Below are 122,472 nucleotides of genomic sequence, written 5' to 3' on the forward strand. Positions count from 1 at the left end.
TTGCCTACCAGCTACATAAAGGTCCCAAAGCCGGCTCGTCTACCTCATATGCCATTTTCACCTAGGGTACGACAAATTCCAAATGGGGCAATAACACCTCATAGAAGAGACTTCAGTGGACACACAAGATAGCGGCCAAGTTGGGGTGAGTTCGAATACACCTTCGCTTTCCAGGCAATATAGCGACGATCATGGTTGTCATGTCTTACATCACGCCACATGTCTCTGTGTTCGACAATCCGTTGGTCTTTATATAATTCAGAAATGTGCGTAATTCCATGAATGGGCCATGAGTGACGAGCTTCTGATAGGAGATTCATAAATACCACTGACCCGTTTAGATTAAAGGGAGCTGATTGCAGAGTCTATCGGAGGATCTAAATCGCTGCGGCTTATGTGCACATCCAAGCCAAGCGTAAGCAAATAATTAGAATAGAGCCGAACTTCCAATATTCTACAAGATACATGGCCGCGTGAGCTTTATCTCGCGACCTAGTCGTACATTTGATGATGTGACAGCGTTATTGAGCCTGCTCACGAGGTCCACGGTGGGAGCGACGACGTCTCTTGCTCGCTCAAATGCCTTTTTTTCTTTTTTTCGATTTTATTGTCCTCGCAAGTCTCATCATTACCTTCGTCACCTCCTAAATAGAATTCTTCAAGTGCTATCGCCTCTTGTGCGATTCTGCCTCATTCAGCTGCCTCCTGTTGTATTTCTTCTTGAAGTAGCCACATAATTTTCGAAAATCAAGCTTACGGCGACGCAATCCATAGCGAATTTTGTCGTTGCGCAGCGTGATAGCATCCAGATCCTGGAAATTCCTGAACGCCTCGGTAATTGTGAATAATCGATGTTCGCCAAAGCGCTCAGGGAACGTGGGACCAAAAGATTTTGGCCCGTATATGGAGAGCATACTTTCGTATATAGGCATTCTTGCGCGACCTGGCATGAATGCCCTAAAGCTTCATCAGAATTACGCGCCTTATAGGCGAGCCACTTGTCATAGCCATCCCAGTTTATGTACTCACCCTGGAATGCGGCGCGTCAGGGACCACCATCTTCTCCCTTGGGATCTGGTTGGACCTCGTCTCCTCTAGGGATGGGGATGAGACGGGGGAGTATCTCTTTCTCTTCTTCATCGTCTTCGTCGTACTCGCGGCGGTCTCATATTTGTCATCTCAAACCGCATCTATAGCAAAACTCAGCCTTTCAAAGACATCATGGGTTACATGTCAGCAAATACTGCAATAGCGAAACAAGTAACCAGAGCCGGTAAGTCGTGCTCGGCCTGTGAAGGATGGAAGTACTTACGTCATGTGGTTTCATCCGCCAATGTGTTCCGCCATGTGATGGGACGATCGGCTCACAGCAACAGATGGAAAGGAGGCCTCCGACTCGACCGCGGTGGTGCACAGCTGCTTCGCGCAAGACTCACAATGACCGTGACCACACCCAAAGATGTTCTTGAGATCATGAGCAGCCTTATTAATGCACGAAATACAGTTGATGCTCCTCGGCAGCTTAATCAACGCCTGGTTGCTTGAGGGTTGACTCGGTCTGGGTCTCACAATATTTCTCAGTGTCTCCGCGTGCATTTGTTTTGTACTCATCCTCAAATGACTGGATTACAGCATAATCTGAAGTGCCAGTTTCATTGAGGCGCGGAAGCCGTTATGGTATTTCTAGATCCCGGGCAAACCCATCGGGGATCTGTTATGCTCTGGCTGGCAATTTCAGTAGGTGAATCCGCCAGTGGGACAGTCCAGTGATTGTCTGGTTAATGCTTTCTAGTCAGTTCGTAGTTTTTAGCGAGATGATTGGGGAAAAAACCCGAAAGACTAGGAATCCCTAGTTGGTAGAAGAAAGCACCACAAGCTGTCAGTGACTCCCGATTTGATGGAAGACCGGGTGGCAGAAGGTCGGCGGCGGCCCAAATTGTTGAACTGGACAGAATAAGCCAGCGAGTACATATATGATGGTCAAAGATGTTAAAGAGGCAATAGTTGAGCGGCAACTAGCCGAACGGTAGAGGATTTAGTAACAGGAGACTAGTAATCACTTAGATGCCAGGAGGTAAGGTGATGGATCCCCACGAGATAATTACCAAGGCAGCAGAAAGAGAAGTGATTGGCAGAAATGGAGACGGCCAGTGATCTCGGTTATTGATTGTTATCTGCTAAGAAGAGGTGAAGGCCTCATGTAGGAAAGACCTCGGCAACTGCCCAGACCATGGATGGAGCAGTATTCAATGGGTTGAGCAGTAACAATAACCTGGATTGATCTTGTCAAAGCGCGATGTTCAAAGGAATTAAGAAAGTAATACCGTATTAATAAATTCTGGAAAATCTACCCTAGATTAAGTTGTAATTGTGACGACCAGTAAGAAGGTAGATTCATAGTGAGCAAAGAGTGTGTTGAATTGCTACGATAAGGCAGAAAGGAAGGAACTCTACTAAGGGTACTGTAGGGGTGGTCGCAACTTATAGTTCGGCGCCCACAGTTGAAGCTGCTAGCTTGAACGTAGCCGAAGGGCCGCATGGCCCCACGACAAGAATACCTATTTTATACTAGATTCATTATTCTAGACTGCTATAGCTTGTGCACTTTACTAACGTATCTCTCTAGTTTATATCGTTATAAAGTCACCACTCAATTAAAAACCTAAGATATGTGGATAGATAGATACTTGCTATTTATATATAATGCGTGTGCACATAGGAGATGAAGTGTATATATTAACAAAGCTTAGCTAGCTAGCACCCTTGCAGTCCTATCTTATCGTATCTCATATTATCTCTCTACTAGCGTGACTCCCTTTGGGCTCACGTTTCAACCTTACCATAATCTAAGGCTCCTAAGTCTATAACTTGTAGTTAAATATACTAGCTCTAGTAGTTAGGCGCACTAGCCGTATAGGAGAGCAAAATTATTATAATTAAGCGAGAAGATAGTTATAAAAGAATATGTTTAGCTTAAAACCTCCGATATTCACGATAGAGAGGTGTGTAATATGGCCCACTTAAATAAGGTTACCCAAAGGGTTGTGGGGGATGCAATGCGGCCACTTAGTTACTGTCCTCTAACAACTCAGGGGATCTGGATTCTGTTTCACAGTCTGCCCTCTATGCCAATCATATTGACTTACGCACTGCTCCGTCTACCAAGAAGAATCGGATAGAAACGGTTTCCAGAGACAGCTATACGTTCGTGGAGTGCTGACTGAAGGTGGATGTGTCCGCTGGAACCGCAGATCGTGTCTTTCCACTGGATATACCTCCATCCGATAGAGCGAACGAATTGTTGACCGCCAGAAATAGGCAGGCAAGCAGTACTGGAGTGCCCTACGCAGATGGGCATTGCGTTGTCTTCCAACTCTCAATTTCCTCGCTGCACCCAAGGCTCTGACGTGGGCGGTATACAGCGTCGGAACAACTGAGTTTGGGGAGGTCAACTGGCATACCATGCATATAATTCCGCTCTAGCGATGCACGTGCAATCGAGTAGGCGCCGGGTTTGGGGAACCGAGAACGCTAATGTTACCCTCCTAAGCGTCATGCGACATGACTCGAGGTCGCGCAACACAAGACTTCGAACTTGTCTCGTTTGTATATATGCTTGTGATCATTTTAACTTTTGCAGCTGACCAGTTACGCTATTTTTGGGCTGCATGTTGTGACAGCTTGGTGATGGTGGCCGAGTAGAAAGGCCGAGAAAACCAAACAACGCCGGCAAGCCCGTCACGAATAGTGCATAGTGCGTCGCTGCATATTAACCCAACGACAACAACAACAACAAAACAAGATGGAATCACAACCCTGACGCCCACAAGTAAGGTAGGACACGAGTAAGCCAAGATAAATATTGGATATGCACCCCGTCAAAATTCCACGTCGATGACGGACAGACAAGTTTCCGTGCGGCTCGTTGTCGAAGATGCATCTCCCAGAAGTTTTCCTCCTTCTATTGGCCTGCTCTTCTGCTTTAGCCTCTGAATGCACACCCGAAGTCTTCTCCAATATCCTCGCTCACAATGAAGCGGCTTCGGTCAGCTATGCTGGTACTGTAGCTAAGGGAGGAAGCTTCGGTATACCGTCGCTTGCCTATCCGGCAAATGCGACAAACTTGCCGGCCCTTTGTGCGGTGACCATCTGCGTCAAATCTTCGGCCAACTCATCCTTCAGCTTTGGACTCTTCTTGCCCGACACTACATGGAATGAGAGGTTTTTGGCCACCGGCAATGGCGGTTCTGGCGGTGGAATCAACTGGTATGAACAGCCATATGGGCTCGACTGTGTGTGTAAAGAGAGAGAGGCTAATTACGCGCTACAGGCCCGATATGGGAACATTCTCGCAGTATGGGTTTGCCACGATGTCGACAGACACTGGCCACAACTCAACTGTGATTGATTCATCCTGGGCTCTGAACGCCCCAGACGCGATCATTGACTGGGGCTGGCGAGCAATGCATGGCTCTGTCATGGTGGCCAAGTCAGTCATTGACGCTTATTACGATGACTTCAGTGCCATCAAATACTCCTATTATGCGAGTTGTTCCACGGGTGGCCGGCAGGGCATGAAAGAAATCCAACTATATCCCGACTCATTTGACGGAGTGGTTATTGGAGCTCCCTGTAAGCTTTTCATCATTAAAACACATGTTCCTCCTTCTGATCCCAACTGACATTTGCTTCTAGCCTGGTGGACCACTCATATCAGCCCCATGACATTGAAACAGGGACTGTACAACTACCCGAACTCCAGCTCCAAGTACATTGGTATAGACTTGTTCCCCGCAATCCTGAAAGAGATCACAAAGCAGTGTGATCCACAAGACGGCGTCATCGATGGCATCATCAGCGATCCATCCCGCTGCAACTTCAACTACGAGTCTTTACTATGCACTCCAGCCAGCCGTGCCGCATGCCTCAACCCCGCCCAGCTGACGACCATTAAACAATTCTATAGTGACTACGTCGACGTGAATCAGACTTTCGTCTACCCCGCCATTTCCCTGGGAGGCGATCCGACCCTGCTCCTCGCCGGTTTGGGCAGCGCATTCGGATACCAATACTTCAAGTACCAAATCTACAACGACACGAAGTGGGACTTCACCCAGTTCTCCTACGCTGACGTCCAGAAAGCCGACGAGCTCGACCCGGGCCAGGCTACGGCCGACGACTTCGACTTGTCTCCATTCAAGCAACAAGGCGGCAAGCTTCTGATGTACCACGGCACTGCAGATAACCTCGTTCCAACGGGGGGTAGCATTTACTACTACAACCAAGTCTACCAGGCGCTGGCGCCGAAAGGGGTCAACCTTGACGACTTCTTCCGCTTCTTCCTCATCCCGGGCATGAGCCATTGCCTTGGCTCTGCCGTAGCGCCGTGGTACATCGGTGCGTCCAGCCAGGTGCCGAGCGGGACGACGCACTCCGTACCGGGGTTCATGGATGCGAATCATGACATTATTCTGGCCATGATGCGGTGGGTTGAAGAGGGACGAGCGCCGAACCAGCTCATTGCGACGAAGTATGTGAATGATACCACGACTTGTGGGATTCAGAGCCAGAGGCCTCTCTGTGTATATCCCAAGCAGGCAAAATACATCGGCCGCGGGCGGATCGAGGATGCGGTGAATTGGAAATGCGAAGGCTTGTATTAGTTTCTGGCAATGCCTTCAGAAGATATCTTTGGTCTTTACTCAATGTAACTAAGTCAGTCTGTCTGTCTGTCTGTCTGTAGGCAAAGTTTGAAACTTTGGATGCAGCCCCGAAGACATCCGCAAGTGATATGCCTGTATGAGGCAGGGCCCATACAGGCCACCACAAAGTTAGAAACAGATTGGTTTGATGTCCCGTGGCGCCATGAAGCTGAGAAGAAAACTCGATTTCACCGAGGAAAACCCAAAATCTTCTCTAGAAAAGCTTGAATTTCTTCAACAAGGCGAAGACTCCGTTCTATCAACATAACCAAACCCCGCGCAAAATCAAACAGCATACACTGAGAATACAGCTACTACGGCCATCAACAATGAGTTTCTTACGAGCTCTAGCACACGCAACTCGCGCACGCCCAACGCTGCGACCCTTCACAACCCCATGGCCAACTCTCGTGTTCCACCGCTGTGTAGGAGACCGACGCGTAGGCATACACACAGACGATGTGCCACATCCGCCCGCACCCCTCTACATCCCGTCGCAGTCATCCGCTTCTGACTATACCGCAAGGCCGGCCGTCCAGCCGCCCCGCCATTTTCGCCCAGCTGTGGAAGCTATCATGTCACAGATTGACTAGCGTAAGGTGTCGAAAGACCTGGAGGAGGGCATTTTGAGGGAGGTTGAGAAGAAGTGTTCGAAAAATACTCGAGACCAGAATCCCAGTCCAGGGGCTGCAGACTACTGGAGGCTCTGGGTGTCCTGTGGTATCTCCTTCTTTAGTCTCGGATGTATCGCATGCCTATGGTTAGCCACGTTGCTAGCAGAGAGCATAATTAAAAACCACGACTAACGAGTATTCCAGGTTTAACGAGCGGCCACGAGTGGAAGTAGGAAATCACGAATTGACATGCCTGAGCCAGGAAACTAGCAAGGCGGCACTGCGCTCCTTGAAATCGTTCTTCGAATATGAAATCAGGAAAGAGATGGATAAGCTGAAAAGACCGGCCGAAGAACAAAAGAAGGCCGATCAGTACACGAAGGCGAGACGATTGTTCTGGGCAGCGGCTTGAGGTCACGCAAACGGTATTACGAAGAGAAATGTGGAATTAAGGATTTGAGCATGGGCTTTAGACGGGAATCTCTACTTTCTCTAGCTAACGCTTGCAACCTAAATCTTCGTCTCAAGCAGACTGACTTATATAAGTTACATGGACTTCAGCAATGTCAAGGTTATGTTTATGGGGCCAAACTTCGCAATCGACCTCAGAAGACCTCGGCAAGTTAGGTCTGTTGAATGACCTACTGGACGGCACTTACTTTGGTCCTCAAGGTCACGTTTTCAATATATTTAACCGTAGTTCGTCCTCTTTGTAGATTACAGCAAGCAGTCATATGCATTGACCTTGTCGACCATGTTCTGCAAGTCCTCTTGTTGATAGCAATATCTGGTCAAGTGTAACCCCTCCGAATTGCACCTTATACTGTCTCTGTAACGATGATTTACCTGCCAGCGGACTCACCGAAAAATATAGTGATCCATCTCGTTAGTGGATGATCATCGATCTGGGTTACCCAAGTCCCTAGGTATAATGCCGTTCCCGTTCTGCCAGCCCTCTTCCCAGCCTCAGCTGACTGATTCTTCGAATACGACTGTTACGTTATTTACAGTAAATTATATTTCCGTTGCGGGCAACATAGGCATGATTTTCGAGGGTGTGTAGCATTGTACATGACAAACAACCTGTCAGGAAGTCAAAAGGGAACCAAATTGATAGGTCGGCATTGCCAGCACACTGACTGCCTTCTGTTGTCGGTGTCTGCCAGTCATGGTTGTCCAGCGCCGTAGCGCGGTTTTAAAAGTGATTGCACTTAGAATTAGTACAGCTAACAACATCATCAAGCAATTTTCAGAAGAAATATAGTGGTTCAGGATACGATCATGAGAGTGGCCAATTTGCGTCATGTAACTATTCTTGCTTATATAAGCCCAGTATAGAACGTAGACTATACTCTTGATTTCTTCGGAGTGCCCTAATGCGCATGTGATCGAGGCAGATTTGTGATGGATGTAGGTTTATTTGAGCCGTCTAGAGCGCGGTTTATCCGCTTCCTTTGTTGCGACTGGTTAACTTGCTGGTAGAAAACAAGGGGAGATAATGGCCGAATACGCCGCCAACAATAATGGTTCCCCTTGCTAAATGCCGAACTAACTACTCACTAATGCACCTGAGATAATGCGGGTAAGTATCCGCTCTCAAATATTGACGCGATTGAGCAGGGATGATCAGTGTAGAATAGTTGAAGTTTGAAAACCGGCGAGTGTCTCGCCGGCCGTTAGTCTCGCGAAAAATCACTGCTAACCGCATTGATCCCCAATACAACACTAGATCGGACAACTGACCGAAAGCATTAGCACTATTGCCCGATCAATTGAAGCAGCAAAACTGTAATGATTTCAATTATTTTGGTAGCTTTGCGTTGCTTGATAGTTTTCTTGACTTTAGTATGAGAAGAGTAAAGTTATAGCTGTTTATATATATCTAGAGGCCGTAATCGCTTCTTACGCTTATCCTCTTCGTACTAAATATGGAATAGGTTTACGAAAACCTTATTAAAGTATTTCTTATAAACGCATATCCGGCTTAAATTCATCAATTTTACCTGTAGTCGTAGATTAAACTAACATAGTAAAGCTAGCTTTAACGTTCTAGCGTTAAGGCCTTTTCGGATATTTTATACTAAGCCCTATAAATAATAAAATATCTCTGTAATTACGTCTCGAGAGCGTTAATAGTAAAATACCGTATTTAACGCCGATACCTTAGTACTATAGCTTAGATATCTAATATTTTAAGCGTGGTTAATCCGGCTTTTAAAACCAGCTACTTTAAAATAGTAGGAGACAACTGTATTATTTTGAGAAAAAAGTGTTAAAGGGAAAAGAGAGCATCGCGTTAGAACGCAATATGGGTACATTAGAGTTGCGACCAGGGGTGTCTATCAATGTGGGGTCAATGTAGCATGCAAGATAGTGACGTCTGCGGCCGGCGTAAGTATTCCAAATAGTTTTGAAGTATGATAAAATTGACACGCTCGACAACGAAGCATTGACGTCCGACAGCTAGTATGTCAGGTAGAGTGGAATTGCTATGCGGCGTGTGGCTTGGCTCAAACCCCCTTTTATCACATACTTCCGATATTCTTTCGTTTCGAGCACTGCTACGCGTTTCTTCCATATCTATGGCTCTCACGATTTCTATCCATTGCCTGACACCTATCCCGACGCTAAATCGGACTCGCCAGTCGTGGAGAGATTGTTGCTGAACACATTAGCTACCGGCATCTTCCTTGGTTATCTCAAATTTGGAATCGCATTGTACTTGGTTCTAATGATGATATACCAGAAGTAGACAGTTACTACAGACCAAGCTATATTGGTGGATTCAGACATCAAAACACACAACGCTAACAGAAGTTGACTTCCGTAACTCAGTCGTCCACTGGAACCCCAAGGGTTACATTGAGGGCATCTTCTCCCTGTTGATGACTCTGGGTGCATGTGGTGTTGACCTCTATGCCTGCTCTACGTGTTGTGCTACGTGGGTTGGTGTTGAGAGGCTCTGCAAGGTGTTCTCTTTCCGGAGGGAAGGAAGGACGGAAGGAGGGGTCTGGCCCACTATCTACACAGTAACTATAACGCTTCCGGTCTAGGGCAAAACTGCGGTGCTTAATCCCACGGAATATCTCTTCGAGAACTACGTGAACGTTTACGACGTCTTTTACTTGCTCCTGAAGTCACCCCCGACTTTATCTATTCCAATCGCTTTGTAATGTATCCTGAGGATGTGACTTCTCGTACTTAATGAATCTACCTGGTTGATAATATTCATTATCACAGGGCGGTTAATTTCCTTGTTCGTACTCGAGTGCAGGTAAGCTCTGAGTGCGGCATAACGTATTTCACTCCCATTCCGACACCCCTGTAAACCCCAACAATAACCACACCGCTATTTACATTATCCTTTTATTTCTCAACCACTTTTGCTTCAATTGACTTTATTCCAAGTATTCGATCTGATCTGCTATCAATGCCTTCATATACGGAAGAAGACCTCGCTGCCGCCGTTCTAGACGTCGCAAATGGTAAATCTGTGCGACGCGCTGGCCTGGATTGGGGTATACCAAGGACTACACTTATCGACAGACTTCAAGGCGCTGAGTCAAGTCGCGAGGCCTCTGCTAGCCAGCAGAGGCTATCTCCAGTGCAAGAAAAACACTTAGCAGACTGGGTTTTGGTCCAGGAAGCCCTTGGACTAGCCCCAACGCACACGCAGCGCGTCCTAGCCCTCAAAGGTGACCACCAACCACTCGGCAAGAATTGGCTGGAAGTCTTTCTAAAGCGTCAACCAGCACTAAAGACTAAAAAGCAACGCCGTATCGACTCTCAGCGTATCAATGGCGCGTCTACCGAGGTAATCCAAGCCTGGTTTGCTTCAAAATTACGTATTCCCGCAATTCAAGCGATTAAGCCGCAATGCAGGTATAATATGGATGAGCATGGCCTTATGGAGGGTCAAGGGGGCTCTGGGCTAGTTGTCGGGAGCGCTACCTTACGCGCAATACACCAGAAACAGCCTGGTTCGAGGGCGTGGACGTCAGTTTTGGAATGTGTGGATGCCCTCGGCAATACCTTACCCCCCCTGGTTATTTTCAAGGGCAAGGACGTCCAAGAGCAGTGGTTCCCTGATAAAAATCTTCAGGACTTCAAGGACTGGCGCTTCAAGGCATCCCCCAAGGGCTGGACAGACGATACGATAGCTATCAAATGGCTTGAAGACGTTTTTATACCCCTTACGCTTCCTCAGGACCCTTCAGACACTCGTTTACTTATTTTGGATGGTCACGGTAGTCACACAACTGATACTTTTATGTCTCTTTGCTATCAAAACAACGTATACTTATTATTTTTACCCCCACACTCATCTCATGTCCTTCAGCCCCTCGATGTTGGGGTGTTCTCAGCTATGAAAACGGCATATCACAAGGAGGTCGGGTTTTTAACCCTATTAACTGATTCAGCACCTATTGGCAAGCGAAATTTTATGCGCTGTTATGCCAGAGCATGCCAGAGGGCCCTAACGGCTCAAAATATCAAGTCTGGTTGGCGTACAAGTGGTCTATGGCCCCTAAATGTCGCTAGGCCCCTTACTAGCCCTCTTCTGCTTGAAAATAGCAACCGCACACGTCACCAAGGTCCAGACATTCTTATTACAACCCAGCAAGTCCAGAAAACACTCCAGACGCCTTCAGAGGGCAATGTTGTATGGTCAACGCCAAAGAAGAGCGTAGATATAGAGCGCCAGTTTAGGGAGTTCAATCGACTCCAACAAACTAACCTGACTACACAACGCCAGCTATTTAGAAAGATGAAAAAAGGGTTTGATGAGAAGGATTATCTATTAGTAAGCGCGGAATTACAAATTGAGGGCTTGAAACAGCGATTGGAGCTTATGAAGCCACGGAAAAAAAAGAAGGTGCAAATAAGTCCAAACGCGAAATTCGCAAGGATTGAGGACGTACGGCGGATGAGGGAAGTATCTAATGAATCTCTTGTTGATGATTCGGATTCAGAAATATCTAATGTATCTACTGTCGAAAGTGATTGTATAGTTGCTCAGAATTGAATTTGTGGTGGTTGTTTGAAATTGCAGTGTTATTCGTGGTGTTTTGTTTTATAGGGTGTCGGAATGGGGGTGAAATACGGTACTTGCCTAGCATTCTAGATTGGGAAAGGGGGCGCGAGCAGGATTGGTCATTATGCATCAGGTTCTTCTGCTATGGCTGACACGCATTCCTCCAGAACCCCGTTCCATCCGCAACCCATTTTTGTAAAGTTGAAAAGGAGTGCTCGTGTCCAAGCCTGAAAAACCCGAGGCAAGCACCTAGGAAAACACGATCGTATAACGTCGTTTCCTCTTCTCGTTAATTTACAAGAAACACAGGTCGTCCCTCTCAGACATGGACGAAGAAGCAGCTATGCGGGCATTGGCCATGCCCAAACGACCCATCAATTTTGTCCCAGCAGCGGCGGGAGATATCCTCCACATCGGATCCATCGTCTGTCGCATCATGGAAGACGGATCGAATACAGGTGAAGTTCCCTCAGTCTCTGTTTGCAGGAGGATCTCATGTCTGACTTCCGGGCAAAGACAATCGGATCGGCAGCGCCGAGTTCACCGTCCCACCCAAAACACCAGGACCGCCGCCACATTGGCACGAAATGCACGACGAGACTTTTCTTGTTACGTCCGGTACTATTCGTTTCCATGGGCCTGAGGGCAAGTCAATTGATGCAAAGGCCGGTGACTATGTTGTGGTGCCAACGTGTGCACCGCACACATTTGAGAATGCGGGCGATGAGGAGGCCAAGTTTTTCAATACCTTCACGCCGGCGCATTATGTCAACTATTTCAAGCTCTTGTCTACGATGCTTGAAGCAAAGGGTGGACTGCCCAGGGAAGTGCACTTGGAGGCTATGTCACGATATGCGACTCTACCGGCAAAGGATATGTAGGACAACGGCGGAATAACCTAGGGTATTCATGAAAGATTGGATAGACTGCGAAACGCTCCGATAATGTCACATTGCTTAAGTGGCTTACCTTGTTGAACCTTCTCCGTGCTAGAGTGAAAACGAATCAACACTACCCCCTTTTCGGAATTTACGTCTCTGTGTTGCTATTCCGACCAGCTTGCCTCGTGCTCAGAATAGGCGGCTGTGGACGAAAACTGCGCCGTTCAGCTAGTACAGACCGGATCGGTTGATGTGTTTGGTTCGGCGCCGAGATAAAATAACCGGATACGAGAATAGTGTCGGGCCTCATACTATAATCTGACCACATCATCTTGCTAGTGTAGGTCCACTCACCTTTTAGCGGGGTGGTCCGATAAATAGTTACGCCGTCTCTCTCAACATCTTGATACCGGGGTTCATCCTTCACCACACTGAGTACTTGCTACGATGGTACGGTCATCTCCTGCTAATTCTTGAGCCCTGCAGAATGTCGCTCACTTCGCAATCCTGAATTTACACTTGGGGAAGGAAGAAAAATCCTATCTTGCATTTGCAGACGGCAGACCTGCCCTCAATGGCACAGAAGACTTTTCGGATCACAGGCTGCAGCGAGGGTAGCGCCGGCGCAGCTTTGGCGACAGATTTATATGACCGTGGCCATCGAGTCTTCGCAACAACTCGAAGCGAGATCTCGTTACTGGACTTTGTTGGCAAACCGGGGGTTGCGACGACCAAGCTGGATGTCACGTCACCTTTTTTCCATTGAAGACGCAGATACAGTCGTGGAGAAAGCTACTGGCGGAAGTCTAGACAAACTCATCAACAACGCCGCCATGTTCAGCCTCATGCCGCTCGCAGACGCACAACTAGATGATGCCAGCAAGTCTTCGAGACCAACGTCTTTGGCGTGTTGCCGTGACGCAGTTCATCCTGCCTCTACTCCTGTACGCCGGGTGAGGAAAGGGGCTGCTTCCCAACGCTAGCAGCATTCAGGCGGAGCTGTGCCCGCCTTGGCAGGGAATATATGCAGATAGGGAGGCGACGCGCACGGCGATGAGACATTAGATGAGGCTTGAGGTTGCGCCGTTGGGGGTGCGTGTGGTGACGATCATGTTTGGTGGAATGAAAACCCCACTAAAGAGACAGTTGATAACTGTGCCGGAGGGAGTATGCATCAAATTCTGGCGCAGTCCATCGAGACGAACGACACTTACAAGGGGTATTCGCCGATGAGCCCGGCGGACTATGCGAGGTCAGTCGCTGATGAATTGCTTCGTCCCGGTTCTCGGGCCATTTTGTGGAAAAGGGGCTTTCACTTTTGTGACTTCGATATTAACATGGTTTTGATGGGTGGGCATGATGGACGGAGGACAGATTAAGAGAAGTGGACTGGCCAAGGTTGACCGTCGAGTTAATGATCACTGAAGATGGGTTTCTTAAACCAATATCGATCCATATCCTTTCCCAGGATGCGCGTCCCAACTCATTGGCCATGATCATGTCTCCATTTTTGCGCAGAAGGGCTCTGCATCTTGACGCTTCAAGCCTGCAGCAGTAAATGGACATGCGCATAGCTATCACCAAGCATTACGAGACACTCGACAGAAGTTATCAACTACCAGAAAGACATGCCTGCTGTAAAAGTGATATGAACTTCTATAAGGACAGGTTGAATTTGAAAAGCATAATGTTTATCCCCCGATGTTGTGCGCATCCGATGTGCTGTATGGCATACCCATATTCAGGCCGACAGAGTGCATGTCAGTAGATGCACGGTGGTCCGATCTGCAGACGAACTTCATAGGTGCCCCTCGAAGGACCCAGAAATCGAGAAATACCAATGAGGTCAAGGTTGCAACCTTGACCTCACAAATTCAATGTGCATTATGCAAGGTGATGGGTTTCCCGGGGCATATCCACAGGCTCGCACAAGCGCCCCCTCTGGGCCTATGTGATTGGGGTAACACAGGGCACCCAGCCTGTCCAATATCCGACAGAATGTCATGTCATGCGAATCTTCGCCGACGTCGACATGTGTCGTTGCCATGCAGAAGAATGGTTATCGGATACATGCAGGTCTCAGCCTGACCAGGTGGCCATTTCGAGAATGAGGGGGCGGTGGAATTATTGGTTGAGCCGCGCTTCCTTCAATGTGTGTTTCCGTCTATCGTGCGAATGGACAAATGGGCGGCGCCATCACCACGCAGCTAGTCATGTATGGAGGCCCCGAAACATGGTATGATATTCGATTTGCTCGCCATTAGTAGCCATGAGCCAGGTTCTGCAAAAATAGACAAAAAACTCCCCAAAGAAGTGCCAACAGGAGGATCTAGTCGCGGTGCGCTGAAGTTGAAGTTCAAAGATGGTTCTTCAGCACAATGTCGCACCGCATCCCTTGACAGAGTGTGGCTTGTGAACTCCCACGGCGTGGCGACGGAAGTGTCACCAAGACCTTGGGGGGGAGGAGAATGAGGCGTTTATGGCGTTTCGCCAGCTTCACACGTGGGAAAGAGCCACATGCAACACCACCGTCATCACCATCACCAAGCCCAGATACTCTGGGATATTATAATACCGAGTCGGCTGGTGTAGTTGGTCACTTCGCTGGTAGATAAGTCCCGATTTGAGCCTCGCCCACTTGGGTCGGTGACGAGTCGCGGGTTCGAATCCCGCAGCTGACACACAAGGGGGTTTAGTCAACCCTTACGGCGCGCTGCCCACCTTGTTGACTTCGCCTACCTAGCGATAATAGGGAGATTGGTGCAGTTTAGGATTACGAGCATCCTAGCCAGTCGACCGTCAAGCACTACGTCGGCGGAATATAACTCGACAGCCGGTCCAGAATTCGAATCGTTAATCCGACCCCTTATCGGACCTCGCCTTTCCGATAACGCTCGTCGGCGAACCCGTCCCCTCACGATAGAAGGCGCGCAGCACGCCCTCTCGCCGCGATTCTTGCGAGCGTCTGACCACGTTACGGTCTATCCACTTGAGCGTATGGTTGAGATGTATACGCTCGACGAGAACCCCAATTAGCAGATACTACGACTTGTCGCGACAAAAAAATAGTCGAGCATCTTCTGCACATCAGCAGCATCCCACCCCTGAGGACGAATTTAAGTGCCACATTACCACACTTATCGGTAGTTCAGGCAGGGGTTGTAGCACAGACTTAGGGAGGGACAGGAGGTTTAGTAGTCGTTTGGCTACAAGTTTACCTGTATAACCGCCCGACGCGGCTTAAGGGCCCGCTATATCATCTATAGCCCCTTAAGGGAGTACTTGTAGAGGTACCGAGGGTTAACACCTACGGCGTATTTAATATTATTTTTATAATACCGAGACCACGGGAACGTCAAAGCACATCTGTATGTCGGCTGTCAGGGATAACTGCATCTTGACCTGTTCTGCCGCCCCAAACTGTCAGACCCATGACGTTCGAGAACAGACAATTCTAATGGTAGGGAATTTTAGGACACGGGCAACATGGGCTTATGCGTACTGTGACCTTTTTAAGAGTGCACTTTCCGACGACCGTATGTTATTGTATGCAGGTTCACTAATACTTGTGTAATGTGATCAGTCACCAGTAACCAGATAAACCTCGATGCCACACACCATGAATCTCAGTGCTGAACCAGAGAATTGGGAAACGATCACCAAACATGGACCAATCGCATCTCACTCGAGGTTCCAAATCGACCCATTTTCAAACCAGATCACCCGGACAGCGGCCCGCATCACCAGCGGTATCTGCCACGACTCTCATCCTTCATCTATTCGGCTCCGAGCTGAGCGTCAACTGGCGACAGGATACATCGAATAACAGTTTGCCAAGTAACTGTGGCAGTCGGATCCAGAGACATACCAGGGCTGGGCGTGCTTCCTTTTGATATATTCCAACTTTCTATCAAAGCCGAAGGGTTACACGTCAAACACAAGTGGAAACCATTGTACGACTTTCACATGTTCAAGGGTCAGGGCATGCACTTAAACCCCTGTTATCTTCTCCAGCAAGGCCGGCTTCCCTAAAATGACAACCCACCGGTGTTGAACCAAATCATATTGTTGAAAAAGTCACAGCTGCGCGCAACTTGATCCTGTACAGCTTCGATCTAGGGTCTTTGATCTTGAAAGAGAACTCAAGGTAACCTCGTGTCCTCCGCATTCCAAGCTTTCCAAGAGAAACAGTTGCAGGGCCACACCAGAGTTCGAATCTAAGGTAAACAAAGTCTGGTGACTCTGCATCCGATGATGTAACGGCGTCCGAGACCGTTTTTAATCTACCATGACCAACGACCCGAGACTCTGACCGGAGAATGAGCCCGAAACTGCATCTCTTACAACAAGCTGCAGCTTCACATTGATAAACCAGAACACAACTCTAAACAGAACAGTGGCACCACTTTGATCCATCCGTCGTCCAATCCTTCTTTTTCTCCGTTCCCCACGCGGGAAGCGGGCTCTCAATATTTGGTGGTTCCCGAGGCTCTGGGTCCGACTTCGGTACCATCCGACCCATAATCGACCTCTCTTGTCAAAGGTTTGGTTCCGTCCCAGCAATCCGTGGAGCGTGAACATCTCGCTAACGATCGGCCTAATTCGAACTTTTCGATCACCTCGTCCAGCTAAGCCTCGCACGCATCGAGTATTATGTCCACCAATACGGCAGAAGGCTTGCTGAGTCCGCGCAGGCGTGGGAAAGACAAGAGCCGCAAAACACTTCCAATAACCGTCCTTTTCAGTTTCTCTTCGTGTTCCTTTCTGCTTCTGCTATAGCCCGAATGTGTGACGCATTCCTTTCCTCCCTCTATTCCTTCTCCTTCTCGTCAAGCTTTTCCATATGTCTCATATCCTGTCTTAAGTGGGTGCCCCGGCAGAGTGGCCGCCACCCAATTCCCATGAGGGTAACGGGCGCCACGTGTAGGCCACGCTGAGGGAAGGTTCTGGCCCCATGGCAGGTTTGACCGATGGGTTGGACAAAGAGGCTTTCCAATAATTGCCAGCCCGTCGTCCGTGGGGACGCGTATCATAAACGGTGAGCGGATATTGGGCCATGGCCCAAAAAGGGTTGCTGGGATGCTCATTCAAGGTGAGGAGTGGTCTAAGGAATTTCTGTGTGTTTCCCAGAGAAAGCGGACAAAAAAGGGAAAGGAGATCGTGGATGCTACGCAAAGGGGTATTGAACAGAGATGGGGGAGGGGTCCAGGTTGGAGAGTATCCGGACGCAATGCAACGCAGACTTGCACGAAGGGGGGGGGGGGATGATGGGGATCGTATATATAAAAGGCACGACTCCGGAAGGACTCCATGCAAGGGACTCCCAGACCATTCAAGCAACTCCTTGTCCCTAGTCCCCAAAGCAGAACCAACGTCCAGCAGCAGCAGCATCTCCGTCTACGACACACGAGACTGTCAAGCAAGTATCCGAACAATCCTTTCCCACCTACCCACCCACCCCGAGCCTTGACAGCTGCAGCATCTCGGTCCCACGCAGAATCCAAGACCGTGCAGAACCTGAAGCCCATCATCTTGGATATCCCGCGCCGCAGAAAAGTTCGCGGACGAGCGAACAACAATACAACCTCAGCGGACACCTCCGCCTTCATAGCCCGAAGCCAGCGGCCGCCCGATCACCTTAGCATATAGTTGTCTCGGTGCTTGGCCCTCCGAAACCACGCGATACTCCCCGGCTCAAGTCCCCGATTGCCAACCCCGAGAGGCCCGTCTGCCACGTGGCCATGTGCACCTACTATTACCTCCACTACCATCACCTCCCGCCGTGCGCGCGAGACATTGACTACGCCGTGCATTACTCATACTGTCCCAACTCGACGACGGAGCGTTCCGTCATGAGTCCCCTGAGCCCCATTACGTAAGCATTTATAATCTATGTTAGCCCCTTTCTCGGTTTCACTTGGGCAAACAATGTTCGGACTCTGGATTGGGGGGAGAGGGGGGAGGGGGGGATTTGATTACAAATCACACTCTCTGTTGGTTTCTTCCCTTATTTCAGCATGAGCAACTCGGCTCTTCAGATATGTCTTAAAAATCTCAACCCCCCACCTCCTCAACCTTTGCGATTGAAGTCTTCAGAAGTGGCCGTGTACTTTCAGCTCCCGAAGTACCCTGTCTCTAGTATCAGTAATCACTAACCTTCGCCCACCTCAACCAGATCCAACACCATGGCCTCCCACTCCCAGAACCAGCTAGTGCAACAGCCGTGCGACGATCTCACCTACGCGCCCGAGTTCAACCCCATCGAGGGCATCGACTACAACAACCCGTGCGCGACTGGAGGCTGCCTCGTCTCGCAGCAGTGCAGCTCGGGCGGGTGCCGGCTCGAGGACCTGGGCAACAGGTGGGTCTGCTGCCAATGCAGCCGCGGCGGCAACACCTTCCGCTGGTGTTCGCATCCGATGAAGAAGGTTCCCGACACGCTGTGCTATCACGTCGTGTGCCAGAACTGCTGGGCTGACAGCTAGGCTAGAGCCTAACTGAGAGCTGGACTGATTCGAGCTGTGGATGAAGAAGCGTACGGCTGAAGTGCGATATAGGTAGGGTCTAGACCGATGTGTCGGATGTGGGAGGGCTTTGGAGGGGCTTGAAGATTGACAGGTCCATTGTGCGAGTAGGTGACATCATGTCTTGAAAGGATGATGGCTTGACAGGTCACGAGAGTAAATGGGCTTGAAATTGTCTGCCTGACGAGCGTGGGGGGCGTTTGGGCTTGAAGAATCGATGGTCTGGCAAAGCGGGATTGGTGCAGACAGAAGAAGAAATCTACGGACAAATATACGAAGGTCTCGCAAGTATGGAGGTTACCAGGCGCATGTGAATTCTTCGAGCTATTAGATAGATGAGGCTGAACGAGGCGCAATTTGTACCATGCGAGTGAGACCGGAATATATTTCACCGGAGTTTTTGTTGACGTGCCTTGCCGTGAGCGTCACTGATCTCATGCCTGACTTGCGAGTTCGCCGATCAGAACACGTGAGTAGGGTAGGACGTATGTTGAGGCTATGGCCAGAAGGTTCCAATAGAGTTTGTTATTTTCCCCTGACGTTCGTTACTCGACTTCAGAACAGGAATGGATTCGCCCTTTGATTCAACGATGGTTACTCGGGACGGTGCATTGCGATTGAAACACGCAGCCTTCCAGGGCTGCAGCATGCGCGCAGCTAGATCTACCCCTTTTTCGGTGATCAGGTACGAGTGAGGCCTGTGGGCCTGACTATTGAGCATATGGAAAGACATGTTGCTTGTAGTTTGGTAGCAAGCATGATGAAAACCTCTTCCGACGACAAGAAAAACGTGGCAGCCTCGTCAATAATTCGCAAAGATGGCCCATCAGATCGCCGATGCGAACAGGTTGCCTTCGTATACACGAGGCCGCAGGGGAAGAAAAAAAACAAAAAAAAGGGGGGGGGGTGATAACTGGCCGCAGATGAGGAAGCTTGTTCAATCATGGAAGAGATAAAGGACGCGGATTCTCTCCAGAAGTTGAAATGGATTCTGTGCCATCCGTAGTTCCCGTGAGGAATATCAACGAAACGAAATACTTCAAGTCAAGATTAATCCAACTTGAGAGAAGCCACTTGACTTCAGCATAATCGCTCAAACAAGACGCAAGGACGATACAGACCTTACCATGTGCACCGAAACAACCTACACGCTCCGTTGCGAGCACGTCACCACACGGACGGCATACTGCAACGACGCGCCCAAGCCTTCAAAGTCGTCATCTCGCAAGCAAAGAAAGCCATGCAAGAAACTCACCCGAACTTCGGTCCCCTACCCACCACCGCCGGAGTTCGGTCAGCACGTCAAGTGCCCATTGACACCGTGTCCATTCGAGGAACGCGGCGGCTACGTAAGTATACACCATTCTCCTCCACCCCCTGAATTGGTCTGCTCGAGAGCAAGCAACTCTTGGTCAAGGCTGAACAAGATCCTTTGCCCCAAGTAAGGTGCAGCTTGGGGCCAATCCCCAAGGCATTGACAGGTATTTCAATTGTCATGGTTACTAACTCCTGTCGTTGCAGTGGAACTGTTGCTGGTGTGGCAAGGAGTGGAATGATACAGGACGCTGCAGATGTGTCATGATTATCGACCGGCAGGAGTACCGTTGTGAGCATATTTGCTGCGAGACGTGCGAGCAGGCTGTCGAGTTATGAAACGGAGTAGGCGGGGGTGGAAGTGTGCGTAGCCTGGGCAGGAGCAGAGAGTGGGTGGAGAACGAACCAGATGGGGCTGATAATGGGCGGGATGCGATGTGATGTGATGACAGTCGCATCGAAAGAGTCGCTCGTGTGGCCTATGCTCCTTCTTAGGCGAACAGGTCGGTGGCAATTCCCTTGCTCAAGATTGGGCATTAATTTGGAGGTGGCCGGGAAGTTGCAAGCTCGAGTTGGGCTGGACGAACGAGTGTCAGCTAGAAAATCTGTATCAACGCGGTGAATAGACTTATGTCGCACAAGTAACTATGAGGAGGACTGACTGTGCTCCGTCGGCTCCAAAGTTTGGGTTTCAATGTGCGTGAGATTGAGTCGTCGGGTTTGGTTTACAGTACAGACGAAATGGCGTGCCAGCTGTCGAGTTGAACAAAGAGGCGTCCAATTATTGCCGTCATCATGAGACAGCGTCGTCGACGTATGACTCGAGGCAAGCAGGTGTCGGTGTGCTGGCTTGCCTAGGTCCAGGGCCATACGATGCAGACTTTCCAGGGTGCGGCCCGTCGAACATCCATTGACACGTTGTCGATGGTTGTTTTTGGGCCGTATCTACGAGCTGGCACGCGGAGCTTCCACAGGAAAAAGCAATTCCAGCTCCACGGGCCTCTCTATTTATGGATTACTGATGGGACCTAACCCCGCTTTCAGTAACTCGATCGTTGGTCCTTTCTGCTACATGGTCATTGACCGGGTATCTGGAATCCAGATCGATGCAGGCGACAGAGATCGACCAATGGCGGATGACCGGACACATACCGATCTTGCATCTTGATCAACTTTCGGCCACCTGCAGGTTTGCCGTTGGTGATCCTCCAATCCCATGGTGAACTATAGAAAAGCAATGTCGCATTTTCTAAATCACGCATGGCTGATTCGTGAAGATCGCGCCACTAGATCTATATTTCCCTGTGTTAAGCGCGAGCTTGGGCAGGCTCGAGGTCGTACACCAAATGCACTTGACCGCGACAGTCTTGCCCCAAGTCCCATCGTAACAAGAGGGCGGGAGATGTTACCAATCTGCTGGACCCTCTGGTAAAACCCACCCGCGCCCGAAGGAACAGATACAAAAAGCAATGCAATGCATCCTTGCCGCCTGGGGTGTTGAGACACAGGCAGCACTGTGTGCTCCGCGAGATCCCATTTGGCCATGGTGGTTGAGTCCATCCCCCGGGGGCTGCATCGCTTAGAGGGGAATATGACAGATCAAGGACATGGTGGTCGAGGCCAGAGTGTTGACGTTGCAGGCAAGAGAGTCAGGCTGAACCAAGATGTAATGGGGCTGAACCCTTCTCAAGCCGGCATATAAGCCCATGGATATCCGGCGAAGCATGCAGATTCGGAGGAAGTTCGTCTCAAAAAAAGCACCTGCAACCTGCTCTTTCGTTACCAGCCGGGCCTTATAGCTTCAGTTAAGGCGTCGTTTGGGGAGCCAGCAAAGACACCGCGGACCCCAGTGTTGGCAAGATGTGCCACGGACACCCTCACTACCACACCTGCTCTCACACGTCAGTGAAATGGCTGTATTGCCCAGAAGCCAGCTTCGATCTCGAAACTGGATACGAGACTCCGTGCTCGAATCCGATATACTCGACACCCCAACCCTCCAACGCCGACTGTCCACTTCAGAATTGCCACTTCAAGACACTGAGAGGTTGCTGGACTTGCTGCGTGTGCGGAAACAACGCCAACACTCAAGGCTGGTGTAACGGCGTAAAAGCGGCCGACCCGTCCAAGGGTAGCTGGACTCCAGTGGGAGTGGAACCACGAGCCTGGGATACTTGTGGCCATGGGGCTTGCCACCAATGCATCAGAAATGGTGAGAGGATTGTGTGTAATCCGATGAAGAGCCAGCTGCTAATCAATGCTAGCATCGTCCCGGGGATCGTCGCCAGAGCTGTCATTCGCAGAAATCCGGAAAGGGAAAGGTACCCGCAAGTCTTCTTCTGGGTTTCGGAACGCGCATAAACGTCCTTCTGCGTTCGACCTTCCCAGTCCATTCCCCACTGTGCATGAAGGTGACGAGCACAGTGGCACGCAAACTGCATCGGGAGGCTCGAGAAGGTTGAAGAGCTCAGGGGGTCCGACATTCGACGTGAGCCTGGATTACTCACACTCAAAGAAGGCGAAATCATCCAGCACTAAGAAAAAACAACGTCGCAGCCACCACTAGGTATCTAGGGAGACGCACTGTCTGAATCGGTATATAGGAGTACACGAGGTGCCGGAATGCTCACTCCTTCTGTATAGGAGGAAGTCCGCAATAGTGCGCAAAAGCTAGATGTGTTTTACTGAACGGTGGTTGACCGTACTAGACGCCTATCATTAAGTTCGCCTGTGGCCGCGGACCATCTTCAGAGTTCTGGTAGCTCAACGACAGTCCGAAGCTACGGGTACGCCTCGGCAGCAGCAGCAGCTTTCCTGCGAACTGGCCTATACATTAGCAGATAGACAGTGAATGAAGTCAATACACTGGGTGACACCAACCCGTAAGTCTCGCGATGAAAGGATGCGAATGTGCACCCGTACATCGCAATCGAGTCCGACGGCCGAAAGCTGGAAAGAAGTTATTTTCGGTCGCACAGAAGAGCTGGACCGGTGGGGCTCGTCCAACATGATGATTTCAGCCCCGAGGTTCACCGTGATCCAGGAAATGCAGTGTCGCCTAACACGACGCCGAACACGGCCGCATCGGCAGTCGTGCCTCGGGCAACTTGAGTCAAGTCATATCGGAATGCCGGTATCCAACATATGGAGGTCTCCGAGAAGCAGCTCCAGATTCTTCGAGCTCTACTTCAGGTTGTTCACGAACTGCAATGAGGAGTTTGAAGCTTGGACACTTGGGCAAAGCAGGTCGTCCCTGTAACAACTTTGCAGCACCGTAACCTCGAAGACTTTGCACAACAACGATGCGCTCTGACGGCTGTGCTTCCCACGCCTGCGAGATTGCCACGTGCAGACCCGCAGAGATCATCATCCAGCCGCCCTGTTTCCATTCATGGTAGGGGCAAACGTCACACTGCTAAACCTGGGCTTTGCGCGTCTGAGATAGACATACAGCAGCGATCTCGACGTCAACATGCCTGGAAATGGTGAGGTTACACAAGACTGACTCGCGATCTGCTCGGTTACCCCACCTGATTGTGCTGACATGAACAATGGAGAAGCCGGCCAAGAGGGCTACAGTATTAGGGAGGTAACACTATTGGGCCGCTCCAATTAGCTCACAGCGAAAATCCGCATCAGTCCCTCTGACCCCCAATGGACGTGAGATGAGTGCCGGGATCACCGTGCGGTAGTTTGACTAGAGGGATTTCACCTAAGCAACACGTGGTGGTGATATGATCTACATAATAGAACCCGAAGAACCTTATTCCCAACAATTCGCAAGGTGGCTCGTGGCTCCCGGCTCCCGCAGATAAATGCCTCCGTTTCCCTATCTCGATATCTAGGGAGACCAGAGAAGTGGATATTGCCGGTACTGCCTTCATCTTTTCTCTCTGACGATGTGGTGCGAGATGGACAACGAGGTGCGGATAGTGAAGAGCTTGAGGAGACCAGCGACATTGAAAGGCAAAAATGAGCAGCCTAGTTCGTGCGTCGTCCTCTCGACTTGTTGTCGGAGGCTGGAGAATCCCGTACAATTACTTCATGATCAGCAAAGCAAAACGACGCATGAAGTCGGTTTGGTCGGTTCAGTTCATCACGTTCAATCGGCAGACTGTGGATGTGTCTAGCCCGTCGTTGAGTGGAGTTCTCCGTATTTACGATTCGCCTTCGTACCTGCTTTTACCTGCTTCCACAATCCGGGTTTGGCCATCATCTCCAGGCACATTGGAGGCCTGCCTTAACCGTTAGTGCATATAAGCGCGAAGAACGGGATCATCGTGATCTGTACCTGGTCCGTTTAAGTAAGGAATTTGTGGTCCTCCTCATCAGACATATTGGGAAACTGCGTTAGTTTCCATGTACCGAGGTACCCGGTCCCCACCACTAATGGCCATGCAGCACCACCTTCAATCCATGTGTCCCATGTGGCATAAACACGCTAACCAGATTCGAGATCAAATTAGACGGCATTTTGGCAATAGTCTGTCTCCGCCAGGCACCGCCCAACCGTCGGTCGTGGGCCAACGGCGGAATTCGAACGCCTCCCTTTGCGAGGCGTTTTGGCGTTGTTTCCATGTTTGAACTTACACAAGCTAGATGCAATAGTCGTTGAAACAAGAGGGGTTTTCCGGGTGCGTTTATTCATATCTTCTATCGTATGTATGCGTAAGCAAGGATACGAATCGGAGTAGATACACAGATCAGATTGCATGCGCCGTGAAAGATTACGATTCGATCGCGTGGCAACGGGGTAGATAAGACGCAATGCGACAGCCGCAGACTCCAAGGCTTGTGCGTCCCAAGGTCCATTGGGCAATTCTAATTCAAGCAAGATCCAATGATCATCTATCGCGAAGCTGAGAGAATAAGGAGCCATGTGACGGTGGCGGTGACGGTGACGGTGACGGTGACAGAGAGAGAGAGAAAGATAGAATTGACCGCAGCAAGGCGGAGAGGTTTGACCCTGGTTGCCATTGGAGGATCCGAGCACAACACCATAGTGCAGCAGCTCCGAGGGCAGTTATGTGCGGCTTAAGTATTGTGCCTAAAAATGAACCTTTATTTTTGTGACCCAACACTACTTGACTCAATTTCATCTGACCAGCACAACACGACCTTGGAAGTCCACTTCTCTGGCTCGCCCAATTTGAAATCATCATCGTCCCCCTCTTGTTTCTATTCTCCCGACGTGATTTACCCTTTTTTCCACCAACACGCAATCCATCTCTTTGTGCCCTCGTCCGATCTTCTGCTGCTGACTCCAACTCCGCCAGAAACCTTTGCAGGCTCGAGGGCATTGAGATCCACTGGACCCAACTAAGTCCCCATTCGAATCACGGCTGGGGCACAGCACACCGATCTCTCACTCAATTCAAAGCTTTGCAATTGCGGCTAGACCACTGTAACTGCGACTCTGGTCAACCAGATCTGGAAAGGGGCTATTTTGCTGTTGTCACCGCTGCGCGCTCGTCTATTGTAGTCGAACCGACCTTGTCCGACCCGACGCACTTACGAAGCTTGCCCTCAACACCCCTTTGAAGGTTCTCTCGCACCCCATTGCGTATTGCCTCTCCACCGGATCACTATTCTTAACCAAAATGCCTACCTCATTGGATTCGGCGCGCCCGATCATGGCCCCCTCTGTACGTCACTTCGACCGGGTCCCTCCACCTGATTCAGTTTGCGATGCAACCCTTGGATTGAGGTGTCCGTGTTGGTGTCGGGTTGATCCGTACTCATTCCCCAAGGCAGTGGATAATCTCCCACATCTTTCCTTTGCTCGTGACCAGTAGTCAACGGGATTTGCTTATCTGTCATATTCGTGCTGCATTGCCATTCCTTGAACCTGCCGTTTGCTCTTTGCTCTCTGCCCTACGTACCAAATACCCCTCTACCAAATTCAAACTTTGCCAGCCTACAAGTTGACAGACATTCCTTTCGCTGACACACCGTCTCCCCCGTTCAACAGGTTGCAAGCCCCCGAACCTCGGTCCGCTACAGCACATATAGTATGGCGCCGTCGCTGACGGCAACGGTGCAGACGACGGACTCGGCCCAGGCCGAGATTCGGGACATTGAGAGCGGACTCGCGCGTATGGAGAACAAGGCGCTCTCGGAACAGCGGGTGGAGCTGTCCGAAGAAAAGACGGCCAACATGAGCAAGCTGGCCCTCGGCGCCAAACTCGACCGCGCGCTCGACCGGAGAATGTCGGGCCAGGACGCCGTTATGCGGCCACGGAAGAGGGAAAACTTGGGGCCACAGCAGCCGCCCGCCGCGGTGCTGAGCGAGAAGGTCAAGGCTTAGATTGCTGTTGGCCAGGCTGTGTGGCGCGGTCGAGGGGTGAGATCAAGCCGGGGTTGAGGTAGTATGAGCATCTGGAGAAGAATTGGCAGGGCTTGTTTTGAGATACCACGTCGATACTACCCGTCAAGTTCGGTCAACAAACCTGGCGAAATCTTTGGAGCAGACAGTCCGCTAGCCGCGTCATTGGGGGTTTTGTCTCGTCACTGGAATCAGTGTTTCATCGCACTGGAATAATTGTTTCGTATGTTGGCATAGGCGGCAGAGAGGACTAGGCCCCTCCTTCGGATGTTGAAAGGAAGCTGGATTCTGGACGTGAAACACGTTCTATTAGAGGAGAAACCGCATGCTTGGCGGGAAGTTCCAGGAATGTGCCGTCGAGCGGCTTCTGTACGAAATTACAAAACGCCCGCGAGGAAACAGGGCACATGGGGTTTGGGGCGGCAATCCATATCATATTATTACATTATGGCCTTGCACACTTACTGCGTCACGGGACGTTGACATTTCCCTGACACCATCCTCGGGTCTCTTAGAGATGATGTGAAAGTAGGATGCATTTCTCCGACGCATCCGTCGCCATGAAATCCTGCGGGGACCAACCAGGCAATGCCAGTAAAGACTATATACAACAAGTCTGAGAATCGTGTATCTGTGACGCCGTAGTATCCTTCTGCCAAACACCATAGCCACATTGCAGAACGAACCATCGAGTGTAAGTGCCGCTCTGGGCACTTTCCGAACTAGCACAGCCTCCCGTCGCTCACTTGATAGAGTAGCTTCTCCAGGAAAACCGCGTGCATCCGTTTCAAACTCCCAGAGGCCGTCTTCTAAGCCGTCTCCTTCCCCAGCTTCGCATTGATCTCCTTGAGCAAAGCCGCAAGCTCTGCCTCATCGCCCTCCATCTCCAACCCACGCGAGACCCACTCGCGAGCCTCCTCAAGCCGGCCCATTTCAACAAGGCACTTCCCCCTTCTCCACCAGGCCTTGGCATTGCCCGTCCGCTTGGCCTCGACGCTAGCCTCGGCATCGACGGCGCCCTCGGGCCAGTTCTGCATGCTCATGTGGGCCTGCGCGCGGTTCGCAAATAGTGCCGACACTTCCTCGCGCACCAGCTGCTGCGGCTCCCACAGGGGGCGTGTCAGTGCCATCTGCAGGCCCAGGTTGTAGAACTTGACCGCTTCGCCGTACTTGGATTTGCGATAGGCGTCGTTGCCGCTGTCGCGCAGCTTCGAGATATTGGCTGATCGCTTGGGGTTTACGGGAACCGGCGGCGGTGGAATCTGGAGGGACGTCTCGAGGGAGAGCAGAGATCGGTGCAATGTGTTGAGGGCTGCGAGTTCGGTCTGCAGGTCTTTGGAGGATGAGGTCGAGGTTATGGATTTGGATTGAGGGTCGATTCCCAGAGGGAGCACCTCGAAGACTTCGTCGGCCATTGTGTGTGGTTGTGTCGTATCGAGGGGTGTGAATACGTTTGGTTCGCCGACGGTAATTGCACGTGGCCAGAGAAGGATATCGGTCGCGATCGATGCAAGGGGCCAGCCGTTAGGTTGTGCTGCTTCAGACAAGAGTTGGTGGGTATCGTAGCGACAGTGAGCCGTGGCAAGTATTGCTGGCCAAAATAAATAACTGCTGTTCCTGACGGCAGCCTGAAATGCTGGGAAATGATGAGTTGCAACTTGCAGGTGGCTTGAGCTGGGAGGGTATTGCCGGACGGCATACAAAAGCCCCGCACCTGACCCGATTGAGCTGACAGGATCAAAAGAAAGGCGAAAAGAAAAATGAAAATCGTTAATGCTTGAGCCTCGGAATATGGCGTCGGAGACAGGATCGTCTGGCCTTCTCGGGCATTAATCACCGTCAAACCTCACTTACTTCGTCACTCGTTCATCTACATGACATCAAAATTGTCTTTTGCAGCATTGTTCTACTGCGGAGGGTCGTCACCGTCGGCCTCGGGCACTTCACGCCAGCTAGCAATTCAAGCTAACATGTCGGGCACCTCAACCAGCCGTTATTTAAGACGTCACGTCAGGCCAGTGCCTCAAGTCAAGTACGTCAGCCCTTCCACCTCGCTCAGAACATACCATATTGACAGTCACATTGAAAGAAGCACTTTTTAGACTAGGCGGGGCTCTCGTAGGCTATAGATGGCCTAGGGCCGTGGTATTTGTGAGCCTGGCATCAAGGAGGTGAATTTACCTGCTGTCGATGTTGTGGGTGAATAAATCAGAAGATGAGCTTTTCGGGATGAAATACCTGAAGATAGAAATGTCGGAAGCGTGAAGGTGAGGGTTATCATGAGGATACGTGGTGAGAATGAGGCGGACGGTCACTTTGTATGAGAGGGACTAGCTGGGAAGATACTGCCGAACGGCATACAAAAGCCCTACACTTGACCCGATTGAGCAGACAGGACCAAAATAAGGAAAATAAACTGCAACTTCCTTTTTGCTTGCCTATTAATCTGCTTGATCGAGCATTGGAACTGCCACATTCAAGTTCCAAACCGCATTGACCCCCTATTGTAACGCACCCCTATTTGCAATACTAATTTCCCTAAATTACCCCTCTAACGCGATGCTACCTTCCTCTTCAACCACTTTTTTCTTAATAACAAATGATAAAGTACTATTATATTAGAAGTAATCAAGGCTAATTAAAAGGTTAATTAAATGTGCCTTAAATCTTCGGGCTACAGTACTAGACAGTACCAGAGTATTGTCAGATAGGGCACCTGGTTCCTAGGTTCAGAAATAATATGGCACTAGAGAAGACTAGTGTCACTTGAAGTTCAGACGGCGAAAGGAACCCCTCTTCCCAAAAGTAACACCAAAGTTACTGTCCACTTAGGGGTCAGACACCTGAACAATGTACCGCCGACATGTTCTAAAGAATCTATATAAGGCAGAGCAACGGGAGTTCGCGAGAACAGAACACAGAGAACAATTCTCCTCATTCATATACAATCTTACGCACTTCTGACTACTCGATTGTATATAAATGAGGTGTGTTCTTGTCTGTCTGTCTTCTTGTCAGGGTACGGCCTGGACCGAAGGCGATAGTACAGAGTGAAGGGGAGAAATAGGCGTGTCCCCCTGGTGGTCACCTGGTGTTCACTGGTGGTCACTTGGTGATGGCAGGTAGGGGTATCCACAGTAGTTTATTGATCTCTCCCCTCTCTATCTTCCTCCGTCTCGACTCCTTACTTATAGCCAGCCGAGGTTCTCTGTTGGATTCTGGATGTTTGCTTCCGCATGTCTGTGTTCCTCCGACTTCGGCCAACATCTTGGATAGCGGCTCTTTATCTGCAACCAAGCGATTCCCTATCCGCTGCAAACGGCTTCAACAGCTCTCATTCGCCACAAGCGGCTCTCTAGCCGCCACAAACGGCCTCCCGGCTCCTCATTCGCCACAAACGACTTCCTTCCTGGTGGAAGCCGGCCCGCCTCGGATGACACTTGTGGCTCTGACACTTCTGTTCTCGCGAACTCCCGTTGCTCTGCCTTTTATAGATGCTTTAGAACATGTCGGTAACTTTGGTGTTACTTTTGAGAAGAGGGGTTCCTTTCGCCTTCTGAACTTTAAGTGACAATAGTCTTCTCTAGTGCCATATTATTTCTGAACCTAGGAACCAGGTGCCCTATCTGACAATATTCGACAAGTATTCGTATACAAATATATCGTCTTATCATTAACGCTCTCGAGATGTAATTATAGAGGTATTTAGAAGTTGATACCTAACCTATTAATTAATAATTATTGAGATTAAATAGGTGTTTCTAGTAGTAGATACTATATAAGAAAACGTATAAGCGGGTTTCCTTGAAGTACTTTCTTTATATTAGAAGGAGTGCTAAGCCCCTTCGCTAATAGACTAAAAGGTCTTAAAACTAGTGGATCACTACCATTTAGTCCTACTAACTACTGTATACAGCACTCGGTGGCTATCTTATCGCTAGCACTGTAATACTTTATTACCGATTTCACGTAATAGATACTGTATAAGTCAAGTGTAACGAGGATATCACACGTCTCACTGGAATAGTCAGGTAGTGCAAAGAGCATCTATGATGCGCCAAGGTTATGGGTGCGTATATTGTAAGACTGATTCTTGAGGAATCTAAGCTAAGTGGGAGCGCCTCGAGATGTTCTCTGTGACTAGGTGGTTCCGGGGTTCTACCGGATCGGGGGGCGAAACCCCGCCCGACTCAGCTTGTCAGCTGAGACCGGCCCGCCATGACGGCTCTTTCCTTACATTATCCTTCGGGGCTATTGACGTGGGGTTAGGGTTTTTGGGTGCTCGTTTTCGTTTTTTTTGGACATTCAGATGAATTATGTAAGCGCGTTCTTGAAGGGTATTTAAGACCTTGTGTACATAGTCGCTCTCTTGAGAAAAAGATAGAAATCAAGCGGCCTTTTCCACAGTAATCTGAACCAATTTCTCTTTACTTGGACAGGCATTCAATGTTTGACGTATCTGTTGAGGTACTTTTGTTGCCCCTAAAGATCTGATTGTCTGATTGTGCCTGTTGAGGCCATTGTTCCCATCTTTCGCCTGTTGAGGTGATTGTTCAAGGGCCTGTTGAGGTTCCTTTTCTTCCCCAGCCTGCTGAGGCTACAGTTGTTAGTACCTGTTGAGGTACTTGTCGATCAGGGCAAGGAGCTCTTGATCTTGTTATTTCTTTCCACCTCCCGGATAGTAAGGTCTTGTTGAGGATCTTGTTATTCGTTGCCATCATCTTCACACCTTAAACCTGCGGGTGGTTTCACTGCCCGTCGTCACTATTTCTAGGCCGCGGTAGCCGATTAGTACGGTATTAACAGGACTATATTATCCTACCATATTCATTACGGTAGTTCCTACTGCGATGCAGCCTCTGAGTAATAAAAATTACCTTTGAAGTAAGAGAAAGCTCTCGTAAACTAGATTCTATACGAAGAACTATACGGACTGTCACAAAAGTTATTAGTAGGACGGCCTGGAAGACTAAAATAGGGTCACCCTGGATAGGCGGGCGAAATCATGACGGTCCGAGGGCGTTTCAGGAAAACCTTCTGGGCCTGATGCGTGCACCTAGGGGGGAGGATGCTATAATGCAGCAGTGCGCAACGTTATAGTATCTAATTGAATGGGATTCACCTAACCAGTGGGTCCCCCTACCTTTTCGTATCAGGGCCCTTCAAATAGTGCTCAAGGCACCATGGAAAGTTGGAGGGGCAAGTTCCTTTCTTTGTATCGAATTACTACTGGTGTTAGGAAATGTTGATTGTGCCTGACCTCCCCCAAATCTGTATCTGTTGTTACACGGATGAGTTCCTAGTAAACGTTACATAGCCGACCTTACTCTTAAAATTCTCCTGGTTAGAGCGTCCGATTCAAATGAGAACTAAGACTTGTATACCTTCCTCGAACGCTCACGTAACAATTACTGTGTTCAACCCGATAAAGAATATAAAATAATATTAAATACGCCGTAGGTGTTAACCCTCGGTACCTCTACAAGTACTCCCTTAAGGGGCTATAGATGATATAGCGGGCCCTTAAGCCGCGTCGGGCGGTTATACAGGTAAACTTGTAGCCAAACGACTACTAAACCTCCTGTCCCTCCCTAAGTCTGTGCTACAACCCCTGCCTGAACTACCGATAAGTGTGGTAATGTGGCACTTAAATTCGTCCTCAGGGGTGGGATGCTGCTGATGTGCAGAAGATGCTCGACTATTTTTTTGTCGCGACAAGTCGTAGTATCTGCTAATTGGGGTTCTCGTCGAGCGTATACATCTCAACCATACGCTCAAGTGGATAGACCGTAACGTGGTCAGACGCTCGCAAGAATCGCGGCGAGAGGGCGTGCTGCGCGCCTTCTATCGTGAGGGGACGGGTTCGCCGACGAGCGTTATCGGAAAGGCGAGGTCCGATAAGGGGTCGGATTAACGATTCGAATTCTGGACCGGCTGTCGAGTTATATTCCGCCGACGTAGTGCTTGACGGTCGACTGGCTAGGATGCTCGTAATCCTAAACTGCACCAATCTCCCTATTATCGCTAGGTAGGCGAAGTCAACAAGGTGGGCAGCGCGCCGTAAGGGTTGACTAAACCCCCTTGTGTGTCAGCTGCGGGATTCGAACCCGCGACTCGTCACCGACCCAAGTGGGCGAGGCTCAAATCGGGACTTATCTACCAGCGAAGTGACCAACTACACCAGCCGACTAAAGAATATAATGTAGCCGAGACAGGTATTTAAGAGGGGGAATATAGGTATAGTACGGTTATTATTACGTCTGAGTCACGCCGTGTACTTATATTAAAGTCGACTGCTTCGTCGTAGTGTTTTTAGATAGAGTATATTTCGTATACTTACGCGGTAGACTTATCTACGTGTTTTCCGGTAAGAGGATTCAGGTATAGTCGTTCCTAGGCTAAAATACCCTTAAGTAGGAATATCCTTGTCACAGCGCTGGCGATTACAGAGCCACATAGTGCTGTATATAGCAGTTAGTAGGACCAAATTTTAGTGATCCACTGGCATTCTAGATCTTTTGGTCTATTAGCCTAGGGGCTTGGTCCTCCCTTGTGGCATTCTCTCAGGCAAGCTACTACGTCAGAACCAATATTATTCCCACCTTGCTTACTCTCTCATCGCGATATAGCCGTATTCGTAGAGGTTTTCTCTACAGCTACTTAAGCATATCAAGCTTTCAGCAGAATATTGAGTGAAGTGGTGGTAATTGGTATTTAAATAGCTATGGTCGAAGCATGTGGACATCGAACAGTTGAGATGTCGCATGATATTTATGACCTCTCTGAAGTGACATGGTCTCCTGGTTATGTTTCGTGTACTAGGTTGATTTCAGAATGCTCTATCTGTTGAATTTACCTCTCAGGTCATAACTATGCAATACGTAGATATGGTCCTGGGAATAGTATTATTGTACGACCATAGGTCACGGCTCTCCTAGTACGGATGCAGTAACTACCGTGCGGATAGTGGTCACTCCAGGAGTGCTGGGGGCAGGCAGAAACTCAACCGAGTCCTGATATCGATATCATTTCTAGGGCGTTACCCATTTGAGTGTTTTAAACAACATTGATTGCCACCTAGATTGTACAAATTTTGGGGCTACTTATATTTTCATAAGGCTTGAGTAGAAAACCATGAGGTACGCAACAACTGGCAAGACATTCGAGTTTGGTTTGGCCAGCTTGGATTAGGGTCTTGGTCTCCTACGATATCATGAAACTATAGTGCCACATAGAGGGCCAAAAGCGAATAGAATTCACTTTCCCAGTCTCCCCGACACGCTGCAATGATTATGACATGACAGCGAGCTAATAACTCTCGGTAGAGAAGTATTGTCAGTGAACATCAGGATTGACAAGCATCAACAGCCAAAGCTTGTACTATGGTGGAGCAGGTCTTGACACCCAGCCTCATGCCGATGGTATTAAACATGCTCACTATTATCCTTGAATGAGAGTGTGGTATACCCTACCCAAAAGACCATCAAAAGCACACACTCATATGGCCATACATGCATCAATCATAATCCATATCCCCTCATCCCTACTTGGTATCAATAAACTCATTCTTCGATCCAGGTCCTCTTGGGCGCCCAGTCCGGCTCGAACATCTGCGAGACGAAATGCAAGTCACGTTCATATTCGAGAGGGTACGTTGAAATGGTATAACGCCAGTTCTTCTCGGCTTCAGTCTCCACTGCCATCCATGCATGGGTTAGTGCCAGACACGAAGAGGTGAAGGAAAGGGAAGGGAAGGAAAGGGAAGGGAAGGAACGGGGTAAGGGGGTACACGAGGCAGTGTCAGGAGAGCCACAGAGTATTCTCGTGTATCCTCGTGGTGGAAAGACGCACATGGCTTGAGCCTCGCATCGGACAGTGCCCTCATTAGATGCTCCTGCGCACGGCTAATGTCTCGAAACAGATTCTTTGAGCTTCGATTTCTTCTCTTCGCCTCCCAGTCCGCGGTGAGAGGCTCTAGGCCGCGCTTGTAGTAATGCCAGAACATGAGGATCATCTGCGCTCCCTGATGCAGTTGCTCCACGAAGCGGGGCATATTGTACCTGGCCTGTCAAACATGATCAGTATCCGTCACCCGGTAGTAACAAGATGAGGAGTATACTTTGACGTCGTTGTCTCTTGCATGACGATATCGATCTTTCGACGCGGCCGAGACCTCGTATAGGAGAATGAAGACGGCGACGTAGATGGTAAAGAAGCACTCGGGGCTTTTGCTTTGCATGAGGGTCCACAGATCCTTGAAGACCTTTTCTTTCATCGGTTTCAAGATCCGTTCGATCTTCATGGCGTTGAACTGTTCACTGACCATGCGCGGGACGCTGCATTTATTTTCCAATGGATAGTCTGGATGGTCATCGTCCCTCTGTTTCCCTAATGTCTCTTTGCCCACGAGAAATGCAGAGCCGGTTTGATGCCCTACGAGCCAGTCAGTGGCGAGTTGGCCAGAGGTCTAAAGTGGCATCATACTCATGGCAAACCAAAGTCGAAAGAGGTTATCCATAAATTTGTGAACGTTGACACCACATGATATGTACTAGGGACTAGGTCAGTATCACGTGGGTTATGAGTGGGAGGATGGCAGTCTCACGTCCACATTCTCCATATGCTTCCAGCTGATGTTTTTCGGTCAGTATAGTACTCAACCAATACACTAACAAGTCCCAGGGACGAGACAGTTGACGATCCTGTACAATGATATGAGACAGCCCACGTCAGTAAGAAAACTTACGCGGCAAAGAAGGTGGTCTTGACAAGCTCATGAGCATCGTCATGGCGGCAGAAATGTCCCACTCCCAAATGTGCATTCTCGGCAAGGTATTGACTGAATACCTTGGTTGCTTTGTAGATATCAGTCAAGGCGTAAGGGGGAATATCTGTTATTCGAATCCTTCCTTGCTTGTCCCTCCACTTTCTAACTGTGACGTCATGTGGAAGGGGTTTGAATTTCCGGACCCTGAACCTGATAGGCTTGTCACATAAGCCCAGAGACCACTCAATGTCAATTGACTCTGGACTATCCCAGTCCTCGGGTCCGAGGTCTTTGACGGCGGTGCCTTCCCATCGCCTCGTGAAATTGAACCCTTCAGTTCGGAAAGGTACGTAGGAAGTCAGCTTAACCCGATAGCAAGGGATCCTGTGGATAACCTTCTTGGAATCCTTTGCCATTAAGAGGCACTTCACACAGTCCTCCTTCTCGTCATAAGGATTGGGAACACACTAAATTTGCGTCAGACGTGTCACCTGGGCTGAGACAACCACGACTTACTCGAATACGTTGCATTTGGCACCGCACACAAGCCACCATTTGACGGGTCTTGCCCGTCTCTATGCGCTTTGCGGGCGAAAGTTGGCCCCGTGGTTTAGCTGGCTGCTTAGTCTTGCCAATCGGCAACTTGGATGACGTTGTGTGACACTCCTCATCCTCGGCTTTCTCTACGATTTTGATGTCAGTGCAATCGGGGACGATAGCCCAATTGTTCCTGATTGGAGTAACAGAGCCACTGGCTTCTTCTTGGCTGATTGATCCGAGGTCTTCCTCTGCTTGGACCCAAGTCCAGCACAGGTCCGTGTTAGCCCTGGGTACGTTGGTATCATACGCTTCATCCAAGAACACCAAGGGGTGGTCTTGCGACGAATCGCCTTGTTGGGGTTCGCTATGTGGCCAGGAGGGGGCGCCAGACACAAAAAAGGAGTATTCGACGGGCGACGTCATATTGTTCGGAGGGTAGTAGGCTGAAGAGGCAGAGTATGATAGGTTCGCAGCACATGTATTGTAGGGCTGATTGTAAGTCTGCGGGGAATTATCATGGTCATGAAGGAGAGACGATGGCTCGTGCAACGCTGATGGGTAGCAATACTCGGAAGGTGTCGAGGTCCAGAATGGGAAAACCACGTCGTGGTAGAATGATGGCACACCTGGCACATGAATTGGGGCGAAGGATGTAGAGAAGACGGCGTCGTCGGAACCAAAAGTGGGATTTGGACCGGTGGTAACAGCAACCTGCCCATTAGCTACGTCCGTTGGACCTAGGAGGATGGTTGGCTCCCATCCGCTCTGATGTCCAATGGTGGCCCCGGTCTCATCTGTTTGTTGCGCAGCAGTTGAAGCCGTGGCAGCAGACACGAATCCAGCGACACCAGCCGTTGCAGTAGCAGTAGCAGTCGCAGTCGCAGTCGCAGTCGCAGTCGCAGTGGAAACGTGTTGATCTAAGCTGAAGGAGGCTATGTTGGCCGATGTGGACACTGAACGAAAGCGTGACGACGTCGTTCTCATCCTAGTCCGCACCCCTCGTCCTGTTCGGGCGACAGGAAATGGAGGGTGAACATCAGGGGCCCAGCTTGAGCTCGGGCTCGGATGCGAGGATGCCGACCGAATCCTCTTGCTTGCCTGCCACGAAGGGCAGTTAATTCGCATTGCTCTTACATCAGATACAACAAAAAGGGGGAAAGGTGATAAAAGCTTTACATGATAATGATTTGGCGCGGGAGTAGCGGTCCCCACCGCAATAGGACCAGAACCGGCATCCATATCTGCTGCTCAGCTCGCCAAACGAGCCGTCATACCGTTTCTGGCGTTGGCGGTGCTCAGTAGCCCAAAGCAGACGACCATCGAGTGCCTTGGAGGGCTGGAGGGGACGTTGATGGCTCAACCGGTGAGTCTTGAGTGGTAATATTAAAACCGGTGTGCAAGTGCTCCGTCGTACGACAACGGGATTGCAGCGTGTCGTGGGTCTGGGGTCAGGTCTCGAAGCGAGCCAAAATATCACCTGACCGGCCTCAAGTTGCTGCGATCAGCCTTCCAGCGCAATCGTCACAATTGGTGCAGTTGCGATATCCAGACCACCTCGCTTCGGCCGGCTTCCTGTTCTGAGAGATGCACCCTCCGCTGCAGAGATGATTGTAGTGCGCGCAGCGCATGCAGTTATCTGATGACTGCAGCCTCGTTGAATTGGAGGATGGGCCTGGCTGGAAATGGGCCGTTGATCTTCCGTCGTGGTTGCCCATTAGAAAGGGCTGGGTTGTTACTACCCCAGTTCCAGCCCTGGCTTGTGCTGGGGTCCGAGATTAGTCTGGAAAGCCGACATTAACCTACGAAATTCCCAGCCAACGGATTCTGGGTGAGCTGCTAGTCTAGCTGCGTTAACCAGTCAATTTGATAAAAAGCATCCATCCCTTGCTTCTCGTTATGGTCCCGTCATCCCAGTCAATGGGGCACGTGCTGGTGCTAATCCCCAGCAAGCCCCGCGTTTCTTTTAGGCCACTTAGCACTGGCGCTGGCCCTGGGGTGGGACTGCAGGGCAGCAGGTGGAGTGGGGCAACTGGCAGGCGCTTGTTTCCGCCCACGCGCCTGCAGGCGGCTAGAAGCGAAGCCAACCCAACTTCGTAGTAACGTCGTGATCTACACTAGCAGCCCTGGCGAACACAATGCCTTCCGCTGTTTTAGTCGGTGAAACCCCATCAAGTTGCACGACGACCGCACCTTTCGCGGATCCGGCTTTTCACTGACCGGTTATCCTACTTGAGCGTTAGAGCAATTCCAGGTGACCGGGATGCTGATATGCCTGAAACGCCTTCTTGGGTGCCATCTGCTCGATATGGCTGACATGCTTGGTTATACCTGAAAGTGGCCACCTTTGGTCAGAGCGCAACCCGTAGTAGGTGGCAGCCCCTTGGCCCGGTGGGATGATCAACTTCGTTATCAGGTCATGTTTGCTGGTTCCTCTAGAACTCAACCAACCGCATCCGCATGGGGTGTGTTTGAGCGATGCAAACATGTTCAAACATAGTGTCGGTTGCTCTGCGCAAGTACGCAAACTGGCTTCATCTCATCCTTCGGCCTGCCTTCTCTTTATCCGGCGATCTTGCCAATCGTTCCCGAGGAGCCTTCGGGACGAAAGCGTGACGACGCCACTGCGGGTATCATCATGTAGCAGCATATCAGGAGACAAAGACCTGCCGACTCGTCGTGCCATCATCGTATTTCAGGAGTGCAGCACGTCGGATATTGGAAATAGCCTCGGGTACCCACAAAATAGCAGATCTCCATCCATCTGAGAGCCGCTGCCATGTACCCCCGTTGACCGTATCGTTCGCTGAGCCGCCCTTGGACTGGTCTCCTCGCACACCATCACAACTGTATCGTTCCTTGTTGGTCCGATCCGAGTTCGACCAGCCTGAAGTCGTCATAGCGCGATGTACCGGAATAATCATGTGGAGTGGTCATGGATTGTTGCTGCCACCTCCAAGTTGAACAAGTATGCGAACTTGAGCTGGCATTAACATGAGGTTAAAAGCGGCCCTCGGCGTAGTAATCCAGATAGATCTCGGCATCTCTCATTCCCCTTAATCTCATCTGCTGGACACGATCAGAAATGACAGCTCAAATCCAGCTCCCCTCCCAGCTCTCCGCTGGCACCCACTGGCAGGTCCATGGTGATCATGAGTCCATACGAGCTGGTGTCGAGGCCCAGAGGAGCTGGTCCATCCAATCACCAGCAGGATTTCCCCCCGTCATCAATGGTCCAACTGCTTGCCCTGTGTCTGACAGCGACCTTTGTGGTGTGCACATTCTCAACCTGAACGGCCAAGATGTCGTCGAGATCGAGAACGGCCTACGATCGTTCAAAGGTACGTTTCACTGTGGGGTCACAAGACTATGTGTGACCCATTGAATTCATATCGGACAGGGCTCGGAATGGATGGAGACGACGTGACTCGAGAGCGATTCCCTCTTCCCAATCTCCAGAAGCGCCTTGACGGGTGCGCTGCGGAAATCCACGATGGCACTGGACTGTGTATCATCCGTGGTCTCGACCCTCGGAGGTACTCCGTCGAAGACAACATCATGATCTTCTTGGGTGTTTCCAGCTATATCGGAGGGAAGAGAGGCCTTCAAAACTCCAAAGGGGCGATGCTAAGTATGTATAGCTCCGGTTCCCACGCCACCAACTGATACTGATGCTTTTCAGCTCATGTGACCGAATCCAAACTCTGGTCGGTGCCTCGCGAGAAGCGTCATGGAATTCATACCAATGAGAGCCTTGTGGGTGTTCACCAATCGGATGATGTGGCATACCTGATGAGTGAGTGACGTGCTAACTCTGCTGCAAGCCATTCCATTCTGACATGGGCTGCGACATCCTGTCGCTCCACGTTCGGCAGTGTGCAGAGACAGGCGGTCGGACGTGTGTGGCCTCATCCGCCGACATCTACAACCACCTTGCCCAAACCAATCCATTGGCCGTTCATGCATTGGCCAGACCTGATTGGCCAATCCAAACGTGCGTTTCTCTTCCAATCCTGCCCTCCACATCCGCGACGCACCCGCTAACCAACAATACTGCAGTAGCCCCAAGCACACGGGAGCTTCCTTCGTCCTGTCACCACTTCTCGCCTATCATAAGGACAAGTTGATCCTTTCCGTGGATCCTTGTCGCGTTGGCCCGCCTCCCTCCGCCTGCGCTGGTCCAGTTCCTTCCCTGACGACTGAACAGCACGACGCTCTTGCCGCCTTGCAGATGGCTGCGCATGAAAACCAGGTACCTATCGACAGCCAACCAGGTGACTTTGTCTACATCAACAATTGGAGCATGCTACATGCTCGCGAGCCCTACCAGGATGGTGAGACATCGGCTCGTCATCTCGTGCGCATGTGGCTTCGCAACGAGGCATTGGCGTGGGAAATCCCTACTTCGATGCGGGTGCCTTGGGAGTCGTCCTTCGGAGAGACGGCGAAACGCGTCACCAACCGCGAGTACCCCATTGTCCCCATGCCCGAGTACAAGGAGTCAAAGTACACTGCCGGCACTGCGGCATTCGTGCCAGAGGACGATGATGACTACCATTGGTGTGATCGGAACGTGAGGTGATGTTTCCTTATTCTGGTCTCTTGGCGTCGAGCTTCTTCATCAAACTTTTAACGAACAGGACTTCGAGACTTCGACGGATGTTGGATTACTAGAGGGCATGGTCGGAACATGAGATGATGTTTTCTTGCTCGGATCGGTTGGCCTTCTGCGTCTTCACCACAACTCCACGCGCATATCTTAGTCGAAATTTGCTTCCCCTATACTTTTCATTTACATGCCATCATCATGACCTTCGATTCTCGCCCTGCATGACTGCATCGTCATGGTAGAATCATCAGCTTTGTTTTTTGTTTTGTTTTTTTTGGTAATATGAATCATAGGTTCTTTCACTGGTTTATCCTGGTGGTGTTTCCACACCATGCTCCCCTAGGCATTTCCATGCTGTTGACATGTCTGGCACTGCCTGATTACTGTATAGTTGCTCTTCGTACAGAAGGTCATCGCAGCTACCCAGGTAGCGACCACTATGCATTGCTGCTTTCTCGAAAGAGTGACAAGAATCAAATGCTCAGCACTCAACCCGGGAATCGAGGCTTTTGCGGGTCACTGTCTTCCAGTGAGCGTGTTGCAGCCAGAAATGGTGTGTCCAGTCCTACGCATAGCAGACTTTGTGATTCTCACAGCATGAGGCACTTTCCCGGTGAAGCTGGTGTGGAGCCAGTCACCGATTTCTAGGAGTAGCTCAGCCTAAGCTAGATGATGAGCTATCCTGGGCTCTTGCCTAGACAAATTGAACTTTCGCAGGGTCATCATACCGTTGAATGCATCGAGTGTGTGGCGCCCGACCAAATGCCGTCTCCCCGGCGCGGGAATGGTTCAACGTCCACTGGGGTTGTTCCAAGCAGCCTCCGGATCTATCAAGGAGGATGTAATGATTGGTGGGTTGAAACTCGGTGCAAGTCACTGTGGATCTCCTAATGGCATTTTATGAGCATTTGCAGGAGTTCCGTCTCCGATATGGACAGACGGCATGGCGAACCACGGCGACGGGGAATGGACCAGCAGCACATTTGGATGGGTACAGCTGTGGCAAAGTTGGGCTGGGCCTACCTATTGTATCACCGGCTCGACTTCGAAGAACAAGAAGGGCTTGAATGCTAGATAGACGTCAATACGATGCGCGACTAGACGGATTGTCGCAAAGTGAAGCCACTGCCTCTCCCTTTTGGCCTCTTACCCAGTGCAGCCTACGGGTGAAACGGCAGTGAGGCGATTGCGTAGGACTGAAATACCGCGAAAACGAGGCTGACTTTCCCGGGTGACTTCACGTCATGTAGGATAGTACGGTATTGCTTGTGCCACAGGTAAACGTCCGGGGCTGCAGGTTCCCTACGTACGGGACAACGGTGCCGTGACATCGGAGCGGTTCTGAGAAGTGGCAGTCACGGACATGGGGCGAACGACGAAGTCGATTACACCGATCGTACGAAGAGGCCTCAAATGTTGCTGACATCTTCGATGCCCTCTGTTGTCGGGGAGGCCACAAGGCGATCATGGGTAACGACACACGTAGGGAAGTCCCGGAGCCGTAGCGCAGGTTGGCACATGTGACGTCGAGCACTGGACGGGACAACGCGCGAGGCCTTCTTGTCGCATAATTTAGGTCACTGCAATGATGACACGAAGGTCGTTGTGAGAATATTGTCAATGAATTCCTCTATACCAGTTCCTAGGCATATATCCTACAAATGCATCGCGTTGCCAAGAGCCGAATCACCTTCGCCGAGTGACGAGCGAATACAAACAATGAAATTTAAAAGACTCTTGCTTGCAAACGCAAATATGCCCGTGGTAAATAGAAGCAACCCCGCTGGCATTTTGTATACTATTCCTCCGTTCAGATCGGGGTCAACCATATGAGACCCCTTACAAGAGGACCATGCCGGCACCAACACCCATGGCCACCAGCAGGTAAGCTCCAATGGCAAGATCGCCCAGCGCGAACAGGCGGTTCATTCTGAGGTTGTTGGCCGGGTTGCCGCTCTCGGAGGAAGAAGAACCAGTGCCGGTGCTGTTGCTAGTGCTAGGAGACGTGGCTGTGGCCGCAACCTCGGCGGCAGAGCTGGCGCTGGCGAGCTTGTCGCTGCATGCCGAGTCGGATGCAACGTCGCTGTTGACAACAGCCTGTCCTTCGAAGTCGCAGGCGTCGGAGGCCTGGTCTAGAGACTTGTAGTAGTGGTCAAGGACGTAACCCAACTTCTGGGTGTCATTGCACATGACGTAAGGACCGTAGACACCAGTGGTGGCGTTGCCATTGATTCCGGTGCAACCCTCAGCGTCGTTCTCGCAGATGTACGCGAAGATGTCACCATAGTCGTCGGTGGACAGGTCAGAAGCAGGACCGCAGGAGATCGAGTTGAACATACACTCGCAGAGCTCGCTGTCAGGCGTGGGAGGGAGGTTCTCGGAGGCCTTCCACGTGTCGACAATGGAAGGGCAGGCCTGGGCGCTGTTGGTGGGGCTGTAGGAGTCATACGCGGTCGACGAGGGGCTGACGGATGCCAACTTGGTTTTCAGGGCCTTGTAGTTATCCATGGTAGAGGCCTCGTCGTTGGAGATGGAGACGATACCGTAGTCGTTGTCCTCCTGGAAGTACATGTAGACGATGCCGCCGGAGAAGACATCGGTCATTTCGTCGGAGTAAAGGGCCGTGGTATCGTCCCAGACGCGAGACTCGGCACCGCCAGTGTTGCAACCGTATTCGGCAAAGAAGACGGGGACAGAGTAGTTCTGGAAGAATTCGACCTGCTTGTCGTAACCAGAGATGGACATGCTGCTCTCGGAGCCGCACCAGGAATAGATGTTGTAACCCCAGAAGTCAATGGAGTCGCTCTCCTCGCCACAGTTGAAGTACTGGGCAATGTGGGCACGAATCGCGTCGTCGTCGTTGGCGGCGTATCCAACACCCATCCAACGATTGATGTTGTCGGCAATGTAGGCCTTGGTGTCACGAACAGCTGCCTTGACATAAGCAGATGCCTCGGTGTTGTTCTTGCTGTTGGTGACCTCGTTTCCGGCGAAGAAGCCGATGACGTTGCTGTACTTGCTCATCTCGTCGACGACGCTCTTGTAGCGCGCAAACAGCTCCGTGTCCCACTTGGGATCATCACGATTAATTGAGAGAGCCGGCTCGCTCAGGTCAGAGACGACGTAGATGCCGTTCTCTTGAAGCAAGGCCATGCAGGCTGAGTGGTCGGCGGTAGGGTCGATGGCGTAGGTTCGGATCGTGTTCGTGCCCAGAGCAGCAAGGAGAGGGACATCACGTTCGCAGATGGCCTCGTCACTGAGAGGGTCGATATATTTGTTGGTCGTCGTCTCACCGGCAGCGCCGGTTTCTTGTTGGTAGGCGACGCCCTTCATGAAGAACTGGGTGCCATTCTCGAAGAAGAACTTGCTGCCCTTCATCTTGATGGAGGGCAGGTCGGCTGCGATGGCATGGCCAGCCAGAAGCACCGACGATGTCAGTGCCGTCTTGAGGAAGCCCATTGTGATGATATTGAGAATGATGTCTCGATATGATGGTGTGTTGGTGTAGTGTCGATGTTATGCAGAGGGTGGTTGGCCCAATTGGTCCGGTGGGAAGCACAGCTATCCGAGAGATGCTGGTTTGCGGGCGCGTGAGGAAATCCAGATGCCTTGGATGCTGGAATGACCTCTGGATTAACGATTGATTGCGAGGGGGAGGGAGATGTCCTTCTATGCGTACTTTGGGGGCCAATAAACAAAGAACGAGTAAATTATCTAGATGTAGAGAGTGCGAGAAAGAACAAAGTCAGTCCTGAACGAGAGTGTGAAGTCGAGTAAAAGGCACGTCTCCTTCCTGTAATTGCAAAAGACGAATTACGATGAATAAGGGAGAGAGCAGCTGGAACGTGGAATAATGAGAGATTCTGGGAAGGCGCGAGGGTAGAAAAGAGACAGAGACCAGGACATCCCAAATCACGATAGTCGGCCAGGATCCAGGCAGGAACAGGAATAGGGCGGAGTAAATGCTAAACCCAGAGTCAACATGGTACCGCTGATTGGACTGTCAGGGGGGCCAGGCACCACTATTTAGTAACAGAATCTGCATCCGAAATAGCGCCAAGAAACAAGCTTAAGTGGAGCCGACCGCAGAAGTGGACAAGATCCACGCATCCACCCTCATCTCCTATTAGATGCAATGCTCTCTTTGTGCAGTTTGACTCTCCTGACAAGTGGCCATGTGTTTTGTCGCACTCTGAGCGCAATGCAGTTTGAATTGAATTGAATTAAATCGATCGACTTGGAGATGCCAGTTGATGGGGATCAGATATTGGCATCGCCAGCCCACGCGTCGTGCGGATTGATTGAAAACTCGGCCAGCTGGGAATTCTCTCGGCGACGCAATATGTCTGTGGCAGTGTGGACATCGATAGCGATCATCCAAGATTGGCACTCGTGTTCCGGACTTGGCGTGATCAACAGCCCCTTTTTCTCATGCTTGTTCTTCTCATTCTAGTGCCTCGACACGTGTTGTTGAGTGCATATTCTTTTCATCTCAATTGATGACTGTAGACTGTAGACACCGACTGTATTGAGTTGTGGCATCTGCAGCCTACATTACGAGCAGAGTTGAGTTCAGTTGACAGGTCTCGTCCCATCCCATCCCATCCCATCCGTGCTGGTGAGGCTGTCGCTGCGCTCGGGTAGCCCACAGAGCTGCATTGGAACGAACATGCCCGCAAATGCTCATTCCCCCCGCCAAGACAAGGTTTGCGACGTTGGGGTCGTATCATCCACTTTTCGATGTTTCCTCTTAGAACGACCAGCCGTCAACGCAATGGTTTACGTCGCCATCAGCAGAGTCCAGTGGCGGCGACACGACTATCGTATCGTCGAGGTGGCATCGCCGCCGTAACCCTGAAGTCTCCTGTCCTTCCTAAGCGACGGAACTCCTAGTGTCCTCTCAGTTCGTTTCCGTTGCCAGTCCGCCGTCTCAGGTCTCGGGGACAAGTACGCACAGGCCAACCAAATCATCGTGCCTGTGGCATCCATTCTCCCCTCCGTCTCTGCTGTCCGACCGACACTCACGTCTTGCATCTCGCAGCCGACAACGTCACCATCAGTTGCTTGAACATGCGCCAGCAGTGAGCTTGCTTTCATAACGATCGTTCAAATGGCATTCCTGGACGTCTCGATCATGAAGCTGCTTTTTCTGGGCATTCACTTCCCGCAACACTTGTAGACCAGCGATCCAATCCCAATGAGCAGCGCCTCCCAAAGCTCGAGCAGCTCACGCCAGATCCCTTTGATAACACTACACATTATTCACTCCGCAGCTCGAACGACGAAGGTGGAATTACGTATCGAGTTGATGAAATTGGGGTCGAAACTTGAATCCAATCACCCCTTCTGTGATTGATCTTAAGTCAGGGTTTATATCTCCAATGTCGATGAGCGACGACCCAGCTGGTTGATATAGAGTCACAGCCATCCCGTACCGAACCGTCCATGGCTTCCACATGATTGACAAAGTCGTCATGTTGACACCATGCAGCCTCGTCGAGAGCCCCCCACCAAGCCTGCGTATGACATTTCAGTTGAGCGATGACCGTCATGTGCACTTTCATCATTGGATCGTGCGAGGTGGGGGGTTACATGGCCGTCATTTGCTGCTGATGTGCGAGTAGACTGTGACTCTGCATTGCCCATCCATCCATCGTGTCGTTCCTTCCAAAGTGCACGATTTGCCACTGCTGCTCTTTGGGCAAACTGTAAGGCTGAGTCATGTAGATTGAGTGGCGCAAGGCTACAGTCTGACTAACTACGCCCAAGAACATTGCTTGGCGCATCATATGATCCCGCTTAGCTCCATTCTATTTGATATGTCGCCGGCCTTGTCTCGGGTCGACTGTTGCAATGGAATTTGCTGCGCGTCCGATGTCGTGTTGCACTCAGCCTCACCATCCCTCGGTTTCCAAAAGTTGTTGGCATCCCATCTCGTTCACGGTACCCATCTACTAAGAGTCCTTAATTTGAGTGTATCCTTTGAGGAAGAAAACCAATACCCGCAGAAGTACAGCTATGCTGCCAGCACCTAATGGCAACTGAGGGTAGCAAGTGCTGTTTGGAGGCCGCATGACATCGAATTGGCTGTTTGTCCCATTCCAACGCCCACCCAGCGCATTTTGTAGAAGTCAACAACTTTCGTGCGAGGCTGTCTTAATAGCTGTCCCCCTTTCAAGCACCTGGCGAGCGTTGAAGGTGACCTTGAAGCGCAGAAACAGTTTTGCGAGATGTTACACATCAGCCCACCGCATTCATCTACCTGCTTTGCATATGGCTATACTCCGTATCTCCAACGACCAAATCTTCAATCCAACCTGATGTGATGCAACTGACCAGTAATCACCAATTGTCACCTGGAAAGAACCGGGTTAGGATGCGGAACATGATCTGCTAAACCTGCTACTTAACTTGTCTCAGCTATGCAGTGACTACTCTCAGAGGCTGGGAGAATCCAATGCGGTCGTTATCACGGCGTAGTGAAAATTGAAGTTCACTTGCGTAACGGTCATCAAGTGGAATGATAACAGCGGCTCATAACGACTTATAGCGTGGGATCGTTCACCGATGAGGACGCCATGGCAGGGACTAGTTGAATCCCTATCAGTATAGCATTGCCCCGTATGGCAGGTGGAGGACTTTACTTACGGTTCATCTGTGGACATACTGCCTGCTTGCATTGGTGATGTCGGTGCCCAGGATTAGCCCCTGTCGCGAATCTTCCGATTGGGCCAAGTTAGCGACAACCCCAAATCGATGCCTTGAGTAACTCGCTGATTCCTCGGCACAATATATAAGAGTGTTTGATGATTGTTCTACCCGGAGCTAGTATACTCTTTGTTGTCGATTCCAGCATATATAATTTTTAAAAAGAATTAGGAAGTGTTACAGGGCGAAATACCAACCTTGAATATAGTTAGATTATAATATTGTTAATAACCGGCTAACTTGTCAACTAAATGATATATAGTCTCAGTTGGACTTCGACTTAGTCACCATATGCCTTGTATTCAAGTTATGATCGTGGTTGGAGGCGGCGAGACGTGTTTCGGGATCTCCCATTGCGGCAGCCAACAAGAAGAGCAGAATGGACGAATAAAACTACGTCAACCATCTGAGCGCATCGGGCTTGTTATCCCAGAAACTGGACATTATGTTGACTTATCATGGTTAGCATTGGCTCAGAGTAAACATGCGATATGAGCAAGTGTGAATAAACGCCGTTGTGGTACCTAGCTTAAAGGAACAAGTTCCCAACTTGAGTTGCTTAGGAACAAGCCGAACAGGCCCGCTTTTGAGTGACAAACTCGATTGCATAGGGGTATTGTCCAAGTGAAGCAGAATACGAACCAACGCATTACCTTCATCGTCCGTCCACTTTGCCTGGGCTCCACATGGAATCATCGCCGGCTGCAGCGGAGTGTTGTCTTCTCCTTCATCGGATCTCGTATTGTCACTACGAACCAATCTCATCTTCCGCAGATCCTCATCCAAGTCCCCCCAGTTCCACCAATTGGTGAACACTGCACGGCGATCTTGGGAAAGGGCCAGGTCGTACTTTTCACCCGCTATGGACCGTCTCTGTTCAGCCACCGACGTATTATAGCCGCGAAAGATCCTATTTCAACTGCTAGCGGCCAGATAGGCCAAACCCTCATACCCAGGTGGGATCGTCGCGAATGGGACCTCGGGCTTCTAGTCGTCAGAGTTTGGCCGCTAAGTTCTCGTGCATTGAGTCAGGACGGCGAGGGGGTCTCCAAGGGGGTGTGCAACACGGTCATGACCTTGGGCCTTCACGAGGACATGGTTTGCCGCGTTGCGTTTGGTGATGAGCATTTGTGATGTGCAGAATGTGAGTGGCTCATTCTTGGGAGGCCACGTATGTCTGACGTTCATGGTGAGAGTAGGAGAGGTGGATTTGGGATACGCGGTCTTTGCCTCAGAGAGAGAGAGAGAGAGAATGATCTACTGCGTAATGCCCTTGATGGTCTAGCATAGGATACACTGAAAGTTGGTCCCGACATTGCCATTGTCCTGGTGCGCCAGTTCGGCGTCAATGGAAGTGTTGTTTACCTATTTTCGCAGTCTGCTAACCTACTTGGCGGTTTAATGTCCCTTCTACGGAATCTCATAATGTACGACAAGCTTCGGTAGTTTGCTTAGCCAGCGATTGTCATGTCCGCGGAATAGAAGACAGTTCCGGTCTTTCGAGTCGCGGTGGTCAGGTGATGACCAGTTCTACGAGAACTGAGAACCACAATTAATAGTACAGTATCTAATATTCTATATTCCTGACCGCCGATTTGTTATACACCCTATGTTACAAGTTCCTTTGTTCCTTATTACTCCTTGCCATTGCGGACAATTTCAAAGTCCTGATCCGACTTTCTAGAAAGTTCCTTCTCTACCCAGGAAGAAATACAAGCCGCTGCATCAACAGCACTATCTAGGTGCAATTGGAAGAAACCCTGTAGCTGAGACGGAGTGAAAGTGTCCTCCGGGATCTCCGTTGCGAATTTAGAGGCGAGACTCCGGACTTCATGAATATCAAGCTGCCGCGGGACCTCTTGGCCTGCAAGATCCTTTTTCTTCCTAGGCAACCGGGGTTGGCTGTCCAAGTCGATTGCAAACATGCGGACAAACATCTGCTCAGCTGATTTCTGGCTAATATAGCTGAGGAAAATCTTCATATCGACACGACCAGGGCGGACTAATGCGCTGTCGAGCTGCTCCGGCCTGTTCGTCGTCATTATTACGATGCGGCCCTCTTGCGAGCCAACGCCGTCCAGCACATTGAGAAGACCAGATAGGGTGCAGTTGGACCTCCTATTACCGTTTTGCTCACTTTTCTCTGTTTCGCGCTCTACCCAGACAGCGTCAATGTCCTCGAGAAGGACGATGCATTGTGGGGGCACTTCCAAGAACATTTGCTCCAAATCCGCATCGGACGCGATGCTGGGGATGTTTACCTCGTAGAGGTCCAGTCCGAATTCCCCGGCGAGGGCAGTGGATAAGGAAGACTTGCCCGTACCTGGGGGCCCATAAAACAAGTATCCCCTGCGGTAGGGCATACTGCGAGTCTGGTATCTCCGCTGCGTCTTGGGGTCGAGATAATTCTTGATGTCGGCAAGGAGCTCTTGTTTAACTTGCTCGTCAAAATGGACCGTTTCTAACAGGCGGATGGGCTTGCGCGACTTGGGCTTCCAAGACATGCCATAGCGATCCCGAGAGTATACGATGACGAAGAATTGTGTCTGCCTATCTGCAAACTCGCGGCAAGTGGTCATTAGCCTCCTAATGGGCTCTACTGAGCGGCCGAGACAGCTGATAGTCAGCTCCTCTCCGCCAATGCCGTCGTAAGTTGGATCGCCCATGGAGGCACTGAAGCCATCGAGTATTCGTGTAATCATGAACAAATTCCCCTGGTGCCAGAACCACGTCGTCTTCCAGTGAGGGCAGTACTGGACGGCACGGCGCGTCTTCTTGAGTGCGGCCGCGCGATCCGCACCATTCCGTCCAACTTCGGTACGGGCCGTCAGAAACCTGATATTTTGGGGCTCGATGACGTTGGACAGGACCCAATTGACGACATTCCGGTTCAGAGGGTCACCGCCTGGGATGGTCACGGAGGCGATGAAGAACCGCCTGATCCAGCCATAAGCGTGGCGTCCGATGTGTTGCACGAATCGCCAGGCTGCAGGGGCAGCGCCTGCGATGGTGATAATAGAGCCAAGGTGAGTGATGTCCAGTTCCAACCAGCGGCCGATGACGGCCCTCATCACACCAAGGCCATGAGTCCAGGGGTCGTGAAGGGTGTGGCATGCCGCCCCTGCGGCGTGGAACGGCTGCGACATGGCGGGTTTTGGTTGGCTCCCAGATTAGGGGTTAGCCAACGCCGTGGCTGCGCTTCTCAGGCAGTCGTGCGACCTACTGATGAAACATATTGAAATGAAATGGATGTATCAGAACAGATTGAAGGAATGACAAGAATTGAAATATAGGAAAACTGTTGATTTGACTGCTGAACGTGTCAGCAACAGCTCAGTAACAGCTGAAGTTTAAATTGGGCAAATAGGAGTTTTCTCCTGCCCAGGCCAGACCCACAGGCACAGCCACAGTTTCTCCCTGAGAAGCCTCAACAGCTTGTTTCACAGTCTGACGTCGGCCTGCAGACAATGAGTAGAACAGGATATATCCGAAGTAGCTTCAATAACTGGTGTGGATTCCTAGTTGTAAGCTTTTCCAGTTAGTTATAGAGTGATTTCATGAGCGGCTCGATACAATTGCCGAAGATAGTAATCTGGCCAATCGTGGCTGCTGAAGTCGGATGCTTCAATCAAATTTGGAGGGAATCCTGAATGGTTCTTGAATGCCTATGCCGTGGGAGACCATGTCGTGTCCCATTGCATACATCTTCTGCTGGCTGCTTTTACCTGTGGTGGTAGGGGTGGCTTTCCTCCGCCCACACTGGATCAGGGGAGCTCAGCTGCGAACTTCAGTATATATGCAACGGCATTTCAAACTGAACGCCAAGTGGCATTAAGTGGTTGTCGAAGACTTTAGTTCCTGTCAAATATAGAAGGCTGCAACATCGACGGCTGTGGTGTGATCTAACGATACTAAATTGGCGACGCCTCCGCAGAGCTCCGGCATTTATATTGAGCTGCAGTGCCAGTGCAACCCAAAACCGGGATCCGCGTGCTTTGCATGTCGTCTCAAAGCAAACCATGTACCGACAGATCTGTTTAAGCTTTCGAGGTCTGCAAATCGGATGCTGTGACTATTCAGGCCTATATCATTCTGCCTGTACGTAAATAATGGGTGCTGTATATACCCATGCCATATACCAATGCTGCTGCTACCCAGAGAGGAAAACAGGCCAAAATAAGAATCCTTATATCATTGGGAATACCCGCGTCGCTGTTGATGATTCCAGTTCCTTTCATTTGGTCTTGCTGGTTGTCGATACTGTGGTGTCACCAGCCTTGGTTAAGTAGGTAGGCAATTTGAAGCAACCAAACTTCGATTTCCATCTCTACGTCCTTTTATGACTCCGAAAACATCAACCTAGATATTGAGTAGCTAAAATTCATTCCTTTGGTACACTCGTTCAACACCGGGTATCACCGGTGCTCAAGTGTCGCATCATAACCTTCAGTAAGTCGATGAAGCTCCTGGTCCAGATGCTTCTTGGTACCACAATATTGAAGGATGGTGGTTCAATCCTTCAATCATTTTCTTGCGACAGCGATGCTGCAGCACAATTCGTCAAACAATGAACCTGCTTACGGGGGCTAAACAACCGCGGCCGCGTAATGCCATCAGCTCGTGTCCGGTAATGTTTTGGCCAAGCGGCCTCATGAACAAACTGCCACTACCGGTTCAGCACCCTTTTACATATTCATTTTTAACACTCAAGTCATCATAATTATCAACCCACACTTACTGACACGTAGACTACTCTTGTTTCCAACCACAAACTGATTAAACACCTAGCTGCTCACTTGATTATCGAAAACATGGGGGTCTCTACCTTCGTCGCCATCATGGCGTTTCTTCTCGCTCCGACGCTGGCCATTCCACAACAAAGCAGCGTAGCAACTTCGAGCAAGACGGCCTGTACCACCGGGACTCGTATCGTGACCGCCGGCTACACCATCAACTTCGCTAAAGCGACGCCTACCGTCGACAGTTTTAACGGCAAGGCATACCAGCCCGACCCAACGTGGGCGAGCAAGCACGTCATGGGGACTGATGTAGGTTTCCTGTTCCCCCTTTTCCAATGGGCCGCTGATTCAGACACAACAGACCTACGGAGTCGGACTCCCCGTCGAATCCGGCTTCGCCTATGCCCAGTTCAAGTGCCAGTACAAGTGTAATTCATACCGGGGCTCCAGTTTCTTCGTGAATTACGGTAGGTGATTATTGCACTTGATAGCCATAGTGAGTACCATGAGCTGATTTCGCACTATTTAGAGGGGCCTGCTAGCCGTATCGGATCGCATTGCGCCTGCTACGATGATCTGTAAGTACCCAACGTAAATGAAGGGTTTGTTCTACCGTTGCTGACGAAGCTTATAGTCTGGATCCAGACACGTTCGTTCAGGGGAACCAGACCGTTGTTGGTGCCTGGAATTCGATATGCGATTTCTGCTGGACCTGTCAGGATGAATAAGCGGAGGGGAGTTGCCAGGGGAAGTTGAGGAATGTATGGACGAGACATCGGGTATTGGGTTGAGAAACTGTCAGACAGCCTGTCCTGACGGAAACAATGAGCTTATTTCGTTGTATTATGTGGGTTTATATGTATGAATAATCCACTCTGTAGTCAGATGTGAACAGAGGCAAGGGATGTTTAACATAAACGCTCTTTACCCTTAACACAACTCAATGACTGTAGGTGCTCCGTCAAAGTTCCGCCAGCTGTAAGGAAAGAGCTCAGAGACAAGACCTACAATAAATCAAACATTTACGAACTGATCAAGCTGTAAATTCCGAGGCACTTAGATAACTGCTGGGCTACGCTACACACTCTAAGTTGTAATATGTGCTGCAGGCGATAGATGGTGCGGTCATATTCATATCCTTTTCACTTTGATATAGTAGCTTCTAATATGGTATGTAGGACTATGCTTCAAAGGAAATCACTTGCATTTTTCGCAAAGACCAGGAGTTCATCCATAGCCAAAACTCATTACATTCCCACATAGTCCGAATACACAAGGCATTGACTTCAAAATCACGTCGTGCCATTTTGGAAAGCACATACTTCCATCAGAAATGCACTTTCCTTTTAATCAGGGCCATAGGTTCTTCCCGCAAAGCCTTGATGGCCTCACGCGCAGACATAGGCCAATTTGGCTCTTCTCCTGTCCTCTCAGCTTCCTGCAAGTATGCATTCTCGGCGTCAAGCTTAGACGAACACACCGTGTATACACCGTCTTCAGGCTCTTCATCGCGCTCAGAGATGGGATACCCAAATTCCGTGGAGTTGTACGTAGACCAGAAGGCTGCTTGGTTGAGATGACGCGGAGGTCCTGGAAAAGGTGCCGCAGGGACGGGATCTCCCGGCAGAACTCCTTGATGTTATAATACGAGTGATTCCACCGACCAGTGAAGCCAACCTCTTAAGCGAGGTTAGTTTGCGCATTGTTTTGCATGCGAAACCATCCATGGGAGTTCTCAGACGTCCCGATCGAGATCAGTCAAACGTTTGAGACCAGCAATCTCGTTTTGTGCCCGCAAAGGGGGTATCCAGGTTGAACCGAGGCCAGTTCGGTCCAACAAAAGGGATATATGAAGGTTCAAATCCCATATCTCAAGATTCATAGATAGAGGGAAGGTCGCATAATGTGGATTATTTCACAAACTGTGTCGAAGTAAGAATGAATGCATCCAGTGCGCCTGCGCCAAAAAGTCATGTACACAACTACGTTGTAACAACAGTTTATCCTCGCAGTTGCCTAGTGTAAATAATTTTCAATGGTAGCTTGAATGAAATAAAGAGAACAAATGCAACTAGAGCCAGTAAATACTGAACGGCACTATCTTCGTTGCAAAGATACGATGGATGAGTGTGATAAACCAAACAACTAATTTCATAATATTAGACCAAAAGTGACGGAAAGAAAAACATGTAAAAGTTACAAAACTTACGAAATCCAAAAACTGAACTATTGCATGCAGCATCAAATTAAAATGTTTGCACGTTCTCCGGAGTGGGAGTCGAACCCACGGCCTGCGGATAACTTCGTAACAATTACAGTCCGTCGCTCTTCCAACTGAGCTATCCAGAGATGACTTGTTGAAAATCAGACCCATAATTATATATATATACGTAGATACTAAGTCTTCTGTGGGGCAATTGATAATCTTCGATATCTTTAGTGGGGATTCATTGACACACTGGGCGGATATTACACAGTAATAGTGGGGAACTAATAAAGCAATTTCAGGAACTGGGAGGATCGTTGTACGGTATACGGTATTAAGAGAACCATGGCTGAGGCGAGCGGTGGAAGCGGAGATTTATGGTACACAGAATTAGATGGTTAAAATTGGCTACAACCGATACCTTACGGTGGCTGTCACACAGAATTACGCGAAAGACTCATGGATCTCGGAATTGTCGCATGCCTAGCTAAGTATTCATACAAATGACTGGAGAAACCACGCCTCTATGACCCTAATGACCATGCAAAACCAAGCCTTGTTTTGCACGGCAGCCTTGGGGGGCACTCGTTACAAGTGTGCAACTTCCCTCAATCCTCAGAGCAGTCTAACGCTCTGGCTCGTAACAGCCACCAGCCATTACCAAATTCATTCTTGTAAACTGGACCTTGAGCACCGACGTTCGTTTGGTCGGGAATGCGCTGATTTGGTCGGGTGTGATCATGACCTCCTTTCCCTTCTTCTTGCCGGTGCCACTTCCGGTGGAGCCAGCACCACCAGTGACCCCTTGAGCAACGGTACTTGCAGCCTTTCCGTCCGCTCCTCCAGCTCCCGTAGCAGCCGCAACAATTGTACTATCGCCCCCTTCGACCTGTGCAGCAGCACGGGCTGCACCCTCGGCTGGCATCTCAACATCCCACACGCGGACAGTGTTATCGTGACCGCCGGAGACAAGAACGTTGCTCTCGACGCTGAAGCCAAGTGACCAGATGCCACCGCGGCCATGGCCACGACAGCGCTTGATACGCACAGCCTTGGCAATGTCCCAGAGGAAGATATTGCCGCCTACATCAGCGGACGCCAAGATTTTGCCATTGGGGGCGCACTCAAGTGCGGTGATCGAGTCAACGTGGCCAGTGAAAACACGAACACATTTGCCGCTCGCGACGGACCACATGCGGATTGATTTGTCGGCTTCATCAGAAGCCGAGAAGACATATGTGCCGTTCGAGTGCCAAGTCAGTGCTGAGATAGAGGTATCGTGTCCGACGAGGAGACGCTGCGCTGATGCGTGATCTTGCGACCAGATGCGAACTGTCTTATCCCAACCGCCGCTCGCAAAGTAGTGACCATGGGGGCCCCAGGAAAGGTTGAAGACAGGACCATCGTGGCCCTTATAGATGCAAAGACAGGACCAGACCTCGAGAGACCAGAGCCGGACTTGGCCATCAGCCGAGCAGGATATGAGAAGCTTGGCGTCTGTCTCAGGCTGCGGACCATCTTCGTAGATGTTATGATCCAGATTGGTGATTGAATCCGAGAAGGCGACGCTGTAGACAGGACCAGAGTGGCCGATCAGCTTGCGATTATTGACCTTCAGGTCTTTCTCCGCCGGCAATCGAGATTGAAGTGGCTTGCCATCGAGAGACCAGACGCGGATGTAGGAGTCAGTAGTGCCGACGGCGACAAGTTGGTTATCCTTGGAGAAGTCCATGCAGGAAACACTGCTTATATCAGCAAGATATTCAATTTGACAGTGGTGTGTATGCTCTTGACATATGAACTTGCACGTAGTCTTGATCAAACTTACCTTCCTTGAGCATTGTGGATGGTGAACATGCAAACCGAGACGCTGGGGCCAACACCGCCAGTGCGACCTTCAATTCTGAAGCGGTCGCGATTCTCGCGCACCTTTTGAATCTCCATGACGACATCTCTGGCGCGTGAAGGTGGATAGGGTATATCGGTTCGTTGGGGCGAATCAGCAGATTCCTTCTTAATGGAATGTATATCGTTGAACTCGTCCACAAGAGTACGCGTTCCGTCGCGTGTTGGGTTGATTTTGTCCTCCTCTTCAAGCTCTGCCAAAACATCAGCTCGCAGGTCGGGATCAATTGGCAGTGGCCCAAGTTTTAAGGCTGCAGCGTTGTCGAGTACTTCTCGATTGGAGACACCTGTTCTGGTGACTGTTCCCGGGATGCCTTCTTGGGCATCGATGTCATCTAGCTCGAGGTTTCGAGCTCGTCGATAGATGGCCTCAAAGCTGAATGGTTCAATAGGCCCACGTTCGACTGCATCCACCTGACAACGGTCGTTTAGTATCTGCTGGACAAGATCGCCACCTTGGTCCTTGTCCCTCTCCAGGAAGTTGAATAAGGTCCCAGTCACGAACTGATTCAAGGGGATACGATACTTGTTCTCGAGGTACAAGGTTGCCATATAGTTATCCTTGATGTGGGCGGGAAGCGTGATGAGGGCTAGCTCCTTCAATCCATCGGCATGAAGATTCTCGAAACGGCCTCGAAGATCATCCATGAACTGCTTGCTGTCTCTGAGGTAGCCTTTGAACACGAGTTCGAGGTAAGAGTAAACGAATACAGGCCACAGGACTTTTGCAAGCTCAAACTGATCAAGGCATTAGCTACGCTCATTGTGGCCAAAATGATAACTTACCTTGTAAAGGTCGAGTGAGTTCTCCACCCATTTCTCGAGGTGCAGGAAGGCGCGCTTGTACTTTGTACCATCTAACTTTTCATTCTGAACAGCTCGACTGCCGTTTGTCTCAAGGTTGGCAACCTCTTGGCGGAAGATCTCTTCAGTGCGTTTATAACCTCTCTTTAGGAGGTAATCTGTGACCTGCGGATTCAGGGTTAGCTCATGACGCTTGTGAGCCGAGGGAATTGATGCTCCGATATAATCCAGAACGAGGATTCAGGGAGGGCAGTCAGTGTGACAAGTGGTCAACCGCTGATAGCAGTCTAGGGAGGGCAAGCACTCTAAGAGCAACGGCATCTGCTGTCCATACGGCAGGACATTCCTTTTCGTCTGGAAGGCAACTCTGCAGTTGGCAGACGTGTAGACAACCAGAAGTAAAGTGAAAGCGGCTAGATATTCTGACCATTGTTATTTCGCCAATATACCTACCAGATTACTGTCCACTCGTTCAAACGTATTCATGCACTCGCCGTACACGATGACTGGGGCTGACATCGTGACTCAAGTTGAATAGAAAACAACGGGAACCATGGACATCGTAGTGAATGAATGGTGGGTTGTGCACAAATGCAGCTACCCCCAATTGGAACAAGCGGAGAAGTTGTCGAAGTAGTGAAGGAAGCCCACTGGGATTCGGGATTGAAAGAAACCCTAAGGCAGGACGCGTTTGATTATCAACAAAAGGTACAACGTACTATTTGATTCAGATTTTGGTTGCTGCTGCTTGATGAATTCGCATTCGTTGTGCTCGAGCTTGGTCCTGTCGCCGCAGGGGCAGTTGCATGTTGCGGTTGGGGTGTGAAGGTGCTGGATGGCCCAGCACCAGCACTTGGAGGACCGGCATTTGACATCTTCCTGTCGGAAACTCAGACTGTATGTTATTTGGGGTGATCTGGTGTTCAATATCACCGTACTTCTGCCGTCTTGAAGTGACTCTCACTCGATACCCTCCACCGAGCCAAGCTGCAGCATATCGGCAGCACTCTTTCCAGGGAGGTAAAAAACGCGCCAAATATGTCTGGAGGAGGATGACAATAAAAAGTCCCAAATATAATTCGCTGATAGCAATTCACGGCGTTTATTGAGTAGACGCGATGCTCTCGTGATAAAACTGTTGATGTTGAGGCTGAAGTTGAGTTGAATAAGTTACAAGGTCAAAAATGCGCTAATCTAGCGGCTTGGCCAATCCCCACTGGTGTAGAAGCTGGGGTATCGCACGGGCCAGGGTTGGCTTCCAGCAGAACGGAGCAAACGCAAAACCGGCCTACTCGAACATTTGCCTTGTTCAAGCTCGAATGGCTCAAGGTGGAGGAAGTGATGGTGTGATTTAGGAGCAACTGATGGCGACACTTTATTGTGTTCCACTCCATCTTCGACCTAATCGATAAACTCTCCGACAGGTTCACAAAATGGACACGACCGAAGGCGACGGGAAGCAAGCTCCTTTTGTGCCATTCACCAAAGCTGAGCGCATACAACAACTGGGGCAAATCGACGAGGTTCGTTCGTCCGGGTGCCGTGAATCGTCTCGAGTGATCCACTGATCAAGGAACAGAGCATCGTTAGCCTCCTCCGCATCGTTGGGAAGTCAGCCCAGAGCATCGGCACGAAAGACACTCAAGGCGACACAGCTATGGATGGCTCTAGTACGCAATCTTTGGATGCATGCCAAGAATTGATCAACGAATTCTTTCGAACACTACACTCAGTTGATGTTAGAGTCAAGAGACAGATATGGGGTCTTGAGGAAGCGGGCATCATCAAACTCGGCAAGGGCGACGACGAAGAGGAAACGACCAAGACGAAAAGAAAGCCCCGACTGGAGCCAGACGGCGACGGGAAGATTGGAGGTCTCGATGCTGGCTACTTGAACTCGCGAAGCAACAAGGTTGAGAGGGAGATGGAAGCCGAGTTGTGGAAGCAGGCCGAGGGTTTCTTAAAGAGCACGCTTGAGAAGCATCAGGATAGCTGAGGGACACTTGGATGCTACCCATGTATGCGCAAAATCCTCTTGGTAATGAAGTCGCTGGTTGTTGTGAATCTGGTTCCCGCTCAGAGAGCGTACGGCATAATTCGTTACGTACATCTTCTGATATAGGGTTGCAACTCATGGGAGAGTATGGTTGCGAGGCATCATATGATGGAGTTGAAAAGGCTTGACATGTTTGTGATATGGCATTGTGACTACGGAAGCATTAGGCGGTGCTACTGCGTAAGGATTTGCTAGGAGATTCATTTGAGCCAGAAGTCCTCATATTTGCTTTTCGGACTGTTCTGGTTGACCAACCAGATGGACAACACATATATTGACGAGGGACCAAAAGCGAATTCAGAAATACAGCAGATTCGCAATAAAGAATCTAACGATTTTTGACACAGCTTTGGTATAAAAAACATGTGCTGTGTTGAAGTAAACATTCAGGTGCATGGTGGAGGATCGCTAGGCTACCATCAATACAGTCCCGGCCGCAGTTTTAAAGTCGGCAGTGTCAGCCGCAATCCGCTGACCAGGCCCAAGCTCTCCCACTACAACCATCACATTCGACGACGACAGCTCATGTCACCGTTTGGGGATTGTTTAAAGCCCGCATACCTTTAATATGGACTTGGGAGAAGCAGGCGACTCGCCTTGGGGCGGTGTGTTCCACTTCCTAGACATTATTTTGTCGTCTCGGTCCATCCGTACTGACGAAGCCTATCGCAGATGTCCCTTCGCAATCATCAAAACCTCCCTTTGAGCAAGATGGTACTGCAATCGCGGTCGAACTATAAAGGAAAATGCTAATTACAGACGACGTCCAGATTCGGTACTCAAATTGCAAGATGCGGAGTCCTCCCAGTCATTGCAAACGTCAGTGAAGTCATCAACGACCCGTGGCCCGCGAAAGCCAGTCCGCCGCCTCCAGGCTCAACCAACGACTCTCCAAGCCGACGACCCCTTGGGCCCATTGGGACCCTTGGGGGACAATGCTACACCTGGAGCAATTGCGCAAGCCGACGAGCCGCCTGTCCCACCACAAAAGGAACAGATGGTGATCCGGACGACGATGCCTCAATCTGCGCAACGTCGAGCCGGGCCGCCTGATCCCCATAACGTCGACAACGATGAGTACGATCGACCCACGGGTCCTCGCGCGCCGCCCCCGGTCCAAGCTGCCCAGGCAAGTCCCATTCGAACCAGCAACCAGCCCAGTATCAGTCTTGAGCAGGCTGCTAAGCCGAGCTTCCATATCACGGTGGGAGACCCACACAAGGTCGGGGATCTGACAAGCTCACACATTGTCTACTCTGTCCGCACAAAGACGACGTCGAAGGGATATAGGCAGCCTGAGTTTGAGGTGAAGCGAAGATATAGGGACTTCTTATGGCTGTACACCACGATGCATGGCAATAACCCAGGTGTCGTGGTGCCGCCGCCTCCCGAGAAGCAAGCTCTAAACCGATTCGAGAGCAACTTCGTCGAATCCCGCCGCGCCGCTTTGGAGAAGATGCTCAATAAGATCGCAGCCCACCCCACGTTGCAACATGACCCTGATTTGAAACTCTTCCTCGAGAGCGAGTCTTTCAATATTGACGTCAAGCACAAGGAACGCAGAGAACCAATTCCTGGTGAGAGTAAGGGCATACTCGGTTCGATGGGTATCAGCGTTGGAACCAGTAGCAAGTTTGTTGAACAGGATGATGCGAGTCTATCCTCCCCCACGACATGGACGTACTTCCGGCTGACTGGTATAGTGGTTCCACGATCGCCGTGTCTATCTGGACGCTCTCGAGAACCAACTCAAAGCCTTGCTCAAAGCCATGGACACAATGGTGATCCAGCGCAGGGCCATGGCCGAGTCGGCAGGCGATTTCTCTGCCTCCCTGCATGCTCTATCCACCGTCGAGCTGTCTCCCGCTCTCTCGGGACCCCTGGATGCACTTTCGGAACTTCAACTCACGATTCGTGATGTCTATGATAGACAAGCTCAACAGGACGTGCTTACATTTGGCATCATAATCGATGAGTACATTCGACTGATCGGTAGCGTCAAGCAGGCGTTCCAGCAGCGACAGAAGGCCTTTTATTCTTGGCACAACGCCGAGTCGGAGATGCAGAAGCGCAAGGCCACACAGGACAAGTTACTTCGCCAAGGCAGGTCGCAGCAGGACCGTCTCAACCAAGTTGGCGCAGAGGTTGCAGATGCCGAGCGCAAGGTCCACCAAGCCCGGCTTCTGTTCGAGGATATGGGTCGTTTGATGCGGGCTGAGTTGGACCGATTTGAGAGGGAGAAGGTAGAAGACTTCAAGTCTGCCGTTGAGACATTTCTGGAGAGCGCTGTAGAAGCACAAAAAGAGGTTCGTATCAATTAGAGCTTCCTAGAATCGCAACTGTACGAACTAACACTTTTGAACAGCTCATCGAGAAATGGGAGACGTTTTTGATGCAACTGGATGCTGAAGATGACGAGACGGTATTCTACCGGCCACCAGTTATTCAGACTGATGATAACAAGGGTCGTGGAGACACAGCTGTTGATAGGGCCAGGGCCCGGATCCACGAAGACTCGGATTAAGGCATGATGACTTCACAGAAGCATATGTAGTAAAAATATCCTGTCTCGGTCTCATCTTGAGGCCAAGTATTTCAAGTCGGTTGCCATTGACCGACGTGGGCTTCAAAAAGGAGGAACTGGTCGACGATGGAAACCTTGGACGCACCAGTCATTTCCTTGCGCACCAAGGGAGACCAGCCCCCATTTTAGACATGCTGAATTGGTATGTATACATATTGAGTTGTACATATGATATAACAACGAGGCCCTTCTATTCCACTTCGTAGACCACACCTCACCGTACAGCTGCCATGCATTTGACTACTTCAAATTCGTATCAAGCCACTCTGTGGAGCGACAAGAGCACCGTATGCCACAAATTTGGGCACCCATAGATGCGGAAATTACTCCCGTCCCCGTAATGCATGATGCGCTTGGAGAGCCTACTTCTTGCCCTTTGTCCGTCCCTCGTATTCTGACGCATTCCGGCCATGGTACCCCGATATCAAATCTCCCAGTGCATCCACACTCTTCGGTTGCCTTCCATCCGTATCCCAAGACTCCTCCTCAGGCCCATTCTTCTGTTTCTGTTGCGGCTGCTTCTCTTGCGCGCCGCCCAAAGCCGCATCGCTGTCCTCCTGTTTGGCGTCCCACCCGCGTCCAAAACGTTCTCTGAAGGCAGCCAGCTTACCGGCCTCGTCTACCTCAACGTTCTTGAGGCTCTTCTCGCTCGGGTTCCACAGCATGTGGTTCCGGCTGTCCTTGGACGGCTTGTACATGGCCAGCGGCGAGCTCGTGCGCATCGTGTATGTCGACCCGTCGCTCAGCTGCACTAGTTGTGTGAAGGTGTAGGGGCGCCGTGGGCGGCGAATTAGCGTCGCGTTTCGGGTTTGCGTTTGGATTTGGGGCGTACGGCTCGTAGTTTGAGGTGTGAGGGCTGAGGTGGAGGAGAGGAGGGTGGTTGGGCGGCGCGGGATTCTGGTCGCCATGGTTGCGTTTCTGTTGGGAAAGCTGCTGGATAGGCGGAAGGCCAGATAAAAGACGGTTGGGCGAGCGTGTCTCGATTCTGCGTTGAATGGCAGCGGGTTGTCGTGGGCTTGCCGTAGAAGCAAGCTCTCTACAATGGGTGAAGTATTGAAAAAAGATATGGTTGCGGAGTGGACCTCAAATACAGCTCTAAGTCTTATCGTTATCAGTAATAGCCGATGCCCCGCGCGGGTGCCAAATTTCTGGAGCTTGAATGCCGTCCCTTGCAGCTGCGAGTGACGTCTTGGGACTGAATTGCATTTCAATGTCTTCCAGATAATATTTATGACACTTCTAGCAGACAACGAGAAGTTGGACAATCGGATGTGCTTGCTCAGAAGCCATGAAGAAATTTTGCTCTTTGAAGCAGGCTCTCAAGTCCACTCGGTCTCGCAACAGCAGTCAAGATTTCTGCGCGCGTCGCGGAACTTCTGCGCCCTTCATCACACGATGTTATAGCGATGCGCCATGCAGTAGTATGTATTCTAAGAGCTCCCAATTGCCATGAACCGACCGTCTAATATCCTTTGACTTCCAGATATTGAAACAGAACCTCTTGCAGAAGAGAACCCACGTGTTGCACGACAGTCACCTTCAAGCCAAGCGCGTGAAGAACAGAATCACCGACGGCCGGTTCAGATACGAAAGACACGAGCACCCGACACACCAGAAAAATTAAAATACGCTACTCGAAATGAACTCCTTGCAGTAGACCCCGAAGAGTTCCGTATACTCATGCGCCATGTTCCCCATCCCGTCGTCGTCTTGACCTCTGTCTACTTTCCACCAGTGAGGAAAGCCGCATTGTATCCCCAGGAGACATCTCCAGAACCAGTTGATGAGATACCCGAGGATCCTGGTACGGATGAAGCGCACTCATCTAATCCATGGGTCTCCCAGGGAAAGACTGGGCTGAATGCCGATTCCCTTCTCGGAGCGATCAATAGGACATCAGCCGCCGCGGCCGGAGTTGATCCAGGCGGTATATCGAGAGCATCAAAACCTATTCCTCGGGCCATGACGCTCTCGTCGTTTACATCCTTGTCTCCATATCCTACTCCGAAGATCATCTTCAACATCGGGCTGCCCAGCCGTACATTCGATGCCATCCTTTCCTCTGGCCGCTTCAACATCCACGTGCTTCGCGATTCAGCCATGGGTGCACGTCTAGCACAACACTTCAGCCATGGCAATGCCACTCCCACAGGCCGTGGGAACTCTGGACACGATATGGGTGTTTTTGAGGGACTAGGCCAATATGGCGTCGGGGTTACCGGCTTGAGGTGGGTGAGGCAATGGGACATGTTGAACTCCCTAGACCCAGTATACAGGCCTATTGCCATGCTCAGAACTGCCAGAAGCCAGATGCCGGTGTTAAATGGGCAACCCGTGCTCTACGTGCTCAAATGTGCTATAGCGCGAGGACACCAGGATAAGCCTACCATTTTCAAGGTCGGAGGAGGTGACAATAAACATGCCATTGTCGTCGGCGACGTGGAGGGTTTCGTACCAGGCGAGCCCGACGAGAAGTTTGAACTCAAATCGCACGAGATAAGTCTGGCGTATGCGGATCGAGAATTTCGGACGGCAGCAAATCCCGTCGGCACGTTTGATAAAAACGAGGCAACCCAGCCCAGAAGGATGAAAATGGTGGGTTTTATGGGCAGCAATACAGATGAGGGCGAACCTTCAGCCAAGGCCGCCAAAATCAAGAAGAAGCAAAGGAAGCAAGAGTCGACTGGCACGAAACCCGGGAAGGAGACCAGTATCGACAGCCTGGGCCAGATCGACGAGGTAATGAACGACTCTGACTTCTATAAGCTGCTGGAAAAAATGTTCCAAGACCCTAGGAAATGATAGACTATGGCACAAAACGATAAAGGCGCGGGGCCGCATGTACATGCATATAGACTGTATATGAAGGGGGATCAATGTACAATACTGTACTAAGAATTATGGTGGATAGCAAGAGATCAGGGGAAGCGGCATTTTCGACGATGCCCAAACCAAAACCACGAAGTAACTCGCACACTGACTTTTATAATATTCAAAATCTATGGCAATTCGGGCATTCTCAGGTACAAAGTTCTGACATGTCCAGACCTTGACGTAGGCAATTGCATCGATGTAATGAGACAATTCGCATTGCAGCGCACCATGGCTTATACTCGCTTGCTGGCATGGGCTAGTAGATTATAGGAAGCCTCAATTTAATACCAGCCTCGAGCCGTCATAAATCATTCTGTCAAAACCTATGGCAACTTCGGTGTAGTACCAACATGCATGCGCATGCCTGCATAGCATTTCTGTAAGTCCCGAGACTTTTCCAACTGCCTCTTTATCTAACACATGAATTCTGGCGTACCTTCACCACGAAGCTCAAATTTTACGATCATGAACACCGAGAGCTGAACACCAAGAGTGAAAATTACCTTCTCAGTCGCAGTGGACAATATTTCGCCCGCGGCTAACGGGTGAGCTCCAGGCTATTAATCCTGGCTTCTAACCCTTGCCATGTAGAAGCAATATTTACCCAATGCTGAAGATCACCAAGTCATACTGGTATGGTAATTTCTGGGCATTGAAAGGTCAATCAACACTAACGCGTTTCCCGTAGCGCTTTCGTGAGACGCGGCCCCACTCAACGCCGGTGCGAATTCGAGATTCTGCCCCAGATAGTTGCAGTGTACACAATTTCAATTTTCATACGAGTCACAAGGCTCTCTGTATATCGTAAAAATTCCATGGGTGTACCAGAGCTATTGTAGAGGTACGGGTCCCGCAGGCAGTGGTGGGCAAGTTTGCCCTTTTATTATTGTGGACGAGACGAAGAGTTTGCTACAATTTTCAAGTACATCTGATACAGACATCACATTATATTTCAGCTAGTTTAGCTCCAGATAGTGATATACGAAGGGCTTCGTTTGCACCTACGTACCCTTTGACGAAGCAAGCCCATGATCATTTGAGTAAGCCCTGTACAGAGTACCTACGTCACCGCGGGAACGGAACACAGAACGACTTCGAAGTTCGAGCCCGAGCAGACATAGTGCCATAAACAGGTCCCATAATCAACCAAAAGGGATTGCATAGGCAACCATTCCACGATGTTCCACAGCTGGGTGTTCTTGTTGTAGGAGAATGATCTAGAAGACACTGACAAGGTATGTGCTCCCTCGAGGCGTTATGCTACCAATGTCTTTCACATGTGCCTCCCCACAAATGTCAAGAGGGGGCGGGGAGGGGACCCACATGCTCTCTAGCTGGAGGGGCAGCCGCAGTCGCATTTGGGAAGTTCGATGCAAGCGGCCTCAAACGACCTTTCAAACCGCGAGGCATTCTGTTTGACGTGCCTTTTACCGAGTGGTGTGCGGTTCGGCTTCAAAATCGAATTAGATTCACAGGACATAGTCACGGCTGGGAGCCTGTTCGACAAGGCGGAATGCTTAAGCTAAATGCTACCCGGACATTAGTAGCCAATCAGATCCTTTCAGCATGGTCTGTGCTCTTTCCCGTGGAGGTTTCCCTGGAAAGAGCGATGGAAGCTGATAGAAGATGCTAACTGCGTGGAAGGCACCTCAGGTTTTCTTAAATTATTGTTTGCGGGCAGACAATCCTCATTTTTTCATCTTCCACAACATCTTCAACTTCTCTTCTTGTAATCCTCCTACAGAGAACCTTCAGTCTAGCGTCTTCATTTCCACACACTACTGGTAAGTCTACAGTTCCCCTTGTAATCCATCAATCTCTCTGGTCCTGGTTGTAGAGCTCTTCGCTCCATAGCCTTGCGAGGCAGGCACCCTTTGGATCCCCCATAAGCGGTGCCTTGAGCTCAACACACCAGTCAGCAGAACTTCTCTGTTGTGCTCCTGCCATTGAAACTTTTATACCCTCCTACCTTGCATTTTCCGTCTTCGATCCCAAAAATCCTCGACAAGCACCCCGCCATCCCAACCAAGCGCCCAGCTAACAACCTGCCTTTTAGAAGCCGATTCCCTCCATACCATTCCCAAGATGTCTGAGACTTTCGAGTTCCAGGCTGAGATTTCTCAGCTCCTCGGTCTTATCATCAACACCGTCTACTCCAACAAGGAGATTTTCCTGCGAGAATTGGTGTCCAACGCCTCTGACGCCCTTGACAAGATTCGCTATGAGGCCCTCTCCGACCCCAGCAAGCTTGACTCGGGTAAGGACCTGCGCATCGACATTATTCCTGACAAGGTGGCCAAGACCCTTACCATCCGTGATACCGGTATTGGTATGACCAAGGCTGTAAGTTTCACACTTTTCATCCCCCACCCACATCATGGTCACATCATGCTAATTGCGACATGATAGGACCTCGTAAACAACCTCGGTACGATTGCCCGGTCTGGCACCAAGCAGTTCATGGAGGCCCTAACCGCTGGCGCTGATATTTCCATGATTGGTCAATTCGGTGTTGGTTTCTACTCTGCCTACCTTGTTGCCGACCAGGTGCAAGTCATCTCCAAGCACAACGATGACGAACAATATATTTGGGAGTCGTCTGCTGGCGGCACTTTCAGTATTAAGGCCGACACCGAGGGCGAGCAACTTGGCCGTGGTTCCAAGATGATTCTGCACCTCAAGGATGAGCAAATGGAGTACCTGAACGAGAGCAAGATCAAGGAGGTCATCAAGAAGCATTCCGAGTTCATCTCGTACCCTATTTACCTCCACGTCCAGAAGGAGACAGAGAAGGAGGTGCCCGATGAGGATGCTGAAGAGGTCGAGGAGACCGAAGGTGACGACAAGAAGCCCAAGATCGAGGAGGTTGACGACGACGAAGAGGAGAAGGAGAAGAAGAAGAAGACAAAGAAGATCAAGGAGACCTCCATTGAGGAGGAGGAGCTCAACAAACAGAAGCCTATCTGGACTCGCAATCCTCAAGACATTTCCCAAGAGGAGTACGCTGCCTTCTACAAGTCGCTGTCCAACGACTGGGAGGACCACCTCGGCGTCAAGCACTTCTCTGTCGAGGGTCAACTTGAGTTCCGCGCTATCCTATTCGTCCCCAAGCGAGCTCCCTTCGACCTGTTCGAGACCAAGAAGACGAAGAACAACATCAAGCTCTATGTCCGCCGTGTCTTCATTACCGATGATGCTACCGATCTCATTCCTGAGTGGCTCAGCTTCGTCAAGGGTGTTGTCGATTCTGAGGATCTTCCTTTGAACTTGTCCCGTGAGACTCTACAGCAAAACAAGATCATGAAGGTCATCAAGAAGAACATCGTCAAGAAGGCCCTCGAGTTGTTCAACGAGATCGCCGAGGATAAGGAGCAGTTCGACAAGTTCTACAGTGCTTTCTCCAAGAACCTGAAGCTCGGTATCCACGAGGACTCCCAGAACCGCGCGACGCTCGCCAAGCTGCTGCGCTTCAGTTCCACCAAGTCTGGTGACGAGCAGACCTCGCTCACCGATTACGTGACCCGTATGGCCGAGCACCAGAAGAACATTTACTACATCACTGGCGAGTCCCTCAAAGCCGTTCAGAAGTCACCATTCCTAGACGCCCTCAAGGAAAAGAACTTTGAGGTTCTTTTCCTTGTCGACCCGATTGACGAGTACGCCATGACTCAGCTCAAGGAGTTCGAGGGCAAGAAGCTCGTTGATATTACCAAGGACTTCGAGCTCGAGGAGACTGAAGAGGAGAAGAAGTTGCGTGAGGCCGAGGAGAAGGAGTTTGAGGACCTTGCTAAGGCCCTGAAGAACGTCCTCGGCGAGAAGGTCGAGAAGGTTGTCGTCAGCCACAAGCTTGTTGGATCACCTTGCGCTATCCGAACTGGCCAATTCGGCTGGTCTGCCAACATGGAACGTATCATGAAGGCCCAGGCTCTGCGTGACACCTCGATGAGTTCGTATATGAGCTCAAAGAAGACATTCGAGATCTCGCCCAAGTCAGCCATCATTAAGGAGCTGAAGAAGAAGGTCGAGACGGACGGTGAGAACGACCGCACCGTCAAGTCTATCGTCCAACTTCTTTTCGAGACGTCGCTGCTAGTTTCTGGATTCACGATTGACGAGCCGGCCGGCTTTGCTGAGCGCATTCACAAGCTCGTCTCCCTGGGCCTGAACCTGGATGAAGAGCCCGAGGGAGAGGTTGAGGAGGTGCCGGCGACTGCCGAGACTGCAGCCGCCGAGGCCGGTGACAGTGCTATGGAGGAGGTCGACTAAATGCTCGGAAGCATGGCACGGGAATTGAAAAGTTCTTTGGAGTTCAGGCTTGCGGGGGTTTCACCATGATTTTCGGCCGACTTGTTTCTGGCATCTCTTAATACCTCATACCCTCTCATGTACTGTAGCTGATGCCGTTCATGACAATACAGGACGGACGATGATTCCGTAGACGAATTAAATGTTCTAGACACAACCGTTCCTATTGCAATGTGACATATTGGATGTGATATGACATAAGGGCTGGTGGGGTGATTTGCCCGCGACCACGTTTTCTTACTGTTCACGCTTGCGCTCGGCAATGCGCGGTTTGAGGTTATTCATGACCATGGTATCGTCTCCAATAGTCTTGATATCTACCTAAAGTCATCAATACCTAGGGTACGAAGAATTACCTACCCGTGGCACTTGGATATTTCCACTGATACTCATCCCAAACGCCCGCAAAGGCGACAGGCATATAAGGGGAAAACAGATCAGCCAACCCCTTCTTCCTCCACCTATTCACCCCGATATCATTATACACCATATCAAGCCACGGCAAAGTCTCAAAGATCCAATCGGGGAAACGCGCGCCATACCCGGCCGGATTCCGCCACTGCGCGTACCGAGCGTGCAACACGGTCTCGTCCATGGCTTCTTCCTCCGTCTCCGGAACCTCGACCTTCCCGTCGAAGTAAGCGCTGATCCAGAGCGCCTCAGCTGGCGCCATCTGTCCCTGATTGAAACTCAGCGGCACCCCCGCGAACGCGATAGAGCGCTCATGCAGGTACGCGGGCGGGACCATGAACCGGTATAGCAGGTAGGGCATATTGCAACGCGTAGGGTCGAAGGGCTCGTCCTGCGCGGTGGGAAGTTTGGCCATGTTCCGATTTATAACGGGTTGATCGCGCAGCAGTGGGACTCTAGCGAAGATCTCCTCGTCGGCGCGCGCGAATCGGCCGCCGAAGCCCGGGTCACCGGAATAGTGCGGTAGGCCTAGTTTGGCGTCCGAGCCGGAGGGGAGGAAGTTTAGCGTCGGGCGGTCTTTCCAGCTTGTGGCGCAGACGATGGCGTCGGTGCGGAGGGTTTCGCCGGTGGAGAGCACAACGGCGTCGCCGTTGGCTAGTTGCTTGACGTCGGCGATGTGTACCTCGACCGTGCCGTCTCGCACGAAGCAGTAGAAGTCCTTGTCGTGGTTCAGGATGCTGCAGCTTGTTCCGCTCCAGAAAAAGGGGCTCCATGGCATTAACTTCTCGGACCCTGGGTGGCCGAGGATTCCGCTCGTTTGCAGTGTGTCGTTCTCGACGAGTTTCCAGAACGCGCGGGTGAGCTGCTGTCCGAGCCAGGTTTGGTGCAGGAAGCGGCGGATGAGACCGTAGGGGCTGTAATCGGCAAAGATACACGGGCTGAAGAGCCCCACGATGCGCCGCGTCGGCAAGCTCTCCAGGTCGAGATTTAGGGGGGTTGCTTTGTTGGTCGACATCCAGGCTGGGCCGTGGCCGGAGGCACGCATGATCATATGGACTTTAATGCCAGCATCGGCGCACATGTACGCTGCATCATAGGCGGATTTGCCGCCGCCTAAGATTACGGCCTCGTTAGCAGTCTTTAAGAGATCCTGGTGTTGCGCCCAGTCCTTAGTATGGAAGAAAGGTTTTTGGAATGTCTCCTGGCCTTGGAATCGCGGGAGGAGGGCTTCGTTGGTGTGGCCTGTTGCGAGGACCAGCTTGGATGTGTGGATTGTGCCATTTTCGCTTATGGACTCGCTGCTTCCTTCCCGTTTGGTCCAGTTAATAAACCACCCTTCCTTTTCGGCGTGCTCGATGCTATTAACTTTGGTGCGAAGCCGGATGCGTTCAAATACGTGGAAACGCTTTGCATAGGCCTCAAGGTACTGGTTGACAACCTTGCTTTTGATGTGTTGGCCGGGTTGCACGTCAAACTCTCCCGGAAGGATGGGCATATCTGGGAACTCGAACCATCCCAGGACGTTGTTAGTTTTGAGGCCGGAGTAGACGCGCTCTTTGGACCATGTTCCGCCTAGAGAATCCCCCGCGTCGAGGAGGACGACGTGCTGGCTTGGATGCAGCTGGATATACGTCCTAGCTATCTGAATGCCGTATAATCCTGGGGGGATGTTAGCTTTGTCGATGTGTATGACCTGGTAGTAAGGGCAGGCTGCGTACCAGCACCGATAATCACCAGATCAGCCTTTTCTATTGCCATTGTGAAGAGCGGTACATAAGGGAAGATCTCATCAGCGACAAGAACCGATGGGATATTTCAGTGAGCAATTCAACGTTCCACAGATCTTGTTCTCCTGAAACCCCTCAATGACACTCCGATACTGCTGATACCGCGGCCCCTCCAAGCTGTGCCGCAGTGTAACCAGAACGGTCCGAGGTCCATTGACAGACAGGAGACCAATCCATTTTCAGTTAGCAATCCGATTCCAAATATTTCATGCAGAGTACGAATCTTTGAGCACGACTAGTGTGAAAGCTACGATGCGATGCTGCACCGAGAGAACCAACCTATATCATCTGGCCAGCTCTGTCTGCCTCAAGCCATAATAACTCTGCCATTTTCGGGGTTGACGCCCCAATCGTTAAATGTTGTTGTCAATGCACCAATCATTGGAGCTAACAATATCTCTGCACGGGCTGACGTGAGATGGATGTCCCAAGCGATGTTACTAGTGCCTCAGACGATACTATCAGGCGTGCATGCTAGTATTTACGGAATTTAGAGACTTGGTGAAAAGATGTAGTCTTTCTGCCGCCTGGTGAAACTACTACAGGTTTGATATTAGAGAACCTCGCGCAACCAATTAATGCATTTGAGTCTCCCCAGAAATAATGCAGGAACTGGCTGGTTCCAGTGCAATTCTGAGCAGACCATTCCTAGAGTAAAAACCACTCCAGTAGATCTTTGAGTATATTGCTTTTTCATATCGCTGCTAATCTGTCCTCACCAACCTTGTGGCCAATACCTTTGTGGCCAACATGAAGGCCACGAATGCGCCCAGAAGGCTTATCAGAGACAATCCTGGGGACGAACAAGCTTGTCAGCAACTTATAATCATCCGAATCTAGGCATTATTGAACTTACTAATAATCGAAGGCAAACCCCTGCAATCAACTGTTTTGAAGCTGGAAAATAGCCGTTATAGTGATCGCGCTAAGGAGCCTTTATCATTGCGCGGGCCGAAGTGCTTGACGAAGTCTTGGAAGTAGCCTCAGCCATGTTATTGTTGAAAAGAATCGCTTGACACGTTCATTATAATCCTTCTTTTTCGGGCACCCATCGTAGGTTCTAACCTCCTGTTCTGGCGATGCTCGGTGGGATGTGATATGATTGCATTGCATGCTCGGGCAGTTGTCTTCATCCAGGCAAGTTTCGTTTAGTGCTCAGGGAACCAACCATCTTCAAGCACACGCCGGACGCAAGACCATCCTGCCTCGCACCTGGATTTGTGTTTTTCGAGCAAGCAGCAAGAAATGGAGTCAATCCCTGTTCCGTCCAGAGTAGGGAGACCTTCGCCCGTCCCATGCCCACTGATGTTCCTTCCAGATATGTTCCAGCGCTGGAACTTGACTCTTGCTGGAGCACCACTGCTCATCCATCATCGTTTTCCCAGTAATCTCAAACGAGAAACGCGTTTTCAGGATTGATTGGTTCTTCGGGTCCCAAGAATGCTCATATCCATCTCATTCTGACATAGACAGAAGTACTTATCGGTCCTTCGGGAAAGTGAAAAGATAACGTCTTCTTCGAATGCAAAGGGGCAAAGAGATTAGTAAGCATTTGGCCATCCTGGAACATATTATTACTACTTGACATCTGTATAGAGCATCCATGGCATCGTTGTAAGAACCTCGGAATGGCTTATATGAAACTGGCTTACTTTTTGCTACGTATATAGGCTCACGAACCCCGATACGTAACGACGGACGAATTTGATGACTTTGAGAAGCCAGAACTGGGCCCCAAAATGGTGAGATGCCTCCATTACGTCTATTACCATTGCAAAGGCAGACAAAGTCAAAAAACCAGCGGCTTACGCGCTAGGTTTCGCAGTCGCTCCATCAACGAGTATACCGCAGACGACGTTTCAAGCGGCTGCGGAAATTTTTTCACATCAACTTATTATTTCAGACTCATCTATCGCCTTGTGGTTCTGGTGTATCCTTGTATCTTTCTCTGGCCGTCTTATAAGTTTTAAAAATCTATCTAAGTGAACATTGGCCCACGCTTTCATCTCCACCTGACACTTCCGTACCAATGATAACGTGTAGGATCAAGCTATAGCACGCCCGGTAATTGCTGTGGACCTCTTCTGGCGATCAATGCGGAGTACAAGCTTCGCAAACTATACCTATTTGGAACCCGCATACGACCCACCTGCCCTGCCGATGAGGAACGAGCACGTAGCTAGGCAGTCTCTCAGTATGTTCGTTGTACTGTGCTAAGCATCAGAAGGTAGAAGAGCGGCTCATCTGGCTAGGAACTACCGGTAAGTACGAATTCACAACATAGTCTTTCAAGTGAGTATTTGAGGGTCGGAGAATGCATCGTGCTGGGGAAAAACCGTGTGTAATTGTTGTAAACGGCTCATTATACTCACCTAATTTGTGTCAAGTCCCAGCTCTTAAATAGGAAGTAGCACGTGCCATTAGTTTAGTGCTAGGGCGCAGTTATAATCCGCACTTGCGGCCCTTCAACCGGGCGGTTGCGCAGTTGCTGCGCAGGTACGAATATCCCTTGCTTATACGAAGCCGACGATAACGTATGCGACTACCATGCCATGATATTTCTCTAGGACCTGTAAATGACCGGGCATAGACACTAGCTCACCATGACCGTGGTCTCTCGGCAGTGACTGCTAGTAATGAATGAAGTATAAAGCATGTCAGGATCTCGACAAGCAGCATTGCCATGTTAACCACCACTGCACATCCGCCACTATCACGTTGCCGGACAAGCCTAAAGTTCCCACCCACCTGGATTTCTCACCATGTGGACATCCCTTCTTCTACTACCAGGTCTTCTGTGTCTGACTACAGCTGTAGAGGTGCAAATAGTTCAGACGTTGAACGGGACAATCCAAGGCGGCAAGTGTATCACGACAGACGCCAACTACTTCTTCTCTATCCCGTATGCTACACCACCGGTTCGAAAATTACGCTATGCAGCACCGCGATCTTATACTGTCTCGTTCAACAGGACACTCAACGCAACGACGGCAGCACGATCTTGCATCCAGTTCGGTACCTCATTCATCGAGTCGAATGTGCAGAGTGAAGACTGGTGAGACCTAATGAAATCCCTCCCAAACCATGGCGTACTCCTCTCTACCGTACTGGCTAATTTCTTGATAGCCTGTACCTGAACATTTGGACCCCAACCTCAGCAACCCCCGACTCGAATCTCCCAGTGAGGGCATGGTTGTATGGCGGCAGCAAAGAAGCAGGCGGTATCTCCAACCAGACTTACACGGGCTGCTTCTCAGTTGCAGATGCAGTAGTGGTGTCCATTAACTACCGCATGGGTCCTTGGGGTTTCTTGCCCTACAGAGTTTGGGACTAAGCGGGAATGTCGGTATTATGGATCAGATGCTGGGTCTTCAATGGATACAGGAAAATATTGCCGCGTTTGGTGGTGATCCGGTATTAGCGATGTTGTGATTTAGGCTTGTTGGAAATAGGGGCTGACATCTATCTATAATACGCAGGCTAAAGTCCTCCTTTATGGCGAATCAGCTGGAGCAACCGACACCTTCGTACTAGCGAGTCTGCCATCGGCTCCACGGCTTATGAGGGCAGCGGCGCTGGAATTTGGTGCGGGGCGAAATCTTTCGACTGTGGGAGAAGCCCAGGCCTGGCAGGAGACATTTCTGGGCGCCCTGAATTGCACTCCTGTTCATGTGAGTCCCGAGTTTCTTTTGCAATATTGTTTCTAAGAGGTGCAAACTAACGGCTCATGAGACTGAATGTGTCCGCGCTGCCTCTCCTTCCGACCTCCAAGCCGCCGTAAATTCCATGCCTGAAGCCGGAGTCCCAGGCACTTCATCCCTCCTGACCTTCCAAGGGTCCCGTGATGCCTGGGGCCCACTAGTTGACGGCTCGCTCATCCCTATCTCGCCCTCAGCAGCAGGAGTCCAAGTCCCCTCCATTATTGGCTCCAACAGCGACGAAGGCACCCTCTTCATCCTCAACTACTACGGCGCCTCCGACTTCCTCAATGAATCCGCCTACGATACCTTCCTATCTCACGACTACGGTCCCCTAACCTTCAAGGTCAACGAGTCATACCCGACCGCCAAATTCTCGGGTCAGTGTACACCGCCATGAAGACCGTCCTTATGGAGTCGAGAATCAAATGTCCGACGCATCGGGCTTTGAAAAAAGCTGTTGAGAACAAGGTACCGGTTTGGAGCTACGAGTTCAAGCACGTCCCGAGCTGCGCGTGGTTTGAGGCTGTTCCTCAGACTGTCATGCCGCTTCTCGGGGCTACGCATACAGCTGAGATACCGTTCGTGTCTAACATGACGGATCATCTGCCGTCGCCTGAGGGGAACTGCAGGTTTAGGACAGAGGAGAAGGCGCTTGTGGGGGCCATGAATCAGGCGTGGACGGTCATGGCGAAGTATGGCAGGCCAGACGATGAGACTGTGGCCTGCGTGGACCGTGGAGAAAGGGATGAGTGTCAACATTCATGAGACGATGGGTGTGGGCGTTGTCCGCGTGTGCATTTTGGGACGAGATAGAGGAGGAATTGGTACAGATTGCCGAGAGGTTAAAGGCTCTGCGCCATTGTTAGGCAAGAACCATTTCTAAATCTTGTGCCATAGCGCAGCTAAATACAGATTGGCATTGGGATCGATCTTTCCTTTTCCAAATAGAGATTCATTAAAGATAGCGGGATTTCGCAATGAGAACCTTCTTTTCGACAGTGACCTCTCCACCTCTTCCACTTCTTCCACGTGATCTTTTGCAGTTCATTCCAGGTGCCTGACGAGGACCTTTCATGTTGTGCCATCCCAGTCGGTGTTTACAGTAAATTTGAGTGTGCATTTGTCGTTGACTGCCTATAAGGACAGGATCAGTCTGGGGCGGGTATGTGCGCTTGTTGAGCCCTGTAGGTAGCTCGCCTCGACCTATTCTCTGTAGAAGACCGTGATAACTTTATCGCGTATTCATTCCTCGCTTCGTTCTACTCGAGATCTTTATAATCCGCCAAGTAGCCCTGCAGCTTCCACAGCCTGATCTGTAGATCTGTCGTCCGCCGTCCGGCCGCCATGAATATCGCCCCATCCTTGAACACAATTGCCTTATTCTTGACGCGATTGGCATTTTCATTGCCCAGAAGCATGGTCATATTGTGAACCGCAACGCTCGTCTTTACTCCGTTGGCCTTAAAATCGAACGTAGCAAACGGACCTGGCTGGTTCTTTACCTCAATCATACCCTGAGACGGCTCGTCAAACCACAGCAGGGCACCTTTGTGCTTGTACTGCACATCGTCCCATCCATAACACTTGACGATGTAATACCGTCCCTGCTCGGCGCAGAGCTTGGAGAGATAAAGCAAGTCGTCGACGATCTGCTGACGCATCAAGTCTAAAACATAGGCGCCCATGTCCTCGCGCCATACAGCTTTTCCGCTCAGGGGTCTGTACGCCGAGGTCGTTGCTGCCATCAGGCGGCGGTACGCCTGGGTGTAGCCTGAACCCGGGACCGCGAAAGAATCCAAGAGATCTTTCCTCGCTGGCACATAGGCTGATGGTCCAAACGCCACTTCCTTCTTCGGGTTATCGACGCGCTCGTGGTCCGGCTGGTTAGATTTGGCGTCTGTCTCGGAACCCTCGTCTTCAGCAAGTATTTTGGCCTCCGTCTCCGCAATCTCATCGCCTCCCAGTATTTTGTCCTCATCCGCCGTATTTGGCTCAGCTTCTTTAGATACAGGCGGCGTCCTCGACGTCAGACTTCGCGGAACCCACCACGGGTTGCCCGTATCGGGGTGTGCGACCAGGTCGAAGTCCTGTAGGAAGAATCGCGGAAGCCGATGTCGAGTCAACGGATCGTTGCGCAGCGGTGTCGCAAGCGCCTGAGCTATGCATTTGTAAATAACTACTACATCGTCACAGAGACTGGGAGTTCTGGTCCCATACCAAAGGGATTGGCATGGAATTGTCTCTCGACCGAGTTCTGGGGTTTCCCCGGCTTCGGCTTCTTCGTCTTGTGTTGCTCCTTCGCCTCCCAGTACGACGGGTCCATGATAGGCGACAGTGGGAGATTACCGACGGCGGTCTCTAACGTCTTTGCTTCCGAGTCGATTTTGAACCATTCGACGTCATCTGGCTGATGCGCCGCCGCTTTCGCCGAGGGCGTCGAGGCGTCACGCCTGTCTTTGGGGCCATCTGATGTGTAGGGCCGCCATTGCGCCCGAGAATGGCGTAGCTGGCTGATGATAGCAGTGCTATCCCACAGTGCTGTGCATCGTCTCATAACCGCATCTGAGCCGGTTCTGGGCGACTTTGGTCCGTCTTCATAAAGCTATATAAAAAAAAGTCAATCCCTAAATGGCATGATGACGCTGCTTGCCTCGGCGCGAAATTTAGCGAGAGTTGCGCTGCGCTAACGGACCGGAGACAAATGCGCGACCGACGTCAGAGCTCTCACCTGGGAAGATTGGAGAGATTACCCCGACGACAGTTACTTGGCCATTTGCGACAGTTGCCGTCGAGATGAACTTCCAACGGCCGGTATGGCGTTCATTAAGATGTGTTGCCAGTCAGCGATGTCGGAGTTTCTCCCAGATGCCTGGCTTCCCTGGTCAAGATAGTCAGGCCCAAACTCCTCGTGGATCAATACCGATGCCATACATCACAGAAGTCACAGTAAGCTGGAGACCCATAGGAGCCAATTGCACCTTTCTGCATATGCTAACAGGATAGTCTGGCGGCTGGAGGACATGTACGTAGATCGTTCGCCTCGGTGGCGTTGAATTGAGTAGCTGACATTTAACAAGACGACATTTTCTCCAAGCTACTCCAGGTGCGTTAATCTTGCGCCATCTGACTTCAAGATCCCAACTAATACCCCCCACCCCAGGAACGGATAGTATGCCTCAACGGCCCCGTCGACGACACCGTCTCGGCCTCTATCGTAGCCCAGCTCCTCTGGCTCGAGTCCGACAACCCCGATAAGCCCATCACCATGTACATCAACTCGCCCGGCGGCTCCGTCACGGCGGGGCTCTCCATCTACGACACCATGAGCTACATCAACTCCCCCGTATCTACTGTGTGTCTTGGTCTAGCGGCATCCATGGGCTCGCTGCTGCTCGCCGGCGGCGAGAAGGGGAAGCGCTACGCCCTGCCCCACAGCAGCATCATGGTCCACCAGCCCTTGGGCGGTATGCAAGGGCCCGCGGCCGACATTGTCATTTACGCCAACCAGATCCAGCGTACGAGGGAACAGCTGAATGAGATCTATCGGAAACATTTGAATACGGCGCATGGTACGGAGAGGTATGGACTAAAGGAGATTGAGGATATGATGGACAGGGATAAGTACTTGACGGCGGAGGAGGCCAAGGAAATTGGCATTGTGGATGAGATTCTGACAAAGAGGGTGAAGGGGAAGAAGGATGGCGAAAAGCCGTCAGGAGATGGCGAGAAGTCCTGAAAATATTGAGATAAAGATGAAATCATGACATCAAATATCAACAGTAGGTTTATCACTGCATAGTGCTGCTGCTATGTTTGATCAAGGCTATTGGGTGTCAACCTGGCCACATCTGATAGCTTGTAATATCTTGGGCCACGGTATTGCTAGGAATGGAATATGTGCCAATCATGGCATATCTACTTCAGGACTGTTCAAGTACTGGTTCCGAGGTCTTGTTCCGAAGTGCGCGCACATACATTTTGAACAGGTTTCAGAATGGATCTTGTGAGAACACTGCTGCGCCATGTGCAAAATAGAAGGCGTTGGTATCGTGGTCAGATAGTATCGTAGGCCTACTCTGGCTGAATTGCTTGCGGAAGGGGGTCATGTTGATGATGCCTTCCCGCAAGAATATAGCCGTGCAAACCTGGCCCTGGCATAATAGTGTCACACTGCTGACATCTCTAGGGGCCTGGTGAGTGCTCATATCACAGTGGGTAGTATCGCACTTTTCTCGAGTATTTACATTCAGCCCAAATTACATAAGTCACCATTGAATACTTAACACGACCAACTATATTCACAAAGACAGAGTACAGGCAAGAAACTCGCAAAACCTACTGAGCTCACAATATTTTCAACTTCACCGCTGTATCCCATAAAGACCTTCAGCGACTCCTGAACTACAGGAAACACCGAGATGCCAAAAAGTTCTCCGCCGATCCTCTTTCCCACACGTTTCCTTGTACCGTCCAGGCGTGTAACGCCGCAGGTGGGGTGTTCACTCGGCAGCCTATTTTAATGCGCCATATGCAGAAAAATGGGAATGAGACGAAGAAACAGAAGCGTGGTAGGAGGAAATTGAGGTCGTTTTCGGATGCAGATTGGATTAGGGTATCGACTCGGTTAAGCTACAATCTTCTGTGTTGGGAGACAATGGGAGGACTTCATGATACCTTGACTAAGAACAGGAGGGATCGGCCCTGCTCTTTTTCATGTTCCCAATTATTACCGGTACTGATGATTGTGTCTAGCGCCTATATACTTCTTACTTCTCAAGTATTACAGGGTTGCATACGGCAGCACACGTGTTCTTCTGACCTTTGGGTTGCCTTCACTTGTTGGATGGATGGAGACTAACGATACCCCATCTGTCCCAGACATTAGTATCAGCAGTATTGTTGAAGCTAAGGAACTAACATCATATTATCTTTCTGGTATGCTGGAGATATAGCTATTCATATAAGCGTTTCGGTGATCCACCCAATGGTTATTGAACAATCGCGGAAAGGTTTAAGGGAAAACAAAGAGACAGGCAATTATCCTGTACAATAGTTTTGTTCGTATGTACAGAGGGATGAATGGATTATTAAGTAATCACTCTTGATCTTATGTTATAAAGCCTGCTGCAAGCACTCTAGAGACAGACTAGACTGGCTCAAACACCTAAATCTTACAAGAACAATACCTACCTACGCAACCATGGCAGAACAAGCCTATTTTATTTCTCTGAACAGAATCTCCCAGCAAGTCTGAGTCTCACGTGTTGCAGATACCATTGAATCAATCTAGCCTCCAGATATACTTCAGGTTTTAGAGAAGCAGGAGCAACCAGGTGAGTCTATTCTGACCGCCGAATGCATGGTTTGCTTGACAAAGCTCTACATCTCGTTCCCCACTAAAGAGGCAATAGAGAAGGAGTGCGCATCCAGAAGTTCGGCATCAAGGAAAGAAGATTTTTACGAGAAACAAAATCTCACGGAGAGGCAATTCTCTTTCGATGTAGAGACACTTTAAAGGCCTGAAGTATTACAACACTGTCTTTGAGATGCGGGATCAGTTGATCGGGGGACCCGTGTGCCCGTTATTCGCGGAGAGATGATATGTGAGAGTTGCAAGTACATATATTTTAGACCACTTCCCATCTCGCCCGTCGAATGGTCTCTAAGCGTGGCCTCGTTGTATCTGCTTCTGGCAATGCGGAAGAATTTCCCACATACAACGGCCGGCCCTGGTATGCGATCCAAGCTTAACTGCAATACGTGTATCGAGAGGGTACAGTATAGGCAAGTGTCAGATGCCGCAAATCTGGTTCACAAGGCCCCCGCCAACCTAGTGGATTCTCAATGGCGTTCGCAATAGGAACGACTCGTCGAGTCTCTCATCCCTGGTTACCACGATCACCGGGATCCTGCACTCCAAGTGGAAGTAGAAGTCAACCAAGAGATGCGAGGTGAGAAAGGCACTGTTGCGCCACATTGAGAACTGCTCCTTTATAGAGACTTTGAAATATTTATGATTGGAAACATTCAGATGGCGTACCGATAGAGGTCTGTGGGACGAGGAGGAGCTTAAGCCTGGTTCCTGATAATAATTAGAAAAGGGATATCTTGGAGTATACTATCTCCATATTTAGAAGAACCCTCTAAAATAGGACCGAGTTGGTAGATTACTATAGATGGAATATATGTGGACAAGCCTATTCATAGTTTGAAAGGCTACCAACTATAGCTACTGATGTTTTAATAGATAGCGGGTTACGTAGTAATACGAATACTAATCCCTAGTTATAAATCGCGCTTAAATATAAAATATTAATGATGATATTAATTACATTATAGAATTAGAAGAGTTTATTCGAGTATTAATTTAGAGAACGTATAATAGATCAACATCGGCCGATAAAAGATAGAATAAACACGTCTATAATTATTCTACGAACTGTGGGATCGCACTGGTACTAGCATTCCGGCTAAATACGAAGGGAAGACGCGACGTACAGGTGGGCCGTGGTCCCAAGCCGCACAAGGGCACTAAAGTATCTCATGTGTACCTCACCATGGCCCCAGGCTACCAATTTCACATGAACCACAATACAGCGTTAAAGATGGCTTTACTATCACGGTTCAAGACCGTCCCGCTTACCTAACATATAAGGGGTAGACCAATCTAATAGTACGTGTCTACCAAAAACTATCCGGGGGCACTGGTTTAACAATTTCATTTTTATTTATTTATTGGTTCATCGTCAAGTGCTTGTTTTGCCCTATGGAGTGTTGATCTCCCAGGCGGTTTACCTACCGCGTGAAACCAACTGAGTTTCAGAGACCATAAGTCTCGCCGGGAATCTTGACCTTGGGATAGACTATCAACAAATACTACTCTTCATTAACACTGGGTTTTTACACAGTATGATAACATAGTCAACCCTTATTCCTAACGTGGTAGTTTACTAACTCCCAGATGATCCTCAACACACCAACACACCTCATAACTCCCCTCGCGAATCATCGACCCCGTCCTTGACTCCCAACTCCAGCCCTAGTATCCCACTCAGCTCCCTCAAGTCCACCAAGAGTGCTTTCGTTGTCGTCGAAGGCATGATCTTGACATAAGCCCACTCCAAGCGGCTCCATCCACCTGTGGCAAATACCTGCGACCTTGCCACGATAGCTGCCGTGCCAACCCCGAAAGGTGAACAAGACAGAATCTCGGTTCCAGGGGCAACTTCTGGGTCTATGGTGCGGGCGAAAAGGGCGCAGAGGGTGTTGATGATGATTCCCCCGGTCAGGCCGTATACAGTCATATCGAGTACGTGCGTCTCCGCGGGGTGAAGTTCTGGACGTTTGCTGTAGTCGGCCAGCCAAACGGTATACCCCATGAACGCAAGGAGAATTAGGATGGAGATGATGCGCATGTTGAAAGCTTGGGGGTAGATATGCTCGTTGTTGAACAAGTGGCGGACAGGTGGGAGCGAGGGTCAGGGGAGAGACTAAATTGTCCCACAGATTTGAGGGGATAAGGGGGCGGGGCTAAAAGTAGCCTTTGAGTGTCCCAGATGAGATTATTGAGACTTTGCGCTGAAATAACACGTTTTGGATAGAACGAGGCTGTAATTATGAGATGAAGATTTCATCGTGAAGATGACAACCAACAACAATTTGTTAGTTTCAGGGTTCAGGGGTTGATGTACAGGGGCTGTTCCGGGTGTTTCAGGCGCAATGCCGGCTTAAGCGCCGCACCGGAGCGCTGGGTCGGCACAAGCACCGCATCACGACCGGCTTGCAGACGAATGGGGAGGGAAGCACTCTAAATTTTTTGAGCTGAGCTTGTCTGACCGACATTAAACGTTGCTGCCTAACAGGAAGCGGCGTGGATGCTTACACCGCTGTGTTCTGTGCCGCTGGTGCAACTCTGCTGTAACCTTACTTACCAAGGCCAGATAGATAATGGTGCGACTATCTTCATGGTCATGGGAAAACCCTATAGGGCGCGAAATCAATCGATATCTGCGAGTCAGAATAACTCATCATCGCCCAGGAGCAACAGATACATTGTTCAAGATGCTTGCAGCAAAGAATCGCGTGGTACTAGCCTTTCTTTTAGAGAAGCCAACTTGGAGGTCAGCGGGATGACAGGAGACATCTGCGAGTCAAGGCAAGGCGAATTACTGTGGTCTTCCCTTGCTCAAGGAGACGCCGTGAGTACGACGTACGGTTGTAGCACAAGAATCCGCGGAACGGAACCATCTCTGCTCTCACAAGAACGTAACACCAAAACACGACGAATCCGAGGCTCCAATCTTCTCTGGGCCATTGGGCCATGCATGCCACCCCCACCAGATGCAGTGCTGACATTAGCAGCCGACAGGCAAACGAATTGGATAGACATGTCGCGCCGGCAGGCTGTCAGCGATCCCTGAGCATCACGTGCAGATGACGTCAGCCTGCAATTAGACGGCGCCTCTGTCCTCTCTGCGACCGCAGCTCTGAAGAGGCTACCCCTGTTGCCCAGTACATCCTTGCGGGCCGAGGGTCTGAATGGCCTCTTACGGCGACAAACGTAATTGATAAGGAGGCAATGAAGACCCGTAGCTTCGAAACATCGTCTTTCTCTTAGTCAAATCAACGTCGTCCTTCGGATCAGGGTGTTTACTTTTTTAATTCATGTGTACGGAGATTGCTTGGGTATTATCCTCGCAGAATACACCTATCTCCACGACGTCAACAGCCTTTGTCGTCATATCCTTGAACTTCCATAATATAGCTCCCGCCGTTTCCCGTGTCGCCCATCCACAAACCCGCCCCAAAGTCTGTATCTCCCGCAACTCTAGATGGGAAGATGGCTTCAACGAGCGCCGCGACGTCCGCTATGGACGGCAACGGGTCCGACATCCACGATCACATCCTGCGACCGCGACCGCGAAAACCACAGCACGCCCAGGTGATGCAGCTTACGAGAGAACATAGTAACACCTCGTCCAACGGCAGCGCTTCTGCTCTGCTTGAGACGCCCGCGGAAGGTCTTGGGTCGGGTCTTACGAGTGGCCGCTCAACCCCCGTTCCTGAAGACGCCCCTCAGTCGACCAAGGCGCTGTCGAGCGCACGAAAACAAGTACGCGCCGAGCAGCGACGTCGCCTCTTCCCAACCATCGACTACACATCGCGAGTGTCGCATTTTGACCCCGAGTCCGACTACCGCGACTTCCATGGCTTCTTCAACCTGTTTTGGATTGGTCTGGCCATCATGGCCATCACCTCGATGTTGCGGAACATTAAAGACACGGGGTATCCGTTAAGGGTGCAGATCTGGACCTTATTCACCGTCAAGCTGTGGCATTTGGGTATTGCCGACTTCCTCATGGTGGCAAGCACCGCCTTCAGCTTGCCTCTCCACATGCTAACACGCAAGAGCGACGGTGGCATGTCGTGGAAGACGGGCGGAATGGCCATTCAGAGCACATACCAGGTCCTGTGGATGTCCTTATGGATTGCCGTGCCTTTCGCGCTTAACTGGACGTGGACGGCGCAGGTTTTCTTCCTGCTGCATACTATGGTTGGGCTCATGAAGATGCACTCGTACGCATTCTACAATGGCCACCTGTCGGAGACTGAAAAGCGGCTACGAGCGCTCGACAACCCTTCCACCGCCAACAAGGACCCCGTCTACCAATACCCTAGCGTGGAGAACCCGATGGGTACTATTGCCAACGGCGGCTTGGAGGTGGACGGCGATTCGGACGATGAAGGACTGAAACAATTGCGGGAAGACCTGGCCCGCGAGCTCACCAGTCCTATCGGCAATATCACCTACCCGAACAACCTCACCTGGTCTAACTACGTGGATTATTTCTTCTGCCCAACCCTATGCTACGAAATGGAGTATCCCCGCACCAAGGCCATCAACTGGACGTCCCTGATCGCCAAGATCGTTGCCACCTTCGGCTGCATCTTCCTCCTGACCATTATCTCCGAGGAGTTCATCCTACCCGTCCTCCAAGACTCCCACACTCGCCTCGAGGCCACTTCGTCCGCTTTCGACACCCTCCTCATTCTCTTTGAGTCCATCTCGTGGCTCCTCTTCCCTTTCATGCTGACCTTCCTCCTGGTATTCCTCGTCATCTTCGAATACGTGCTCGGCGCATTCGCCGAGATCACGCACTTCGCCGACCGCCACTTCTACGCCGACTGGTGGAACAGCACCGACTGGATGGAGTTCTCGCGCGAGTGGAACGTGCCCGTCTACAGCTTCCTGCGCCGGCACGTCTACGCTACGAGCAAGCCACGCATCGGCAAGAACATGGCCACCATCATCACCTTCCTCATCAGCGCCATGGGCCACGAGATCGTCATGGCGTGCATTACCAAGAAGCTCAGGGGCTACGGGTTTATCTGTCAGATGTCCCAGTTGCCCATCGTTATGCTGCAGAGGACAAGGCTGGTCAGGGGCAAGGAGACCTTGAATAACGTCTGCTTTTGGTGTAGTATGATTCTTGGGCTTAGCTTGGTAAGTCTCAGACAAACAGTCCTGTATTTAGTCCCGACGAGTGAAGCTAATTGTGACCTAGATATGTTCACTCTATGTCCTAGTTTAAGGCATCACCCTAAGAGTGACTCTAGTTCGTTTCACGGGCTGCTTTATCGCCACTGATCAAGTCCTAGCGGATTTTGACAGACAGGGCTCGTCCGCTCGCGTCACCTCATCTCACATCCATTGCTAGAAGAGCAATCACAACGCATCTATTTGAGAATTTTGAGGGGCATTTCTTTATGAATCAGAAGATGGGGTACCATTCTGCTACTAATCATGGCAATCGCCGCTGGTGTCTCTTTGTAGATACCAGCGACGGCCATGGTTACTGTTATCGAAGCTACTTGCGATGTCGAGGTAGTTCCAGAGAACGATTCAACTAGACTGCACCATAGAATTCGGAGTAAGGGGATTGACTCAACATTCATTGCAAGGCGTTGGAATACTTTAGACATTATATATACCCCATAAGCTTCGGAGGTGGCCAACTTAGCGTTGACCTTGCCAGTCACTAGAATCATCACATCAATTTGCTTTTGCGGTTACTGCTTTTGATGGGGTTTCAGCTCCTATCGTGATGACCTACTCGGTTGCCTCTCTGGTTTACTTGCGCATAGCATCTTCTGCGGGCTGATTCTGCGCATCACTTTGCCCGTTATTTGTTCCGCTAACATACCTCAAAAAATTAGAGTTGGATGGCCGTAGGATTTCAACAGTCCCGAGTCTGGCTTGCTTCGTACACAATTATCACGAGTCGCAACGACATAACACACGTGCATGGCCTATGACCGTAGCGCACCGACCTGGCATCCCTTGGGTTCGACAACTTGCCCCATGCGGGTGGGACCGATCTCAAGGGAAGATTCCTCGGAACCACATATACATCGCAACAATATTTCTGACATGTGGCATGGGGCGAGAAGAGAGCATTCTGGCCAAGAGACAAAGGTGCGGCTCTATTAACGGGCGCCTTACCACGAAACGAACAATGTTAATGGGGCTTACATATAAATATGAGAGGTCTAGCAACGAAGCAACGGGAGAGACTTGTAAGTGATAGCACTCATATAAATGTTACCAGGCTGAAACCACTTACTTTACATAGTACCAATTGCAAGCCCCTTCCTACTGGGTTTATTTGGCATTGTGCCATGGCTTAGCAATAACACTGTAGGTTCCAGGTTGAGCAGCAGATTGATGCCTGAGATGTTACCATTACCGATGGCTGTGTCGTGTCTAGATCAACATATCCGATGTTTAGTACAAGATCAGGCCATCCCTTCAAGTACACTTGACACTAAACCAAGGTAGGCTCACAACGGCTCATTGGTTTCAAACACGAGACACGCATTCATTCCTAGGTGAGCATGCTGCTTATTTCACTCAACCATACGGCGTCACTGCTGCTGAGACGTAGAAGGAGCGCGTAATCTTTCATCTATAGCACGCCTTACTCCCTGGTCCACTGTCACTACTTTTCTCAGTTCTTATTCCACGTCGTTCCTAATTCTGTCTCCCTCCAAAATCCAACTCACCCAGAGCCTCCCATCATCATGGACAGGGGAGCCGCTAAAGTTTCTTCTCGGACAAGGCGAAAAAGAGCGTGCCCATACCCATCTCTTGTCTTGTCATTCCTCTTCAACGTATACCCACATATTCGTCCCCGAAACAAATGCCACGTAAGTGAACGACGTGCTGTGTATCAGAACTACATTTCCACACAAAAAAATAAAGATAAAAAAAGACTAGCAGACCTCCCATACCAGCATGCAAGCGTTCCGCTCCGTTTACAGTCCATATATTCCCAAAACAACCTATGCAATGTTTATGTATATGTATAGGTGCGAGCATCGATTCGAAATTGCGGAAAGGGGGAATAGGGAAAATAAACAGGAAAAAGCAGAAGAAATACAAGGGAATCGCCTGTAATGAACTGAACTTCTGTTGGCCAACTGGAGGGTAGCCGAGTTGGTATCCGGATCCCCTGGCGGCGCTCTGCTCTCAGAAAGGTCTCAAGCTCACGCGGGTCGTGATATCACCCACGGCGTGACGCGCGGGCTTTACCATGCACGATTTGCTAACTTGGAACCGACACAATCGCCCATCTGAGACACGAGTCGCCCATCGACAACTACCTAGCTTGCCCGCCCAGTTCCCATCGACATGCCAAATCATTACTGTGTTCCGAGAACGTCATCATCGTTGTAATGATATCATAAAAGGACTCGCAGGAAAATCGGGAGATGGAAAAAGTTGTAGAAGAGCACGCTGGTTAACACCCAAATGAACGCCGATTATAACAAATGTTGACTTTATGATTTGAGGTTTGACGTTCCAGATTCAAGTGTAACAGATTGTCCAGTCTTGCCCGAATATCTCTGACAGGGCGCGTGCGGAGAATGTGCCTAGTATCCGGAGATTTACTCAGTACGAGTACACGCCATCCCCCCTACCATAATGCTTATCATAGGGGGCATGTGGCACGTCCCCATAAGTGACATCACCATACTTCGAAGTCTTCACCTTTCCAAAGATTTGGCTCCCTTGGCTGGTGTAACTATCCTGCGAATGCATCGCGGGCCGTCGTTCCAGAGGACGCCCAGTATTCGCTTCAGATGCGTAATAATTTTTGTGGCTCACCGGGATGGTTTTGTTGTCGCTGACGGCGTAGCGGAAGGTTTTTAACACAGGGTCAACTTCGGGCGAGTGAGTTCTCCGCATATGGCCTCGATAATGAAGGTCATCTTCAGATTCGTCGTCTGTGTAGTGATAAGCACGCCTCGACCGGCTGCGCTCATAGGCATCTTCGGAATACGAAGTATGGGAGCGCATCATACCCGGCATGTGCTGAGTAGGACGTGCGTAATGCTGATCTGTTTTGGTCCGACTGATCCTAGGCGGGGAGCCAGAGACAGGTGCACCATACTGAGTTGGCATGGTGGATGACTTCTTCAATTTGGGTGGCGAAAAATATTCGTCGGTCGGTAGCCTGGATGAGCTCGACTTCTTGTGCGATGAGACCTTTTCCCTGGTTCGAGGATCAATGGACCCACGTCGGCTCGACATCTTTGCTGACGGTCTCCTTGGGTCTTCCTCCCCGTAATTATCTCTCCGGTCTCTACCGACTGGCGGTGGGGGGGGAGGCATGGCGCCAGTCACTGGAGGTGGCGTGGGCGCAGCAGCCGGAGGCGTGACGGTATGGACAAAGGGCGTGGGTTGGGAGGCATATGTCTTGTTGAGCATGGGTGCTTTGCTTCTCGCCAGATAATTAGCTGCGAACTCGAGGTTGTCGGCGGTCTTGCGGTCGGCCGTCATTTTTTCACGTTCTGTGGCTTCCGCAGCCGAGACGGGTGGCTCAGCCTCATTCTCATGTTTTGGACGGCTGCTCTTGGGTTTCTTGTCCGACCTGGGCGGCTCAACGTCAATTACGTGTGGTTGTGGGTGCTCGTGAACGTCCTCCATGTACGGCTTCTGACGTGCGCGTTTGTCCTCAGTATCCCGTCTGCGCTCCCTGTCGCGATCCTTTTCGGTTCTCTTTTTATCTTCCTTTCGATGCTCCTTGTCCTTTCGCAGTCGTTCTTCCTCTGCTTTTCTTGACCGGTCTTGATCGCGGTCCCAGTCGGCCTGTGCTTTCTTCTGCTCGGCCTCTGCTCTCTTCTGCCGCTCCTTCTCTTCTCGTCTCGATGATCGATGGTCCCGCTCTCTGTCAGAATCCTTCTTCTTCGAACTACGGTGGTCCCGAGCGGAGTCGCTGGAATGGTTTTCGGTTGAGGAGGGCGGGGTGTTATAAGTGTAAGGACTGGATGCTGGGAATGAGGAGGATCTCGTGAACTCGGGCGGGTTTGCAGTCCTGATCTTGTAATCGCGATAGCCATCCTCACGGCGCGGTGGTGTGCGGCTAGCGTAGGAGTAGTCGGCGCGCTTGCGCGCGTTTTCTCTCTCCATGTTGTTCGCCATGACCATGTCATCGTACTTCTGCCGCTCGTTCTCGTCTGAGAGCATCTCGTATGCCTTTTGGACCTTCTGAAACTCATCCTGCTTGACGGCTTTCAATCCTGGGTCTGCGACTTTGTCCGGGTGGCATTTCAACACGAGTTTCCGGTACGCCGACCGGATCTCTGGGAGTAGTGCATTCTTGGACACGCCGAGGATCTTGTAAGGATCTTCCGGCAACGTGAACATGTTGGCAGACGTGAATGACGAGCACTAGAGACTGCCGCCAAGTGTCCTTGTGTAAACAAACTCTGGTTGCGTCCTATGAATCGAGGTCGCCTTAACAACCAGCAATGGCAACAAGAAATCGCATGAGTGACGTGGTGGTGGCGATCAGAAGTCCAGCGTTGAAACCCGAGACGAGGTCAAGTATCGAAGCCGAGGAATGATGCAGGCGTAGTTGACTGCACACGCGAAAAGGAGCAAGCCAGATTCAGTTAAGAAGTGACTTTTGACGAGGCAGGACCGGCGGGAAGGGACCGTCCCAGGAGCTTAGTGGAAGCTAAAACCGGGGTAGGATGTCCTGCTGGTCGATGACGGCACAAGACTTATCCACTGCAAGTGCTAGCGTCCAAAACAGTTGCAGCACAGCCGTTAGAGTTGATTTGAGTTAGTTTGTGTGGTGAGGATGAACACGTTGGTGAAGCAATGAGGTCACGAAAGGGGTCGGGCAGCCGAGAGGACCGTCCCAAGAAGAGTGGGAGAGAAGGGCCTTTGAGGCTTGCAGGCTTGACAGTCCAAAGCCAAGTGTGCTTAATGGGCTGGGAGCGAAAGTCGCAAGCCAGGAAAAGATGGGGCCACACTTGACCACCTCAAAGCTGGGTCGGCGAATGGCCGGTGCGCTGAGAAATCGGGGAGGGATCGTCTTTCTGACACCAAGCGTACCTGTAGCGCTACGTTGCCAGTGAGCGATTCCGCTGTGTGGTCGGCAGCGCTGACTTTAGCGGAACAGGGATCGAATTGGACGACTTTCTTCAGCGTAGTGCGCCAAAAAGAAGGGTCAAACGATTCGAGTGTACCAAGTACTTCGATACGTACTCAATCAAGTAAGTACCTGCCGCTTCGACTTGGCGGGGAACTCCTGGACAGTGGAGGGTTTCTGCCAATTGCGAATGCGCAAGTGGGAGAAAGCGTTGTAAAAGCGCCGGTTGACTTGCGACAAGGCGCTCTAGGTAGGTGACTTGGGTTGAGCGAGAAGTCCCAGTTGTCGCTGAATTGTCGTTTTCGCCGAGAGGGGTGTCTGCGATTCCACCAGGGTCTCGAGGTCCTCGATTGCACGGCGTCGGAGATGTCCAGAAACCTGGGGTGATATGTGTTATGCACCTGGGCAGAGGTGAGAAAAATAAGTCTTATGTGATACGTATGATCAAGTCGGTGAGTGCGGGATGGCCTGCCAATGCACTGATAAAGCGGGTGAGAGAATACAAGAGGCGCGAAGGTAAGGATAGGAAAGGGTCCGAGGATAATCGTCGGCAAGTTGCAAATTCGCAGAAGCCAGCAAGAGAAGTTGATAGAATACCACTTTCGCAACTTCTCTGCGATTGTCGATCTTGTTGCCGCCCGTGGATCCAATTGTGGAAAATGAATAGAGGCGAAAGAAGACTGACGTCGTCCTTGGGAGTTAAAGAGCTTCCAGGGTCAAAAGTTGGCCAAGGGCGAATTGTACGTGAGTTGTTGCACGCCCGTTTAGCTTTCCCGACGTGGTGGCGGGCGAAGTGGTGGTAATTGCTGCGCCAGTGGCTGTCCAAGGAGACGAATTATAGGACTGCCTAGACCTTGGTGTATCCAAATGCCCAATGAGTGAGGAATGAATGCTGGAGTGTTGTTTTGGCGATGATCGAGGGTAATGATAAGAAACGATCAGGAATGAGACTGAAGATGGAAGTCCTCTTGTGGAGTAATGTCTAAGGGCACACAGTTCCGAGTTCGAGGTTCAATACTGGCGGTGAGGTCGTTTTGATATAAGAATTCTCCTTGCAATGCCTCGTGTTCAGCCCGTGCAATGAAGCAAAGTTCGAACTGTGGGACAAACAAAGAATCCTAGAGTTGTAACTGATTTCTCGAGTCCGAGGGGCCGGTAACGTGATCTCTACTATGAAGGAATTCCAATCATAACAGTAGTCATTTCTTTGAAAACAAATATCATCTGGCCGAGGATGCGATAGATGGCCGTCAACGACCAACAACGTAGCCTACCGGGACACAAAGACCGAGCTCCATGTATCTAGTTGCATGACCTGCGTTCGGCGATACCGACTTCTACTGGCTACCCCATCTGCCATCTCTAGCTGCTTGGGCGACAAAGCTCCGCTGGTAGCAGCAACTACAACATCCGCTGGTTCAAATTACCTGAAATGCAAGGCCTTCTGAGGAGATTTTTTTTAGTCTTCATTAGGGAATGCTTCGCCCTACCCCTTCACCAATACTGCCGACGGGGCGTCCAATGTCCAGCTTTGTCTTAGTCCGGTCGTTACCCCGTCTGACAGCCAAAAATCAAAAAGATCACTGGCGATTATTTCACATGTTGGGGCGCACCTTACCTGCTCTTTCCTATGGATTTGGCCGATCGAAGATGCGATCCGTCAATCATATCATTGTATATGAGTCGTGGCAGCCGGGTCACCTCAGACCAGTTCTGACCAGTTCAGACGACCCGGGTCGATTGGTGCAACTTGGCCTCGACCCTATGGATGGGATGCTATCCCCTTTTGGCAATTTGCAGCAGGTGATGCTCAAAGCAGTATGAAATGTGAGGACTTGCATCCTCGTCTCCGGCTACCTTTGAACGGCATCCACAGACACCATCGCAAGTGTTGATTTCAGATGCTGCTGATAGGCACAGCAGACCTGACCTTTCAATGCTCCCAGCGTCCAGTCAGTCAGGGTCCTCAAGTCAGCCCGCACCGGTGCTCTGGCTGCACGCTCCCCGTGGACTGAGACCCCCGTCACACTCATACACACTCATACATGAGATCATTTATACAGCCATATCAGTCCAATGAGAAGTCATCGATGACGGGCTCGAAGCAGGTACGTACGTTGAGAGTCTGTGTAGGGCATAGGGAGGGTGGGATGGTGTGCTACACAAAATTTTTAGTCACAATTTTGGAGGCCGCTTTACACCTTGAAGAGCATCTCTGCAGGCCGCACGAGGTCTCACCCTCTGGCCCGCGAAACGGAACTGGTGTGGTGGAATGATTGATGAGAATCACCCGTTGTCGAATGGAACGGCTGTGGGAGGGGAAGCCAAGTGATCTGCCTCTTACTGCAGGCCAATCAAAATAGGCCAGTGGGTGTTATAAACCACGCTTGGCTGGCTTCGAGGAGATTTCACCGATGCACGGCTAGCACGCACACTGATAGAGTTGACTTGACTTCTAACAGACTCGTGGTCTTCCTTGCTACGGCGTGCTTTGTGCATTTCCTGGGGTCTTGACGAGACAAATGAAATATTGGCATAAGCTATCTGACTGGCCATCGGCATTCCACTCTACCGTACTCTGGAAGCTCTGTGAGCGAATCCAAAATCGGCGATCACTCCTCGTTCTTGACGGCACCACTTCTCACGTTTCGAGAAATATTTTCGCAATATGCTTGTTGGAGCTCTTGGGAGTAGACCGAGAATGTCACATCGGCAAGACAAGATGATGCTCCTTTCGTTCGAGTTACTTACCGTAGTACCTTACTCGAGGTGGGGGTGGGGCACATTCATCAAACTCACAACGGGTTTCAACAACGGGCAGAAAGAAATAGAGACTCAGGGCTGACTCGTTCGGATAAGCCACCTGCATGGTCAAGGGGATGCCTTCTTGTCAGGTACGCCAGTGTCGACTTTGGACGAGGGTCAACCGAGTCAGATCCTCCGCCCGCCCATTCACGATTATTACCCCTCTTCAACATGAGATGGGATTCATCAGACCATGGGTACTTCTATCGATGCAAGCAAGGAATCTATGGCTTCCAGAAGCTGAAGAAGCTCTGATGGGAGGAGTCTTTTTCTACTAGGAAGCTACTCTGCCCAGAGCTCCATGTGTGCATCTGGATATTCCGGCAACTAGCGCCATCCACAATGGCCGCATTATTCCGAGATCGACTGCGACGGCATGGCGGTGAGCATGTGGTCTACAGATTCCGACTTACACAGGTGCTTTTTGTAAACCATCGTAGTCACATCTCACGAGATGGTTGCACTACCGGGGCCTTCTTCCGGTTCTAGCTTCCCCTATCTGCCTTTCGCCTAGCCTAGCACCGTAACCAAGCAACCGTCTCTTCACTTCTCGGACTCGCTGCCTGGCCTGCTGGCCTGGCCTGCTGCAGACTGGATGCCATCCACTAGGAGGCTTTGAATTCTGCAAAAGCCCGCACAATCACTGACAGTAAAACGTCCTTCTAGTCCCACGAAGGTACCCCCGCCTTTTCACTCTAGACGAGGGCAGAGTCTCTATTGGCTAGATTGCTGGCCTCGAAGCGCCGTATCCTACCAGCACCGACTCGTCACAGTCATCTTCTTGACATCTGAGAATCGGCACAATATGGGCTGTGTGTTTCACTTGTGCAGATGTGAGTTTGTGAGGCTATTAGCAGCTCTCGAAACGCGAGAAATATCGCGACCCGAAGTCGCTATGTTGTCTCTTGACCACGTCTTCCCCGCATCACAAAACGCACCTTCTGCAGGTCAAGTGGAGGGTAGCAGACGTTGGGCCAATCACCTGCGGTAGAAGTTGATGGAAGACCAATTCTCCTACCGCCCTACCGCTGGTGCTACACAAGTGAGCATTGTTAAGCCAGCATATGAACGATTGAGAGCTGCAGGCCAGACGTAAGTTCACTAGCTACGAGCTTCACTTGGGACGATCTGGGGAATCTCCAGCTGGCCTTTGGAGCCTGACGTTCGAGGCATTGAGATGAGAACGTGGTGGAAAACTGGCGTGATGAAGACAATGTCTTGTGCTTGCATATGAGATGTCTCAGGCGGAAAGGATCATGCGCGTGTCGACTCACCAAAGACCTCGGCTTGCGCCTTATTGCCTACATACAAGTTGGCACGCGGGTCAGCGCATGGCATTAGCTATCGAGCCGTTGGAAAAATCACGTTGAGCACTAATTCTTAGTCTAGCATCGTTGGCTCGCGAAGCGCGAAGGTGACGACAAAATAGTGGCGTGTAAATTTTCGAATGCTCCCAACCCAGAATGACTCGAACTAAGCAAACGGGACTATATAGGCGTGCAGGTACTTCATAGAAATTTCCATAGAAAACGGATCAGGCCTCGGAGCAGACACTGCTTTGGTGTACAGCTTAGTCCTCATGAGCTTGCAGTACACAGCCGCAGTACGCGCAAGCTCAGAATCCGGAAGACTCGGGACGGCGATGTGTTTGAGTAGAACGGCGCTCCCGACTCAGGTTATAGATCGAGCTCAGGCGCAATGTCCACGCGAAGTAGTTGCTCTTCGCTGACCCAAATCTCACTTAGAGGAGGAAACCGAGGTTAGAAGCGAAAGTCCCTAGAGTTTCCATACTGATCATCAATGGCTTCCAATTGCGGGGTTGGCCGCTATTAAGGCGTTGCCAGCAAAGCTTTCTGTCGAAAGGCTTAGGAGGGACAAAAGTTAAACATGGCACATCATTGAAGACTTGTCTGAGATCTTCCTAGGATATATTCGGGTCATCATTTTACATGTATCAGAAATGCTTCAATAATAGATGCTAGAGGATATTTCCGCATGGTATCGTCTGGGAAGGGATGGAAGGAGCATTCGCAACTCCGTAGCAAAGGCCTAGCCTCTGAACCTGTATTGCCCAGATGCGCTGTAATTCGCGCCATTCCGAAAATTGCATTGCTGCTGTTATTTAGCCGTACAGCTGCAGTTCTGTTAATCCATAACCCGAGATCTAGAAATCCATTGGGTTTGAAATGACGAAACGCACTCAAAAGTTGAACTGCGGGGTTGTTTGTTCAGGTCGGGGCTTGAAAGCACTCGAGCTCATTACGCCCCTGAGCTCAATAACTTGAAGACGTACTTTACAAACCAGCATCTTTATCCTGAAAGCTTTATCTAACAAAGAGGCCTGTCCTATGTGAGCACATGAATAGGCAGCAGTAAGGCTCGCAATAATGCTGGATACACAGCTTCAACCACCTCCTTGAACATTGACTCGTCAGCCCCAAAACTCCTACGTGTAAGCCATGCCCATATTGAAGAAGGAAGAGTTGCACCAGCATAGGCCAAAGAACACATATTCATCACTACAATGGCGCAAATGACCTCGTCATCCGCGATGTTGAAGCAGACGCGCAGGACCCGTTTCGTCTGCATCTCAGATACGCACAACGCCACGATCAAGGAAGATGAGATGCCAGATGGCGACGTCCTCATCCATTGTGGAGATCTCACGGACAGTGGCAAAGCGAAAGAGCTCGAAACGACCATTGGATGGCTCGACAAACTCACCAAGTACGAAGTCAAGATCATAGTCGCGGGCAACCACGACCTGACGATCGACTCGGCTTTCTACAACCAATATGGGATGTACCACCACGGCCAGAACGCCCAAAAGTCCCAGGAATGCCGAAACATCATCTTGAACGCCACTTCCTTAATGTATCTCGAGCACGAGTCTCGCACTATACACCTCTCCTCCCCCAATGGACCGCGGACCAAGTTCTCAATATTCGGTTCGCCGCACACACCCAACTTCCCTGCGCCAAACGAATGGGCTTTCATGTACACCCGACCCACAGAGGACGACGGCGTAGCTGCCTCGAAGATCTGGAGCCAAGTCCCTCTGGACACGGATATTCTGGTCACTCATGGCCCAGCACACAAGCACCGCGACGAGACGATGAGTCGAGATGCAGCAGGCTGCGAGCTCCTCCAGCAAGCCATGTGGAGAGTACGACCCCGCCTCGCACTATGCGGACACATCCATGAAGCCCGCGGCGTGGAGCGAGTGCGCTGGAATCTCGACAGCAAAGCTCCGTACGCAGAAACCAGCACTCGACAGTGGGAAAACCCCGACCCGGAGGGCGAGATGGACTTGGTGGACTTGACAGCCGCAGGACCGGACCCCCTTCTCAACGACGGGTCCAGCGCCGGGGTCGAGGACAAGCAGCCAGGAGCGTCGAGGACGTGGTGGTCGGAGGAAGGCTCGGGAGTGAATCCGGGCCTAGGCACGAGGGGCCTTAGCGGGAATCCGGAGTCGGCTCGGAGTGATCAGGCGGCGCTCAAGAGAAGATTGGGACGCAAGGAGACTTGTATTGCGAACTGTTCGATCATGGCGAAGCCGTGGGTTTCGCAACAGCGCAACAAGTCGATTGTGGTGGATTTGGACTTGCCTATCTGAGATGAGGCTTTGAGGATAACAGAGGGATGGTTGTCGAGGGACGAGATGGAATGTTATCTGGAAGAATGAAATTACCGCCCCAAGCTGGCTTCCCACGAGAACGCTGCAGCCGTATGATAGGACAAGATGAGATAGATAAATGAGTAGAAACCTAAGATCCTACACTTCTTCACATCACTTAGTGATGTTGACCGCATGTGCCCTGATATATTCATGGCCTTACAATTGGGGTCTGATGGTATACGTCATAATTTATGGCGAGTTTTACTTAAATTCACGTGCGTCTACTGTCTGAAAAGTGCAGTTGTTTCCTCACATGCCGGTTGTAAGCTGCCTGTATTGCTACCCAAGCTCCGTCTGTTCGTTATTTCGCGTCACTGTGTTTTCCGGTCACCATATAGCACGCTAGTCAAGCCACCAAAATAGTAAGGGAAGAAAACGTGGATTCAACTTCGTTTCACGCAAGTATTTCGCATATTCTATCAATGTACCTGTATCTGATGAAAAAGGGGTTGTCCAATTGAACGTTCGAGGATAACAATAGCGTGATATAGTCGGCATCGCGCCTCTATTTAGGGTTGAGGAGGATGTCTCCGCTAAATTGTAGGCTCTGATACTAGTATCTTACAATGAGAACACCGACAAGTCGAAGGCGCTGTCGTCTGCCATGAGGAAGTGAAATGCTAGGAGGATATGTGCCAGAGTCCAATAAGCCCTGCTGCAGTTCCAATGCCCAGTACATTGTAATCCAAACGACAGATTACCCGTTAGACCACAGTGTGGTGAAAGGAGTAGTAAGGCTGAAGCATGGAGCATGTAGTACAATCAGAGTTATGAAAGGGGATGTCACACATTATGTTTTCGGGTCTGATATGGCAAGAAGAGAACGGATCTAGTCAGTTATATTACTATCTGATCCAATGCAATCTTAGATAGCAGGAACTTGACGAGTGAAGTCATGGCTGGCGATCCACAGTCGTACCCTCTAGATGGACCCTGCCAATAACAACTGAGCCCTCATTCATAAGACTTGTCAAGACATAGGCTGTCAAAAATACAGCGGACGTGCGGCGGTATTGCAGCATAATATAGTTTGCGTAGGGCTGAGCGGATCATACCAGTAACACCAGATATCTTGTTTCATTCCATCTGCGAGACTCTGTTCGCAGTGGCTGAGATCTAGATTTAGTGGCTATCGGAGCTGCTAGTTTCTCAGACAAATACATTTGTGTTTTCCGCCGACCTTCATAATCAGTCAGAAGGCATGGTCCATAGGCTGTTGATGGGCACGCCTGACAAGGCTTACTAGAATCTGCACCTGCCACCAGGGACGCAGCATGTCATGGACGTGAACATTGCAAAGTACACCCAAAAGGTAATAACAGACCAAGCCGAGCCTCTGGTCATCTTTGCAGTATGATAGATCGACAACCGTTTGAATCAGCGAGTGGCATCAGGAGGTTGACACCCAGCTGGAGCCCAGAGACAGCGAGAATACTAGCGAGACTACGAAGTAGCTGTCAAAGAGAAGGAAAACATGCAACCCAGATAGCCCATATGTATAGAAATACATTTTTCAATGTTCAATGTTGAAAAGGCGACATGGAGGTAGTAATATTCAACATCTTGGCATCTAGGGACTACTTCGTTCCATGCAAAGTCCATCTACGGTTTCGAATGTCGTTGAGGACACGGTCTCGGCATCGCCGAAGATCATTGAAAGGGTCGTTGTCGATTGCCGAGTGCCCACAGACGCGACGCTGTCCGGGTTCCGTTGGGTCATCGTGGGAAATTCGACGGAAGTACAGTGCCTATTGTTGATTTGACACTGTGGGGCTGGCGTTGATCAAGCAGCCGAAACACAGTGAATTTTCATCTCCGAGCCCCACTGAGAAGGTTGGGTCCCCCCCTTTTCTTGAGGCTGGCCCGGTATGAAGTTGAGTCCGGGCTTCATTTGGCAGCTGATCCGGCCAGTCACAGAAGTAACAGATCCTTCGAATGATTCAGGAACGGTCTGAGCGTGCTTCTCTTTAAATACTTTGTATCGAGGGCTGTTGATTGGATGTCGGAGCTACAAATCTTTGTGCTTGCTTAGAGTCTTTGTTCTCAGACTTAGATTGGAAGGCGGCGCAGGAGAGTTGGAGTTGCAAATGGCATTTCACAATTCGATCTCAATGAGCCTGGGCCTGCCCTCTCAAGTAAAAGTATCGTAAGAGGCCGTCTCTTGTTTGCGCTGCCACTTGCCATTATCCGCAACTGCTACTATGAGCAGTGACAACTGCCATGCCAAACGCCATACCAACGAAGAGGTTTCCACGATGCCGGTATAGAAGGGGAAATATGGGTCTCAGACTCCCTTAGAGCTTCACTAGAGGTCAATTAAAATGAGATCTGATTGACGGTTGGTGTGCATGGAGGCACTAAAATTGAGGAGGGAAACCTTGGAACTCTAGAAGCCGGGAAAGGTTGAACCAACCCGAGCGAACCAGGCCAAACCCACCCACACGGACCAAGCTTTTGCTGAATGCAGCACTCTAGGCGGACTTTTCTGCCCCAATTAGCTCCTCGAAACTGCCACCGTTCTGCACCGTCCGGACAAATTAGCACGACACGGACTCTCTCTCTTGGTGCGAACATGGTAATGGGCCACTACCTGCCCATCGTTCATCGCTCACGGCGGCTTGCGTTTGCTTCTTCTAACCTTTAGCAAGCTTGTGGTCTGTGGTCCTGGTCTGTGGTCTTTGATACTCCCGATCCGATGACCGTTCTATTCGTGCTATTCTAGTCGTTGGCTCCGCCTGCCTCTTCCCTTTGTCTTTCTTGTCTCTCTCTGAAGCCGCGCCTCCCCTTGGACCTCCATCGAAGTGACGATAAGCACCCGCACCAGAAAAGGCACCGCTTTCTGCAGCGTGCTTCCCACAACGACGACGGTCCTCTGCCGTGGGCCGCTTGCACCAATACTTATAATTAGACACGATTGATTCTCCAGATAAACGGCCTAAATCGTCGCCCACACGCCCCAGTCCGAGGCATCTTCATAATTAGCAGCCACTGAGCTACTGGCCGTACCGCTTTACCCCGGAAAGTCGCCTTTTTCTCCGCCTTCATCACCGACAACGCATCTTTCTCCTCCCTCATCCGACCAACGCCTAACGCCCCCGTCGAACCCCAACTACGCCATCCTCACCGTGGATTCACTCCGGGAGCCGCATCCACCTCCCAAGGCACACAGCGGTTGGATTCTTGCTGCCGGTGTGATAGATTGGCGGCATTGCCCCCGGTGGTCGGTATGGCAACCATGTCAGCCGCGCCGGGTATGACCGCCATTACTCCCCCCAGCAGTTCACACGGAAATCAGTCTGGGTGGAAATCATACACGTTGGAGGGCCATCAGGAGGTGAGCACGTCCTCCAGGCTCCATGCATTCTTCACGGGCACCTCGCTCAATTCCTCCCTCCAACCCCTCTTCAAATAAATCTAACCCCCATTAAACTCGCGGTCCCGCCTGTGCTAACGCGGGTTGTTTGCTCTCCCTGCAGGATTCTATGCAAGACCGAAACCACGCAGACAAGGAGACCAATGGCTTCGCAAGGGATCTGACCACTCAAGATGGAAACTCGTTCCGCGACCCCTTTGCAAAACATGACGCGACGGAACCGTTCCCCGCAACCAAAGGTGCGATATCTCTCCCTGAACGTCAAACTGATCATGTTGCGATTCGGTCATAAAGCATCCTTGATACCTTCGAGCATGGAAATGGAGAATCATCTCGCTGACAGTCCCTCAGAGCAGCACCATGTGCGCAAAACATCCCACCCGGAAAACAAGCGGCCGAACACCGACACTGTTCCCCTTGATCCAACTGACGAGAACAGCAAATGGATTCACCGAGATAAGCTGGCCAGGATAGAGAGTGAAGAGCTGCAAGCCGCGGGTATCATCCTGCCCAAGCCTAGAGCCCAGAGCCGGCCGCGTAGGGAACGCAGCACGGAGAAAATGAACGGCCACAGACGAACAACAGATGCCTCGGATGGGCAGCCCCTACCGAGATCTCGCAAGAACTCAACACTTGCGCCGGTAGAAAGTACGCCTGAGATGGAGACAAACGGCTGGGATTTCCGGCTCCCTGATGAGATTGCGGAGGACCCTGGTGATTACTGGGTAAAGCCGGAGCCTACTGGAACCAAAGTCTCACGCATACCGATCCCCAAGGCCAGTCCCGTGCCGATCCCGGTCGACCATCTCGAGCGAGATACCCCACTGCCACGGAAGCAGGGTGGCTTGGTCCCAGACGAAGGGTTCTCGCTTACAATGCCCAAAGCTCGTTCCCGTAGCAGCAGCATACCTGCCCTGGAAGAAGCAACGAAAGTCCAACCTGCGAAGCGTGCCGTTACTGAGGGATCGCCAAAGAAGAAGGCGACGACGAATGGGCCACGCAAGCCATCTGCTGCTGCAAAGCAGGGTTCAACGAGGACCCGAACCGGACCCAGCAGGGACTCCGGCTGCAGCACCAACGGTGCACGCCCGAATACGAGGTCTGGCGATTTATCTCCCATATCAAAGTCGGCACCTGAGGGAGAGCCCCCCTGGATGATCTCTGCATACAAACCCGATCCACGCCTGCCTCCTGACCAACAATTACTCCCCACTGTTGCAAGGCGATTACAACAGGAGCAATGGGAGAAGGAGGGCAAATTCGGCAACATATACGACAGGGAATTCAGACCACTAAACGACGAGGGCTATCTGAGGCCGCCCGAGTTGCAGAAGCCTGCCCCTACCTCTGAAGACGACAAGGAGAAGCACGATGAATGGCCGCTTCGACCTGAGGCTAAGAGTCCCACTTCAAGTCGGCCCGGCACAAGCTCGTACTCGACGATGCCTAGGATCCAGGACAAGCCGGTTGCAAGTCCGCTCGCTAGTCCAAGATCACCACATGTACCAACAATGCCAAGCCAGATCACCAGGATACCTGACCCACCGCAAGAGTCCCGGGAAAAGGAATCTAAGAGAGGTGGTTGCGGTTGCTGCCTCGTCATGTGATCGCAACTTACTGCCGGAGCAAGCACCGCGGTTCCTGTAGGGTGATCACCGGTTCCGATTCAACAATTGTCGCAATCCCATAGTTTGCAGCGGATCAACCAGTACGTGCCAGATTGTAACGACATTACGACTCTCCTAGCTTTACTGAGCGTTTGTATTCATCCACATACCAAACACCACGATCCGTATCCCACGGGTTCCTTTTGTATGTTGTTCATATCGTGACAACAATATCTACGATCGGGCCTCGACGACTCGACCCCTTCGTCCACTCGACATACGTCGTCTTACATGTCACAGCGACTGCAGGCCCCATTCGAAGCGGCTAGACTGTTAACTCTCTTTTCGTTCAAATTGTTTATTATTCACTCATTCCATCGGGCTTCCGAAAAAGGATTATCGGCGTTCACAGGATTGGACAGATTAGGCCCCGGCGTAGCAGGGCGTACTTATCAACCCCCTATCATTTGTAAGGGGAAAGGGCGGGCACACGATCGGCGAACCGAAGTGTGGCTTGTGTATCATCTATCGTCATTGACTTCTTTCTCGTTTCGGCCACTGATTTCTAATGTTGCTGGCTTCTAGGCAGCGCAGGGAGGGTCTTGGACTTCTTGATTTTGAGTTAACAAGGGGAGGGAAAGATGTTGCGTGAACTATGATCGTGGACACGAGGTTGAGTTTCTAGACGAGACAAAAGTGCAAGCAAGTTGAGACGAAGATATTAATCAGCGTCTGGATGGTGAGACAGGTGGAGACGAGTCAGTTGCCCGTCAGCTAGGTGACTACAGATGTCCCTCCGAAGGTGCGAGACAACTTGAGAATAGAGCAAGGGAAAATATATATGATTAACACCACTTTGAACTTGATCTCCTGCTACCGTGATCAACTTGACAAGTTGTTGAGTATTCAATATGCGGAGTCGGTCACCACAAGGCCCCTGAGCAACCGGTGAAGATCAACAGAAGTACCCACAGTTCGGTCTATATCCAAATCGAGCAACGAGCAGCGTGCTCAGGGCACGGAAACCATGGCCATGCTTAATAAGAACTGTCTGGTTCGGTTAATTACGCAAGACTTACTTATTTCAGTTGAGCCAACTAGTGTACGTCTGCAAACATTGAGACCGCGAGCTTGGAGTTGCCGCAGATTGGGTTATTTATTCCTTGACATTGAGCTGCGATATCCTGTTGGTACTTTGCAATAAAGAAAGAAAACGAGAAACGCATAGCTCTCTTGTTAAGTCAAGAATGGGGCATAAAAATTAAAGGGCAAAATGTACAACCCCAGGTTACTAATCTGGCGGTTTACAATCTTACATTTGGGAATACCCGTACTAGAAAAGGAGATATTTAGCATCAGAAATGGTAGTGTGTATGCATGAGGCAACACCCCTATCAGATGCTTAAAATGGATAATCATCCGCGAGCACCGTATCAGTCCTCCTATATTCAAGAGATACTTTAAGTACCTCATCTACATCACGGTAGCGTTAGCATAATTAATGTAGAGAACCACATCCGCTTAGTTTTCGTACATGTAAGGTAGGAGTTGTGCACGTATATTTATATAGCTGCACTCACAGCATAGAAGATAAAACTACTAAGTGTACCTCCAGTGGCGACCGGCAAAGTTTTGTAGGTGATTCGAAAACGCATGCACGATGCTTGAGATGTACTTTTCTGCGTTTTCGTGCCCCTGGCTCGAATCCCTGATGTCCAGATCCATACACACTTGAACCCACATATATACAGCTTGTGACTGGATACAGCCCATAGGGCCTGTGGGGTGGGGGTTGTTCCAGGCCCGACAGAGTCGACAAACCAAATGGGATCTTCTTGACACCCACTTCTGGCGTACATGTACGTATATCCGTCTAGAATCACGTTGCCGCGCGATATAACAAGCGCTGAGACTCTAGCTGATAATGGTGAAGAGCTTGTGCCTAGTATTACCGGTGAGCGTGGGACTATGCGAAGTACATATTGTAAAATACTTGACTATTTGCACAACCCAGCTCGTGGTCCAGATGAGGCCTGCCCCGAACCTGAGACGGCCCATATACCTCTCCAGGTATGCAGATTCTTAGCGTCTTATAACCCCCACAATACTTGGTCTCTTATTTGATTTTCATGACTCTGGAGGTAACTATCCCTTGGTTTAAAAATAAGTTACGTAAAGTCTCATACAATTTGTATATGTTGATCTGTTTATGTTGATCAGTCTCTGAACATGGGGCATCTGACACGCTAACAATCATGGCTCTGGAGGTGTACCGAGTCAAAACAGTTCGATGTAAGGCCAGATCCTCTCCACACATGGATAGTTAGCCCTGGCTAGTATTCTCTTGTAGTAGGCTCGATCTGGTAATGCACATCTAGCCCATAGAGAAACTGTTGGATACGCCCTGACGCATCCAGCCGGCAGATCAGCCAGATCCCGGTCTCCACACTTCTTGATAGCTTAATCTTATACACCTTTTCCGCCGTCTCCAATGTTAGCCTGTGAAATGCCCCACCTCGAGGAACAATCGATATAGGCAAGCTTACATAATAAATCATGTAACTAAATATACTGAATTTCTGTGTGCAAGGGTTTTGGTACGTTGAAAACAGTAGAATTTGGGAGAAGAGGCTTAGTGTCATGGGACAGTGCAGACGCTAACGTGTGAGATACCGGAGGAGGTGTACATATGCTCATGTCGAGTTCACGATATTTCTACATTACCTGGCTTCACTTAAAGGGGATGATCAACAATTCACTTTTTGCCATGACCCCCTTAATCACAACATTGCCCCTGCCAGCCCCAGAGAAGAATACCGAAGCTGATTCTGAAACCCCTCAATGAATGCTTCATCGCCAAGCAGCTCATAATGACACGCTGGGGAAACCAAGCTCGATCGGACAACCTGGGGCGTGGGACCCATTGGGCATGTCGCACAGGGAACAAAACGAGATAACCTGCATTACCGAGTCGGTATGATGTATTTCAAGCTTGTTTATATGCACTCTACTCACATTATAGTCGGTTGGGTTCTCAACCTTTGGAGTAATTTGGTCGACTGCGCGAGTTGAAGGATTACTTCGATCAGTCGACGAATACGACACGGTATTACCGTCAGCCATGGTTTGGTTCCGCCAAAAGTACAAAGTAGTGTATTTGGTATGTGAAGATTGTGTTCGTGTGTTGTGTTGTCGAGAAAGGCCTGTAGAAAGGCTATTCACATCAAGAAACATTCTTTTAAATACCTGTTGCGGCATTGGCTTTTCCGTGTGAAAGTTTCTCATGTGTCTCATACATCACTTTTCTCATTTTCTCATCTTGACGATATAACCTCTTGAAGAGATTGTCTCAGTGTTTTCCCATCCCCAACACCGTCCCGAATCCAGAAAGTTCCCGTAGATTTGTCCTGGTCAAGCAGTCAAGTTATCCCAATAGATTTGCCACATTAAATTGATACCGTCAAGCGTAAATGGTCCATGAGTGAGCGCCATGAACGCGATCATCCAAATCCTTGTTATAATGCATTGTGCATCACCAGCCGTCGTGATTTGCCGGCTGAACTTGAGTGCTTGACTTTGGCCCCCTTTTTGGTGCTTGGATGAGCTTCCGAGCTTCTTTTGCCTGTCCGGAGTGAAGGTAACGGTGTCAGGCATCAGGGGCTGCTTTGAGGCTTGTCTGGGACGATAATTTGGGATACTTAGGAAATTTTTCGTCGAGAATGATACGTCTTTGATAGAGTGTTGTTTTATTGAGTGTATCATTATGGCAGGTGATATTCAAATCGTTAATGATGAGACAGGTAAGCAAGTAGACTGTGATGTGGCGGTTTTACGAACCAGCAGTTGTCAGTGATGAAGCGACTCAATCTCAAAGTTTCGGCGTGAATAATGTATGGTATAATAAGACAATACTACCTTTTCTTATATCTGACCTGTTGCCATGGGAAGGCATTCGCAGCTCACCTTGAGCAACTTTCAGATATGAGACGAAATGTGCAAGCTACTGTTCGGCACTTTTGAGAAATGCTCATACAAGCTCACCGTGGCAGATATGCTTATGGACTCTCACATCTTGGAACTTTTGACATGATCAATGCCCATACGTGACTCTAGGAACCCATTACGAACTCATTACGAACTTGTGTGATCGAGGCTGATCAGGATCTATGTTCATCTGGAAATCCCGAGCTGTTCCTCTATTGGAAGGGAACTTTTGGGTGTGTAGCGCTGCAGGGAGCTATAAGCCAAGATGAGATTGCGTGGTGCAACCTCATCGGACGTATTGCAAGCTATGACAAAGTATAGAATTGAGATGCGTCGCTGATCTCCCCAAGTCCAAAGGAGTGAGTGAAGGTGGCCAAAAGGGCCTAAGTACGAAGTGAGCCTTTTGGCTGCACACTCGAGTCAGTTGCTAGTACACCAGAGGTTTCGCCGCTGAAGTTCTATCAGTTAGCTGTTGCCAAGGGCTTGGTGCGCAAGGGTCTATCCATCATCGGTCGATTGGCTGTAGTAAAGTAAAACGGAAAACCCCGTCGTTGGAATTCGAAGTCTGGTACGGTCCGATAAATCTGCTCGCGGCCACAGCAACATGCGCACATGATTTTTAAGTATCGTTTCCCACCGCAAGACTTCGATCAGGGTCGAAGAAAGCAACGTGATCTTGAGCGTATGACCGCTCATCAACGCTCAATGCGCAAAATGTCGCGACAAAGTACTCTGACCCCGGTAAAAGTGGGGTGGCAAGTACTTCGTGATGCATGGAAATTTTGTAGCGAATAGGAGAATCTGCAACGAGACGCCAAGAGCGTTATTCCCTGTAATACAGCTGGCGACCCAGACGGCTGGGAATCTCTAGCCCTTGGACGAGAGATAGTTTGATTTTCATGCGAGAAACTTTTGTGTAGACGTCGTTTCCGCTTGAACACCGCTTGAACGGCTGCAGCTTTGTGTATACCGGCAAATCCGTCCACACACATGGCTGATCTGCCCGGAAGACTTGGGAAGTTGCCCTCGCCGTTTGCTCTGCACTCGGCACATGCGTCTCATTGGGATAATCTTGAGCGAGCACCCGTCGTACAGCCTCATGCCGAACCTGTAAGGCATACACGACAGCATAGCGCCGAGGAGTGGGAGGCTATGTACCCGCTCATCAAGCGGCTGTACGTCACGGAGCATCGCAGGCTCTGCGAGGTCATGGATATCATGGAGCAGAAGCATGGTTTCATAGCCACGTGAGTGAAGCGGTTTCTGGCAGCGTAATGGCGTGGCACCAGATCAAGCCGGTGTACGGCTAACAGTTGTGCAGGAAACAAATGTACAAGAAGCGGTTCACAGCCTGGAGCTTGTACAAAAACTACCGGCAGTTCTCAGAAACGAAATCAGATAAACAGCGCGTGGGACGTGGCAGCAGAAGCTCGGTGTCTTCTGCGAAGGATAGGAGGTCCCGAGGATCCAATGCGCACCCGATCCACATCCCAGCCAAACCTTTCGGGGACGGCCCGGCAGAAGGCATAATCACCAGCTTGGTCGAATGGACGAGTGCACAGCTGGCCGGAACGCAGTGGCACAATGGGGTGGTGGACGTCAAACCACCACAGATATATCCCAGCAGTCGATGTTATCGAGATTTTTCGCTTGCCTCCGCGCTCTGGAAACGCGGCAATGGCCACTTGGCAGGCATGGCAGTGCGCAAGGCGTTCCGGCGAGTAGAGGACATTCGAGACTTCGACCCAGGTATTATACGAAACATCGTTGATATCATTCTCGACATGCTCCAATCCAAGCAAACACTTCTGATCAGGATGCTTCTGGTACACTATGCCAAGTTATCTTCGAGGATGCTCCCACGTGGACACCCGCTGGCTCGGTTTTTCCAGTATCTGGCACTGTCCGAAGGCAATCTCATCAACACACTGAAGCATACGACATTCTGCTTTGGACATATCGCGAATAGGAGGACGCGCCTTGAGCAAAAATGGCTGTACGAGCAATGGGCCTGGGACACTAGCATTCTGGATATGGATACCGAGTTAGGAACCGACCACTTCCGGCTAAAAGAAGTGTTGCGACTCCTGATGTACAAGGTACGGCCCAAAGAGGTGGAGGGAAAGTTCCCACGCACCCATCTCAATATGTGCAAAGACACGAGTTTGATGTGGGATTTTAGTGTTGGGCAGAACTGGCCGGGAGAACTCCTGAGCACGATTGCAGGCCAGACTTGTGCTCCGACTGAAGGGAGCACCGCGACGACATATACACAGTCAACAATGGACGAGATGTCAGAGGCATATGTACAGATATACGCCAGGAAAGCAAAGGCGCAACAAGCATTTGATGAAGGTGACTGGGCATCAGCCGAAGCTAGTATGACCTCGGCGATTCGAATTTTGGAGACGGTACATGGAGACATGAGCCCGCGCGTCATCAGGGAGCTCTGGTCATTGGAGAAGGTGCTGCGCAAAGCTGGTCAAGCCAGAAAGGCTGAGACGGTGGGACGAGTCGCTATTAGCCGTGTTGAGGAGTACCTGTCAGATATCGAACAGGTTGAAGTTCCTACCGCAGTTCGACCGGCAGCGGTGGCCAAGGCTCAGCCAATTCCGGTTGAGAATGAGTGCGAGTACGAAGTGCGCACAAATTGTTCTGCCCGTTAACAATATAGGGTGTGATGAAGTAATTATATTGAGACCTGCCAATTAAGTAATGATTGCTGGGCGACATAATGAGCGCAGCAAAATCTGCCCAAGCAAAGGGAAAATAGCAGCCATGATTGAGACCATCGAGGTTCGTCCGAATCTAGTTTAGCGCACTCGCTGGTCAAACACGCGTGGCTAAAGCTCAAGCCACAAATTCATGTAGACGTGGAAGCCTGCTCAATTCATGCGCAGCGCGTCATTGTAGGAAGGCGCGAGCTGAAGCTAATAAGCACCGATGTCCAGATGCACAAGGTCCAAGCAGTTTCAGTGTCGCACATACCTATGTCTTCAATAAGTATGCGTCAGCCGCCGCGTCTGAAGTTTAAGAACGCATTCCAATTGTAAAGTCATCTCGCGGTTTCATCCTAGGAAGTCTGATAGCTATAAGTCTACCCTGGAACGACGACCGATAGCAACCATAATGGGCGTCAACACCAACAGCATGTCAAAACCCGAGTCCCAAGCCAAGGGCGTCATTGCTTTCGGGCAGCAGCAAATAGATCGCGTCATTGCCCCCTCTACGCGCCAGAAGGCGTACAGTGCTACCGCTGATTTTGCGACTGAGAAGCCCGTGGTATTCGTACGTTTGCCCCCTTTCCCAAAGGCACGGGGTTCAATAGCGCATGTCTTTGCTAACATATAGCCTTCAAGGCCTTTCTCGCATCGCAGGTCCTCTTCTCCTTCGTTCCTCTTCTCCTCTTCACCTGCTTCGCCCTCTCCACCGTTGTTTTCGCCCTCGTGTCCGCCGTCATCTTCTCGCTCTTCTGGATCGGCGTCGCTATGCTCGTCTTAGTTCCGACCCTCTTCGTGACCTTCAGTGTCGGTGTACTCGTGTGGTTATGGGTCGTTGCCACGCTCCTGGTCGGACGCTGGGTCTATAACATGATACCGGTTAACGCGCGCGGGGACGACATGGCGGTTCAGTTGCCGAACGGCAAGCAAACCATCTACCAGGATGAGGACCAGGTCAATGGCCACGGCCATGAGTCCGATCACGGCGATGTCAAGTCCGAGACCACCGAGATCAAAGAGTAGGTCGCCGACAAGGTCATACTGCTGATCGTAAGACTTGGTTGGTGCCACGGGCTAGGAGGGGGCCAAGAGATTGTTCGCTTACTGGCGCAGGTGGTGGTAATAGGTTGCTTGATTGGCTTATGGGATGGGTACTCGGCGTTAAAAGAAACATATATACCCGTGTTGAACTTCTTGGGGTACTTCGACGGTTGCTGGAAAGGACTATTTGCAGGAATACTTGACCACAAGTCGTCCCTGCTCTCTCAATGCCCTCTGCTGACCAGTGCACCCAAAACGGAAACAGTCACATGCGCGTCAACCAGACTGCTTCAGTCGACATGGAAGCAGCCTGGTTACTACTAGCGTCTACCACATGGACATGCGACCGTCTCAGACATTGGACGGTGTAGCATCACTCGAGGTCTGCATTGGAAAAGATCCATGTTTATACTGCCCAGAACCGTCGACGTAAAGACCAGTGTTCCATGTGGCGATATTCAGCTACTGCTGATGCATTCGACAGTGACGGGCCCGTTTATTACTGATCAACAGCCATCCGCGGGGGGAAAACTTGTTTGCAGCATACAGGGACTTGAGCATTCAATCCGAGGTGTATTATCAACGCTAATGCCAGAACCCTCTTCGTACTTGCCGGGGATCTATGCGGGTACTCACCAGCGGCTATGAAGTATACCCGTGCACCATTAGAAATCCCGGGAAGGTGGCACGGATGCCGCAAGCATATTCTTAGATACTTACGAGCTCGGGGCTTAACCGGATGACCATATTATGTGTTTCCGGGTAATTGAAAATTTTGGTGGAAGTGGTTGCAGTCCACATACATCATATCGACGCTCGAGATGTTGAAGGAGCTGCAGGAACACAGAGTTCTCCAAGCTTTGACGAACAATCGCATGAGTGTATAATAGTTGAGCAAGAAGACAGACGAGCTGCTCATAGGTTAGTTATAGCATGGCTCTCTTAGAACCCCCTGCTGATTCATACAGTTCCGATCATCAGAATAGTCACCATGTTGGGCTTGCCGACGAGACTGAATCAAGCCAGTACGTAGCGAACGAGACGACACATTTCTGCGTCAAGTAGGGAATCGTCGGCGACGTCAAGTATTAGCAAGTCGAAAAAATGGCTGCCACGAGTTTCATTGATGCTGAGCACCCCAGCACCGACATTGTCATGCGAATTTGCGGTGACATGGGCCCTTTGACCCGAGAGAGTGTCTTGGCTGACACCAAACCCCATACGCACATCTTCGGGAAGCCAATGTTCCCTTACATGATGGAGCACCGGGAATATGGCTAAGCATTTGAGGACGTCATGACCACCCGTCGAGCTGCCACGTGGGATATTTGCGTCGAAAACTCGCCAAAGAGAAGACCAACGGCCTCTGAAGTGAAGGACGTGTAGGACCAACCTCATATTATTCAAAAACTTGAGCTTCGAGAAAATGGCTTACGACTCCTTTACACCGCAGCCCATCAGGGGAGCGAGACTACTACTTCAAGCAGATTTTGCAGAACTGGGGAGACGAGGAGGGGGTGCAGATCTTGAAGAAGACATATTCGACATTGCTGATCTATGATTATGTGCAGCCAGGAAAGAGTGGGCCTTCACGATGTTGGTCCTTCTCGGGGGATACGAACGAACAGAGGCGCGATGGAGCCCGTTGATCAAGGCCTCCGGGCTTAAGATAATCAAGATTCGGCATGCTGATGAAACGAACGAAGGCTGCGAGGCCGTCATAAAGTGTGAGAAGCTGTAGTTACGTTGCCTCGATCTTGTCCACTTTTGCTCCGCGGCGATCGAACGTGTCTTCAATCGTAAAGGAAGCAGATATGGGTAGGCAACGAATAATGAACTACATTGTACCAGCACATGGACATGTGGAACAAGGAAGTTCCGCGAAAAGGAGGTGAACTTACCAACAGTTGTGTCTGCCTAAAACAAGATTCAAATGCACCGCGAGGAACAAACACGAGCTCGATCACATCTCACGAATCAATTGTCCTCTCCGAGAACCTAACCCAGTAGCACTGCCAGCAAGGCTAGACTAGCCTCCCGCTGTACCGGCTCTAGCAGGTCGCGGAGAGAACACAGAATGGAGACGGCCTGGATGGGCTGCTTCGATCGTGCCGCCGTTCCTGGGTGGAGTGGAAAGATGCCTAGAAGTTAGGCAACCACCCAGTCACTTTCAATCACGTAAATAACTTACCGTGTTCCGGACCCTTGTTTTCCAGAAAATCACGCCCCAATCTCGAACTTGCTGTGAGTATTTGGTTGCTTAACTTATTATCCCATCACTATCTCCATCTTACCTGTGTGCAGCAGAGGCATAGGACCATTGAATACGATGCTGCATCAACTAATGAAATCGGTGCGACGCCGTGGTGCACTATACATTTACTGAGCAAACTGCAGGGATCCGGTCCGATAGGCAAGATGTCGTCGCAGGAGCCGCGGTGACTGCCGGAGGGGGGGATTGTTGTGGTTTTGCTGTCTCCGTCCTAAGGTAAACTGTTGCTAAGCATATGCCCCATCAATTTCCTGCCAGGGGCGTCAAGCATCACCTTCCATTGGCCGACGTGCAACACGACCGGCCACACCAAACGTACTTGTTCAATGGCAGGCGTGAATGCCGCGTTTGCTATCGAGGATAGCAAGGACCTCCAACGGTCAGGGCCCAGGAGGCGCTCCAGTTTAAACCTGCGAAGCTCACCCTTGTCATAATGTGGGCTCTATCTATTGATCTAGCCATCTTCACGTGTGGGTACTACTTTCCGACCAACAGTTCAAGATATAAAAAGACTATCTTCATGTACAACTAGAGATCTAGCCGGATACATATTGCTACGATAATGCCACGGGTCAGTTTACAGCAGCAGTATCTCGTTGCGGTTATCGCTGCAACTCTGTCTTGGTGAGTGGTTTATGTAATGTTACTCAGAATTTAGACTTCTAAGTCAGGCTTGACTATCTTGAATATCAAAATCCACAGATCGAATAATTCTTACATAGTATTGATCAAGTCGCTTGGTTACTTGTGCACCCCGAGAACTCGCACAAGGAAGAGGCGACAAACCGCAGCTCAGCTGTCGAATGCCGAGTATGAGGGGCTGCATTTGCCCTACGAAGGGGCTTGGGGAAAGCCTGCTGGTTTGGTTAGAGTGATCCTCGCAAATAACCAGATTTTGCGAGATAATAAAAGCAACCAACTAATGTGGTGACGATGGAAACAGTGCATTACGCAGACGGTGCCTTTTTTATGCGGGCGCTCATGTCTCACAACAAGGATGGGATAAGGATTTAGTGACCAGGCAGCTGCATGCGACAATGCGTCGGTAGCTTGGCGTATTAACACTGTCGACCGTCGATTATAGTCTTGCTCGTTTAAAACAGTTATGCATGCTACCAAAGATTAGTGCCATGCAGTCACATGCAAAAGTGCGCAGTGTTGCTTCTGTTGCCTCTGTTGCCTCGTTAGGGTGAAGTCTTTCACCTTTCTTTGTGAGCCCGCACCTCTTAATTGCAACCCCCCAATGCACTCGAAATGGCAGCGCAAAACTCCACCACGTACTATCAGTCGCTCCTAGCGCCGTCCTCGCTCCTCATTCTCGCAACATTACTTGCTTTTCTCTACGTGGCATACCTGCGTGCCCTACCAAAGCCCCTCGCTGGGATCCCTTACAATGAGGATTCAGCGAAGCGAATCTGGGGCGATATGCCCATCTTCAGAGAGATGGAAAAGGCGGGAATACGCCCGAGGTTATTTTGGTCGCAGCTGGCCCAAAGGCTCCAGTCGCCGGTGACGCAATTCTTCATGGGACCTTTTTACAAGCCCATGGTAGTGCTGGCAGATTGGCGCGAAGCGCAGGATTTGCTGCTTCGACGTTCCAAGAACCTCGAACGCGGCACCATCAACAACTCCATCTGGAGTCCGGTCGCCCCCGAGCACTTTATCTCCATGAATAGTTCCGACCCGCGCTACAAGTCGGCGAGAGATCTCGGCAGAGACTTGATGACACCGACCTTTTTGAACACTGTCAGTCTGCCGATGATGAGTCAAGACGCCGGGGTTTTAACGCTTACATTCGTAGGTCTCTGCCCCTGAGATATACGACAAAACGTCTAAATTCATCGAATTATGGGATTTCAAAGCCCGCGTTGCCGAAGGCAGACCCTTCGAGGCGGCTGAAGACCTCAACTTTCTCACTAATGATATCATCCTGGCTGCCGCTCTGGGCCTCGATGACAGTCTTAGCGATACGACACAACAGCTCGCAGGCTTACGTGCAAAGGCCATGCCCAAACCCCCTTGTTCATCGGATGCCTGCTTTCCGTTTCCGGTCATGCAGGGATCCGAGGCATTGTGGACGAGCAAAACGCTTACAGAGGGAGTCGGCCGTTCCGCCACGCAGCCATCTCCCCGGCTCTATCATTTTTTCAACAACCTCACGCCCCAAGTCCGCAAGGCATATAAGGCAAAGGACAAGATACTACGAACAGCGATCAATGGCGCGGCTCAACGCGTGGAGAAAGGAGAGATAAACGTCAGGAATGCCGTGGATCTGATGGTTTCCCGTGAGATCACCGCGGCTAGAAAAGCGGGCCAAAGCCCTGAGCTCAACTCATTGCGCATGCACGACCAACTCTTCGGGTATATCCTTGGAGGCCAAGACACAAGCCACAGCGTCCTCACATTCCTGGTAAAGTGGCTCGGTGCTAGACAGAATGAACAGAAGGCCCTTCGAGACAACCTGAGATCGATGCATTCCACAGCTTGCAATGCTGGTGAGTAACTCTCAGAGTCCTCATTTCACTTCTTTGTCATGTCTCAGAGGTAATAGACCCTGTAAACAGCCGTCTTAACCCCAAATACACAACTTCACCCTTCTGAGATAAGATACTAGTGGCAATCACTAATGCTTGGAGTTGGTAGGTCGACCGCCTACGACGGAGGAGATTATCAAAACGCAAGTCCCCTACCTAGACGCGTTCATTGAAGAAGTCATCAGGATGAGTGCCCCTATCATCGTTGTAACAACCGTTGCGACCGCAGATATGATATTATTGGGCCACTTCATTCCCAAGGACACGGTGATCTGGAGCCTCATATCCGGGCCAACAACCACCGAGCCAGGGTTCAAGATTCCCGAGGCCGAGCGCAGTGAGAGCTCGCAGAAGCACAACGAAGGGATTGCAGATTGGGCCGATAGTGCCTACGCGCCTGACGAGTTCCATCCGGAGCGCTGGCTGAAGAAACGTGACGAGACGGGCGAGATGTCGTTTGACTCCAAGGCTGGTCCGTTCCTGGGCTTCAGTAGTGGCCCAAGGGCTTGTTGGGGTAAACGGCTTGCTTATCTGGAGTTGAGGATTGTGATCACGCTGCTGACGTGGAACTTTGAATTCCTCCCCTTGCCGGACGAGATGAATGGGTTTGAGGCATACGATTTGCTGTTAGCGAAGCCTAAGTCGTGTTTTGTGCGGCTGAAGAGTAATCTCAAGGATTAAGGAATCCGTGTCCGATATATGAGCACTTTGGTATTTTGGACTAGGGTAAGCCAGAACATGAGTGTGCCTTTATGCGACTTTTTCTTTTACTAGCTCCATGTCGAGATAGCTTCTTTATTAGACCGGAGTTGTGGTACAAGAAAGCGTGTTCTAAGGCTAGCAAAACTGGCTCCTTGAGTAGGTTGGAGTGGGTAATAGTTGCAACTTGTTAATTCCAAGCTTCACCAGCGGGATTGGTGGTGTGTGATATTTTAATCCATTATATGAAACCAAGACCATAGACTGAGTCTCGATATGCTGGCTAAGAAACAACAGAAGAGCTGAACAAACACCTTTATTTTCTTCGAAGTTCAATGGTAAAATCGCCGACTAAGAATAGTGAGATCGAAATTTTGGAAGTTACTGTAGGTTCTTTCCACATATATGGATATAAAGATAATAGCGTTCTTGCTGGAAATATAAGAGGCTATTACCCGTAACATTGAAAATACGATCTACTATCTAACTCTGTTGATACGAAAAGGTAGGGGGACCCACTGGTTAGGTGAATCCCATTCAATTAGAGACTATAACGTTGCGCACTGCTGCATTATAGCATCCTCCCCTCTAGATGCACGCATCATCTGTATTTCAGAGTACGGGCCCCTAGAAAGCATTATAAGAGTTCTAGCGAGGCAGCATACTAGTATAAGGGGTTTATTGTAATATGATGTTAAAAGGACAGCTTTAACGCTTCTTTATATTAAGATTAATCGATACGGGGTACTCTAGCACCTGAAACCCTGTAGAATATTGCATCCTTCCTCTATTCTCCCTTAACTGACTCGCTGAACTCATCTTTCGAAATGACATGATATCCAGGTATTAAAGTAGGCGAGGAAGAAAACGTCAAGTTTATGTGTCTATTCTTTGGCTCTAATTTAATCCGCCTCCGTAGCTGCGTGTTAATCCTTCTAAGTTAAAGGTCGAAGCCGACTTATAACTCGTAGATGCCTGAATGGCTCTAAATGAGGCAGAGAGCGCTATTTTGATTAGCATTGTGCCGATCCCTGAATATTAACTGAAATATGGTTATTTAACTGAATAAAGGTCTGTTTTGGTCGAGGATCTGTTGCCTTACTACAAATTTTGTCGTTCCTTTGGCGTAAACTCTTGTCAGCCTGAGCCCCGTCGAAAGAATCCTCTGAAGCTTACTTGAATTGAACGCCGGTGATATTCGATTTACACACTCGGTATATCCGTTCGTACTTAGGGCACCACCTTAAGTCGCAGTACTGGAAGTGACCGTAAGAATATTCGACCTCTAGGGTTTGTCTCGTAAGTAGAGGGGCAGTGTCTATATCATATATAAGTGTAATTACATTTTATTATAGCCGTACAAAGTGCAGGCTCTAGTCAGGCGAGGGACTAAAATAAAGCAAAAAATAACGATATCGTATCGATTTTATCTGCAATATTAGCAAAGTGGTTGAGGGGATACCAATCTGTTTTGTTGTTAATGATGGTATTATTGAGTATCTGAACGCTATGAACATATCTAGGTACTATAAAGCCGTCCCGTTTTAGTCTATTAAGAGAAGATCGAGGCCTGCAAGTTGGTTGATGCGATGTGGTCCTTCTAATGTTAACCTGCAGGCTAAGATATAATTAGGACTGATTTCTCTGACCTCTTCAGGGATAGACCATGATGAGATAGCTATTGAACGTAACATTCTGCTAGAATAAAAGAACGAATAGCGGCGCAGATGATAATTTTAGGGGGGAATTCCATTTTCTGTCTTTAGTGGTCGAGGTTTAGTTTAACCCTAAATACTTTCTCGTGAAATATATTAAGTATTGTCTTCGTCATGGCTGCTCTTAGTATTCCTCTAGTTATGTTCGTAGCTACTACTAGACTTAGGTCGACCCTGAAACTTATCATAGGCAGCACGCTGTTCCCTATAGTTATGATAACATAGGTTCTGAGTACTTGGTACTTCTACCGGATTATAAACTAAGGAGCATGGTTTTCGACCAGGGTATTAACTTCGGGTTCCTAATAACAATAGTGAACCAAATGGCTACCCTGTCCCTGGGTATATCACAGCACGTACCAACAGTCCATGGGACTAAGCCCCCAAGGCACGCGAGGCACACGCAGGCTCAGCCTCTTTTCATACTGCGTTGTAGAAAGCCTAGCCACTGACGCGTGACAGTAACAACAGCCAGCCTATTAGTACCCTGATGATGACATACAATCGTGTCTAAACAAGGCAAGTGGACGTTATCAAAACCCGCGGCCTTAAGCTATTATAGTGTGACGGGCTCACTGCGAAACTATACAGCTCAACATGGCCAAATACTGTTAATTATCTAACTGAGGAGGAAAGTAAAATAAGTGAGTTTTCCGAGAACACAAACCATGTTTTTATATGCCCTCGATGGTTCCTTTGGTGGATCCGGACGCAAGGTTCTTGCAGTTCCGGATCCCATTTCAGGCACAGCCTGTCACATATTGCTATTATTAGTAGTAGGCAGCACGATTATGTGACGTGTAATAGGAAGCCGAGCCTGCATATCACTTCTGCATGCCTTTCGAGGGTCGATTAGGGCATATAGGTATGATATACGATCTACGGCGTAGCAGTATATACGGTTTCTCGGTCTTAGTCTTCCATTACCCTCCCAAGTCCTACTATATACAAGCCCCCGTGGTATTAACCTCACCTTTTTTCACCTTACTGCAAGGCTGAAAGGTATAGGCTGGAGTAAGTTACGGCGAGAAGGGGAGCTACCTAGTGAACCAATACCGAATAGCCATAGTTATAGCAGACCTGTATGCACGTTCTCGGCGAAGGGGAATCAGTAATTCGGCTCAAGTTTTCTCCCCTTTTAGATACCTCGCGCAATACACGATCCCTTACGCATGTCGAAGTGATATACTAGGCTTTGCTTCTATTTTTCCTTCTCTTTTTGTTCTTTTGTTGTAGACACTTATTATTATTCAAACAAGACGTCAATATGCTCAATATCGCGAAGCATGTCACCTCTTGGTTCCCATCATCAGAGACCGCTAAGGGATACTGAGAATTGACCGAAACGAAAAGCCCCGTGATGAGCAGTATACCATATACAGAAGGCAGCAAATTCCATTACGTGCAAATAAAGTCGATGGGTTACCAGGGGCTAGACCTTGCAGGAAATCATTGCCTCGGAAGACATCATGACCTAGAAGGTACCAAATCAATAGTATGATACTAGCCTACTAAGATCGTCGAATCGTCCCCTGTAGTAAACTAACATAATGTATTTATCTGACTTGAGTATTGCGTTTATTCTATTATATTTTGGTATGTACTACAATCTTGGGCCTAGTACAGTTATCTCTAATGTTGTTCTTGAATTTCATCATGATATTCAGGTCAACCTTCTTGTGAAAAGACAATGAAGATGATATAATTCATGCCTATGTTATTTTTCCAGCTCTGCAACCAGGTCATGGATGTCGGAGAGAGCATCTGGGGGTGTATTCTGAACTGGATCATTTTCTATCGAGATGATGGACAAGGATGGGGCTGCGGTGTAGCCGTTGCAGACGGGGATGGATGGGTTGAGAGGTTATTAGTGAGGTTTTGTGTAGGCACAAAGGGGTGATGAGGAAGATAACAGGTCATACGAAACGAGAAACTGGTGTAAGCGTAGCTTTATGAGATATAAGGATCTAGGTAACTCTGAAGAAATACATATAATAAGAGTATTAAAGATCTATGAGACCCGGGGTTTTGCCCGCGTAGCCCCATCGGCGACTATATATACATATATATATATATGATTCGCACCATTCGCTTACATCAGCGTGGGTATCTCGATGCGTAGGGAAATGTTAGTGATTTAGTCAATTAAGAGCTTGTTTACCAAGTCGGGTAGAACAAGTTGTATTGAGTTATGGGGGGACTGTTAGAGGGGCCTCCTTGTTGTAGTGTTTTGGACACTGCGAATGAGAACGATGCGCAACAAGGTTTTGTGTCGATTCTAAACGGTAAGTATTGTTCCATTATCCATTCAGATCTACCTTCTCCAGCCTTCACCGCACTTACCTATGAAGAAATTCCTCGCCTGCTCGATCTGATCGGCCGGGAGGTCATTCCTATAGCGGTGCTTCCAGTGACAGAAGAACCACATGGCCGTTTGTGGGCATTGATTACAATAGTTTTGCCTGGGGCTCTCTCGCCCACCTTGTTCACCTTGATTCGCGGCGATCTAGACATATTTATGAGATCTTGGGTGAGTTCCAAATGATCTCCGTAGTACTTATCAAGGCCGTCAACGAAGAAGCAGAATGCAACAGGTAGACCCCGTTAGTCTGCTATCTGCTGTATAAGTTTACTGAGTCTCGGTAAGGTCCAGTCTATATCTGTCTCTCCCACGTCAGAACCGATGGACTCATTTGTATTACAAACGCGGTCTATGAGAACCGGAAGTTGGCAGAAGACATCGAAGATCAGGCTTTGAAATAGACAGTAGACCTTTTCGTGATTTCTGTAGGTCTGTACCAGATATCCAGAAGTAATGGCTAGAAACGACGAGTTTCCTTGGCTTTGCCCACTCGCGTAAGATTGCATGTGTCTTTGGTGCGTCCGCGATGTACTTCATGAGCGTTGATTTTCCTGAGCCTGGCTTCCCAGAAATCCAAAAAGTCTGTGAATCGTCATGCAACCAGGCGCTCAGCCGACCTTCGGCAGTGTGCCGGTCTTCGTTGTGCATACAAGTGTAGGTTAGTATAGTTAGCATGGAAATATATCAAATTAAAGTTTACAACAGCCAGCAAGGGAAAACTTTATCAAGACTGAATAAGAATCTCCTACGAAATGTACGAGGGACTTGACCAATTCATACGTCACCGCTGCCCATAGTCTCCGGGTATTCTTCGTGGTTCAATGTTTTCCATTTCCAAGAGTTGTTCAGCCGTTTCATGACTACTTCTGGACATCTCAATTCGAATCTGACTTCAAATACACACATGCTGCATAGGTGTAGCTACGCCAACTGCAACTCATCGGACCCGGGGACATCCTCAGGAGAAGTTGCAGTAATGAAACTGCAGTAATGTGCCCTAAATAGATCCGGATCCGATGAAAACTAGTCCACTTCAAATAGCGAGGCTATCATCTGACTGTGTATTTGGGTGCCAACCGCGCTTAAGCGGGGGGACCCCGCGTATCACGAGGCGCTACAGCATCTGACTGACTCGAGGGATTCAACAGTAATGAATCTCAAAAGGACTTGTTGAATAGATCCTTTTCTTCCACTCCTTATGGAGAGCAGTGATCAGGTATTCATCATCCGTAAGCCGACAATTTCATTTCTTCGAACTCGCCAGTTTTTCCAAGGCCATGGACATGAAGCTGGAGCCATACGCCATTTTCAACGACGCCTTCGGCACACAGCCAACAGCAGGCCACTATACCACCTTCTGGCCGTTTCCTCGTCTGCCTGCCGAGCTGAGGACGCAAATCTGGACCGAATGCATACCTGCGCGCCGTTTCATACGCGTTCTTCTGGATAATGACAGAGTCGAGGTGTTCCCAGAGCTGTATACTACCAAAAATGAGCTCGGCAATGTTATCAGCGGCTGGCCTTATCGTGTACGAGCAGCCGGATCGAAAGAGTGGTCGCCTGATACCTTGGCCAGGGTCAATCGGGAGGCCAGCAATGTATTTCGCCGTATTTGCCGGGTAAGAATCCCTCTCCCGGTCAAAGGAGGCGATGGGAGCATTAAATCACTTTATATCAATCCGGAGAGTGATATCGTATGGGCTGTCTGCGATTCAAGTAGTCGCGGCGATATCCTACTCGTCTCTTTTCTCCACGATTTAGTAGCCTGTGATCCCAAAGGCATCGGCGTCACTCACCTAGCCATCGGGGGTACAACCTTAAACGACCAGTCCAGATTGGCAGAACTTGATCCGAGTTGTCTTCCGCTACCGGCTCGACAGTCTATCTCGAAAATCCTTTCATCGAGCCTGCAGACGTTTTCCCCAGTCATTTCGCCGAACATGGAGGCTCGTTCTATGATGGGCTACATGAGCTGACCCCGCGCCCAGTTTCATCACAATAGATCTGTGCCAACCCCTACCCCGTACACAGTCCTACCTATTTAGACCGCAACCCTCGACCCATCAAGGCCGATTTGACACAAGTCGCTGTCAGTACGGATCCGCGTCGGAACGTTTTCTTATGGAACCGCTTCAAGGCCAACTTCGGGGTAGGACGACAGATAGATGTGCGTTATATCCTTACTGCTATGCCTTCCACCCAGTCCGCAATACTCGGCCATGCAGGTTTTGTCGAAGTACTGCAGAGGGACGACGAGATCTGGGCCGACTGGACGGCCAAACTGGGCCAACAGGTGTGGGGAGAACGGATGGACCAGGAGGAATACGAGGCACAGCGCATTTCTCTTCCGCAAGCAGCTAGGTTTTGGAGCTTTCCCCAAGAGGCGTTCGGAGACGTGCCTGATATCGACGAGATAGACTTCATGGGCACGGCCGCATGGGAGCCAAAGATGGTGAAGGATCTCTCTGGGTTTCATCCTGGAATCGGGGTCTTCAACCTGCCTTGAATGATGCACAGAACAAACCAGCAAGATGAGGCCCCAGACTGTCTGGAAGAATGTCGCAATCGTGACGCCATGGAGCTGGCAGAAAGACGGGATCACTGCGACGAGGGTGGGGTCAAGGTTGATGTTGAGAAACTTCTGTTCTCGACCCTGGGAACGACGCCGGAGGGTTCGATCATCCTCAGGTGAAGCGGCGAATGAGTGAGAAGAGGAGGCGATGAGCTTGCGCCAATACTTAACAGAGCCCCAGGTATTCTGCCTTGTGAGCCAAGCAACATAGTCGCCGAAGTACGGTCTCGAATCTTGCTTGGTAGTGAGTCGCCCGCGATACGCGCTAGCCAGGTCTCGAAACAGGACCGATACGGACATGTCGTCCACGAGCGCGTGGCTAATCTAAAGCTTTCAGGCGGTATTCTGGCCATTGAGCGTGGTAAAAAGGGTGAAGCGATGATGGGGTCGGTTGTCCAAAGTGCTGTGGACATAATAGTCCAGCGATTTCTGACTCTGGATGTGGCAACAAGGTCGTTCTCATCGGTACAGACGACGATGGGAACGTCGGCAGAATACGACTGGAGGACTACTTTTTCATGTCGACCAGCCCTCAAGGAGCTGGGAACAAAGACTGTGCGTAAGAAGGCATGATGGTCGACCACTTTCTTCCACGCTTCTTGCAGTAGCCCCAGATGAACAGTGCCGTTGAATGGCGCTGCCCGTCCGGCTAGAATCTGATGGCAGACGTTGACTTCGCAGAGACCACATCCTTGATTCTCTTGGGCGAGAATCATGTGTTATTGAAGAGGCACACAGGGGAAAATATCTTCCACATTGTCCATGGAGATGCCCCCAGCTGCGAGACTCTGTTCAAGACTGACAAGCTTTCCTTCATCCAAATTGGGAAGCAAAGGGAAGTCGCTCACCATGTGCTGCTGGTTCATAGACTCTAGAGCTTCGGTGGCACGGGTAATGGTGTTCTCGAAAACAGACGGCCACTGTTTTAACTTGTCCTGATGGCGCATTTATCGATTTTAGGTAAAGCTGATACGAGCTTGACCATCATTGACAACGACACTTACGCCAATAAGTGTTACCTTGCTTCATACCTAGGGATTCATACTAGCTGTAAATACCGTTACAGAAAATAAAGAGGATAGAGATTAATAAACTACTTTAGACCCCCCTACCTGTATTCCTAGTAATGGCCAAAAATATACCTAAGACTTCTTTTTAAAGCTTAGAGCTAATAAAGATTTCCTAAAACTTTAGAATATTAATAAGAAAATACTAACGTGAATGTACACCGAGCTGGCCACTTTCATGCGCCAACGCGACCGGCCAACTTAATGTTTG

At 50.2% G+C, this 122,472-nt stretch overlaps 35 protein-coding genes and 3 non-coding genes across 38 annotated transcripts; 24 read left to right on the plus strand and 14 right to left on the minus strand.

Moving 5' to 3' along the window:
* Positions 1–3,802: 3,802 nt before the first annotated feature.
* Positions 3,803–6,728, plus strand: BCR38DRAFT_519746 (feruloyl esterase B precursor; the record flags this gene model as incomplete). The annotated part of the gene is made up of 4 exons (XM_040865145.1): positions 3,803–4,266; positions 4,331–4,632; positions 4,696–5,530; positions 6,521–6,728. Exons 1-4 carry the CDS (start codon positions 3,935–3,937, stop codon positions 6,726–6,728), a joined length of 1,677 nt encoding a protein of 558 aa, XP_040720912.1. The 5' UTR covers positions 3,803–3,934.
* Positions 6,729–11,499: 4,771 nt separating this feature from the next.
* On the plus strand, positions 11,500–12,469 carry BCR38DRAFT_462526 (RmlC-like cupin domain-containing protein). The gene is made up of 2 exons (XM_040862620.1): positions 11,500–11,809; positions 11,868–12,469. The coding sequence occupies exons 1-2, from the start codon at positions 11,677–11,679 to the stop codon at positions 12,230–12,232; spliced, it is 498 nt and encodes a 165-aa protein (XP_040720913.1). The 5' UTR covers positions 11,500–11,676; the 3' UTR covers positions 12,233–12,469.
* Positions 12,470–12,602: 133 nt separating this feature from the next.
* On the plus strand, positions 12,603–13,574 carry BCR38DRAFT_7969 (uncharacterized protein). The gene has a single exon (XM_040865657.1). It carries the CDS (start codon positions 12,880–12,882, stop codon positions 13,213–13,215), a length of 336 nt encoding a protein of 111 aa, XP_040720914.1. The 5' UTR covers positions 12,603–12,879; the 3' UTR covers positions 13,216–13,574.
* Positions 13,575–14,810: 1,236 nt separating this feature from the next.
* BCR38DRAFT_t10 lies at positions 14,811–14,913 on the plus strand. The gene has a single exon. It is a non-coding gene; the product is annotated as a tRNA-Thr (tRNA).
* Positions 14,914–17,973: 3,060 nt separating this feature from the next.
* On the plus strand, positions 17,974–18,717 carry BCR38DRAFT_331126 (uncharacterized protein; the record flags this gene model as incomplete). The annotated part of the gene is made up of 2 exons (XM_040855028.1): positions 17,974–18,088; positions 18,446–18,717. 2 exons carry the CDS (start codon positions 17,974–17,976, stop codon positions 18,715–18,717), a joined length of 387 nt encoding a protein of 128 aa, XP_040720915.1.
* Positions 18,718–19,883: 1,166 nt separating this feature from the next.
* BCR38DRAFT_453895 (uncharacterized protein) lies at positions 19,884–20,409 on the plus strand (the record flags this gene model as incomplete). Its single annotated transcript, XM_040861645.1, has 2 exons — positions 19,884–20,105; positions 20,278–20,409. The coding sequence occupies 2 exons, from the start codon at positions 19,884–19,886 to the stop codon at positions 20,407–20,409; spliced, it is 354 nt and encodes a 117-aa protein (XP_040720916.1).
* A 1,521-nt stretch (positions 20,410–21,930) lies between these two features.
* BCR38DRAFT_453896 (uncharacterized protein) lies at positions 21,931–23,767 on the plus strand (the record flags this gene model as incomplete). The annotated part of the gene is made up of 2 exons (XM_040861646.1): positions 21,931–22,293; positions 23,741–23,767. 2 exons carry the CDS (start codon positions 21,931–21,933, stop codon positions 23,765–23,767), a joined length of 390 nt encoding a protein of 129 aa, XP_040720917.1.
* Positions 23,768–24,781: 1,014 nt separating this feature from the next.
* On the minus strand, positions 24,782–25,520 carry BCR38DRAFT_8025 (uncharacterized protein). Its single transcript, XM_040865662.1, has one exon. It carries the CDS (start codon positions 25,368–25,370, stop codon positions 24,915–24,917), a length of 456 nt encoding a protein of 151 aa, XP_040720918.1. The 5' UTR covers positions 25,371–25,520; the 3' UTR covers positions 24,782–24,914.
* Positions 25,521–25,670: 150 nt separating this feature from the next.
* BCR38DRAFT_453897 (uncharacterized protein) lies at positions 25,671–26,377 on the plus strand (the record flags this gene model as incomplete). Its single annotated transcript, XM_040861647.1, has 2 exons — positions 25,671–25,715; positions 26,042–26,377. 2 exons carry the CDS (start codon positions 25,671–25,673, stop codon positions 26,375–26,377), a joined length of 381 nt encoding a protein of 126 aa, XP_040720919.1.
* An 827-nt stretch (positions 26,378–27,204) lies between these two features.
* On the minus strand, positions 27,205–27,810 carry BCR38DRAFT_330783 (tetratricopeptide repeat domain-containing protein; the record flags this gene model as incomplete). The annotated part of the gene is made up of 1 exon (XM_040854995.1): positions 27,205–27,810. One exon carries the CDS (start codon positions 27,808–27,810, stop codon positions 27,205–27,207), a length of 606 nt encoding a protein of 201 aa, XP_040720920.1.
* A 4,671-nt stretch (positions 27,811–32,481) lies between these two features.
* BCR38DRAFT_t38 lies at positions 32,482–32,584 on the minus strand. The gene has a single exon. It is a non-coding gene; the product is annotated as a tRNA-Thr (tRNA).
* Positions 32,585–34,109: 1,525 nt separating this feature from the next.
* On the minus strand, positions 34,110–36,125 carry BCR38DRAFT_329449 (uncharacterized protein; the record flags this gene model as incomplete). Its single annotated transcript, XM_040854886.1, has 5 exons — positions 34,110–34,460; positions 34,515–34,828; positions 34,880–34,946; positions 35,165–35,629; positions 35,679–36,125. The coding sequence occupies 5 exons, from the start codon at positions 36,123–36,125 to the stop codon at positions 34,110–34,112; spliced, it is 1,644 nt and encodes a 547-aa protein (XP_040720921.1).
* Positions 36,126–38,784: 2,659 nt separating this feature from the next.
* Positions 38,785–40,281, plus strand: BCR38DRAFT_331655 (uncharacterized protein; the record flags this gene model as incomplete). Its single annotated transcript, XM_040855078.1, has 5 exons — positions 38,785–39,040; positions 39,100–39,330; positions 39,382–39,455; positions 39,524–39,697; positions 39,769–40,281. 5 exons carry the CDS (start codon positions 38,785–38,787, stop codon positions 40,279–40,281), a joined length of 1,248 nt encoding a protein of 415 aa, XP_040720922.1.
* Positions 40,282–42,147: 1,866 nt separating this feature from the next.
* Positions 42,148–43,767, minus strand: BCR38DRAFT_330217 (family 72 glycoside hydrolase; the record flags this gene model as incomplete). Its single annotated transcript, XM_040854941.1, has 1 exon — positions 42,148–43,767. The coding sequence occupies one exon, from the start codon at positions 43,765–43,767 to the stop codon at positions 42,148–42,150; it is 1,620 nt and encodes a 539-aa protein (XP_040720923.1).
* Positions 43,768–47,307: 3,540 nt separating this feature from the next.
* On the plus strand, positions 47,308–48,150 carry BCR38DRAFT_404427 (uncharacterized protein; the record flags this gene model as incomplete). The annotated part of the gene is made up of 2 exons (XM_040857844.1): positions 47,308–47,477; positions 47,628–48,150. The coding sequence occupies 2 exons, from the start codon at positions 47,308–47,310 to the stop codon at positions 48,148–48,150; spliced, it is 693 nt and encodes a 230-aa protein (XP_040720924.1).
* A 378-nt stretch (positions 48,151–48,528) lies between these two features.
* BCR38DRAFT_416493 (P-loop containing nucleoside triphosphate hydrolase protein) lies at positions 48,529–50,343 on the minus strand. Its single transcript, XM_040859103.1, has one exon. The coding sequence runs from the start codon at positions 50,160–50,162 to the stop codon at positions 48,651–48,653; it is 1,512 nt and encodes a 503-aa protein (XP_040720925.1). The 5' UTR covers positions 50,163–50,343; the 3' UTR covers positions 48,529–48,650.
* Positions 50,344–51,827: 1,484 nt separating this feature from the next.
* BCR38DRAFT_404429 (uncharacterized protein) lies at positions 51,828–52,483 on the plus strand (the record flags this gene model as incomplete). The annotated part of the gene is made up of 4 exons (XM_040857845.1): positions 51,828–52,064; positions 52,117–52,222; positions 52,285–52,333; positions 52,390–52,483. 4 exons carry the CDS (start codon positions 51,828–51,830, stop codon positions 52,481–52,483), a joined length of 486 nt encoding a protein of 161 aa, XP_040720926.1.
* Positions 52,484–54,018: 1,535 nt separating this feature from the next.
* Positions 54,019–54,104, minus strand: BCR38DRAFT_t37. Its single transcript has one exon. It is a non-coding gene; the product is annotated as a tRNA-Tyr (tRNA).
* Positions 54,105–54,586: 482 nt separating this feature from the next.
* On the minus strand, positions 54,587–57,189 carry BCR38DRAFT_479832 (WD40-repeat-containing domain protein; the record flags this gene model as incomplete). Its single annotated transcript, XM_040863208.1, has 4 exons — positions 54,587–55,703; positions 55,790–56,604; positions 56,653–56,835; positions 57,124–57,189. The coding sequence occupies 4 exons, from the start codon at positions 57,187–57,189 to the stop codon at positions 54,587–54,589; spliced, it is 2,181 nt and encodes a 726-aa protein (XP_040720927.1).
* A 914-nt stretch (positions 57,190–58,103) lies between these two features.
* BCR38DRAFT_330567 (mediator complex, subunit Med11) lies at positions 58,104–58,666 on the plus strand (the record flags this gene model as incomplete). The annotated part of the gene is made up of 2 exons (XM_040854978.1): positions 58,104–58,193; positions 58,250–58,666. 2 exons carry the CDS (start codon positions 58,104–58,106, stop codon positions 58,664–58,666), a joined length of 507 nt encoding a protein of 168 aa, XP_040720928.1.
* Positions 58,667–59,216: 550 nt separating this feature from the next.
* Positions 59,217–61,489, plus strand: BCR38DRAFT_416496 (vacuolar sorting protein). Its single transcript, XM_040859104.1, has 5 exons — positions 59,217–59,331; positions 59,399–59,440; positions 59,497–60,377; positions 60,430–61,032; positions 61,092–61,489. Exons 1-5 carry the CDS (start codon positions 59,295–59,297, stop codon positions 61,248–61,250), a joined length of 1,722 nt encoding a protein of 573 aa, XP_040720929.1. The 5' UTR covers positions 59,217–59,294; the 3' UTR covers positions 61,251–61,489.
* On the minus strand, positions 61,490–62,348 carry BCR38DRAFT_416499 (uncharacterized protein). The gene has a single exon (XM_040859105.1). The coding sequence runs from the start codon at positions 62,216–62,218 to the stop codon at positions 61,673–61,675; it is 546 nt and encodes a 181-aa protein (XP_040720930.1). The 5' UTR covers positions 62,219–62,348; the 3' UTR covers positions 61,490–61,672.
* A 250-nt stretch (positions 62,349–62,598) lies between these two features.
* Positions 62,599–64,112, plus strand: BCR38DRAFT_479836 (flavin reductase like domain-containing protein; the record flags this gene model as incomplete). The annotated part of the gene is made up of 2 exons (XM_040863209.1): positions 62,599–62,731; positions 62,794–64,112. The coding sequence occupies 2 exons, from the start codon at positions 62,599–62,601 to the stop codon at positions 64,110–64,112; spliced, it is 1,452 nt and encodes a 483-aa protein (XP_040720931.1).
* Positions 64,113–66,269: 2,157 nt separating this feature from the next.
* BCR38DRAFT_479837 (Hsp90 protein-domain-containing protein) lies at positions 66,270–68,450 on the plus strand (the record flags this gene model as incomplete). The annotated part of the gene is made up of 2 exons (XM_040863210.1): positions 66,270–66,527; positions 66,594–68,450. The coding sequence occupies 2 exons, from the start codon at positions 66,270–66,272 to the stop codon at positions 68,448–68,450; spliced, it is 2,115 nt and encodes a 704-aa protein (XP_040720932.1).
* A 192-nt stretch (positions 68,451–68,642) lies between these two features.
* On the minus strand, positions 68,643–70,910 carry BCR38DRAFT_462539 (uncharacterized protein). Its single transcript, XM_040862621.1, has 2 exons — positions 70,619–70,910; positions 68,643–70,559 (listed from the first exon to the last, which is right to left on the minus strand). Exons 1-2 carry the CDS (start codon positions 70,656–70,658, stop codon positions 68,842–68,844), a joined length of 1,758 nt encoding a protein of 585 aa, XP_040720933.1. The 5' UTR covers positions 70,659–70,910; the 3' UTR covers positions 68,643–68,841.
* Positions 70,911–73,449: 2,539 nt separating this feature from the next.
* BCR38DRAFT_492432 (Alpha/Beta hydrolase protein) lies at positions 73,450–75,397 on the plus strand (the record flags this gene model as incomplete). Its single annotated transcript, XM_040864693.1, has 5 exons — positions 73,450–73,742; positions 73,814–74,009; positions 74,167–74,358; positions 74,396–74,731; positions 74,788–75,397. The coding sequence occupies 5 exons, from the start codon at positions 73,450–73,452 to the stop codon at positions 75,151–75,153; spliced, it is 1,383 nt and encodes a 460-aa protein (XP_040720934.1). The 3' UTR covers positions 75,154–75,397.
* BCR38DRAFT_8493 (uncharacterized protein) lies at positions 75,398–77,173 on the minus strand. The gene is made up of 3 exons (XM_040865692.1): positions 77,117–77,173; positions 76,606–76,990; positions 75,398–76,546 (listed from the first exon to the last, which is right to left on the minus strand). The coding sequence occupies exons 2-3, from the start codon at positions 76,940–76,942 to the stop codon at positions 75,648–75,650; spliced, it is 1,236 nt and encodes a 411-aa protein (XP_040720935.1). The 5' UTR covers positions 76,943–76,990; positions 77,117–77,173; the 3' UTR covers positions 75,398–75,647.
* BCR38DRAFT_416509 (Clp protease-domain-containing protein) lies at positions 77,118–78,323 on the plus strand. Its single transcript, XM_040859106.1, has 4 exons — positions 77,118–77,334; positions 77,392–77,410; positions 77,466–77,491; positions 77,549–78,323. The coding sequence occupies exons 1-4, from the start codon at positions 77,182–77,184 to the stop codon at positions 78,122–78,124; spliced, it is 774 nt and encodes a 257-aa protein (XP_040720936.1). The 5' UTR covers positions 77,118–77,181; the 3' UTR covers positions 78,125–78,323.
* Positions 78,324–81,122: 2,799 nt separating this feature from the next.
* Positions 81,123–82,219, minus strand: BCR38DRAFT_416511 (uncharacterized protein). The gene has a single exon (XM_040859107.1). It carries the CDS (start codon positions 81,801–81,803, stop codon positions 81,375–81,377), a length of 429 nt encoding a protein of 142 aa, XP_040720937.1. The 5' UTR covers positions 81,804–82,219; the 3' UTR covers positions 81,123–81,374.
* A 1,038-nt stretch (positions 82,220–83,257) lies between these two features.
* Positions 83,258–84,980, plus strand: BCR38DRAFT_453911 (MBOAT, membrane-bound O-acyltransferase family-domain-containing protein; the record flags this gene model as incomplete). The annotated part of the gene is made up of 2 exons (XM_040861648.1): positions 83,258–84,892; positions 84,954–84,980. The coding sequence occupies 2 exons, from the start codon at positions 83,258–83,260 to the stop codon at positions 84,978–84,980; spliced, it is 1,662 nt and encodes a 553-aa protein (XP_040720938.1).
* A 2,360-nt stretch (positions 84,981–87,340) lies between these two features.
* On the minus strand, positions 87,341–89,098 carry BCR38DRAFT_404442 (uncharacterized protein; the record flags this gene model as incomplete). Its single annotated transcript, XM_040857846.1, has 1 exon — positions 87,341–89,098. The coding sequence occupies one exon, from the start codon at positions 89,096–89,098 to the stop codon at positions 87,341–87,343; it is 1,758 nt and encodes a 585-aa protein (XP_040720939.1).
* A 5,717-nt stretch (positions 89,099–94,815) lies between these two features.
* On the plus strand, positions 94,816–96,454 carry BCR38DRAFT_416519 (Metallo-dependent phosphatase-like protein). Its single transcript, XM_040859108.1, has one exon. It carries the CDS (start codon positions 95,161–95,163, stop codon positions 96,250–96,252), a length of 1,092 nt encoding a protein of 363 aa, XP_040720940.1. The 5' UTR covers positions 94,816–95,160; the 3' UTR covers positions 96,253–96,454.
* Positions 96,455–99,797: 3,343 nt separating this feature from the next.
* Positions 99,798–101,295, plus strand: BCR38DRAFT_453913 (uncharacterized protein; the record flags this gene model as incomplete). Its single annotated transcript, XM_040861649.1, has 2 exons — positions 99,798–99,927; positions 100,040–101,295. The coding sequence occupies 2 exons, from the start codon at positions 99,798–99,800 to the stop codon at positions 101,293–101,295; spliced, it is 1,386 nt and encodes a 461-aa protein (XP_040720941.1).
* A 4,974-nt stretch (positions 101,296–106,269) lies between these two features.
* BCR38DRAFT_404445 (uncharacterized protein) lies at positions 106,270–107,945 on the plus strand (the record flags this gene model as incomplete). Its single annotated transcript, XM_040857847.1, has 2 exons — positions 106,270–106,526; positions 106,601–107,945. The coding sequence occupies 2 exons, from the start codon at positions 106,270–106,272 to the stop codon at positions 107,943–107,945; spliced, it is 1,602 nt and encodes a 533-aa protein (XP_040720942.1).
* Positions 107,946–108,429: 484 nt separating this feature from the next.
* Positions 108,430–109,022, plus strand: BCR38DRAFT_329834 (uncharacterized protein; the record flags this gene model as incomplete). Its single annotated transcript, XM_040854909.1, has 2 exons — positions 108,430–108,567; positions 108,639–109,022. The coding sequence occupies 2 exons, from the start codon at positions 108,430–108,432 to the stop codon at positions 109,020–109,022; spliced, it is 522 nt and encodes a 173-aa protein (XP_040720943.1).
* Positions 109,023–112,501: 3,479 nt separating this feature from the next.
* Positions 112,502–114,857, plus strand: BCR38DRAFT_416530 (putative cytochrome P450). The gene is made up of 3 exons (XM_040859109.1): positions 112,502–113,058; positions 113,114–113,807; positions 113,956–114,857. Exons 1-3 carry the CDS (start codon positions 112,567–112,569, stop codon positions 114,525–114,527), a joined length of 1,758 nt encoding a protein of 585 aa, XP_040720944.1. The 5' UTR covers positions 112,502–112,566; the 3' UTR covers positions 114,528–114,857.
* A 5,042-nt stretch (positions 114,858–119,899) lies between these two features.
* BCR38DRAFT_519772 (uncharacterized protein) lies at positions 119,900–121,534 on the plus strand (the record flags this gene model as incomplete). The annotated part of the gene is made up of 2 exons (XM_040865146.1): positions 119,900–120,241; positions 120,625–121,534. 2 exons carry the CDS (start codon positions 119,900–119,902, stop codon positions 121,126–121,128), a joined length of 846 nt encoding a protein of 281 aa, XP_040720945.1. The 3' UTR covers positions 121,129–121,534.
* Positions 121,535–121,903: 369 nt separating this feature from the next.
* BCR38DRAFT_416534 (uncharacterized protein) lies at positions 121,904–122,192 on the minus strand. Its single transcript, XM_040859110.1, has one exon. It carries the CDS (start codon positions 122,139–122,141, stop codon positions 121,914–121,916), a length of 228 nt encoding a protein of 75 aa, XP_040720946.1. The 5' UTR covers positions 122,142–122,192; the 3' UTR covers positions 121,904–121,913.
* Positions 122,193–122,472: the final 280 nt, after the last annotated feature.

Source organism: Pseudomassariella vexata, assembly GCF_002105095.1.
Source record: "Pseudomassariella vexata strain CBS 129021 chromosome Unknown BCR38scaffold_1, whole genome shotgun sequence".
Taxonomy (NCBI): Eukaryota; Fungi; Ascomycota; class Sordariomycetes; order Amphisphaeriales; family Pseudomassariaceae; genus Pseudomassariella; species Pseudomassariella vexata.

What these genes read in the sequence shown, in the direction of transcription:
- BCR38DRAFT_416493 (XM_040859103.1), bottom strand. Translation starts at nt 50,162, where the DNA reads ATGTCGCAGCCGTTCCACGCCGCAGGGGCGGCATGCCACACCCTTCAC.
- BCR38DRAFT_8025 (XM_040865662.1), bottom strand. Translation starts at nt 25,370, where the DNA reads ATGCCCTCGAGCCTGCAAAGGTTTCTGGCGGAGTTGGAGTCAGCAGCA.
- BCR38DRAFT_416499 (XM_040859105.1), bottom strand. Translation starts at nt 62,218, where the DNA reads ATGGCGACCAGAATCCCGCGCCGCCCAACCACCCTCCTCTCCTCCACC.
- BCR38DRAFT_416496 (XM_040859104.1), top strand. Translation starts at nt 59,295, where the DNA reads ATGGACTTGGGAGAAGCAGGCGACTCGCCTTGGGGCG. An exon ending in AGGCGACTCGCCTTGGGGCG is followed by an intron (nt 59,332 to 59,398) that starts GTGTGTTCCACT and finishes AGCCTATCGCAG; the next exon opens with ATGTCCCTTCGCAATCATCA. An exon ending in CTGTAGAAGCACAAAAAGAG is followed by an intron (nt 61,033 to 61,091) that starts GTTCGTATCAAT and finishes ACTTTTGAACAG; the next exon opens with CTCATCGAGAAATGGGAGAC.
- BCR38DRAFT_416509 (XM_040859106.1), top strand. Translation starts at nt 77,182, where the DNA reads ATGAACTTCCAACGGCCGGTATGGCGTTCATTAAGATGTGTTGCCAGT. An exon ending in TTTTCTCCAAGCTACTCCAG is followed by an intron (nt 77,492 to 77,548) that starts GTGCGTTAATCT and finishes CCCCCACCCCAG; the next exon opens with GAACGGATAGTATGCCTCAA.
- BCR38DRAFT_416530 (XM_040859109.1), top strand. Translation starts at nt 112,567, where the DNA reads ATGGCAGCGCAAAACTCCACCACGTACTATCAGTCGCTCCTAGCGCCG. An exon ending in CACCGACCTTTTTGAACACT is followed by an intron (nt 113,059 to 113,113) that starts GTCAGTCTGCCG and finishes TTACATTCGTAG; the next exon opens with GTCTCTGCCCCTGAGATATA. An exon ending in TTCCACAGCTTGCAATGCTG is followed by an intron (nt 113,808 to 113,955) that starts GTGAGTAACTCT and finishes TGGAGTTGGTAG; the next exon opens with GTCGACCGCCTACGACGGAG.
- BCR38DRAFT_416519 (XM_040859108.1), top strand. Translation starts at nt 95,161, where the DNA reads ATGGCGCAAATGACCTCGTCATCCGCGATGTTGAAGCAGACGCGCAGG.
- BCR38DRAFT_7969 (XM_040865657.1), top strand. Translation starts at nt 12,880, where the DNA reads ATGACCGTGGCCATCGAGTCTTCGCAACAACTCGAAGCGAGATCTCGT.
- BCR38DRAFT_416534 (XM_040859110.1), bottom strand. Translation starts at nt 122,141, where the DNA reads ATGCGCCATCAGGACAAGTTAAAACAGTGGCCGTCTGTTTTCGAGAAC.
- BCR38DRAFT_462526 (XM_040862620.1), top strand. Translation starts at nt 11,677, where the DNA reads ATGGACGAAGAAGCAGCTATGCGGGCATTGGCCATGCCCAAACGACCC. An exon ending in GGAAGACGGATCGAATACAG is followed by an intron (nt 11,810 to 11,867) that starts GTGAAGTTCCCT and finishes TTCCGGGCAAAG; the next exon opens with ACAATCGGATCGGCAGCGCC.
- BCR38DRAFT_8493 (XM_040865692.1), bottom strand. Translation starts at nt 76,942, where the DNA reads ATGAGACGATGCACAGCACTGTGGGATAGCACTGCTATCATCAGCCAG. An exon ending in ATTCCATGCCAATCCCTTTG is followed by an intron (nt 76,547 to 76,605) that starts GTATGGGACCAG and finishes ACAAATGCATAG; the next exon opens with CTCAGGCGCTTGCGACACCG.
- BCR38DRAFT_416511 (XM_040859107.1), bottom strand. Translation starts at nt 81,803, where the DNA reads ATGCGCATCATCTCCATCCTAATTCTCCTTGCGTTCATGGGGTATACC.
- BCR38DRAFT_462539 (XM_040862621.1), bottom strand. Translation starts at nt 70,658, where the DNA reads ATGGCAATAGAAAAGGCTGATCTGGTGATTATCGGTGCTG. An exon ending in TCTGGTGATTATCGGTGCTG is followed by an intron (nt 70,560 to 70,618) that starts GTACGCAGCCTG and finishes ACATCCCCCCAG; the next exon opens with GATTATACGGCATTCAGATA.